At 39.2% G+C, this 140,555-nt stretch overlaps 1 protein-coding gene across 1 annotated transcript; it reads left to right on the top strand.

The window, feature by feature from the left end:
• The first annotated feature begins 70,115 nt into the window (after positions 1–70,115).
• LOC127430752 (ephrin-A5-like) lies at positions 70,116–135,880 on the top strand. The gene is made up of 5 exons (XM_051680774.1): positions 70,116–71,050; positions 124,153–124,445; positions 132,515–132,580; positions 132,739–132,813; positions 132,934–135,880. Exons 1-5 carry the CDS (start codon positions 70,926–70,928, stop codon positions 133,056–133,058), a joined length of 684 nt encoding a protein of 227 aa, XP_051536734.1. The 5' UTR covers positions 70,116–70,925; the 3' UTR covers positions 133,059–135,880.
• The last annotated feature ends 4,675 nt before the right edge of the window (positions 135,881–140,555 follow it).

Below are 140,555 nucleotides of genomic sequence, written 5' to 3'. Positions count from 1 at the left end.
ATAAGTGGTTTTGGCCATTTCTGGTCATTATTGAATTTCAGTCAGAGTAGCCTGTTTCCATGCTTGGTGTTGGTGTGTAAGCAAAAGAGAGAGCGGTTGAGAGAAAATATGAAGAGACCTTGTGTGACTTTCTCACAAAAAGCATTGTGTATATACAGATGTGGTTTGTTGGGGAAACTAGAACATTTCAGGCATATAATGTCAGATTATTAATTATGTTTGTCCTCTGACTGTCCTTGAATTTTCAGTACAGCACTTTAGTCTGTGACCTTTTGATAAATGTCAGTCCAGTTGTAAAAATGGAACAATAAAAGCATTTCTTTAAAAGTAACACTTCATCATGTAAGCTTTCTTATTTTGCTAATGAGGAGACTCATTTCTCAGACTGGTTGTGTCAAGTCCTTGTCTTATTATGCAATGACATTTAAAATGTCCATGTACAACAGATTTAAGACTTAATCACTTGTCTATAAATTTTCCCCACAGCAATTCTTCATGAGAATTAGGCATGAATAAATGATTTTTTAAGAGATTTCCATTATGATGTTCATGCTTTGCATCCTTACATCTTCACAATACACCTTTGGCACATTAATACATTCTCTCAATGCATTCATGTATCACTTTTAAGATTGTGCTATGAACCATGAGTTAACAAATGCAGGCATTAAATATATATAGGCAGGGTTGGGGAGTAATGGAATACATGTAACGGGAATACTTATTTAAAATACAAAATGTAAGTAACTGTATTCCACTACAGTTACAATTTAAATCATTGGTAATTAGAATACAGTTACATTCAAAATGTATTTTGATTACTGAAGAGATTACTTTGCATTTTATTGTCATTTGTTTCATTTAATATTTAGTCCTTTCAGATGGAAAACATTTACACATATAAATGATGTGATCCAAAGTGCATTTGAACAGCGGTGAAACACTTTCTTATGATGTGTTACATTCATACGAGCAGACAGAGAAGTAAGTTTGAAGTAAGTTTGGAGAAGAAGAAATAGAAATAAACCTTGTGTAAACTGTCAGCTTTACGCTAAGCTAAAATGCTATTTTAGCCATTACCAGGCACGTTCATATTTTTTTATCAAGAAAATTCATGTTAGATCATAATTTCTTTTTTTCTAGTAAGACCTTTGAAATTAGGGCAAAACTCCTATTCTTGATGATAATTTTTATATTGTTTTCCTCTAAAAATATCAAAAAATCCTTTAAACAAAATCAATTTGATTTATCTTGTTTTAGAAATAACACTGCATAAGATATGTAGGTTTTTCAGAGAATGCATTTTTAACATGTATATTTTGTCTTACTGTACTGGCAGATTTCTTATAGTCAAAACAAGTGAAAAAATCTACCAGTGCTGAATAAGTAATCCAAAGTATTCAGAATACGTTACTGACCTTGAGTAATCTAACGGAATATGTTACAAATGACATTTTACAGCATGTATTCTGTAATCTGTAGTGGAATACATTTCAAAAGTAACCCTCCCAACCCTGTATATAGGTAACATGCCCAAATGTAATGCTGGGTTTGAGGTTTGGTGGTGATAGCTGAAAGATATGTGCTAGTAATCTGAAGGTGGTTCAAAGCCTAGAAGGGGTCATTCATGAACATTCAGTGGCTCCAAAAAAATGTCGGACACTTAATTCAATTTAATCACGTTACATATAAAGTGGCATCTGCAAACAAATGGTGCTACAGGTAGACCTTTCCTCAGAACTAACTTAACTTTACCTAGTCATTTTTTAATTACTTTTAACCAACTACTCTCAAGGTTATTTTAAGTGTATGTATTGAGTCAGTTTCCCCAGGATCACACAGAATCCTGTTGCTAGTTGAACAAACTCAGAGTTTCAGAGCAAGTTTCAGGATGACAAAACCAGATAGAGCCAAAGCGGTTTAGATCAGGTTCAGCGATCTCAAGATGCTTATTATAAACTTTCTCTGTCAACTCAGAGCTGGATCTTGAGTTCATACTTAACCTGAAGCACATGCACATGAATAAGCGACGTTTGCCACAAACAGCCAATGTGTGAAGCATGGAGAGAGTCAGCGCGATTTACTTTTCGTGAGAAATCCAGCTTGATTTACGTCTCAGTTGAAGATGAGAGATCATTATGAAAATATTAAGAATTTTAACATTTACACAGCATGAAGAGAAACACTGCTGTTGCTGTGGAAGATAAAATAACTGAATATTGACCTGTTTCAGTGATGTCACTTTTCCCCACAGCCACCATATTTGTGACCATCTGCGGGAGGAAACAATGGTGGTGAATGGAAAAACACCTGAGAAACGATATCAAGAAAAACATAAAAAATGGCTTTTGGTCCATGCCCAGTCCCAGGAAAGTTTCATACAGTTCTGAAGAGCGCACAAAATTGGCGAATTGAACTTTCGCGGACATTTAAAGATATTTTATCGTTGATTCATCTCCGTATGCCAGCGAGTTTGATGTGTGACTGGCGAGTACACACAGCCCACCAGTATATCATCGTAACCATCTCTCATTCAGAAGTTACAAATGTTTTTGTGGTGTTTTCTGGTCTGATTTAGTCACAGTATTTAAAAACGTCTGTGATGATCCATCTCTATGAATGTAGGAGCTGCTTTTAACTCCTGAAGAAGGTTTTTGAAGCATCCTGCAGCCCAGCACATTGAAGGTACACGGAATATTGGTCACAAACATGGTGACGCGGTCATACAGTGACGTAACATGAAAACAGGCCAATAATGTGTAAGTGAATTTACACTCGGTTACCATTTTATTAGGTACACCTGTACAACTAATTATTCATGTGATTATCTAATCAGCTAATCATGTGGCAGCAATGTAATGCATAAAATCATGTAGAAACGGTTAAGGAGCTTCAGTTAATGTTCACATCAACCATCAGATTGGGGAAAAAACTTTCTCAGTGATTTTGACCATGGCATGATTGTTGGCGCTAGACGGCTGGTTTGAGTATTTCTATAACTGCTAATCTCCTGGGATTTTCATGCACAACAGTCTCTATATAGTTTACTCAGTATGGTGCCAAAAGCAAAAAACATACAGTGAGTGGCAGTTCTGCGGATGGAAAGGACTTGTTGATGAGAGAGGTCAATGGAGAATGGCCAGATTGGTTTGAGCTGACAGAAAGGCTACAGTAACTCAGATAACCACTCTGTACAATTGTGCTAAGCAGAATAACATCTTAGAATGCATAACACATTGAACCTTGAGGTGGATGGGCTACAACAGCAGAAAACCACTTCGGATTCCACTTCTGTCAGCCAAGAACAGAAAGCTGAGGCTGCACTGGACAGTTAAAGACTGGAAAAACAGCCTGGTCTGATGAATCTCGATTTCTGCTGAGGTACACAGATGGTAGGCCCACTGCAGCCTCAGTTTTCGGTTCTTGGCTGACAGAAGTGGAACCCAACATGGTCTTCTGCTGTTTTAGCCCATTCACCTCAAGGTTCGACATACGTTGTGCATTCTGAGATGCTATTCGGCTCACTACAATTGTGGTTATCTGAGTTACCATAGCCTTTCTGTCAGCTTGAACCAGTCTGGCCATTCTCTGTTGACCTCTCTCCTCAACAAGGCTTTTTCATCTGCAGAACTGCCACTCATTGGATGTTTTTTTTTTTTTTGGCACCATTCCCAGTAAACTCTAGAGACTGTTGTGCATGAAAATCCCAGGAGATCAGCAGTTACAGAGGTACTCAAAGCAGCCTATCTGGCACAAACAATCATTACCAACACATCTGCAAACAGTATTTATTTCCCTAAGTTCTCAGCATAACGTGCTGCATACAGGTACTGTACAGTATGTAAAGAACATTTTTAATGTGCTGCTCAAAAGAAACAAGGTTCCCACATCTCTCAAATAAACCATCTTATAATATCTTAATATATAGGTCTAATGTAATAAAACTTAATATATCTAAATTGTAATCTATTAATACATTTATTATATATATTTCCCTGTGAAGTGTGCTTCAATTTGGAGTGAGAGATACAGGGGGAGTGACTTTATTGCGTCAGAGATGTCACTTTACTCACAGCTGATTGGTTCACTATCTGTTTGCGATCTGTTACCCAGATTATAACCTGCCGGTGGCAGGTTAGCCGTGTAGCACAAGTTGCTATGGCGATGAACATCAGTAAAAACCGACCTGCTGTCTTGAGACTGAAAAAAATCAAAACAGAGTTCGCTTAAACTAAACAAACGTCCCTGGGTAACCACTGAAGGGTTTTATATTATACAATATAAAACAATTAAAAATGTATTATAGAGAAGTTGAACATGCTGAAGATTAAGTATACATTTGAAGTAATTTGTCTGCCTTGTAATGAACAGCTATGGATGCACTCCGAAATGCCACTCAAATTACTTTGTGTTATCAGAACCGTTAGCCATTTCGTTCCAGTTGGAGCAGTTAACGTCCTCCGGGGCGGGATGATTGCCACAGTTATGACTACCTTCTAATGTACCATGAAAGGTTTACGAGGCGTAGTAAGTGAATACATGCACAAATAACCCTTCCTGGATGGCGAGCTAAGGTGATGTGTATGGAGATGTAATCAAGCCCAGCTTTGGCTGCTCTCAGATTAAGCGAATGAGGCATTATTGTCTAATCTCTGCGTGTGAGCGCTGTTATGACAGGGACTGGGAATCCGAATACACTTCCGTCTGTTTTCTGTCTAATTTTTATGGTATAGCGAAACTGAATAATATCATGTTTGGCCTGTTCGCTGGCTGACTCCCGTATCCCACTGTGTAGTCGGTCGAGGTTTGTTGACATTAGAGTACCCGGGCTCCGATACTCTGAGTGTTAGAAGACTGTGGAGACATCCTGCCTAACCAGGTTTATGTGATATGAAAACACATCATAAAACCATGCATGCTTTGAAGCAATAATATTTTTGGACATCTTTTGAGCTGTTTTATGCCATCTGAGCAGTGGCGATTTCTCAGGGCCAGCAAAGCCTTCTCTGCTGGCGTAACATGCCTAATAAATAAATATTCTCTCATCCTTTCATTCTAATTGACCATTTTGCCTATGTATTTTCAATCCACTCCTAATTCATCTACAAACAAATAGCAAAAAACAAAAAGGTTATCCAATCAGAATTTATTCCTCGATGCTTACAAGCAAAGTGTGACAACTGTTTCACAAATCGCATGCCCGAAGCCATGCTCCTTAGCCAAAACAGCGTGTGTGTCTGAGCTCCACCCCGTCAGGCCTTAAGAATTTCTTCAGAATCCCTCAACACTGCAGTGAATAGGCATCTAAAGTCAGAGTGTCAGATTCATTAGCCAATCAGATTGATTTATTTGTTCTTGGTGGGTGTGGTCTTTAGTCTATGTCCAGGCCTTCTAGCTGGCCTTGAGTGACACAATCACGCTTTAAGTGATGTTCGTAATTTGAAAATAAAGAGCGCTTGATGCTGACGAGTCAGCTGTCACTGCCACATCACCATTAATAAAGAGATCCTTATGATTTAAAAACCTGAGATGTTCTGCATGATCGTGCAATTGATTAATTAAACAGGAAAGGAGGGCTGATTTTCACTTCAAGCAAATTGGTAAGTGCTTTTTGCATTGTTATAGCAACATCAGGTATTTTCTAAGTGTAAGTTAGGCTGCTTTAGCATTCAGTGTCAGATCAAGTTTTGAAAAGTAACCGTGTACCCCGACGAAGCAAAATTTATTGCAAGCAAAATTTAAATTGCAAATATTATTAGAGAGCTTTTTCTTAATATTAGACCTCCTTAGTTCTGGCTTTCGTATGTGGACATGTTTTTAAAATGTCAGTTGGTATTATTAGTTGACTGCCACATTATGTATGATATTCATTGTGAAACTGTTTTCTTAATGGCATGAATCGCACTGAAGGCCTAGACTTAAAATGCATGGGCCGCGGCTGCATCTGAGTAATGTTCTTCTGTTGTCTGATAATATGCAGTTCTCTGAATAGGCTGGAAACATGTTAATTCAGCTGTGGTTTATGTTTGATAAAATTAACTTGAACTCAACCACAATATCTGAAACTTTAGTAGTGTTTAGAGAATACTGAAACACTCAGATCTTTATTAAATCATACTGGTGGTTTCACGCTGCATTAATCAATAACAATTTATCTCTTTTGAGGCTTGCTAAAGCTTTAGAGATCTTTGTTCTTTCAAACCTTAATGTTTTAGACAAATCCCAATCAATATTGGTGTATTTCTAGTTTGTTTATTCTGTTAATAATAAACAATCCCCACTCACAATTTGCATGTATGTGGCATGTTAGATTATGTGTTCTTGCTTAGGGGCTGTTACACACTGGCAGTAATGAGAGGAAGGTCAGACCAAATAATGCAGCGGTAAGCAGCAGGCTGCTGCTCGCAGCAGAGCGGCTCTATTAGTTTAATTTTGCTTATCGTCTCATTTTCCCCCTGTAGTCAGGTAGAGACTCAATCAGCCTCGGCTTTCTTTCTGGAAACTCACCTCATTGTACAGCTGTTAGAGCTCAGGCATGATAACCTGAAGCGACTTCTATTAATTTTTCATTATTTCATTACACTGCCAGTCAATTGTGCCTTTGGATTTGTGCTGAAGCATCCAGTCTCTTGGCTTGCTGCTGTCCGTTCTCTTGCAGGGTCTTTCTGGCTGGGCTTTTTTTAACTCCACTTTTTTTTATCCTGTTGCTTTCAACAGCATACAACTGAAAGTTGTGTTACTTACTTCTCAGTAGCTTTGGGTATTGCCTTCGGTTCTTCTTTAGTAGATGTTTGACAGTGACAGTGACAGAAAGAAATGCACTACAATTTATTTAACTATCATACCTTGTATATATATATATAAAAGACAATTTCATCTTCCATTGTAGTCAGTCAATACATACTTAATTAAATACAAAATCGCTGTCCTTTTCTGCATATTGCGGCGCCATTTTGCGGCCCTCTTCAGCCAGTCGTGGCCCGTTCGGCATAACGCAGAAGCCCGTTTCAGCTTATCGCCACCCGTTCGGCCCCGTTTCGTGGCCGGCCCACTGGGAAAAGTCCCAGTTCTCCCTATGGCCAGTCTGCCCCTGGCTGGTCCCCATGATGGGATACTGGTGTACTGGCCCCACCAGGCTTCTTAACTAGTTGTGTTTGTATTTTTTTCTTTCTTCTGTCCCAGCTTAATATGCAGAGTCAACTATAAGTAAGCTATTTTTAAGCTAAATTCACCTAAAAGTGTAACACTGGGGTTCTGTGGTGCTATCAAATAATTTTGTTTATGCTATCAAATAAAAGTTTATTTGAGTGGCCAGTCCAGCCCAACACATTAACATTGGCTCAACTAATGGCGTGGGTTAGGGGTGGGATTATCTATTTGTTTAACCAATGGAAGACATGGGATTTTTTTTTTGTTTTTTAATCTGTCTCAAAACAGTGATTATTTGTGCAGAAATTACACACTTCAGCTTTAACCAGCAAGATATCATAGGTCTATTAGCTTAATCAAAAAGACCATGCTGGTCCACTACTATCTTCACCAGCCAAATATTGATGGTAAACAACATGGCTATGTTAGTCCACCAGCTAGACCAGCTCATAACCAGCATTAGCCAGCCTGAACCAGCCATGAAATTCATGCTGGTGTAAGCTGGACTTTTTAAAATGTAGTTTGGAATGGTCACTAATAGAATGTTACCATGTAACATGTCAGTGTCTCACAGTTGTTTATATTTGTCTCCCACAGCACCTGTCTACTGTTCTAACAAAGTGACAAAACAAAGACTGCCAATATGTTTTCGAACATCAGACAGGTGCTGTGATGGACACACACAGAACTGTGGCTAACTCAAGGACAGAAACCCTGCTGTGTTACTTCAAGTGTAATATAGAAAATATTAAAGTAAAAAATGACAAGCAGACTATGTAGAGGTGGAAATCACTGGTGCCCCCTGTTTTTCGGTATTAACACTGAGAAACAGAGCTAAGCTCTAAGCCCACCATCAGAAATGATGTTCTTTCTAATACCACAGGTAATACAGCAGTGGGTAATAGGATTAGACCACATGTGGAGAGTTTTAAGAAGAAGCAGAGAAGATAATGAGGACTTACTGTACATTCTCCTGTTCTTTTCAAGGAGGAAGATAATTTCTCTGTCCTCATAGAGAGTGTAAGTAACTATTCTTAAGATTCTTGTGATATGGGAGTGCAGATACAGTATAAACAGTCTTTACATCAAACTGAAGGGCTCTGGATTATGCTTCTCCCATGACAAAATCTCAAAATCTTGGAACAGAATTCCATTTTGTCCTGTCAGTTTGATAAGGAATGTGCATTTCGGCTTGGCTGCTTAAAGGTGGATGGTTTTTTGACATGGAGACAGCTGATCAGCAGGATAAGCAAGCTTTGTGGAAGCAGGAAGGACAGTTTGTTTTTTAGCTGAATTTCCCTGAAGACCAGCATGAATTTGCTTTTTTGGTGCTGATCTAGCTAGTGGACCAGCATAGCCATGCTGTTCACACGCAAAATTGCACGATTAAGCTAGTTAAGAAGCCAACATCCATCCCATGCTGGTGACCAGCCTCCAAAACAACCAACCCGTTCTCACTCCCTAAGCGTCCAATTTTGACGCTTGTGCAGAAGCCGTCTGCATCTGCATGATGACGCCAAAGGTGACCCCTGGCGTCCTCTCATTGTCGCGGTGAGAAATCCTTTTTTTCAACGAGAAAACTTTGTCGTCAGTTATCAATCTTTGAATATTATTTTGTGTGCTTAACCTCAATGTTTTATAATACTTATAAATATATTAGTGTGATATTACATTACATTACTTCATATTTTAGATCACCTAACCCAACCCCATTTCTAAACCTAACCGATAACCAATATAAAACATGAAAGAGACACTTAGATATTCATAATTTGATATACATTACACTATTTATAGATATTTTTAAGCACCCAACCGCACATTTATGGCTAAACTCAACCAGTTCTCAACAATAGAAAATATGTAACAAGCAGATAAAGTACAGACACAATCATTTATTCATAAAAATGCACTATAATAATATTCCAAACCATATGATGGCATTGTGTGAGTAGCAGAGTGAAACTGATGGTTTTAATCGGTAAAAATATTACCCCTTCCTTGAAGGCATCCTGATCCTGTGTCATCCTGATTCTACCGGCACATCTCATTAAAAAAATACACGCACATCCGAACTTGAGGTAGTTGTAATCAGTCACAAGACACGCGAGAGCCAATGGTAAGTACTTGAGCTTGTGACAATCGGTCACAAGACACGTGAGAGCCAATGGCATAATCACTGAGACTCTGACGTCAAACACGTGTCATTATGCTTGAGGCGACAAATTTTGAATGTGTTATAACGAAACTTGTGTTACGGTGGACGCCGGGTGACCGCGATTAGTGACTAAAAACATACATTTAGGTTTGTTCTTTACATAAAATGATTGTAAGACTCTGAATACTAGGGCTGTTTGAGTCCAGAAATTTGGGAATCGACTCCGATTCCTGGTTCCATCGATTCCAGACTAAATATTCTTGATTCCGAAAAAAAATAAAATAATGGGAGGTAAAGTTAAATCTCATAATAAACAGCTCACTACAAAGTGTTCTTTGCACTAATTATAAAAGCATGAACAACATTTACTATTAGGTCCATTCTAAAATTAAATCAGGGCCTATATACACATACCAAAGCACGATGCTTCAATCCCATGAGATACATTTGAGGGAAGTTTGAGTAGATGTGGCTGTATTTCGAAGAACTACCGCAAATAATCTTAAAAGCACCATTTTACCTACATTGAAATTGTCTGTGACAACTCATGAGTTCTTGTTTAGAAAGAGGTTTATATTATAATGTACAGTGATTGTCCACTACCTTTTGTACACTGATTAAAATGTCAGAACAATACACTTCAGTTTTATTTAACAATCCAGGTTGTTGTACTGGTTTATTTCATACAAAAAAAAAAAAAAAAAAAATATATATATATATATATATATATATATATATATATATATATATATATATATATATATTTTATAATGTGTATTTAAAATTTTTGTCTTTGAATTTGATTTCTGTGATGAGGAGGAGGGTGTGGCTGGGCCGAGAGGATTCACGCCCGGCACTAAGTTACCCAATCAGCGGGAGAGAGATAAAAGGAGGAGCTGGGGACGCGAGAGAGAGAGAGAGAGAGAGAGAGAGAGAGAGAGAGAGAGAGACGCACGCAGCATTGTTTTGTGTGTGTGCTTTTGTAATATTTCAGTTCAGTATTTTATGTTGAATAAAAGTCTTTTGATGATTAAATTATTTTTGATTGTTAATCCGGTTCCTGCTTCCTCCTTTCCCGATGAACGAGAGGCTTGTCTGTCACACTGGTGCCGAAACCTGGGACTGGAGGAAGACGCGTCATCTGAGAGACCCCTCGCCTCTGACAGAGGATTGCGACGCCGAGGAGAGGAGTGGTTCGATGGTACTGGAGTGGTCCGCCAGGAGACGAGCCGCCGTTGCTGTCTGCCAGGGGATGGAGTTGCTGCCGTCCACCGGGAGGTGGAGGAACCGCTGCCGTCTGCCGGGAGGTGAAGGAACCGCTGCCATTCACCAGGAAGCGGAGGACCCGCTGCCGTCCGCGGGGAGGCGGAGGAACCACTGCCATCCTTCAGGGGATGGAGGAGCTGCTGCCACACTGGCACTGGCGGAATCCAGTGCCATCGCCCGGCATCACAGGATCGCTGGACAGCTGGCTGAGGGCCTAATGGTGGCGTGGACGGGAACCTGAGTGTTTTTTTTCTCTCTCTCTCTCTCTCTCTGTCTCTCCTGCTATCTTTCTCTCTCCCCTCCCCTCGTCCTACCCAGGTACCCAGCCGGCAACGGCACAGCTGAAGGGGCAACTCCTCCCCTCCAGGAAGTGTGGGGGGGGGGGGGGTAAGGTTTCCCCGACCTGAATCGGGCAGTGGGGGTATGTGACGACACTGTATAATTGTTGAGAACGAGTAGAGAAATGTTAAATTCTCGCTCTTATAAGTGCAGCACATTGATCATTTAAAATTTAACATACCGATTTATTGATGTGAACTATGATGCTAACTGAACTCTGCCTTCTCCTTGTTGCAGACTTGTGTTGTAAAATCAGGAAAGTTGTTATTGTATGCCAATTTACTGTTTTGGCATGTTAATTGATTATAAGTTTAATCCAAAGTAAAATACCGGCAGACTATACTGGAAAGCAGATGTGTTGAAGGGCTTGTGTGATTGCTTCATACAGATGAACAAACGGAGCGGATTTACAGATGCTGACAGACTACAAAATACTCAAGATGCAGTCATTTTATAAGACTTTTGTAAATTGTATTAGGCTTATGAAATATGTAGTAGTTCAGTGGTCGAGGAAATAAACACAGTCTGAAAATATCAAACGGATTCCCCGAAAGGAATCGACTCCAGCTTTGGAGTCTATTCCAACGTATCGAGTCGATTCTCGATTCCCAACGCCTCGAAATCATGGAGTCGATTCTTTTTGGAATTGATTCCCAGCCCTACTAAATACACCCAGTATGAAACGGGCCACTTTAGCAGTGCAGGATGTGCACAGACAGATTAAATAGACAGATAAACAACAGATTAAATATTAACCACTGTAAATAAATGTTGCTGATTTTAAATTAAATGAAAATCATACCTCCAACATATGTCATGTTGACAAAATTGTACCCCAATGTACAATTAAACTATGCTAAAATTCTAATGCTCATCGCGTCAGTCATTTGACGTCAAAAGTTTCTTATTGAAAAGAACACACAGCCAGAGGGTGCTTTTGGCGTCTGTAGATTGACGCGCTGGGCTCTTGCATAAGCGTCAGTCTTTGATGCCTTCAGAGTGAGAACGTATTGCAACAACATTGGCTGGTGACCACTGACCACACTGAATATTGTATTAATCACATTTCTGTCTTATATTGAACTTTAAATAGATTCCCTACTGGCATTTTTATTGGTAAAAAGCTATATGATCTGATTAAAAATATTTCATTCAGAGGAAAGACTTGGGTTGCTCATAACACTGATTTGAAACCCTACTGAGTGTTTTCATATAATCACACAGAGATATGTTCTTTCTGGGTACTTCACACATCACTTGCCATTCATATGTAAAACACAATGGCTTTTCACTAAGAATATTGAACCAAAGTGGTAGTAAAGGTTCTAAAATGAACTTCCTAGGGTTTAAGTTTCTGAATCATCTAGGAATATAACTGTTTAATGGTCTTCTTAGCTTTAAATCTATTTGATAACAGTTCAGTTTTTTTTTTTCATTGGTCCTTGGGGAGATGGTGAATGTAGAGGTCATGAGTTGGAGCAACATGAATAAAGTACAAAATGTAGGAACCTTGAGAATGCTGTTTATTAAGGCTCAGGAAACCTGAGAACATAACCCTTGTAATAAGTCTAGGAAAAAGGAATTGTTATTATCCAGAAGAAGTAATTTAACACTGGCACCCAGGGCACAACAGCTAAAAATCATAACCAACCACTGGCACTCACTGCCCTGAGATGACATTGCAGCTTGGCAACAGGGTTTCATATAAATGATTGCTAAGGGAGAAGTCCTTGAATGAGCTCCAAGGCTGTTGTCACTGTCCAGAAACACCTCATGAGTGCAGCACCGCATCTGAGAACTCAGTCTGAAGTCCAGAGGGTCTCCACCCTACAGTTGGCTGACCAGTTTGTCTGAACAGCTTCCTCCTGTTGTCACCCACAGAGACACTGAGCTCATTCATACCCATTTCTTCAGTTTAGAGGCAAATAGCCTGAGGAAATTACGTAGTATAAACTGAGAAAGTATTTTGGATGTAGGAGAGCAGCATGACTGTTATTAATCAACATAGTGACTGATGAGTGGTCTGCAAGTGTAGAGACAATCATTTAAATGTCCAAAGAAAATGCAATTGAAAATGTCCTTATTGCCATGATGATTTCCTCATTGTATCCATATCCTGTTTGATGGTTAACCATGTGCTTGTTGTTATGCTGACCAATGAATCTTTGTGAGTTGAAAGGTGGAATGAATGTTCTGCCTGAAAGAAATACAAATAATGGACATTAAACGTTTGTAGGAAATTATTAGTTTTACGAATGCTTATATCCTGCAGATAGGAAACTCATCAGACTTTTGAGTCATCAGACATTTTGACAGCGTAATAAAACCAAAATGCTGGTGCCAGTCAGAATGTTCTAATATGTTCTCTCTGTTGAGCCCTAATAAATCACAATGAAAAATTCATATGCATTAGAAAGATTAGAATTGTTTCATATAATAGTGCAATATGTTCATATAATCCACTTATAAAAAGAACTGATGTTGTTTGGGTTGAGGTATGTATGTATGGCTTGAGTCAGCCTCAGTTTTCCTAACAAAAATTCAATATACTTTCTCGATCTGGCAAGCTTGCTTCTGATTGGCTAATTTTATGCTTCTGGGAATAAGGGCACACTGTGTTTAGTCAGTCCTCCTGAAAACAAATTTGTTTTTACAAGGTTGATACAATGAGTGCTTTTGAGGATTAAATATTGACTGGATTTTCAACGTTTTCCAGGTTAGTGTCATCAAATCTTGGAAAGATATTAAGAGTTTTGTTTGACGCACTTGGTAGCAAGTTAATCAGATATCCATGAGCAGAACTGTACATTACACTTTGTTTTCTGAGTGTACTTACTTTTGGATGGGCACAAATTCTGATCACAAAGTTCCGCTGTTTTTCCAATGCTCTCTGTACAACTGTTTACAGAGACTGCCATGCATATATTTTAATACATTCCTTTTCACACTGGTCAGTATATTGTGTAATTTATTTTAGATAAACCCGCCTCTAAAAAAGATGCCAAACGGTTCCAGCATGATTTTGCAACACCATGATAGAAAAAGAAACTGTAACAACACAAATGAGGCCAGATCGGGATGGAACGGCACGGTTCCGCAATGAGAAATTTTCACCCCAATGGTTAAAAAGTGGCTAAAAATAAACAAATGTGGTTGGTCGCTTTACATGTCGGTCAGACAGTTTCTTACAGTCTAAATAGGCGGTTCTTGACCAGAATAAACTGCAATGTGGACCAGACCATTTGCTTTTTATTCTGGCTACATGAGACTAATGTGTGGCAGAGATCATGTTGATACAGGCTTGTGTTTGTGTTTGCAGTGCAATTCTTTTTGCTAGGAAATCTCATTTGCTTCCTTCTGGCATGCAACATGTCAACATCTCAGCATCTCAGTACAATTTCAACACGTCCTGTGTCTACGGTCCTTTGTAGATCCCTTGTCTCGTTGACACTGAACATGTCTGTTCCATGACCTTGATTGTGACTGCCCTCTCTCACCAACACATCTGGCCTTATGCATTTATAGTTTTCATAGTGCATGTGACAGCGGCTCACAGTGGCTCCCAGGAGGAAACCATAGCCCCTGGTTAGGATATAACAAGGTGAGTGAACCATACTGACTCCTTACCCTTCCTCAATATCGTATGAAGTCTTCTCTCCCTTGGCAAGCTTCTCAGAGGTCTACTAGATAGACAGCACACCTCAGCTCCAGAATGTCATCGAGTGCCATATCTCTGCAGCACCTGGAGGAGGTGTCTGAGAGTGAATAATTAATTAATGAGCAGCTGGAAACATTTCTTCACTGAATGTCACCCACAGCGAATGCCCCCCGGGATGAAAGGTGCTCGCGATTTGAATTTGGTCTGGAGCTCTTGATTCAAAGACCATCACATTCAGCTTGGGACAGGACAACGAAGATATTTGTTGAGGAATATGGGGTCCAAATAGCTTATGTTATCAGTGCCAGCTTTTACTGGCAATTGTTCTGACTGTGTTTAGTATGCCTGAGGCATTTTCCTGGTCTACAATGCTGTCTGAAGCTTCTCTTATGTGTAATTATAATAACAAATCCAGCATATGTTTTCTTTCTTCTACTTTGTCTGTCAGAGAAAGCGCAAATCTGTATACTATTCATGAACAGGCCGTAAAATGGGAATGGCTGCAAATGAATCATACTTTATATTTCAAATTAATAATTCCTGCTGCATATTATAGTATTGTCTGTCTCATACACAGACTAATTACATTCTGTCACACAGAGAAAATTGAAAAATGATTTTTCTTTTCTTTTATCCCCCTTCCTTTTTCCTCCACCACATTCAATCAATGCTCGTTATAAAACAAAGACAAGACAGCTCTTGATTATTGGAGTTGGTTTTCAATCTTTGAAACATTTCTATACATCCTTTAAACTTTTTGCAAGTCATTTCTGATCTGTCTCGCCATTTGCAGAGTACTGTGAGCTCTCATACAGCTCACAGATAAATCGATGAAGAACCACAGGCAATCCTGACAAAGCGTTATTCAGGGGAGCAGACTCATTCAGCTGCCTGCTCGTAATGTCCAAGTGTCGAGTTTAGCCAAACTGTATTTGGAGAAGTGTTATAGAGTGCAATTCAGCACAAGAAACTCAGCAGGCTGCGACAGTGAGGGTACGTGTACATCTCAACCATGGGGTATGTGTATATCAGTGGGTATTCAAGGAGGTTCAATTGGGTAGCTGCTAAGATGTTGATTTAGCGTTTGTAAACCTGTAAAACAGACATGACGACATTTATTGTTGACTTCTAAAGCCACTTTATGTGCCATATAATCAATGTTTTATGGCTCGTCTGCCACTATGATGTAATGTCTTTGAATTATCTGAATGATTAAATTGAGTATATATATTAGATGTATAAATATTTTGTATATAAACAACAACAATAATAATAATAATGAATTGCCATAATCTTGTTTATTTATTTTTTATTTATTGACTTACCCCATTCGTTTTCTTTTAAGGAAAGAAAAAAAAAAAACGTGCGAGTATTGGGTATGGTTCGCTAATAGGTGATATTAAATTTTTTTAAGAACTATCCCCCTAGAACTGTCATAATTTATGACAAACTAGCTCACATGAACTAACAATGAGCAACACTTTTACAACATTTATTAATCTTAGTTAATGTTAATTTCAACATGTACTTATACATTGTTCAAATAATTATTTATTTATTTATTAACAGTAGTTAATGCACTATGAACTAACATGAACTAACAATGAACAATTGTGTTTTATTAACTAACATTAATAAAGATTAATAAATGCTTTAGAAAATATATTGTTCATCGTTAGTTCATGATACCTAATGCATTAACTAATGTTAATGAATGGAACCTTATTGTGAAGTATTACCGATTGTTTTTAGTTTAGAGGTGCTGTAAATCATTGTTATAATGGCCATTTTATCCATACGCTATCTGTGTATTGATAATCCTAAATGCAATGTAATGTATATTATGAGTAAAAAGGAACACATTTCTGGTTTGGTGTCAATGAAGCCTTACTGATGGGGGCTGTGGGTGTACATAAGACCAAAAAAGGAATCACTGGTGTAGAAGAATGTAAATTTAGCAATCAATAATTAAAAAAGTGAAGGTTCAGGATGTTAGCTCTTTAATCTTTAATCACGTGGCTCTCGCGTCTGGTTTTCTCTCCTTTCTACACTGCCATCTATCACCTCTGTGGCCCTCTCCCGAGACTTTCTGTGATGAACAGACAATATAACCCCACTCCTCAGAGTAACTCTTTGAAGAGAGTTGGCATTTCTGTAGATACAGAACAGAAAATCAATTCCCCATAGACCCTGGCCCTATTCCATGCTGCTCTGCTGAAACACATGCTTTGGTCTGGCTGGACGGCTGTGCCGATTGTTTCATGATGAGGTCTGAGGCATTTACTTTGCCTCTCTACTGATGTAAGAGATGCAGACATTTCTGTTTAGTGTGTTTCAATCAATTGAAGTCACACACACATACACATAAATGCAAACTCAGATTACTCAGGAACCTCCCTAAACATTTTACTGATTTTGTTTGCATTCCTTACAGTCCTGTTGCATCCTCTTGTGTAATATTCAGTGTTGATTATCAGTCAATCAATCTGTCTGTCTGTCTGTCCATCTGTTGCTACTGTATTGAAACTGCAAAGGCTAATGATAAAACAGAGTATTAGATACACAATACAGTGTATTAGTATATTTCAAGCACCACATTTATAACCTCCCTATATAATTTACTGATTATATTTGCATTCCTTACAGTCCTGTTGCATCCTCCACTTGTGTATTATTCAGTGTTGATTATCCGTCCGTCCGTCCGTCCATCCGTCCGTCATTTGTTGCTACTGTATTCAAACTATACAAAGGCTAATGATAAATAAGAGTATAAGATACACAATACAGTGTATTATGGAAACACAGTTTATTTCAAGCACCGAATTTGTAAATCATTTAGCTGTGGGTGTGTTTAACTCCAAGCTAAACAGTACTTAACTGAGTTAGTGTTTTATACTGTTTTAACACATTCCATGATCTGTGCTCAGCCACTGTGAACATATAGACACCCACATGCACACATTAACTAAGGAAGGACTGAAAGAGAGAGACCTGTAATTGTTTTGGCCTCTGAGTCCCATAATTTATGTGCAGAATATGGGTGTTATCAGGCAAAACAGCTTGATCTTTGTAAGTTACATCACTTTAGATTTAATGTGCAACATGATGAGTCAAGCTGTGTCTCTGCACGAGGTAATCTGCTGCCAGGAAAACCTGCTAATTCGCCATCCCTACTCATAATTAGATTGGCATATTTCACAAATGGCTTTTTCTACCATAATTAGTGACTGTAGTTTATTCAAATACCCTGTGTGACAAATCAAATGACCATACTGCAGCTGTTAGGGGGAGTGATGAATTTTGGGCACATTCTTCTTACTGGCAGACAAATGTGACTATTTAAAATTCCAATGTTGTCATAATGCGTGACAGAATGAATTATTTGATGTCCCACCCACTCATTGCCACTGAGCTGCCAACAGAAATTACTAGCTAATTGTCTCTGCACTGTCAATGCCACAGGTACAAATTTAAACAGCTTCCAGCTATTTTTAAACTTCAATGGGGAGTTATTTGACAATTTATGCTAATTTAAGATGTTTCAGTTTGTTTCCTTCCACACTTAAACAAAGATAAAGCTTAACACTAGGAGACACCTTACCCCTAATTGACTTCAAACTTGCAACCCACCTTGCAAGTTGCAACCCACACCTGATATGATTTCAAGATGCATAAATCTGAATAAAATATCAAGTTCTAACTCTAACCCCACAGGTCTAGCAGCTGAAGTGAGTTACAATTGCTTCTTTCCCATCACACACCCTCTCCATATAATTGCCCCAATACTTTTCTCTCTGTGATCAAATTCATCAGGCCTTCTTTGTGTGTGGCATGCTGCTTTGAGAGGCAGGGGTGTGAAGCTGCTTATTTATATTTATGAATTCGCACAGTTTGCCCTAGTGTGAAATAATGGGTCATTCCAACACAACATGGAGTGCGGAGGCTGAATTTCAAATGGATTTCCAGTTTTGCACCACTGAGCTCTATGAATGCTGAGCACATGGAGGAAAGAGAGGAGGAGGGAGGTCAGAGGAGAGATAGAGTGACAGAGAATGACAAAAGAGGAGATACACTATATTGCCAAAAGTATTCGCTCACCCATCCAAATAAATGAATTCAGGTGTTCCAATCACTTCCATGGCCACAGGTGTATAAAATGAAGCACCTAGGCATGCAGACTGCTTCTACAAACATTTGTGAAAGAATGGGCCGCTCTCAGGAGCTCAGTGAATTCCAGCGTGGTACTGTGATAGGATGCCACCTGTGCAACAAGTCCAGTCGTGAAATTTCCTCACTACTAAATATTCCACAGTCAACTGTCAGTGGTATTATAACAAAGTGGAAGCGATTGGGAATGACAGCAACTCAGCCACGAAGTGGTAGGCCACGTAAAATGACAGAGCGGGGTCAGCGGATGCTGAGGCGCATAGTGCGCAACTTTCTGCAGAGTCAATCGCTACAGACCTCCAAAGTTCATGTGGCCTTCAGATTAGCTCAAGAACAGTGCGTAGAGAGCTTCATGGAATGGGTTTCCATGGCCGAGAAGCTGCATCCAAGCCATACATCACCAAGTGCAATGCAAAGCGTCGGATGCAGTGGTGTAAAGCACGCCGCCACTGGACTCTAGAGCAGTGGAGACGCGTTCTCTGGAGTGATGAATCACGCTTCTCCATCTGGCAATCTGATGGACGAGTCTGGGTTTGGCGGTTGCCAGGAGAACGGTACTTGTCTGACTGCATTGTGCCAACTGTGAAGTTTGGTGGAGGAGGGATTATGGTGTGGGGTTGTTTTTCAGGAGCTGGGCATGGCCCCTTAGTTCCAGTGAAAGGAACTCTGAATGCTTCAGCATACCAAGAGATTTTGGACAATTCCATGCTCCCAACTTTGTGGGAACAGTTTGGGGATGGCCCCTTCCTGTTCCAACATGACTGCACACCAGTGCAAAAAGCAAGGTCTATAAAGACATGGGTGAGCGAGTTTGGTGTGGAAGAACTTGACTGGCCTGCACAGAGTCCTGACCTCAACCCGATAGAGCACCTTTGGGATGAATTAGAGCGAAGACTGTGAGCCAGGCCTTCTCGTCCAACATCAGTGTCTGACCTCACAAATGCGCTTCTGGAAGAATGGTCAAAAATTCCCATAAACACACTCCTAAACCTTGTGGAAAGCCTTCCCAGAATAGTTGAAGCTGTTATAGCTGCAAAGGGTGGGCCGACGTCATATTAAACCCTATGGATTAAGAATGGGATGTCACTTAAGTTCATATGCGTCTAAAGGCAGGTGAGCGAATACTTTTGGCAATATAGTGTATATACTGTAGGGGCATGTGAGTTTAAAAGGCTGAGTGGGAGATCACACACAACCACCACTGTTCCGGTCACTGGCTTCATTATTAAGAGCTGTGGTACAAATGTAAAGCCCCTCTGTGGCATACACTCTATGAAGTGTACAGCCAGATCAACGGTTATCATTTACATACCTCTATAGAGAATATTTGTGTTGCAAAGTTCAGATTAGACCAGCATCAACTTTCAGGCCGGTTTATGCTGAGCATTGATGGTTTGGTTCTGGTCTAGCTGGTGGAATAGCCATATTATTTTTACATCCCTCTTTCAAAAACAACCCTACTGAAAAGACCACCTTAAACCAGCATAAATTTCCATGCTGGTCCAGGCTGGTTCATACTTGTTAGTGCTAGTTTGATGCTGGTCTGTCTGTTGGAATAACCTTGCAGTTTTTACATCCCTCTCTTAAAAACAACCCTGATGAACATATCATCTTAGACTAGCATCAACTTCCATGCTGGCCCAGGCTGGTTTATGCTGGGCAGTGCCGGTTTGGTGCTGGTCTAACTGCTCTTTTTACATCTCTCTATCACAAACAAGACTGCTTAAAAGATTAGGTTAGAGCAGCATCAATGTCCATGCCGGTCCAGGCTGGTTTATGGTTGTTAGTGCTGGTTCAGTGCTGGTTTAGCTGGTGGAAAAGCCATACTATTTTAACATCCATCTATTAAAAATAACCCTGATGAAAAGATCATCTTAGACTAGCATCAGTTTCCATGCTGTCCACAATGGATTATGCTGGTTTGCGCTGGTTGGGTGCTGGTCTAGCTGGAGCAACAGCCATGCTGCCTTTACATCCCTCTATTGAAACAACCCTGATGGAATTATCTTCTTCGACCAACATTCATTTCCATGCTGGTTCAGGCTGATTTATGCTGGCTTGTTGCTTGCCTAGCTGGTGGAATATCCATACTATTTTAACATTCCTCAATCCAAAATAACCCTGCTGAAACAGCTTAGACTACCATCAATTTCACTGCTGGTCCAATCTGGCGTATGCTTGTTTGCGATGGTTGGGTGCTAGTCTAGCTCGTGGAATAGCCATGCTGTCTTTACATCCCTCTATTGAAAACAACCCTGCAGAAAAGATCAGCTTAGACTAGCATCACTTTTCATGCTGGTCTGTGCTGGCCAAGGCTGGTTTGTGCTGATTAGGTGCTGGTCTAGCTGGTGGAATGTGCATGCTGTTTTTATATCCACCTATCAAAAACAACACTGCTAAAAAATAAGCAAACAAACAAAAAAGTTTTGCTGGTTTATTGCTGATGTAGCTGGTGGACGATTACAGACATGCTGTTCAACTGTAAAACTTAGCTGGTTGACCAGCATGATCTTTAACGGAAAAGCTGGATGAACAAGGCAAGCTAGTTAAGCAGCCTGCTGGGGACACCATCACACCAGCATCCAGTGGTTGGAACCAGCATTCAAAATACAACATAGGCTGGTGACCAGCCATCTTGGACTTTTTCAACAAAGACCAGTACTGTGTCATTGCAGTACTGAATGCATTTGGTCTAAAATACAATTTCAGTCAAGACAGCAGCCACAGTTTATGCTAAAACTCAGAATATCCTGAAGAACTCCACCATTGTGACTGAAGTGGGCCGGTGCCTGTAAACTTCTGGTGAGAGTTGGAGAGTGTTCATATCCCAGCCTTTGGCAGTGATGCATGTCGAGGATAGCTCTTCCGTAGCACGCCTTATTGAGGTTCCTGTGGGCTGTGATAGACTGTGACAGAGGGTTTTCTCTGATTAAAAACACTGAAGCTTGAGCACACACAGCAGGGCTCTTCAGGCGGCACACCTGGGTACCCTGGCTACACATAAAAACAATGTGCCCAGAGAAAAATAAGCATCAAAGAGAAATATCAGTGAGATGTTTATTAAAGATTATTTCCCAAACTGCTGAGATGCTTATGTAGAGAGTGGATGGCAGTAAAAATTATAACTGTACATATAAAATTAGTTTTCTCTGCCAAAAAAATAAATAAAAGATATATAAGGTATAGACCATTTCAAGGACTGTTTGTCGGTTTAAGGAAGTGATGTCTTTGTTCCTTGAACATTTCCTACTTGTTGTCAAACTCATTCAAAACAACAGCGGGAGGCATTTCATAGAGACTTTAACACGATTAATGTTACCAACATTAACATCAACATTAACCCCAACCTTCCTGCCTTAATGACTATTGTCCTGTAGCACTGACCTCAATTGTGATGAAGTGCTTTGAAAGACTGGTCAGAGACTTCATCACCTCCTCACTACCTGACACCCTGGATCCCTTACAGTTTGCTTACCATCCAAATCGCTCAACGGACGATGCCATCACACATCTCCTCCACACAGTCCTAGATCATCTGGACAAGAGGAAGGGAAATTATGTTAAAATGCTGTTTGTTGATTACAGTTCAGCTTTTAATACTATAATTCCCTCTAAACTCACCACCAAGTTGGAGGACCTAGGATTTAGCCCATCTCTGCATCAGTGGATCTCCAACTTCCTGACTGACTGGCCACAAGCAGTAAGGGTGGGCAGACATGTCTCAACCATGTTCACAATGTCTGCCACCCTCTCAGCACTGGAGCCCCCCAGCGTTGTGTTCTAAGCCCCCTGCTGTACTCATTGTACACTTATGACTGTGTGGCCACTTCCAGCTCCACCACCATTATCAAGTTTGCTAATGACTCTGTTGTGGTGGGCCTGATCTCTGATAAAGATGAGAGGGCCTATCTGCAGGAGATCAAAGGCCTGGAGGACTGGTGCCAGGAGAACAACCTCCTTTGGAATGTCAGCAAGACAAAGGAGCTGATAGTGGACTTCAGCACAAAGCAGGCGAGGAACTACCACCCCATTATGATCAACGGTGCCACAGTGGAGAGAGTGGACAGTTTCCATTATCTTGGCATACACATCTCACACAATCTGTCATGGACCTGCCACATTAACACCATGGTGAAGAAGGCCTGTCAGCGTCTTTACCACCTCAGGCGCTTAAAGGACTTTAAACTGCCCTCTATGGTGCTAAAACACTTTTACACCTGCACCATTGAGAGCATCCTGACAGAAAACATCACAGCCTGGTTTGGAAACTGCACAAAACAAGATAGTCTGGCTCTACAAAGAGTGGTGCGATCAGCTGAGCGCATCACCCACATCAAACACCCTGACCTGCAGTCCATCTACAGCAAACAATACTGGACCAAAGCCAGGAAGATCATGAAAGACCTCAGCCATCCTAATAATGGACTCTTCTCTTTGTTGCGGTCAGGGAAATGCTTCCGCTCCCTGATGGCCAAAACAGAGAGAATGAGAAGGAGCTACTTTCCCCAGGCCATCCGTGTCCTGAACCAAGGACAACACCAGGACTAGGTTCACTATTCAACACCACACACTTGAAGCAATATTACACTCTGCATTATCATATTATTATATATAATTATTATACATCTACAACATCACCTCTATAACATCAGCCTGTTGCAGGTCAACATTACTGCACAATTGCACTTTATCTTGTACAATGTACATATTGCCAGTCAAACTATTGCTGCTACCACCTCTACATCTGTCATTATGCACTAGTTCATATTATGGTGTATATTATTGTGTTGTAAATTGTTTTTAAAATTTTTTTTTTTTTTTTTTACTTCTATTGGTACTCCTTATCTATATATATATATATATATAATTAAATCGTAAACTGTGGGGAGAAAAGTTGTACCAAGAATTTCACTACATGTTGTACTGTGTATGGTTATGTATGTGACCAATAAAACTTGAAACTTGAAAAATTAACACGGTTGTCATAAAATGTCATTATTAAAATGTGGACCATGTTGTTTAGTGACTGGATGCTCCCTGGATGCCTGGAACTAACAGAAATGAAAGTGTTTAGATCTCCGAAAAAGCAACCACAAATGGATGCATGAACCACATGAATCTCTGAGCCTGGCCAAGCTGGTCTTCAGATAGTTTAGAGGGTCGATCAGCTGGTTTGCTGGTGTTTTCTAGTTTAAGCTGGCTGCCCAAGCTGATCTTCAGCTGGTTTAGCTGACCAGTTGGTCTACCAGCCTAACCAGCTGACAAGTGCCTAAAAACCCTCTTAAACCAGCAAACCAGACCAGCCTGGCCAGCAGGGTTGTGAACGTGTTTGAGGTACACACAATCTTGAACATTGTACTAGATTTAAAAAGCTTGTCTTACCTAAAATAGATTTCAGTCAGGGTATATTGCAAATTAAATTTGACACTAATGAAAATGAGACGGTGTATGATGAAAGTACAGTGCATTAAATATGTTGTAGTGTCTTGAGGTCATAATTCATGTCTAATTTTCACCCATGTTTTCTGAAGGCTTTCTGAAGGCTTTAGTCAAGTTTTGTCAGCTGCAGACAAATCTACACCCTAGTTGTCACACCCTTGGTCTCTGTTTTGTGTTTGAACGCATGGCTCTGTTTGTGTTTTTGTTCTGCCATGCGCTCTTCTGACCCTGCCCACTTGTTTCCCCTTGTCATGCCTCCTCGTTTAGACCTTATCATGTTGATTGTCTGCACCTGTCCCTCATGTGTCTCCCTCTATATATTGTGCCTTTCCACTTATGTTTGTGAGTCATTTTGCAAAGTTGGGTTTTGTTTGTAAGGATTGTTAAGTCTGTCAGTTCCTGTTTATATCCTGTTCCTGGTTTCAGTCGGTCCTTGTTGTTATTGTTTGTTCTTGTACACATTAGTCTGTTTTCTCTCCCCTGTGGGAGTTTTATGATCATCTTGGTTTCCTTTGTTTTAATGAAGTATTTGTGTTTCACTGAAACGATTGGGTCCTCCTTCCTGCTTTACTCAGTCATTTCATGACACTAGTACACCCCTGTACACAACAGGAACTGTAATTCTGTCCCGCATAGCCTCACATTGTGGTGTGTCTCTTCCCTGATTAAGGTCCAAGCTGTTTTCATTGCAAAATAGAGTTCTGACTTGCCTGAAATTATAACAGGAACCATGTGTCAAGAAGACATATCTCTAAAATTTGTTTTCTGCTTAACTTTGTGATATATAGCTCATTTGAGCATGTTTCCATAATGGGTCATCTGTCTCTCTAACAAGCTGACAGATTTTGAAGTACACACACAAATAATTTAATCCCATTTTCCTCTATATAAGTCTCACTGGGGTCTATGGAGCTGACTCAGTGATTCATTGAGCAGCAGCAACTCATGAAAACTGCATACAGTCAACGTATCAATTCTAAACAGGGCCACAAGGGTCTCAGTTGCACAACTTACGACATGGCTGTGTGAACAGTTTTATTGCCTGCATCTGTCCACCAGCAGCACTCATTTTTCAAGAACTTTAATTTATATTCTTTGCAGAGGTTCATTGGGTTGACTCTCAGGAGAAATCCAACTATATCAATATCTTACGATATCTGAAACATATCCTAAGAACTTTATCATCTGTCTTGGGTGATATGATCACAAGTAGTCAGGCGAGACAGATCGCTGTTTTCACCTGACAGTAACATGCATTTCAAAAACTTCATATTTAGAGGTGAGTTTCTGAATTTATGACTAAATTTATGCATGTTGAAAGGGCAAAAAAGATCGCTGCACCATTTCTTCCAAATATACTTTTATTTTAATCTCACCACAAACTTTGCTTTGAGCAGATTTTTCGGTTCTTTTTATTGAGTGCTTGTTCGGATGTGCGTGCTTCACATGATTTGTGTCACTGCATGTTGCTATCATATTATTCTGATTCTGAAGATTTTCTGTGAAATTTTGTTCATGACTATGCATGGGCTTTTCCACTTTTTTCCAATCAGATGGTTGCTTTCTTTTAAATGAATATACTGGGTCCAATACTCAATCGACAGCATTTGTGACATAATGTTGATTGGCACAAAAAATTTATTTTATTTGTACTCTTCCCTTCTTAAAAATAAATAAATAAATAAATAAATAAAAACATTTTTTTTTTTTATAAAAGCACTTACATTAGTTCTTCTGTGAAACTTGTGTATTATTTGAGCTGTAATGTTTCTATGGTGGTTTTAGGGTTTACAGTGTTACGTCATCATGTCAATAAAGTTGTAAAATTGGATTTAACTTTATACAGAAAAGGTTAACAATTTTATCACACTAAAATCATTTTAACATGCATAAATCTTGTAGCAGTACTTTTGAAACTGAGTATTTTCACATAAATCGATTGGACCCATTCATTTCCATTGTAAGTGCTTTACTATAAACCAGATTAAAATTTATTTATTTATTTATTATTTTTTTTTAATAAATAAAAGCAGGGAAGTCAAAATAAATTTTTGTGGTATTCAAGATTATGGCATAAATGCTGTTAACTGAGTTTAACTTGTATTGAACCTGGAATATTTCTATAAATCTGTATATAGCCGGCAAAATTTAAAGCTGAAATGTTAACTTTTTTCCATGTTAAAATACTTTCACCAATTCCAGCTTAATATGCAGAGACAACTAAATAATTTGTTGGTTGATTTTCTCGAAAAACTGTATACACAATGTATCTATGGTGCTATAAAATAAGCTGTTTGTTTGAGCATCTCGACTGCCCTACACATTGAAACAACTGATGGCATGAGTTGGGGGCAGGACTATCTGTTCATTTGATCAACAGCAGACAGAGGGAGTATTCATGAAAGCTTTTTGAAAACAATGTATAATTTTGCAATTCCGTTTGGTGCTGCTAGTGGCACAGAACTGACAAATTTCAGCTTTACAACCCCTCATTTAGTGCAATGGGTGATTGATTGGCAAGTAGGCGGTCATTTGCTGTTGTCCGGGATGCATCAGGACGCATTAGCATTTACACTACAAATGTTATGTAGTTACATGCGTTCCACACTAAAATGCTTTTGACCCCGTTTTGGACCTGTATTTAGCACTGACCACTTGTGAGCAAATCACTGAGACAAATGTTATGCAGGTGTTAATGGGGTCTCTGTTTCTCCCATTATGACTTCACACGTTTCTTGAGTTGCACAGGGTACAAGATTCACGCCATTCCATGAATCACTCCTTTTGTTATTATTAATATTTCACCAGTGATGTGCAAAGGTTCCATTACTGGAGTGGCTCTCCATGCTGTAATGCCCGCTGTAATTGCATGAGGAGCCAGTGTGCACTGTGGCATGGTGAGCTCAGGTGTTGGTCTGGTGGATGCTCTGTTGCTCCACTATCATCTGTTGGTCCACTCCCTCGCACAGCTGTGACAGCATGGTGGAGGAGATTGGATAAGCTCCATATGAGGCCTTGGGGGGTACAAGTGAGCGAATGACTGCTTGACTGCCGAGAGCAACACAATGATAGTAAATATGGCAGACTTGCATATGAAATGGCTGGAGATTAAAAAACAGCCTGCAAAGAGGTAATATTCAGCAATGTGGAAATTTGCTTGCAGAAGTGCTGCAGTGATACAGGGTTGGGGCAGAGGTAATAGAGCCTCACTTCCCTGCTGGAAAATCATGTTTAAAGGGATAGTTCACCCCAAAATAATAATAAAAAAAACAAATCTGTCATCATTTGCTCATCCTGATGTCGCACCATATCTGTAAGACTGAATTTCTTCCATGGAACACAAAAGGAAATGTTAGGCAGCATGTTAGTCTCAATCACCATTGAATTTCATTGCAACTTTTTGTCCATACAATGAAAGTGAATGAGTCACTCTGCCTTGAGGACAACAGCCTCGAGAAGCTGGCCATGGTGCTCTGGCAAGGCCATCCTAGTGGAGGAAGAGAAACCACAGAGCTCCTCTCAGCACTCCCCTGTGCTCTCTCTGCAAGAAACAAACCAGAAGTGCTGTCTTACTTGCTTATTTATTGACATTGTCACTCTGTAGTTTATTTCTCCAACTGCCAAACAGCACCACTGAACATTGGTGCAGAAAAGAGTTCTCATTATTCTAATTACAGCCCAGGTTGCACCTGCATTTTAGTCATTCTTCCCTGCCTTTTTTTTATTTGAAATTTTGTACTAATGAGTAGCTGTCAGTTTTAAGGTGTGAACTGCTCTGAATGTTTGGTAAACACCAGAAAGATGCATTCAAAAGAAAAGGTCTAATCTCTTAAAGGAATAGTTCACCCAGAAATGAAAATTCTCTCATCATTTACACAGCCTCATGGCATCCCAGATGTGTATGACACAAAGTAAGATTTTTAGAAGAATATCTCAGCTCTATTGGTTGATTCAATGCAAGTGAATGGTGCCAAAAATTTTATTCTCCAAAATCCACATAAAGAGAGCATAAAAGTAATCCATGACTCCAGCGGTTAAATACATATGCTCAGACACATTATGATAGGTGTGGGTGAGAAACAGATCAATATTTGAGTCATTTTTTAACATAAATTCTCCTCCCTGCCCAGTAGAGTGTGATGTGAACAAAGAATGTGAATCACCAAAAACAGAAGAAGGAGAATATGAAGTGAAGTGGAGATTGACTGAGCAGGGTGGAGAATTTATAGTAAAAAAGGACTTAAATATTGATCTGTTTCAATATTTAACATGCCTATCACATCGCTTCTGAAGTCATCTGGAGTATTTTTATGTTGCCCTTTTTGGGATTTTGGAGCTTCAAAATGTTGGCACCCATTCACTTTTGTATGGACCTACAGAGCTGAGATATTCTTCAAAAAATCTTTGTTTGTGTTCAGCACATCTTGGATGGCATGAGGGTGGTTAAATGATGAGAGAATTTCATTTTTGGGTGAACTAACCCAAAGGAATAGTTCTTCCCCATGTCGTTTCAAACCCCTATGACTTTTTATGTTCTGCAAAACACAAAGGGCCCTATTTTAAGAGGCCTATGCCTTAAGTGCAGTTCTAAGTCAAGTCAAGTCATTTTTATTTTTAAAGTGCACATCGTTTCAAAGCAGCTTTACAGAAAGTCATACTTTAATAGAAAATGAAGCTGTAAAATCTGTAATGTCTTAAGAGTCATTATTGTGCAGTTTGATAAAAATGTGATAGTAAATTGTGTCTTAAAATAAATAATTCAATAAAGAAGTAAATAATAACTGTATTTAGATCCCCAGTGAGCAAGCCTAAGGTGACCGTGGCAAGGAACACAAAACTCCATAAGATGTTGGCTAATGGAGAAAAATAACCTTGGGAGAAACCAGACTCACTGTGGGGGCCAATTCCCCTCTGGATAAACAGCATGAATATAATGCCAATATTAGTTATTTATGTGTAGTGCAAGTCATGGTTTAATATGAGTAAACTAAGTAAGTGTTAAGGGCCAGTGTTTAAATAAAAAATGTTCTACGAACTGTAAGAATAACGACTAATGTCTTTGAAGTCCATCCTGGATTAACTGCAGAAGTTGCATTGTCCTTTGTTAATTGGCTGATGAAGGCTTATGTTGGCAATTCATTTATAGTCTATGTATTCCATTTAAAGAGTGTAGTCCATCATTAGACCAAGGTGATGAAGGCAGAGATCAGTGAGGTGCATCACAGTTCAACTGACAGGTCATTTCGGTGAGGTCCATCCTGAGTCCAAGGTTCAGGTAATGGCACATGAAGTATCCCATGTCTTACAGTTGGAGTTGGCATCAGTTTATCCTCTGTGAAGTCCATCGTAGTAGACTGAAGTGATGTCTGGCTGGCACAGGCTGCAGTTGGTTGTCATCACTTATTGACACATAGCAGTGGAGTCAGACATCAGGCAGGACCGGAGCTGGATCTGGCTCTGATAACCTCTGAATATTTATCCTGAGGTTGAGACAGGGAAACAAATAGAATAATATTAGCACAGATGACATTCAGCTTAAAATAGAGTTATAGAATATGAGAAGTGTTTCCGGTTCCAAACTGCATATGCAGGAACTGAGTTTAGAATTTGCCCCAAGAAATGCTTTTTCAGAAAAATAGCAAATTTTGTTTTGCGGCACTTCATTTACATACAATACACCCACAGTTTGCGCACATGCGCCCACAGATAGAGCAAACACTCCCACCCACGGCCACTTGCTCTTTGTAGTTGCTCTCTCACGAAAACTGGATAAGACGTAATGCATGGTCTTTGTGCGTAGAGCTGTGCCTAGTGTGGTCACAAGAGCCAAAAAGGAGAAACTTTGAAGAATGTACTGGCTGCTGTTCTTCATGCAATTACAGTGAATAGGGGCTATGGAGTTTTCAAGCTTCAAAAGGGTGCAAAGGCACCATAAAAGTGGTCCAAAAGACATGTGTTCTATATTTCTACTGAATAAGTCTACTGAAGTCATATGGTTGCATTGGATGCGAAACCAGCTGAAATTTAAGTCTGGCAGAATTTTCATTTTTGGGTGAACTATTTATTTAAGGGGACCCAGCGTGTTTATAGTATGATTTTTTTATTAATACAAACAAAATAGCCATTTCAAATACCATAGTTCAGCTGTCTAGAGTTAATAAATGATTTTTCTGTGATGCTTACTCTTTGACTACATCTCCAAATGGAATCTTTTGTTAAACTTCATTTGAAGTAGCTTCACTGAGACCTCAAAAGTAAAAATTTTGGTCCCCTGTGTAAGTCACAGAAAAGGCTGCCCTTGCCCCTGTTTGTGAATGAAAAGCAGTTTTATTCAAGCCCGCTCACTGTCTCAGTTTTCTTTTTATCATTTTGTATTCTAGCGATGTCTTGGCTTCCTCGACCTAGTATTATTGTGAGTCTTTTCAGACACTAATTGAAAACTGTTACATTGTCATGAACAAAATGTGACTTGTCAGGTTTTATAATTCCAAGCAATGCTAAAATAAACATGCAGAGCATTGTGCAGAAAAATAGGCACAGTGAAAAATATCACACAATGGCCCAAAATTCTAAAAGCTCAGTATTTTATTGTTTCTAATGTGATGTTTTTCCCTCTAGAGTAGGTTGATGGTTTCACTAACGGAGAGAGGGAGTTCAACATTCGCCTATCTCTGCAATGCCACTCAATCCACACACTAGTTTTTAGAGTATTTTTTGTTGGCATGGGATCCGTTTGAGAGTCCCATTATAGGGCACAAAAAGATGGAGCCATATTGCCTGAAGCCCAACCACTCAGTTTTAGTTTCAGGAACAATAGTGACAGCACCATTCACAGAGAAATTATGAGCACAATAGTTCAGATGACTAACCATTGTCATAATGTCTGTCATCCCTGCCAGTGTTGTAGTGGAAGGAAGATCACACAGATTGTGGTGACTGTCACTGAGAATAAGATGGAGCTTTAATACACCTAATATGAGTTCTCTAATCCATTTTATTCAGTCTTCCAATGTTAATAAACAAAAAACAATATACAATGCCCCAAAAAGTATTTGGATACTTAAACCATACTTAAACATTTATGAATTGCCTTGCATTATAAAACAAAATGTCAAACCAATTGGTATTCATATTATAGAAATAGCACAAACACATATTTCGCAGAAGATTGTTGTGTTTCAAATTATAAAACAATAGATATACTGTTATAGACAGTGCATGCCCATTGTGTAACCTGTGGTTACTCTGCTGGGACACCTGTGTGAACTTCAGGAGAACTGACTTCACATATCCACTAAAAATGACCTTGAGGCCAGTTGGCCAAGAGTAAATGCAATGGTTAAAAAATGAGCATCATTTGTTCGCACATATTTTGTATCTAATGCAATGACATCCAGACATTTTTTTGCATGCTATTGAAGTGTCCAAATAATTTTTGGAGCCACTGAAAAAATAGATGTATGTGTTTTGTTGGGCTGCTTACAAAAAGACTCTTTGCATTTCAGCTCCTTTCTTTCTCTCTCCCTTAATTGATGTGAATCTATACTGAGAATTTTTCTGTCTCACATTTTCTTTTGTCCATTGCAGAGTCACTGTCACAGTTAAAGCTTGGCTGTCCTTCAAACCTTCCCAAATCATCATTTTATTAGAGAGTTTCCTGTGGCCAGAAGAGATGAACAATAAAAGAGAGACCAGATCAATACAGTGTATTGGGTCTATGTGCTCATTAAACAGGAGGGCTGCTGCTATGAGATTCTTTAGACACAACATTGACCAGGCTCAGCCTTTTTGTAATTATTTCATTTGAATTACATTTATAACTCAATGTAATGACCATGGAAAACTGTGGTGTAGGAGTGGTGGTGGCATAGTGGGCTAAAGCACATAACTGGTAATCAGAAGGTTGCTGATTTGATCCCCACAGCCACCACCATTGTGTCCTTGAGCAAGGCACTTAACTCCAGGTTGCTGCAGGGGTACTGTCCCTGTAAGAAGTGCACTTTAAGTCGCTTTGGATAAAAGCATCTGCCAAATGTGTAAATGTAAAATGTAACTCAGACAATAAGTGAAGTTTCTTAGACTTTTCAGGAGCTTTTAGCTGGATGTCATTGCATTAGATTAGCTTTTAGCAGACATACATTGGCCCCAAAACATATTTAGAAACTCAGTTCACACCAAAATAACCACAATATTCATAAAAACATCTCCTTTTGTGTTCTGCATAAGGTAGTCATACAGGTTTAATATGAAATGAGGGTGAGTAAATAATGAAACAATTTACATTTTTTGGGTGAACTATCCCTTTAAGCAACACCCAAAAAATATCAAACCAAGTTGCAGCTGAAAATAAATGATGCCAGACCTGTTCTCAGAACAAACTTCACTTTCTTAATAGCCATTATAAGTGGACGTATAGTATATTGCTACAAAATGTGGAATAGTATGTCACATTTATGGGTGTAAATACACATCATATGCAAGCACATGCATCATTCAGAGTCTTCTGCACATTTGGGTTGCTGGGTGGTGTGTCTAATACCATCATGGTGCCTGTTACTTGTGTGAGTCAACCTTGACCACTCATGAGTGATCTGTTTTTCTGTTTTTTTATTTTTTATTTTTTTTTATTGATGAGGGCTGTCTCAGGTGACTCGCTCCTCTCCATTCTCCTCTCTGTTTCTCCCTCAACCCTCCTCTTCTCCTCTCTCATCAACTTTGGCTGCTTGTCAGAGCATTCTTCCATGTATATGTGGGTGCCCATGTGAAGCAGGATGTGAGTTCATATGAGATCTCATACGCACATCTGGTCTTCTCAAGTCTCTCTTTTCTAAACCTCATTATTTAGGTCTAAAATGCATTTATACAGAAAAATCTCCCATAATAATGCCAGCTCTCTTGGCCTCAAGTAGATTTAAAGCATATGTTTGGTCAGGATATGTAGTTTTAAAAGAACATTTGTGATGAGAAGGTTTGAAAATCTACATCTAACAAAACAAATACAGAATGGACTTTGTCATAAATAAGCACATATAGGCTAGGACCGAATTCCCATACTTTAATCAGTTTGATAAAGAAGTTACTTTACGGTCATAAAGTGCGCTCTGAAGGTACTGTATGTATTAAAGCTGAAGAGTGTAATTTCATTGACTAGTGTCACAGAACGAATATGCGAAAATGAAAATTAAGCATTGTTTTCCCTATCACTTTCGTGAAAAGTCCCTCATGCTTCAACAGAGTATTGTTTTGATAGTGCAAAAGTAGGATTGCCATCTGTCCAGTATTATCTGAGATGGCCCGTATTTTGGCCGAAATTTGGTCGTTCCGTATGGGATGCCTACTGTCCTGTATTTAAAGGAATATTCCAGGTTCAATACAAGTTAAGCTCCATCGACAGCATTAGTTGCATAATGTGGATTACCACAAAAATGTATTTCAACTCGTCCGTCCTTTTCTTTAAAAAAAGCAAAACTTGAGGTTACTGTGAGGCACTTACAATGGAAGTGAATGGGGCCAATTTTGGGAGGGTTTAAAAGCAGAAATATGAAGCTAATAATTTTATAAAAGCACTTACATTCATTCTTCTGTCAAAATGTATGTATTATTTGAGATGAGAAGTTGTTTAAATCATAATTTTTACAGTCGTTTTAGGGTTTGTTGACACCACATAGTCATGGCAACGAAGTTGTAAATTGGCTATAACTTTACACAGAAAAGGTTAAGAAGTGATTTTATCACACTAAAATCATGTTAACATACTTTTGAAACAAAGTATTTTAACGTTTATGGATTGGCCCTATTCACTTCCATTATAAGTGCCTCACTGTAACCCAGATTTTGCTTTTTTTAAAGGAAAGGAGGGACGAGTCAAAATAAATTTATGTGGTAATCAATATTATGCCACAAATGTTGTCGATTGAGCTTAACTTGTCACAGTCCTGTCACTCTGTCAGTCTGGGTTTTTGTGTGGCAGGACCGTGACATCATCGTTCTATGTCTGTCTTGTGTTTCGTTTTCTGTGTTTGTGTGAACGCACGGCTTCGGTTGTGATTTCCCTACTGTGCGCTCTTCGGTTGGTCTCATGTTTCATGTACGGAGCATGGTGTCTGGATCCTGACTTCCCTGTCTGGTTCGGTTTTGGTTGGTGTCGGGATCCGGACACGCATGCTCCATGTTCTGTCTGTCATAGCACTTATGTCATCTTGGTGGCATGCACTCACGTCAATTGTTTATGTCTGTCTCCCGCAAGCCCAGGTCGCGAGCTGTCTTAAGGTTGTGCTGAGGTTCGTCATTTCGGTCTAAGGTGTCGGGTTTGTGTGTGGCTGAACTTTCGCACAGGTGTCCTGTCTCGTTTTGTCGCCTGTTGCGTGCATCATGTGGTGTTTGCCTCGTGATGTACGCTCAGGCTTTTTCTAGTGTGAGAATGCATGGCATTGCTTTGTTAGCATTGCCATGCATTCTCTCGTCTTACCTGTCTATTAGCATGAGCCTGCGTTGTGCGCTCATGCCATTCTAGTCTTTGTGTCTTGTGAGAGCACATGGTTTTGTTTCTGTTCTGCCAAGTGTCTCTCAGTCTTGCGTCATACCCCACCTCCTTGTTTGCTTATTATTAATTAATTAGTTACACCTGCCCTGTCTGTTAACCTGTTTGATTTCTCTCCCTATTTTAGTCTCCTAGTGTATGCTGTCCAATGCCAGTTGGTCTTGTTTCATGTTCATGTCGGTCTCGTCTCTGGTTCCTGTCCCTAGTTGGTCTGGTCGCTCCTGCTTCCTGTACGTCTGCCCCAGTCCAGCTTCAGTCGGCTTTCAGTGCTGGACTTTATGTTTGCCCTCTATGGGGTAGTTTATGTTGGTTTTTGTTTATTTCTGTATTAATAAATCCTTTTGGTTTTTTACTCTGCTTTTGGGTCCTGCCTCTGCTTCAACCTGTGACATAAGTTGTATTGGACCCGGAATATTCCTTTAAGCATCAAAATGTGGAAAGTTAACAACCGTACACCTCAGAGCCACAGTATTAACACTTTTCAGGAAATCAGCCTTTTGTTTCATGGTTTCCTCATGGCTCCTGTATTGGATGGCAAAGTGTTCACTGGATCTCAGCAGATGCAGTATGTCATTGTATATTGGTTACCTACTGTTTCATGAATACTAAGTATGCAGACATCCTACTCTTTTGACACACTGTACTGCATTTGCATATTGTATAGCTGGGAAACGTGCATATTTGGATGCAGAGATAGTAAATACAATGCTACGAAACATCCCATTGTTTTGAATTTGTAGGTCATTCAAAAGAAACATTTTCAGGAACATACAAGGCCAACATGTAGAATAAAATAAATCCATACTCTGAACACAATAGCACAACATGTCTCTTTTTTTCACACAAAGGCCAAACGCTCTCTGGGTCTGATTGTGTGTGTAAGGACAACCCTCACATTCTGATTGTTAATATGAGAAAAAGGGGCTGGCTACATTGTTCTTTTGTGTGCCAGTACTGAACAACGGCTGAAGTATTTACCTCATTTCTCTGTGGCTGTTATCCGGAGTTTTAAGAAGATTACATCTTGGCTTCACATAATAGAGACATCTAATTTGTTATTGCGCTTTGCTTTTCAGGACAGTCTAGATGGGTTTTATGTGAATTTCTATGTTTTTGTTTTTGTCCATTTCTCTGGCTAAACACCAGGGGTGAAATACCGGCCTATGATTTGAGGTAATGCATCTCTGTTGGCTGTCCTGTTTTAGTATCTGTTCACACCCTTTCACACATTGCTCAAGCATTGATCAGCATAGACTGAGGTTATCCCCGACACTTTGACAGGGCAGACTTCAGCTGATGTAACTGTAAGGAAATACAGTTATACTCATTAGAGAGACCAGTATGAACAATGATGACCAAGAGTCAGAGTTGAAGTTTCAATCAACAGAGAGAGAGTTTACTGAAGACAAAGTTCTCCACATTTCCAAAGGCAAAAGACAGAAAGAAAAAAATGAGTTGAGGATCTATGGTGCAGCCATACTACCCTGTAGCTCAAGTCTGGTTGCCCACTGAAGCTAAGCAGGGTTGAGCCTGGCCAGTACCTGGATGGGAGTCCACCTGGGGAAAACTAAGGTTGCTGTTGGAAGAGGTATTAGGGAGGCCAGCAGGGGGTGATCACCCTGGAGTCTGTGTGGGTCCTAATGCCCCAGTATAGTGATGTGGACGATATACTGCAAAAAGGCACTGTCCTTCAGATGAGATGTTAAACCTAGGTCCCGATTCTTTGTGGTCATTAAAAATCCCAGGGCACTTCTTGTATAGAGTAGGGGTGTAACCCTGGTGTCCTGGCCAAATTCCCCCCATTGGCCCTTCTCAATCACGGCCTCCTAATAATCCCCATCCATTAATTGGCTCTATAACTCTACTCTCTCCTCTCCACCAATAGCAGGTGAGTGTACTGTTGCACTATGGCTGCCATCGCATCATCCATATGGATGCTGCACACTGGTGGTGGTTGTGATTGAGGAGAGTCCCCTGTTCACTGTGTAAAGCACTTTGAGTGTAGTGTCAGAAAAAGTGCTATATAAATGTAATATTCATTAATTCATTCATCTTGAACTACCTTAGATTACAGAAACAACAGTAATTATAGGCATATGCAAATTAATTGACATCTCTTATGAGTACAGAGATCTGATAGGTGAACAGTACAAACAATTCTAGAAATCTTACAAACATGACGTTCTGTTTAACTATGTGAACGCATTCATTCAAAAGGTTATATTTTTAAACACTAAGTCAAGTTGGTAAGCAGAAATGGGTCAGAGGTGAGTCTTCTCTTTAGATAAACTGGTGTCCAGTTCCTTTGACTTAGTCACATGATTCTCAAAACTACAAACAATCCTTCCAATGACATCATTAGACAGAACACAACATAGGCTATCTTTTCTCTCAAGCTTGAAACACATTCACTGGGACTCAGGTCTTATCCAGAGGTATATTTGTTCTCCGGGAGCCAGGCTAAATGAGAAAGCACCTTTAACTATGTTCCTGACACAGGTCAGACACTCAGTCACACCTCAGAGGTCAAATACACAAATGACCTGTAACATTCATAATTATAACATAACCGGAATAAATGCACTTGACTAAAAATGCTCTGATTACCTCTTGATTATAACAATTGCTTGTAAATGTATTCAACTCTTCAATAGGATAAGAGACAGGGGTAAATCAAACCCTTCATAACAAAACCAAACATTACAGGATATAAATGATTTACAGCAACCATCTGCCACACATATGTGGCCTCTATTAACCAACTTTGAGGATATTGCACAGGACGATACAAAACATCATTTATTATTTAAACATATGTTAATGTTGCAATGAATCTTCAAGATATACAGTACATACCAGGGCATTGCTTTGTAGCTTCTTTTATTTGCAGTTCAAAATCTGAAGCCCAGGGTTCAAAATCTTTGAATGCAAGTTACCTTGTGGGTATTTTATGTAAACTTAATGATTGATGTTCAGTCCGGACTGGTTCAAATGTATATGGGTATTTTTTTTAAATTGGTATACCAGAGCTCCATATAAATATCCGCAATAATCTTAACTAATGTGAATTCATGCCTTACGCATGTTCCCACTGTAAGTTGTAAGTTCTCACAGAGCAGTCTAAATATCACCTCCGCCACACCTCATTCCTATGAAATAGCTAACATTTAAAACGGCGCCAAGGACTTGCAATAGTAACAGTACATCTGACCTTATAATACACTTGCTAAATTGCGAATAATATCCTGCCATTAACTATTTTGCTCTGTGCCAAGAAAGATTTGGTAATATTGAGAGGACATCCCATTTTATAAATGACGCTAAAGCATACAGAAATTTATTACATGTACTCGAGTGGACAGGCAATTGAAATAGGCTGTTCAGAGCTGCCAGCTCTCTATTTCGTGTCATTTTGAAATGTTGTAAGTAAGCCAAAACATTGTCCTTTCTCCAAAGGCTGCACATTTACTCACTCCTGATTTGCTGACCAGATTTTCCTGGCAGAGCAGATAGCTTCAACTTTAGACTTCCATTTAAAGTATTTACCTTATGAAAGAGTCAAAGGTTGTTAGAGGTCTATGAAATGGAGAATAAAAGTTGGTACTGCACCTCAGTTTGTGTGATTTATATGGTATGAGGGGCTTAGTGAATAAATATTAAAACACCAGCATGGCATTAGCTGCCAGTAAAAACAGCCTGCCTGGTTTCCTGTGCTGTGTTTGATTGTCTCCTGCTCATAGTGATTAAGAGTGCAGAGCGAGAGAGAGAGAGAGAGAGAGAGAGAGAGATGAGACAAAGCAGCCAGAATAAGAGAAAGAGAGAGAGAGAGAGAGAGAGAGAGAGAGAGAGAGCGCGCAAAAATGGAGAAACTCTTCTACGTGTGTGAGAATATGAAGCCAACCAAACCCTGTCATTACGTTCACCTTAAACCATCTGTTCTAAATATGAAGCATGCCTCAGATGTTTTTCAAAAACAATCTCCTCCAAACCAGAGCCAGTTTGAACTCTTCATTCTGGTGCATCATTATAGCCTAATATTAATCATTCAGATACAATATTATTATAAAATTCACCCCAAAGGAATAGTGAAAGGAAAAATGAAAATTCTGTCATTATTTTGGCTACTCACCCTCTTGTTCCAAAAGGCTGTTATTTTTCTGTGGAACCATAAAGAATACATTTTTGAAGAATCTTTATGCAGCTGTTGTTGTACAACAACAGTTACCACGTTTGTTCAAACTCCGCATCGGACAAAAAAGCATTATGAAATGATCCTAAAAGTTGTTCATTTGAGTAGTTCAGAGCCATATTATTGCTTTCTGTTAGGTACAGACAGACATTTAAGTTGTTACTTGTTGGAGAGCTGTGTAACTATTCTAAAAAAAAAAAAAAATGTAAAAAAAAAACCATTTGTGTTCCAAGGAAAAATAACAGCATACGGTTTGGGGGAAATGGACCCTTTACACATTTCTAGGTTTGGAGCATGGATGTTAACAACAACAGGATAAACTTAGAGGAGAATGGGAGACCACAGCAAATATTATTTATGCATTCCCATTTGCTTCAACAGAAAAAGAAAAAAATCCACAATTACATTTCCACAATTTTCCAAAAGAGGGAGAAAACTGAAAGAGATGGATTAAGGCAGTAAGAAGAGAGAAAGTTGCCAAATTTACTTTGACTCCTGCTGTAGCTGTTTTTTAAACCTCATCACAGCAGTGGTGACTATTTTTTAATTACTGTGAGGCTAATATAACACAAAGAATAATGTTATGAATTTACACTAAATAAGTACAAAATTGAATTTTTTTTTAAAGTTTGCTAGATTTACCCTGTTAAGGGGGTATTTACACTTGGTCACTTCATGCTTTTTTAGTGATTGGATTGCTATCTGATTGAATATGCACATTCCATTTCCACTATCCGCCAAACAGATTTAAATCTGATCTTCAATTCTGGCCCTATAAGCATACAAAACAGAGTTAACTTCAGTTATTATACTAAAACCAGGCAGCGAATTTAAAAGATGTGAATCATTATTTGATTCCAAGTGACTTTGCCCAGTGCGTGTTTGTATTTATGTGTTTGCGTGCTGTGATTTTTTTCCACTCAGTGATTGTCGTATGCAAGGTCCATGTGTGTCAGCTGCGCTTATTGTCAGTGTTTAGTTTCAGTTTTGTCTGCAATCTGCATCAAGTATTTGAAGAAAAAAGTTCTGTCGCTCCAACACCGTGCATCCGTTTCTTAATTTTTTAATCTTTATTGCGTGACGCGAGCCCTATGCTAATTTTCGGTAGCAACTGTTATGTTTTGCATTTTCCCTATGCTGCCGTAGCACTGTTTGGGCAGAGTAAAATTTACATTTAACAGCCACATGCATTTAAACTTGACCGAGTTTCATTTGGAATGCATCTCAAACCACCTGAGGAGGTAATCGGATTAATACCCGTCTCAAATCTGTCTTGGAGGGCAGTTACTCTTGGTCTTTTCTTTTTGCGGTGGGCCTCCAAATAAGATTTCATTTAGGGCCCCCATATGCTCAGAAACGGCCCTGCAGATCAGTAAAACGTATGAAGTGACAAAGTGTAAATACCCCTGTGGCATGGGGGGGGGCGTGGTCATGTGTCTGTCTGCGGGAAAAGGAAAGCGGTAAGGCACGTCACCTGGGCTGTAATTACTCTAACACCTGTCTCTCATTATAGTGATGGCAGAGGGAGACCTGATAAGGCTCGCCAGAGCAGCAGAAGGGAGAGAGAGAGTGGCCCAGAGCAACACAGACAGTTTGAGACAGAGAGAAAGCTATTTTGAGTTGGCCACCAAGAGCTATTTTTGCTTTGTGTGTGTGAAGCTGAAGTGTGCAAATAAAACACTCAACTGTTCACTGTCTCCTGACTCCTCCATTGCCTACGAACTGATCATATCACAGTGGTGCCGAAAACCCAGCTTTAGAGGAGAACACCTTCAAGTCTTCAAGACCCTCACCAGCATCCAGCAGAACCAGCATCAAGCCCTCATGGAGGTACGCCTGGAGCAGGAACAGCGCTTCCAAGTCCTGCTCCAGGCACAAGCAGAGGACCGGCAGGTCCGGAGCCTGATCGCCAGGGAGGGGACTGGCGCTGCGACCTCCCCGGAGCCTACCTCACCTGTGGCCCTGATGAAGATGGGGCCAAATGATAATCCAGAGGCCTTCCTCGACCTCTTTGAGAGGACAGCCAAGGTATGGAGGTGGCCTTCCTATCAGTGGGCGGCCCGCAGGTTGCCCTTACTCTCTGAGGAGGCGCAGCTTGCAGCACAGCAACTTCCCACTGCCAACCTCCTTGATTACAGCCACCTGAAAAAGGCCATCCAGCGACAGGTCGACTGGACCCTGGAGCAGAGTCGGCAGCTATTCAGGTCTCTGAGCTTTGGGAAGCACGGCTGCCCATTCACTTTTGCGCAGCAGCTCCGTGACGCCTACTGGAAATGGTTGCTGGTGAGGGGAACCCGAGGCTCCATGGAAGTCGTCGATCTGGTGGTACTGGAGCAGTTCATCTCCCAATTTCCTCGAGGCATATCCAAGTGGGTCCAGTGCCACCGCCTGGCATTGTTGGAGGAGGCCATCCAGCTGGCAGAGGACTACATGGCGGCATTTCCAGGAGGCAGTGAAGCAGTGTTTTCTTCTCTCTCTCCTTTCTCTTCTCTCTCTCCACCCCCTGTGTCTCATGTCACCCCCCCCCCCCTGTCCCCCTCAGTCCCGCCCAGTTCCGGCTCCTTAGAGGTGGGGAAGAGCCCCGCCCAAACCAAACCCCTGGTCCAGAGGACCCTTCCCCTTGGCTGTCCCTCGTACTCCCCCGTCAAGCTTTGGTGGATACAGGTTGTTCTCACACCTCGATCCACAAATGCTTGGTGCAAGTCAGGGCATTGGATAAGAATAAATGGGTGTGGGTGAGGTGTGTGCATGGTGACATTCACATGTATCCAGTGGTTACCATTGAGATACGGTTCAGGGGAAAAAGGCATAGAGTCGAGGCTGCGGTTAATTCCCGCCTCACCCATTCACTAGTTCTGGGAACCAATTGGTCTGGCTTTAAAAATGTATTGAGGGTAATGTGTGTGTCAGGAGAATGCAGACAAGGGAATTCCCATTCTCAGGGGCTTCCCTGAGGGGGATTTCCCTCTGGTGCAGTCATGTGACGAGTTCCTCAAGCACGCATTTGACCAAGTGAAAGTAATTGATGGTCAACAGCTCCAGCCTAGTGTTGCACCCCATACTTTTCTATTATCAAGAAGCGGTTGTATCGAGTGACGCAGGACACTCAGACCAAAGAGAAAACAACTCAGCTGTTAGTACCAAAGAGCCGTCTGGAAACATTCTTCCAGGCAGCTCACTATAACCCAATGGCTGGTCACTTAAGTCACGAAAATACTTCAAGTCTTCAAGACCACCGGCCACCTCAAAAGTGCCATTGCGCCCTCTGCCATTGATCGAGGTCCCCTTCAAGAGAATTGGCATGGAACTCGTTGGCGCCATCACTTTGTATTAGTTCTGGTGGACTATGCAACGTGATATCTGGAAGCAGTGCCCCTGCGCAACATCTCAGCACGTAGTGTTGTGGAGGCACTCTTCAGAATTATCTCTGAGTGGGGATTCCAATGGAAATCTTCACTGATCAAGGCACAACATTCATGTCATGTACACTACGTGAACTGTATGAATTATTAGGCATTAAATCGATTCACACCAGTGTTTATCACCTGCAAACCAACGGGTTGGTCGAACAATTTAATAAGACCTTAAAAAACATGATTCGTAAGATCGTACACGAAGACGTTAAGAATTGGGATAAGTGGCTCGAATCCCTGCTGTTTGCAGTACACAAGCCTCCAGAGGGTTTTCCCTATTTGAGCTACTGTATAGGCGTCGGCCGCACGGCGTGCTTGACGTCATACAGGAAGCTTGGGAGGAAGAACCTTCGAATAGCAAAAACAAAATTCAATACGTTCTTGGCCTTATAGCAAAACTCCACACTTTGGGATAGGTAACACAGGAGAATTTACTCTTAGAACATCAACGCTGACTGTAAGACAGGGGCACTCGACTACGGGAATTCGCACAGGGAGATAAAGTGCTTGTATTGCTGTCCACCTCGAGCTCCAAATTACTCGCTAAGTGGCAAGGACCCTTTGAGGTCACACAACAAGTCGGAGATCTCGATTATGAGGTTAGGCGAACAGATAGGAGAGGGGCATGTCAAATCTACCACCTCAACCTTCTCAAACTATGGAGGGAGGCGGTGCCTGTAGCCTTGGTGACAGTAGTTCTGGAGAGGGCGGAGCTCAGGCCGGAGGTATCTCCCAAATCAAGTTCATTCACTCCGGTCCCTTACAGAGACCACCTCTCACTGTCGCAGCTTACAGACATTGCCCAGTTGCAAGCGGAATTCGTGGACGTGTTTTCAACCTTACCCGGTTGCACGAACCTCATAGAAAACCATATCGAGACCACCCCGGGGTTGGTGGTTCATAGACACCCCTATCGTCTTCCTGAACACAAGAAAAAGATTATTCAGGAAGAATTAGGTGCAAAGCTTGAAATGGGCGTAATACAATGGTCGCACAGCGATTGGGCCAGCCCGGTAGTTCTGGTACCGAAGAGCACCGGCTCGGTCCGGTTCTGTATTGACTACCGGAAAGTGAACATGGTGTCCAAATTTGACGCTTATCCAATGCCGCGAATTGACGAGTTACTCGATCGGTTGAATGCGGCTCATTTTTACGCTATGCTGGACTTAACAAAGGGTTATTGGCAGATCCCTTTAACGCCAATATTGGGCGGGTGGAAGTTAGGTATCCGGGGTTCCACTTGGGTCACAGGCAGGTGCGTCCACAGGTTAACAAAACCGCAGTGAACTCAGCCTGCCCGGCGCCCAAGACCAAAAAGGATGTAAGGCAGTTTTTGGGGCTGGCTGGCTACTATCGAAGGTTTGTGCCTAGCTATTCTGATGTCACCAGCCTGCTGACTAACCTTACTAAAAAGGGGGCTCCCGATCTGGTCGTGCCAACAGACTTTCCTTAAGGTAAAGTCCGCACTTTGTGGGGGGCCACTTTTACATGCACCTGACTCCTCTCTCCCCTTTATTTTGAAGACTGATGCATCTGACAGGGGGCTGGGCACTGTGCTCTCGCAGGAGGTGGGAAGGGAGGAACTGGCAGTGCTATTTATTGGAAGCTCTCTTTCAATGTATAGTACCATTGAAAAGGAGTGTCTTGCGATTAAGTGGGCTTTTCTTACCCTCCGCTACTACCTGCTGGGGCGGGCCTTCACCCTCTGTTCTGATCACACTCCTCCGCAGTGGCTCCACCGCATGAAGGATACTAACACGTGGATCACCCTTTGATATCTGGCTCTTCAGCCCTTTAAGTTCGAGGTGATCCACAGACCGGGGGTTCAGATGGTTGTAGCGGACTTTCTCTCCAGAAATGGAGGGTGGGGTGGTGGGCAGGCCAAATGTTGCCCCGGCCTGAGTCAGCGGTGGGGGTATGTGGCATGGGGGGCATGATCATGTGTCTGTCTTTGGGAGAGGGAAAACGGTAAGGCTCGTCACCTGGGCTGTATTTACTCTAACACCTGTCTCTCATTATAGTGATGAGGGAGAGAGACCTGATAAGGCTTGCCAGAGTGGCAGAAGGGAGAGAGAGAGTGGCCCAGAGCAATACAGACTGTCTGAGACGGAGAGAATGCTACTTTGAGTTGGCCACCAAGAGCCGTTTTTGCTTTGTGTGTGTGAAGCTGAAGTGTGCAAATAAAACACTCAACTGTTCACTGTCTCCTGACTCCTCCATTGCCTATGAACTGATCATATCACAACCCACTAAATTAAGGCAGAAATGCATCATCACAGAAAAGGGACAATAAGACATGACATCAATTTGTACGCTAATTCACCACGTGTTCCCTTTGGAATTTTCTGTGGGTTTTTATTATGGAGTTTTTCAATTTATAAGTAAAATAAGGTCTGTGGAAAATATTACTTGAAGATACTTGGACATTTTGTTCTACCACACACAGTCATACCTCAAACATAAATTTTGAAGCTGCTGTGATTTAAAAAATTTTGTATTGCTAACAAGTTGCTAAAAAAGGATCACAAGTATGTGAGTGAATGTGCCTGACGATAAGGAAAACCATTGTGGTGCTTATCTAGCAACTTGTTCGCAATATTCGTTTAAAACAAAGACAGTGGCTTCAAAATAAAAACACAGGAAAATCCTGAGGGAACCAATGGCTAAAAAAAGGCAAATTCTCCTCTGGGTTTTTGGACTACAACCCGAACAGCTCTATAGCTACTGACAGAATTTTCATTTTTGGGTAAACTAGCCCTTCAATTGCTGACTCCTTTTCTATTTTTAAATCACATACTGTACACTCAGTTGCTTGTGACCTGACCATAAATCTGACCCGGTATGCAGGTAAACATACTTCCCTGCTGCTCCCCAGTACAAAGCCAGAACAGCACCCATCACTCTATCCATGATCCTCCAGCGATGACGGATGAGGTAGAGGTGAACTCTCATTCATTAGAAACGAGGTAAACACATTAACAAGCCCGTGCACCTGCGAAGATGGGGTCATCAGAATTTATAATGATCATTTGGTGATGAGGCATCTGTATATTTCTTTTCTGTAATTGAATCACATATGCAGCAAGTGAGGTCCTGGTTTTATTATTTGTTTGATGTGTTCTGTGGTTTGCCCATTAATGTTAGGTCACAAGCAGAGAAACACACACGTACGCTTGGTTGAGAGGGTGTTTTCGCGGTTATGGCTCATATTCATTAACTAAGTGACACTGAGGTAGTGCGTGTGCTGGTGTGTGTGATAGATACAGATGGCAGGTGCTCTATCATGTGTCGTGGGTGCAGGCGCCATGACCGCATCAGTCCTGACACCGTGCAAATGGGACACATTCATTCCCTGTTAGTGTTTCAAATGAGAGTAAACACTCAATGCAAGGACTCTCCATCATCCAGCACCTGAGAGGGAGAGAGAGATGCAGGGAGTGGAGGTATAATCTGTCACACAGCACTGAAATTCCATTGAAACACTGCTACAATGTTATCAATTGTTCTCTACGAGTGGTTCTCAACTGGTTTTGCCTTAAGACCCAGATTTAACTTTGGACAACAAGTGGCTACTCAACACAGTACCATAATTCTTCAAATCATTCATTGAAATGTATATATTACCATGAACTAAAAAAAAGAAAAACAGCCTAAACTGGTTTGCTGGTCTCAGCAGCTCTCTCAGACTGGTTTTTTTTATTTATTTTATTTTTTGCTGATTCAGAAGGAGTTTTGGGTACTTTGCAGTTCACACCTCACAGGCTTTACAGGAAATGTGCTATTCCATATACATTTTCAAAGACTATAAAATGGCCTCATGTTTGCAATTCTCATTCAGCATTGCAGGAAAAAAATGCCCTTAGTGATCAGGCTGCTTACAAATATATCTCTCCATTGAGCATCTGACACTTGCTATGCCCAGTCAGCATTTGAGATACTCAAGAAAGAGCAAAGGACTCCACCACAGCTCTCCAGAAATGATTTGCTGGTACAACCGACTACAGCATTGGGTAGCAGCGTCAATCAGCTTCTCCGGGCATCATCATCCCTTTTAATTGATTATGGTGTAACTTCCTTCTAGCAAACCCAGCATTACACAGCCTGCTTATGTGAATGTTCCCAAAGCCATGACTGGAGCCTGGGATAAGAATTAGGGAACCATGTGATGGAGGACATTGCTGATATTCAGTACTACAAAGAGCGGTGTCTGAACTTTTAAGAACAACTCAAAAGAGGAGCACAAGGAGGAAAAAATGACTCTCCTCAGACTCTTGGCCGCCAGGCCATTGGGAGATGTTTGATTTAGGCCGGGGTTGATGAAGAGTGAGGGATGAGAGGGAGGACTTAAGTGTTTGGAAGCTCTGCTAAAGTCTTGCTTTAGTAGAAAAAATGACAGGCTGCTGCGATTTCATGCTGAATCTATTCGTAGTTAATGTGCTGGGTGCATTAGGGAAAAGCCCCAGTGAAGGCTTTCTCTTTTGTTTTTACATTTATCCTGTTGCCTCCCTTTGGGTAGAGTGCACCCATTTACACAGCAGTTTGGAGTGTCTTTGGCATGTCTTTGGCATATATATCCATTTCTTCTTTTATTAATAGACCTGCACTGTCTTGAGTAGTACCCTATCCAAAATTTAAAGAGATAATTCACCCCAAAATTAATTGACTCACGCTTATGACGTTTCAAACCCGTATGACTTTCTTTTTCCCTTGGAAAATAAAAGGGGATATTTTGCATAATGTTCAAGCTGCACTGTCCCTGGTCACCATTCAAATTTATAGTCATTCTATTCTATGTAAAATTAAGGTGAATGGTGACCAGATATAAAGCAGCTTGGGCATTTTTCACGATCACTCCTTATGTGTTCCATGTGAGAAATAAAGTCCTACTGGTTTTAACCAACATGAGGGTGAGCAAATCAAAGAATTTTACTTTTGGGTGAACTGTCCCTTTATCTCCAATAAATAGCTCTCTCCAATGTGACTTTTCAGGGAAATCAACCTGCAAATGGCTTACTTACTTTCTCGTCTCTGCATACTAAGCTGGGATAGGAGAAAGTATTTTAACATAGAAAAAATTACACACTTCAGCTTAAAGTAGAACAATGTGAAGCAAACCCCCTGTGAAGTTACTGACGCATTAACCCACTGACCTATTCCCTAGCCATATGAGAGCATTTTGACCTTTCATTTCTGCACTTGCCCTGACATTTACATCTTGTGAATGTTTAGCTTTGTTTCCTGCCCCTGAGAAATAACGCCCTCAACAGGCCATGTCTGTCAGCTGCTGGTTACCACCAGTGAAAAATATTCACCTATACCCTTTGTCTCATATTCAGAGATGTTAGTCAATGATTTCACAACACATGTTCTCTCTTCATGAACTTTTTAATGTCTGAGCTGCAATATTCTCTTACAACCCACTTCAGATCTGCATCTTTCTCTTTAATCTTTTGTACCACAGTTCTATTCCTGTGTAAATTCAGTGTCAAAGTACTCACCAAACTGTTCCAGTGTGCTCTTTTATCATGCTGTTGCACACTGAGGCTTGGCAGACCTTAGTGGGCTGCTGTAAATTCAATGGAGCCAAGACCTGTTTAAATAAAAGCTTGGGCAGGTTTCAGAGGCTCTGACTTATCCTTTGATCCACTGCTGGTGATCTTTAATGGTAAGCTCTGCTTTAAAGGCTGACAGAATATATATTTTATTTTTTATTTTTTTCACTGAGAATCAGTTTGCTCAGCTGCATCTTTCAGATGCTTTTGCAGCATTGATCATTGTGAACGTTTACAAGGAGCTTAAAAGTGGTAGTAATGGGTTGTGCTTTTTTTTGTTATGAGCAGGCCCACACAGAATCTGTGCCAAAAACATGAGATTTTGACAAAATTGGATTGATGGTCATTCATGTAATTTGACACATTCTCAGCACCTAACGTGTAGAAATGGGAATGGTAAGGAATTTAACGATTCTGGTTCTGATTCCTTTTAACGATTCTGGTTCCTTTAACGATTCTTTCAGTACTTTTAAGGAAGAAATGTTTGGAAATAAGAAAAGCTTCATTGAATCATTGGAGTCATTCGTTTGCAGTTGCACTGTATGTTTTGCACTGCTGATTTAATAGTGGTGTTGCAGTGCTAGTGAATGGTGGCACTGTCTGAGTATATCAGCATGGGATCCCGGCTGCATTGGTGGAAGAATGCACGTTCTAGAACCATTAATGGAACAGATAGTCATGAATATCATTCAGTTTCTGTATTTTTGGGTTCTCAGTTCACAAGCCTAGACTGTTAAAACTAACAGTTATCTAAAAGTTGACTCAAGTTTAGTTTTTTTAAGTTACTGTTACTCTCAAAACCCTAAAGTTTTCATTAATAATTTTCAAGTGGTACTAATTAAACAGCACTTGAAATGTCCCCCTTTGAAATCATAACTCAAATATAAAAGTTCTTTAAACTTTGGCTTTGAGTACAACTAACTCAAAACTATCAAGTACAAAATTGCGCTGTGTGGAATATTCAATAAGCCCTTGTGCTTGAACGAATTATGTATGTTTGGTCAAGACAAGGTAAGTTATGGAGAAGTTCAATAATTGTTATAAAAAAATAATATAGTTTTAATTCTTATGGCTATTGTTGTTATTTTGTTGTGGCTGGTTGATAGTTGTAATTTGTGTGAAGTCACCATCAGGGTGATTAGTGTTACCTCTGGTGAACTTAGAGCCTGTTAAATTCAAGTCACTGTTCTCTAATCAATTGTATTTTACAAAAGTGCACATTTATGTGCACTATGAAGTACTGAGGAGAATCCAATTTGCCATATAGCTAACCTGGAGTCCAGTCCTAATTTTTCTTATATTGTATATGACGTTTTATAAACCAATATATATAATTTAATAAATTAATGATACTTTAATCACAGATGAGTTAAGTTTACTTGTAACTAGTTAACTGTACTTAAATAATTAAGTTCACTTTACTTAAGCCAAATAAGTTTACTTAGAAAAAGCATGCAAACCGATTGCCTTAATAAGGTCAACTTATTAGGTTTTAAAGTGTGCTTAACGTATGTCTTTTTTAATATTTTGCCAAATTTGACCGTGCTTTCAGACTTTCAGACTTTATGACATACAGATTGTGACTTAACACATTTTTTTTTTTATTATTATACAGATTCTATACCTGAGCCTGGGTGTAAGTTATTCAATTTAAAATTGTGATGCAAATCAAAATTTAGAAAACAGAAGCATCTTTGGCAAGGACAATTTTTATAATGTGATAATATAATTAAATAAAAATAATATTGTCTTTAAACTGCTTGTGTTATATTTACACCTACCATTTTAATTGCATTTGCATTTCTGAGTGAACATAAGCATTTTGTATTTACCCATGCTTTGTAACGCTGCCACTCCGCATTTTCAAACAGCATTAGTGCATTGCTCAAGCTGAAAACAAAATGCTTATGGAATATTGACACCAATTAGACAAAAGCATGTTCTAATCTAAATAGTCTCTCTCTCACTCTCTTTCCTTCACTACCCCTCTATATTATTCTAACACCAGGGAAATTTTAATATATGTATGTGGGTTGAACATGATTAATACCCCTGTAGTGGTCATCATTTTAGCTTATGCTTACAGATGTTTTTTGGCTTTTCTTTTTGGCATCTCCCTTCCCCGTCTTCCATCTCATAATACAAAGTCCTCCTATGCTTAGCTCCACCTGCATGTCTGCTGTCTACTCCGAAATGAGTTTAATGGTGATCACTCAAGCCGAAACGGCGAGCGGTGGTCTCAACCCTGGACACAGACAGCAGCATCATTCCCTGTCAGGGTTAGAGGAGTGGGTGTCAGGGTTGGATAAACTGAACTAGTGCAGAGGATTAAAATAAGTCTTTTGAGGGAGGAAAAGCTTTGGCTGGGGCTAAATCACTAGGAGCTCATAAGGAGACAGTGTCTCTACTCATTGCTTAAGAGATGAAGGTCCAGACCATTGGCCCTGTGATTCAAGAAGGCATCCTGTCTCTTTGAGTATTAAGAGCTGTTAGTGAGAGGTTTGCTGCTAATAAGACCCCCATTTGGTTTCACCATAGGGCTCCAACAAAGTGGAATGTGCATATTTATTGTCGCTTTGTTCAGAAATAAATAATTATGCCTTTTTCACTTCGTTGCACACAAGCTTTGCAAATTTAGAAACCTGCTCAAGATTTACATGAAAAGAGTCTTTTTATGTGAATTGTGTCATTTCTGAGCCACTGGAGGTACCAAATGAAGTTGTAAAATTTTTTACAGTTTTGAAACAGGTTTCCCGTACACTCCCCTGTCTTCCATTGGTCGTCAAACCATAAACTCATGCCATTGGTTAAGCTGATGTTGCTGTATGAGGCTGGTCGGGATGCTCAAACAAACATAGGGATATTCTATGGCTCCACAATTTTTACACTTTTTGGGGATGATAACCTACAAGTTGTTGTCGCTACACATTAAAAGAATAGTTGACCCAGAAATTAAAATTCTGTTATTATTTACTCAATCATTTACTCATGTTGTTTGAAACCTGTATTACTTTATTTTTTCTGTGGAACACAAAAGGAGATGTTAAGCAGAATCCTTAGATGCCTTTTCACCATTCACTTTCATTGAATGGAGACAGGATGCAATGAAAGTGAATGGTGACTGAGACTAACATTCTGCCAAACATATCCTTTTGTGTTTATTTTGGAAGAAAAAAAGTAATACGTGTTTGGAACCACAGTAGGATGAGTGAATGATAACAGAATTTTCATTTTTGGGTGAACTATCCCTTTAAGCTGGAATAAGATAAATATTTAAAAAATGAAAATTTTACATCTAATATTAGTCTCATTGTTTGTGGTTACAGCCCTGGGTCTAACATTCCTGTTCACAAATAGACAGAACTCCCATGAAATCCAGTGGAAGGCTTGAAGTGCACAGTAACCATTTTCCACAAGGGGATGCTCTGCATTAATTCCTGTCAAAACTGGAATGTATTATGTCATGTGTCTGGGGTTCGTAACCTTTTCCCAGGAATTGCAGGCACATTAGCATTAACTCAGGACACAGTGACACAGGACATCCTGGACAGAGCTGTTTACAAACAGGATGGGCTGAAGTGAAGCAGGATTCCTTCACAATCCCTGGATCCTGTCTTTCCTTCCCTGCCCCACCTTTAACTTTCCCACACCAGGCCCACACGGAATCTGCCTCTGCAGAACTTTGCAGATTTCGTGCATCCATCATTCACAAAGTTGTACACATCCCCCTCCACCTTGCATATTTGTATCATATATTAGGCTATGCACTACAGAATTAAAATTCTGTCATTACTTACTCACCCTCCCGCATGACTCTCCTTCTTCTGTGGAACACAAAGAAGTTTTGACAAATGTTTATGCTGCTCTCTTCCATACAGTGAAAGTGGATGGGAACCTGGGGATACCAAGTTCCAAAAAGGACAAAAAAAGCACTAGGGATGCACCGATATTATTATTATTATTTTTTTTAATTATTTTTATTTTTTGGCAGATACTGATAAACAAAAAACTATAGACAGATACTGATATTTTGCCACTAACCTTATTTTGTCATCAGGTAACTGTTACTTAAGAATTATGCTTTAAAAATGTACAAAGAGGCACAAAAGCTTTTTTTACTGTTCTAACAATAAATCATTTCCATTGAACATGGATTGGATCTGATGAAACACATGACAGGCCAAAATTTTAAAGAGAGACACAATGAAATATACATAGAAGATAAACAGATGAAAAAATAAATAAATAAATAAATAATAATAATAATAATAATAATATTATATATATATATATATATATATATATATATATATATATATATATATATATATATATATATATGCTAAAATGATGATTGATAAGAATATTTTTTTATTATTATTTTGTACTTCTAAAACATTTATGCAATTCTGTTTTTGCAGTTCAAACATTTAAACGCATGTACTGTATATAATAGAACATTACAAATTCATACTATGCACATGTTGGGCAATTCAATGGAAATATCAATCACATCATGGAAAAATAAAAAGTTTTAACCAAATAAATGCTGTCCAGACTGCTAGAGGGCGCCGCCTGCTCACACTGTGCTGACTGAAGCACTGAACGCAGACTATGTTTTAAAACTTGGGCTGAGCTATTTTGTTTATGTTTTCAGCTATCTATAAGAGTATAGTACTCTCAGCCCCATTTAACACTTTTCACCATGTTTAAAGGAATAGTTCACCCAAAAATGAAAATTCTCTCATCATTTACTCACCCATCCCAGATGTGTATGACTTTCTTTCTTCAGCAGAACACAAATGAAGATTTTTAGAAGAATTTTTCAGCTCTTTTGGTCCATACAATGCAAGTGAAAGGGTGCCAAAATTTTGAAGCTCCAAAAATCACACAAGTCAGCATAAAAGTAATCCATATTACTCCAGTGGTTAAATCAATGTCTCCAGAAGTGATTTGATAGGTGTGGGTGAGAAACAGATCAATATTTAAGTCAATTTTTACTACAAATTCTCCTCCCTGCTCAGTCAATCTTCACTTTCATATTCTTCTTCTTGTGTTTTTGGTGATTGACATTCTTCATGCATACACCCCCTACTAGGCAGGAGGAAGAATTTCTATCAAAAATTTACTTAAATATTGTTTCTCACTCACACCTATCATCTCACTTCTGAAGATATGGATTTAACCACTGGAGTCATATGGATTACTATTATGATGCCTTATGATCACTTGTATTGTATGGACCTACGATGCTGAGATATTCTTCTAAAAATCTTAATTTGTGTTCTGCAGAAGAAAGAAAGTCATACACATCTGGGATGGCATGAGGGTGAGTAAATAATGAGAGAATTTTTATTTTTGGGTGCACTATTCCTTTAAGTCCTTTCCATAAATCCCCCCTCCCCTGGACCTGGCTGTCAGTCACTTAACTTCTTACCAGGTACAAAGTTAAATTCTTGCAAGAACAGACTCACTGTCTTGTAAACACACACACACACACACACACACACACACACACACACACACACACACACACAGCACTCCATAAATGTAAATTACCCTGAGGATGACAAAGAGAAGAGGAACTGGCCCCTTTCCCTCCAGCACTGTCATTTTCTTTCCCTCATCTCCTTCTCTTTGTACTTATCCTTCTTTTTTCCCTCCTACACTACAGGAAGCTGTTTGTCATTGAGAAGCAGACTAATGAAAAGAGATCATGGATGGTAACTCGGCTCTCTGTCAGGCATTCTGTTGGCGGTATTGATAGGCCAATTAAAGCTGGCCATTAAACGCTTAGCATGAGCAGAGCGTCTCCTCCTGCTCAGAGTCGGCCAGTCTCTTCTTTAAACAGGGGCCTCAGTACGAGCTCTCTGTTTACGTTCTTCCTCTCTCTGAGGCAGTAAAGCACCATTACCTCAAGTATGTTAGCTTAGCTTATCTAAATTAGCCACATTCTGAGAGAAATCCACAGTGACCTCTCGCCTGTATTGCTCAGGCGGTGGGGGAAGGGGGGCATTCTTTCCCATTTCTAGCCCCCCATTTATGGATCTCTTCCTTTTTTGTCCCAGCAATTTGCTGTGCAGTAATTGCTTTACTGCACAGAAAATACTCCCTGCCCAATGTGCTGCCTTGAATTTGCCCCCCAGGAGCATTCTAGATTGTTTAAGGAGTAAGATAAACAGGTTTGAGGACCTGAGGTTGTGCAATGTGTTCAGTGTGTCAGCTTTTGTGATTTAAAGGCACCTATGATAAATTACCTCCCATTTTCGAGGGGGTGGAATGATCAGATTTACAAAACTGAGAGCATTGAACTAATCTGTGGATTCAGCTGTGACCCCTGTACCCTCACACCTTTAGCTGGTGAGCAAATGAGGTGGGTTTGTTTAATCCGACCCTCCTCAGTGTGAATGTTATCAGTTAGGGCATCAACACAGGCCAGACAGCACAGGGCAAAGTGCATGCGGCTCGGACAAGTGAACTCGGCCAGACAATTCACAGATTAGGGAGAGAGAGCTGTACATTTTATTACTGAGCTCACTTCTCTCCAACATGACAATTGTATTTATATCAGTGCTTCTGTGCTGCAAGATGAACTGTCACATTGCTGTGTCTGTGATGAGTAACATTCAAAAGAACAGAGTGACCGGGGCAGATGTAGTCATTGACTGGCATACCTCAATTCTAAATGACATTCGGTAATAGCAATGCAGGTCATCAGACCTTATCATTAAATTAAAGATCATGCAAATCTAATCAGCATGCTGTTTGTACAGTCTGGATGTTCCAGAGGCATATGACAGGAGGACATTTTAGGATAAGAAGCCTGTTTTTTATTTTTATTTTTTATTTTATTTTTTTAGATATCAGTCATTTACTGTGGAGCAGTGATGGTATCAGGTGGTAATACCATGGTACTTTGATATATGCCATGGTACAAAAATTCCCACACCATGGTATTTACTTGGTACTCCAAATCACTTCCAAGAATACCATTGTACTACCAATGGTTCATGTCCACAAATATTTTTGTACTTTATTTAAGTGGTACTTTTTTCTAAGATTCACAGAGATTATGAAATAGCAAACTGGCTCCAGCGGTCACATCCAGAACATGAGATTAGCTAATACCACCACTTACATTCAGACTGTTTTGCCCATGGGAATATTGCTAAATTGCCGGATGCATTTTCATTTTGTTTAGAAACAAATTAAAGGTTAAGTGTGTTGTTTCTGAGCCACTAGCGTAAAAAAAATGTAATTGTAAAAATATTGAATGTTTTCAAAAACGTTTCCCCGAACTCTACCCCCATTTGCCATTGGTCGGGCAGACAGTTAGTCCCGCCCCAAACTCACTGCAGTGGTTGAGCCAATGTTGCTATGTCAGGCTGGTGGTTGGGATGTTCAAACAAGTGTTAACAATTTCTGGGGGAATAACCTACAAATGATTTGCTTATAGTTGACTTTGCATCAGTCATGGACAGTGCCTTTCAAATGTGGGAAGCACAGACAATTTTTTGATGTCTGCAATGTTGCTCACAAAAGCTGCTCTAACTACTACACAAACAGTGAAATTAAAAAAAATAAATAAAAAAAAAATAGGCAATTTTGACTTCTATGGATATATTCATGTACATAAAAGAAGACTGCACTAACAGTGCCATAGTGATGTGACATTTTACGCTTTTATTCAGTAAAATATTGAAATGCACAAGGAGTAATATGCAATTTATTTTGATTATTTGTACAGATACTAAACTTGTAATTACCACGTTTCTTATAAAGCCTTGTTTCCTGTGTAGTCATAAAGGAATAGTTCAACCAAAAATGAAAAAAAAATTCATCATTTACTCACCCTCATGTCATCCCAGATGTGTATGACTTTTTTCTTCTGCAGAACACAAATGAAGAAGACAAACCGAGAAGCAACTAGTGTGTTATCACTGTCATGTCACATTTTACATTTCTGAACTTTTCTTAATTGATCAGGTCACTGTGTGCAAGTAACTGTAACAGTAACAAATCAACAAGTAACAGCAGATGGGATTAAAGGGATTATCAAACTCTGGAGAGTATCAGACTGTTTGTTTAATTTAAAAGAATGTTTAATTGCCTTGTGCTGAGCACTGGCTGGAGTGCTACGATGGCCTGTTAATTAGAGGACAGCCTGCTAAATGAAGCATACCTTTGACATGTTGTTTCTGCTAACTGCTCACTCTCACACTCTAATTATGGGAGAAAGAGAGAGTCGGCTTGTTTTGCACCTTGTTTCACGTGTCAGTTTGGAGAACGGATTCTCTTCGTTGGTTGTCACAATAGCGACTGCTCAAAGACTTAAACACACACACATAGAGTGACTCTATGACTAGAACATCCTAAAATGTGTTGAAGCCCCCCTTAATATCCAATTAACCAAATTAACTTATACATCTTTAGTTTGTTAAATGTATGCATTCTGTCTCCTTAAAGGTGAAGCGTTTCTCTGAAGTGTTAACACTGTGGCTCTGTGGTGCTATCACAACATTGCTGTGTTTGTTTGAGCACACCGATCAGCCAAACATATCAACATTGGCTCAACCATTGGAGTGAGTTTTGGACTGAACTATCTGTTTGGTCGACCAATTGTATAAGGGGGGAGTGTTAGGGAAACCAGTTTGAAAAAAGGCCTTATTTTTGCAATTCTGTTTGGTCATGCTAGTGGCTCAGAAATTACACAGGTAGTATGAGTAATGGATGTTTAACAAGCATGTCACTCAATGGATAGCTTTCTTTTTACAGCCCTATATCTACTTGTGATATATCCACCAACTTGTCTCATTCAAATAAATGTCAAATAAATTCTTCTGTTATTCACAGAAGTGGAAAACCAACAGGAGCCTCCTTTTGAGTGCTATATGTTTTCAAAAAGTTTTCAATATTCAGGCTGGGCCTTCAAAACTCACAACTTGGAGATTTGTTCAGGCTCAGTCTGTAAAACAGCTTGAGGTAGCAGGGATCAATACATTTAATTTTTAACAGAGGGGTGATATTGATCGCCGAGAGTGTCTTTACTCAAGGCCCAATCTCATTGTTGCAGACTAAGACGCATATTATTGTAATCATTGAGATGTTTTATCTGCCAATCTGGTGATGTGATGGCAGAAATACTTCAGAAGAGCAGGTAAAAACAGTGAATGGAGAGCCATCCTGATACTGATGCTCAAAGGGCTGATGAGAAAATTCTATAAACTTAAATGTATTTTTCATGCAGTTTGGTGCAGAGTTCTCTCCTTTTTTCCACTCTCCCTCTTTTACTTCCTCTCTCCTGCCACTTCTCTTTATGCACATGCATACGCACAAAGGTATGCTATGGATTGTGTCGAATTAATCAGTGACAGTGCCGGATATGAGAATAAAAAATGTGTCCTCGAATCACTTTCGTCTGTAAAGGCTCATTAAACGAATTCACATCCATCAGGGACCTCCAGGGAGGCAGTGGAAACTGTCCATCACTCAAAAGCCTGGGTGCTGGGGAGCGATTTTTACCCTGACACACTGAACTCGACGCCAACGTCCCTTTAACAAATGATTGTCTCTCCTCTCAGGGGAGGTGATGACATCACAACTGGGCTGTAGCCCAGGGGTGTAAATTCAAAACAAGCAAGTACAACACCCCCCCCCCCCCCCCCCCCCCGGCCAATAAACAGTTTGCAGCCCTTATAAAACCTTACAATCCTGGTTAAATACCAAAGTCATTATGGTGGTGCTAAATGGCAGACTCTGCTCTCAGTGGGATGGGAGTAAATGCCACCGGGGTCATTGGTGTGCCAACCGGGCAAACAGTACTGGGTAATTTTTTAATGATCATCCACATGGTAAATGGCAAGGACCTCCCTTTTATACTGACTGGCTGCCCGACACCTGAACTGTGAGATTGCTTCATAAGGTTTATCAGTCAATATGCACCACAGAAATACAAGTAGCTTTTAGTTATCTGGCTGGTTGCTTGTCTATTACGATCAATTATCAGGGGGCTTCAGAGAATGTTCCCTTCTTTATAAGGTCCTCAGCTCTGTGTTGCTATTCATTGTTATTCAGAATGATAGATATTTGTCTTTGCATGTTTGCTGTCTGCCCTCTTTGCACCGCTTGTCATTGGAGCTATTAACACCATGAGATCATTGAGAAGAGAAAACACTTGCTGTTAATAATAACTGTGACACAACAAATCTATAATTGACTTCATCATGAACTCTTGTCACCCTTTCCTGGCATTTTGTATCAACAGAGAACCATGCAATACACATTTGTAATTGCAATAATGTTTGATAAATTATTTTTATTTTTATGGAAGGGGATTGAATTGGAATTGTAAACGTTGTGTCAACTTGTTGGGCCAAACAATCTACATAAAGTGATATAATTTTATTCATTTCACCACATTTGCAATGGAAAAGAATGGCATATTCACTGAGAGTAAATGGGGCATATTGAGTGCAATGATATACTGTGTTTCTGTTCATACAGTGATTTATAGGCAAGGCTGCTAACAGGGTCTACTGCCATTAGAAGGAAATTCTTGTACAAGGACGAACACACTATGTAAATATTTCCAGCATTTTTCCCCTTTTACTAATGGTTCTTCAAAGCTTTTGACCCCACCTATGTGTGTCTTTATCTTGTTCACTCTAAATTTCCTTCCTTTGCACAAGGGTATTCCAAAAGGTAAACAGAAGCACTTTGTGTTCTGTTTAATTAGATGTGCTTATTTTTCTTTAATCGCTTCCGCTTTCCTGAGATTTCTTTGAATCTGTGATTCTGAGAGTTCCGTAATCGCTTTTTTCTGCAATTCAATTTAGAATTCATACTAATCCACTCCTGTTTGTGCGTACCCAATCAAATGTGTTGCCTTCTCTTCTGGGCTGTTATTGGATTTGTGAAAGGTGGCAGCCCATGACCAGGCTGGCAGTGTGTAGCATTGTAATGAGGCATTCTACCTCTCACATATCATTACGGACAGGTCTCTGGAGACTATAAATCTCATCTCTCGCACTAATCACGGTAACCCCTTCCCTTCCTCTACCTTTCAGCCACCACATTCAACATGTTTTCCTTCTATCCCTGAACATCCATGCTGGTTAGTGCAGGTCTGTATCTGTTGGAGCTGGTGGACCAGCATGGTCTTTCTGGTGAAGCTGGTTGACCAAGATAGTCTAAAGTTCACCCCAGTGGATATCACCATTCATTTTCATTGCATCTTTTTTCCATACAATGAAAGTGAATGATGACTGAGGCTAACATTCTGCTTAGCGTTTCATTTTGTGTTTTACAGAAGATTGTCAAACAGATTTGGAACAACATGAGGGTGAGTAAATGATCAGACTTTTCATTTAAGAAACACACCAGCATTCAGTGCTGGTGATTTGCAATGCTGGCCTTTTCAACAGGCATATCAGAGCCATTTTCCTGACCACGGTTGTTCTCACAGAAGAATAGAATTGTGAAGTGACAGGGTGCCCTTGATGTGATCCAGTGTCAACCCCATGGTCTCATTAGAATGTCTTTGTAATCCCACCAAGCACATTTCTGCAGTAACAGCTTAAAAAAACACTTTCTCTCCAGCTCTATGTGGAGGTCTCGTGGGAGCACAGATGGAGACTGACCATTTCACCACTGCTAAAACTCCTCTGCCGCACAGCCAATGCTCATAAACTGGTCTACAGTTTAAAAGAGTGCTCAAAGTGTGTTTATAGAGGTGAGTGTATGCATGTGTTTTTTGTTTATTTATTTATTTTTTATTCACGTTATGTAAAGCTCAGAGTTGAGTAAAGTCAAGTCAAGTCATTTTTATTTGTATAGCGCCTTTCACAACACACTTCGTTTCAAAGCAGCTTTACAGAAGATCAGGCATTAACAGAAGATAAAACTGTAATATCTATAATGTCTCAGAGTCATCATTGTGTAGTTTGATAAAATATTATTGTGAATTGTTTAAAAATAAGTAATGAAATAATAATTGTATTTATAACCCCAGTGAGCAAGCCGAAGGCGACTGTGGCAAGGAACACAAAACTACATAAGATGTTGGTTAATGGAGAAAAATAACCTTGGGAGAAACCAGGCTCACTGTGGGAGCCAGTTCCCCTCTGGCTAACATCATGAATATAATGCCAATATTACTCATGTATAATGCAAGTCATGGTTTAAAATTATTAAACTAAGTAAGTGTTAAGGGTCAGTGTTTAAAACAAAGATTGTGTATGAACTGTAAGATTAATGACTAATGTCTTTGAAGTCCATCCTGGATTAACTGCAGAAGTTCACATAGATGCATTGTCCTTGTTAGTTGGTTTTGTTGGCAATTAATTGATAGTCCATTATTAGACTGAGGTGATGCAGGCAGAGATAAGTGAGGTGCATCGCAGTTCAACCTGGCCGGGAATTTCGGTGAGGTCTATCCTAAATCTAAGGTTCAGTCTATGGCATATGAAGTATCCCATGTCTTATGGTTGGAGTTGGCATCAGTTCATCCTCTGAAGTCCATCGTAATAGACTGAAGTGATGTTTGGCTGGCACCGGCTGCTATTAGTCATATTTCACTTAGTCAGTTGAGAGTGAAATATGCCTGTACTAACACTGTAGCTCCAAGATGTGCACCATACTGTACAGTACTAAAACCAAAATTATACAAGTGTTCTTATAAAATACTTGAGAGACTATGCCAAGACTGATTAAATAAACTCTAAATTGTTACACCAGTTGCTCAAGTGGTTATTTTGAATAAGTATGTATTATGTTACTAAAAATATATCTTGTTATATTTAAGCTATTTGCATATGGTGACAGATTTTGCCATATTATTTATTTTAACTATATATTTGTATTACCAGAAGTTTTTTTTTTTTTTTGATTGAAAGCTCTAGTGATTATGTCTCATATTGTTTATCCATCAATAATTAATAAAAAGAAATATTAGCAAATATAGAGCGTCAAATATAGACCAGAAAAAAATCACACTTACCTTAAAGGGTTAGTTCACCTAAAAATGAACATTCTGTTGTCATTTACTCACCCTCATGTTGTTCCAAACAATGGCTTTCATTCTTAAGAGGAACACAAGAAGATATATTTTGAAGAATGTTGCCAATAAGGCGGCCAGTCCCTAAACATTCCACCTAACATTCCCTTTTGAGTTCCACGGAAGAAAGACGGACTGGCTTGAAACAATATAAGGGTGAGTTAATGATGACAGCATTTTATTTTGGGTGAACTTATATTTTAAGAGGGCTTTTAACCCCATTGTACCCTATATTTGGTGTACACATGTGTGATGGTGGGGAGGCTTTGCTTGGTTTGGGAGACTTAAACTGTCACCTGTGCAACCAGCTGAGTTAAGTGTGTTTGATGCATTGAGCCAGTGCTCATCTACCACCTTTATCCATCGCTTTCCCGCCGGTAGTATCATGATTTTTTTCCTTTGAATAATGGGCTGCATTTAAAAGTAACCTGCTCTGTACTGATCGTGAGAGAGTGAAATTCCTCAAAACAAGCCATGCACGGAATGGTAGAAACCTGACAATGTCCAGGCTCCCAGGCCACCCTCAAACACAGGCCTGGACGATTAATCCACCGACCCATGTTTACCACAATGTGGATTACTGGTACATTTCTGGGATTATGGGCAAATGGCTCATAGATCGTATACCACGGATTAGTCATGATTAACTGATTTAACAGCCAATTAAACTTTGATACATAAAAATATGGAACCGGGTCAGCTGACTTTTTTTTGGCTGGGTAAAATGGGAGCTTAAATAATATCCAGATTTCCAGATATTAAATGCATGTTAATGCCAGGTGTAAATACTGTAAGTTTTACTTGCAAAGAGGTAACCAAACAGAGGAAGCACTGCAAAATAATTTTCTTAACTAGTATTTTGTCTTGTTTTTTTTTTTCAGTAACATATCTAAACATCTTTAAAACAAGATACATTTACATGAAAAACAAAAATTAATAAGATATTAAGACTTGTGTTCAAATTATATATTGAACTAAATTGTTAATTAAATAATTATTAAGTTATAATATTTTAATAAAATTATAATAAAAATTTTAATTTGATTAGTTCATTTTTATTTCTTATTTTAATCATCTCCAAATGGAATTGCATAAATAATCACAGTTTTCAAACAGATTCCAGAACCCCCATACTCCCCCACGCTTTTAATTGGTTGTATAAACAGATAGCCCAGCCCCAAATTCACACCATTGGTTGAGTCAGTGACTATGTTTACATGCACCCCAGAAATCAGCTTAATGCGAGAAAGTGGGTTATTGTTAGAAAACAGCGTTTCGGTTTGCATACACTGTATAAGTGTCGTATTCTTTCCTCCTGTATACATGCGTCTTGACCAGTAACCAGCTTTCTCCACAGCAACATAATTTCCTCGCAACGCTTGTGTAAATAACAAACATGGGATCCAAGGAAGATTTTGTCATATTATTCTCCTTTGCTTCGCTTTATTACCAGACATTCAGAGTTGTTGCTGTGTTTGTTTCCTTAACTTTCTATCGCAACATGCGGCTGAATTGAGATGCAATATTGGTATTTCCCTCATACATAAAACTCCGCGATTTCCCTAATGTACTGGTGCATATACGCAAAAGTGAGGGACAGTCAATATTGGCCACATTAAGCCGCATTCTCTGGGAGAAACCCAGGTGTCTTAAACTGCTTTCTCTTAATCCGTTAAACGGCGTAAGTATATCAGCGTTCTTGTTCACATGATGTTTCAGAACGCCGCTTTCTGCAAAAACCCTGGAATAAACTGTTTTCTTAAGTGCATGTAAACGTGGTCAGTGTTGCTGTTGCTGGATTGGCTGCTGAAACAAACATATCAATGATAGCGTCACAGTGTTACTTTTTTCGGTGAAATCAACCTCAAATGGTGTACTTATAGTTTTCTATGCAATTGCAATTGAAAGATATTCTGAAAACAAGTCTTATCTTTCACCATGTTGCTTCTCAAGTAAATACATTTTGTTTTAAGAATGTTTAGTTATCTTTACTGGAATACAAGACCAAAATACTGATTATATTTTTTCTTTTTTGCAGTGTAAGAGACTGAGTGAGACAGAGAAAGCAGTAAAGAGTGTGAGGCATTCCAGTGCTAATGCATCCTGACAGGGTGAGTGAAGAGGCAGCTCATTATTATGCCACGCATCAGGAGTCTGGCAGTGACCCCTGACTCTATAAAGACCCTCTGGAACATGAGCTTCACCATTCATTCACTCACTCGCTCACGCTCTTCCAGCAATATGGCCAAAAACTGCTCTGGAACAAAGAGAGGGAAATGCACCCTGTGATATCAGACCTTGTAACATACCTTTTTAATACCTCAGGTACCAACTCAAAGGCTCCATAGACATTCCCCACTCTGAGATTTGTAAGTTAGTCCAAGTTGTGCTTAGAAGAGCAGTTTAAACTAATGAATCATAGGCCTGACAGATGTCGTAAATCTTAATAAGGAAGCTATTAAATGCATCAAGCAACCAATAAATCATTTCTCCATGTCAGCAATGTTTAGCTCATAGATTAGTAATGAGATGAGAGAAGTCTGAAAGAAATGACAGCAGCTTTCATGGCGTGATAGAGGCTGGTTTTGTGCCACTGGTAATTTGTGGTTCTGTCGTGTTGGATGGGAGCTGGACGAGCCGTGGTCACCTTGTGGTGCTTTTCTACCAAAGTAGAGAAAAAAGGTCACAGCCACTCACCCATGACATGACTACACAGAGACACCAGCTGCTTACTGTTCTGCATGCGGTAATATCTTTGCTCAAATATTATGGGGCACAGTGGTGCAGAGTACTGATAGGAATGCTGAATTATTTTAATAGGAAGGAGAGACCGGAAAGGCAGAATTCGATACTGAGGTTTGTCAGGAAAGAGAGAGAGAGGAGTTTTGGCCGACAAAAGTATTTGGACACTTTCATAAAAAATTATGAATATCAAAAAAAATATCAACCCAAATCACATCTATTTTATGGAAAGATAGCACTTTCTTCAAACAAAGCATTTCAAAAAAAGACATTTGCTATGTTTTAAATGATAAATAGACACACTGTTCAAAATGAAGACAACAATTTTGGACACTTTCTAATGACAAATTTTAGTTCATTTATACATACATTTCTGCGTTTGGCTGACACTTTAATCCAAAGCAATTTGTTGAAAAGCAAATGCTTTCAAGCCATCAGTATTGGGGAAGCTTCTTTGAAACTGTATGAAACTCACAACTTGAAGCTAAATACAGTCTCTTTTAAAAGTTAAAAATCTCTTTTATGAGTAAGCTACACTACAAGCTAACAAAAAGTAGCAAACTACATTTAAGATATTAAAGAAAAAATGTTTTATGTATTTTTTATAATAATAAGTAATCAGATTATATTTAACACTGCAATCAGATCTAATATAATCTGGCACAAAAACAATGAAGATCTCAAAGGGGGTGGCGATGTTAAATTGAACAAATTCTACATAAATTTATACTAAATAAAAATGCATAAAATATTTTATACATTTTTTGCATTGACTGCTCAGGGGATCAGGTGAATCTGTGAATCATTTATGTGAAATTGAACTGTCCTAAAGAATGGATTCACTACAATGATTTGGATTTCCACCACTTTTATAAGTGAATTAGTGAATCGGTGAATTGTTTAATGTATTTTTACCATTTTATTTACATGAACCGTCCGAGAGAAACAATTCACTTATGTTTTGGGCTGATCACTGTGCTGACAAAATGTACCGTTTTGTCGGGTTACACAGCTACTTGTTGGAAAAAGAAGCTTGTGACTGGAAGAGCTACACTGTTGTGAAAATACCTGACTACTGTCATGCTTCTAAAAAAAAAATGCTTACTGCCCAACACTGCAAGCTGCAGTATCTTTTACCAATAAGTTCATTCAAAACCATTGGTGTTGCTAGCATCATTCTTTACTAGTTAAGCTACTGTTGAGTTCCACTAACATAGAGAGTTTCTGTAGCTCCACTGGTTAATATGAACATAACAGGTAATGTGTTGAACTACACATGTGGTTTGTCTTCTTGGACACCTGTGTGAACTTGAGGGAAACTGACTTGATAATGGCTCAGAAAAGTTCTGAAGAAGTTCTAGCATCATTTGTTTGCGGATGCACATGGTTTGATTATTTGTTTTCCATTGTACTGACAATCAGATATTTCTTTTAATGCAACTTAAGTATCCTTACTTTTGGGGCCACTATATATGAAGTCTAATACATTATCCTCATTCAGGAGCTGGGTTAATATCTCCCTGAAAGCAAAAGGTCAAAAAGCCAAATTGCTTTATCAGTTGAGCGATGTCTTCTCATAGTTTAGCCTTCCAGGCCTTCTATTCACGAAACAATGCAACCAGGACTCCAGGACTTCAAAATCCTTTTCAGAAGCGGTCCTTTCTGTATCGATGTGTCAGTCATCATCAGCGAAACATGCAAAGAATGACTTGAACTGACAGTGTCTTTTCAGTCTTAGTAAAAGGCCACCTCTGGCTCTGACTTTATTGAAATACATCTGACTATTTCATTCACGCTCTGCGGATCCCACCGGAGGGTCAGGTATCTGTCGGAAATGAAGCCAGACATTCCTTTTTTTTTTTCAGTGTATTCCCACTTCTACCTCAACAGACCCTGTTATGTGCAGATCTCTGCCTGAATGAGGGAAATCCCAAATTGTTTGATGTGATAAGGAGCAAGTTGTCTCTCTCAAACATAAGATCTTAGATCAGCACTACATCTGCTAATGGTTCCACATCTCCTTAGATTGGACTTCCTCTCTCCCTGAAGACTTGTCCTCAACAAGTGCCTTTTTCAGCAGAAACACTTTCCCATCATAGAGCGCTGAGTGAGTGTGTCAAGTGCTTTTTCATGGGCCAACATTCGTACAAAGCTGTGTTGAGATAAAAGGAATTCTAGACCACTGATTTATCAACATATACATCTCAGAGGATTGATGAAAGACTAGACATATACAGTATTTGTAAATTATTGTAAAAATGCTAGTATTTAGCATTTTTCTAATTTTATATATTTTTTCCCCATTATAAATTATGTTATCAACATAGCAATTTAAGTGACAAGTTAAATTGAAACATAACTTAATATTATTTGTTAGTTTTGATACGTCGTGCTTTTGCTTTATTGACAGCATGCACTCGAGCTGACATGAGCTCCACATGTTTCTACAAATCCTGATGATCCATGTTATCCCAGCAGGATTTGAGAATGTTTTAAAGATCATCTTGTAAGCTTGCATGCATGGAGGCAAGAAAATATGACCTTTTGCAAAAAGGAATTGTTCAGAATCGTAATTATTTCTTATTTATTTTATGTCATAAATTTCCTTTGTTATACATTTTTCAAAATCCTAAAACTTTCAAGATTTAAGTTATGAATCCCAGATTTTAAATGTGTACTCAGGCCTTTGATCCTCTTATTTTTATAAATGAGTTGCCATGCTTTTACATTTCTCATTAGTTTTTCAATAGAGTTTGTTTGTGGCATCTCTTTTACTCACTCTATTGGCTTTAAAGAGTTGCCTAGTGTTATATAAGTTTTCTTTTCTTTTTGCTGCCAAGTCCAGTCTACTCTACATCAGAAAATCCCTGAGGATGTAGTGTAACTGAAAGTAATGCCTATAATAACTCCTGACGTTCACTTCTTTATCTGCTAGACTGTCATATGTAAATTTGTTCAGTGAAGGAGATTACACGAATGAAGTCAGCTGAAACTGATAAGTGAGCTGATTGTTACTGAGTGAATGAATCCGGGTTTTGCTCGGATCAGGCTCTATACGGTGAGCGGCCCGCAGCAGCAAGAGCTTCCTCTTCTTTTCCTATACTGTCACGCCTATGATCAGAGACATGCAGTCAGTCTCCACAGTAACATAAAACTACGGTGAGAACTTCCCATTTTGGAATAGTTGGCATTCCAATGTCAGCAGCGCTTGTTTCGTACAATGAGCTTGAACAGGGAAGGTTCTATGGGTCAGGGTGATTTGGTACCCTGCTGTAGGGATATGCCTGTCAGTGAAAAACACATGTTTAGCTCCATCCATCCTGCTGGAGAGTATTAGAAGCATGATGTGTGTGAACTACAGGTCATCTAGAGATAAGAGAGGTCAGGTTGTGCACCACATTTACACGCTACTCAAATAAATCACGTGTTTAAACAAGCACAACTTTCAGACATCCTCTGCCAGAGCCAGAGACTTGGTCACATTAAAAGACAGGGTAGAATTATCTTCATGAATCTGAAAATAACCTCTCGTTATTAGATCTTTATCATCTAATTATGCTGGCTGTGTGGATGAAATAAAAGTTTTTTTTCTCTCTCATTTTGAAATAATTGGATGATTCGGTTCATGTTTTATTTTAAGCAGCCATTTGCAAGACGCCACACCAGTGGTGATAAACTACTAATGGATAATCTATTAAACATTTATCATGGTTAATTAAATGACTGTTTGCACTTATACTCTTCATCACAACTATGGCCATATTAAAGAGACCATATTATATCTGTTACAGAAACCACGAAGTTTTCCTATTATGATAGGGAAATCATGACAGACATCATTAGTGGTTATATCTATAGCAAATCAGTAATTAAATCTTTGGTCCAAGAAATTGGTGAGAACTTCTTACTTTCTTACTTTCCATATGAATATCTGTTTTCTTCATTCTTTCTCTCTTTGTTTATGACAAGCTCTTCTCTGCTTTCTCTGATGGAACGCACATGCATATACAGTTGCTGTTTCACATGAAAGACTATTGATCAGACAGTTGGAGGCAGTTATATTTGGGTTTCAGGCCTAACTGCTCAAGACCAGGCTCTAAAATACAGAGTAAAGTAAATAGCTTGACTGTGTGAGATAAACATTTGTTCTTTCAGGAGTTTGTTAAGCAGCCTGTATTGCATTGAGGCATCCGGAATATATATTAGGAATGTATAGAAAGGGATGAAAGCAGGAAGGTATACATTATAGTGATATAATATATATATATATATATACACACTACCGGTCAAAAGTTTTGAAACACTTGACTGAAATGTTTCTCATGATCTTAAAAATCTTTTGATCTGAAGGCGTATGCTTAAATGTTTGAAATTAGTTTTGTAGACAAAAATATAATTGTGCTACCATATTAATTTATATCATTATAAAACTAAAATTTAATAAAAACAAAAACAATTTTTGAAATTGATGACTTGGACCAAATAATAAAGAAAAGCAGCCAATAAGTGCCCAACATAGATGGGAACTCCTTCAATACTGTTTAAAAAGCATCCCAGGGTGATACCTCAAGAAGCTGGTTGAGAAAATGTCAAGAGTACATTTCTGCAAATTCTAGGCAAAGGGTGACTGCTTTGAAGATGCTAAAGTATAACACACAGTTTTGATTTATTTTGGATTTTGTTTAGTCACAACATAATTCCCATAGTTCCATTTGTTATTCCATAGTTTTAAAGACTTTACTATTATTCTAAAATGTAAAAAAAAAAATATAATAAAGAATGAGTAAGTGTTTCAAAACTTTTGACCGGTAGTGTATATATATTTATATATATTTTCTCAAACTAAAACACTTTGCAGATCATGACAGCATCTATTATTGTACAGAAATAAAAACAAAGAACTGTGTAAGATTGTTGTAATCTCTTAAATTCCCAGTAATAATGCGTGTATGTGTAGTTCTGACGCAGATGCCGGAAAATGAGATGAAAAAGAGGGCAGGAGGATGCGGTGATGAGATTGTAGCTGCATGTTGATGCCCTCTGACCCTAATTTAAAAAGGCTCCTTAGTCTAAGATGAGGCCATTAACAGTAGCGTATTAGTCCACTTGGACTGATGGATCTGACCTGTTGGTGTGGCATATTACACAGCACATTCTCAAAGCCTGAGACAGTGAAGTCCAAAAACACAACCTGCATTAGATCTCTAACATTACATGTCAAATCCTTTACAAATTAAGATATTCTTTGCTTTATTGCATTGTACTCTAGGTAACTTCACACATGCAAGGGAACAAGAAAGTTATGGGTTAAAGTGAAGCAACGCAATAAAACATCCTCCAGCCTTGACATACTGAACATTTCTGGGCCACGTGCTCTCTCGGGCGGTTTTCGGTCGCTCCACTACGGGGCGTATTAGGGCTGTAAGGTCTGCAAATGGAGCAATGTCAACTGCTCATCTAAACCCTGTATTTGCTTGAGATGAGAATGAGTGGGAACAGTCGTAATTTTGAGGACATGAGTATCCAGCCTATATCACAAAAAAGCAAAACAGACAACCCACCCACATAAACAATATATATATATATATATATATATATATATATATATATATATATATATATATATATATATAGATTGGGTGGTTTGTCTGTTTTGCTTTTTTATATACTATATATAAAATAGTGTAACTTTATATATATATATATATATATAAAGTTACACTATTTATATATATATATATGTACAGAAGACTTATATATATATATATATATATATATATATATATATATATATATATATATATATATATATATATATATATATAAAGTTACACTATTTATATATATATATGTACAGAAGACTTTTTATATATATATATATATATATATATATATATATATATATATATATATATATATTTAACAAATTAAAAATGTAATGTACAGAAGAGTTTAATATATAAAACATATATTTTTAACATATTAAAATGTAATGTACATTATTAGGGGCCGTTCACACCTGGGTCTGTCCACGCTGTTTTCAATTGCGTTCTTTTAACCACTGCGTTTTTTAGACGCCTTGTCATGTTGCGTCTAGCTTTTTAGCGTAAGAACGCGTTCGGTGTGAACGGCCCCTAAGAACTCAAACGCTATTGACACTCACTTGGTGCACTATCAATTGGCTCGCAATATTTGTAGAAATGTTATAAATACTCGCAGGTATTTTGAGGACACAGAAAGCGTTCGAGGGACATTAACCTGGGAATTTATTTATTCTGTTTTGAGAATTACTCCGCCGTCCAAAAGCTGATCTACCACCTTTGGAGGCGAGTTGTAGTTTTTGTTACCGAGACGCCCATCATTCAACATGCAAACCAATGAGAGAGAGAGAGAGAGAGAGAGAGAGAGAGAGAGAGAGAGAGAGAGAGAGAGAGAGAGAGAGAGGACAGCATGGCTCATGCACCCTAACCAACTCAGCTGCCTGGAACGTTACTGTTGTGGACTATCTCACCATTTCATCTTGAATACAACAGGACACACACATTCAGTCTTCAGGCGCTTGTTAGTATGTAACCTATTGATCGCATTTCGTTCCCTAAGGTAGTTTTGGTTTGCCAACCTTCGGTTTGTTCAACCCGGACAGTTTGAAGACAGCGCTACAGGACATTGTCACATAAATTCTGTTCATAAACGTCAAAGTCTGACTATACAAACAGAGCGCAGGTCTTCATTCACATGTTGGAGAATGAGGTGTTTTCATTGTCTCAAACTAACTACAGTTACCGGCTATTAGCCCGTGCTGTTCTGCGCTGAGAATCTGTCGGGTTGTGGAATGGGAAGTGAAAAACATTCAAGGATCTGACATTTGTCAGCATTCATTTTCATTTCATTTTATTATTTCATAAGATTTTTCTCGTTGAAAATAACTCTTCTGGCTGTACGATAAATCGCTTGGGATGAAAGCGTTATCGGACTGGACTATTGACAGACAGCGATCCTATTAACCTGCCTCTGTCTTTCACAGATTTTTATCTTAGTCTGTTTCTTCTCATAATTTACATGCAACTGTGACTCTTTGAAGGACTTCATCAGTCCTTGCTTTGCGGTTGAATTTACAGTCGTCACATTTTGTAGAGTAAAATAAGCTAAAATAAGCGCAATTGAAGTAGCTATTTAAAGAGAATACATTTCACACGTGGGGATATTCAGTAAAAACTGACGTGAAGAACAGTTCGGCCTGATTTCTGAAACTTTCAGAAATGCCGCAGGTGGAAATGTTTTATTTGGTGTTTATCAGCCTGTGGATGTCTGTGTTGGGCCTGGATCCGGCATCTAAGGTTGTGGCGGATCGCTATGCTGTCTACTGGAACCGAACAAACCCAAGGTGAGTTCACCAATGCTTTCACTTGTTCCGAGTCTGTCATAAAGCAGTCCTCGTTTATGACTTACAAAATCACAATATGCAAAGCGCAGTTTTACGCAGAATAGCCTACAGTGCGAACTGCGGTTCCGACGGTTCCGAACCGAATAGGCTCATCTTTTTTTTTTTTTTTTTTTTTTCAAGTTTCGTTGCTGTATCATCAGCCACAACAAACACGTAGTAAGCGCGAAACTTCTAATAAATGCACGCCGCGCATTTCACAATGAATTCGCAAAACTCAATGCTTGGATAAAGCAATGACTACCGTGGCAAGAAACAGCGTTCGCAACTGTGAAAAAAAAAAAAAAAAAAAAAAAAGAGAGACACAAATAGTTATAAAATCATCTCTTTGCGTTGGCACAAAGGTTGCACAGCTCATGTTTTAGCTTAGTGGTTATCAATAAGTGCTTTCTGGGGTATCTGTTAGCTAAATCGTGGCTTATATGATAGCATAGCCTATTTAGTTTTGTTTATATATACATATAAGATTAATTTAGGTGTGATTTGCACCTCTTAAAAGTGAAAAGTAATCTGTGCAATTCAGACCCCTTATCAGCTTGTCCAAAACATTGCCCTTCAGAAACAACATTAGAAATACAGTAAATATCATGTAGCTCTGAGACATTTTATAAATAGCCTACCTCAGAAAGAATATGGAATAAACATAGAATGGTGGCCCTTTACAATTTTAGTAACTAATATCACATTGTAAGGGTTACATTAGATTTTAAAGAACTTTGTGCTTATTCTTGCTGAGGCATTTATAAAATGTGATGCTGAAAATGTCTCCGAGCTAGAAAGGTTTTTTTAATGAAGATTTTCTACTAGGGTAATATAGCCTTCCTGGGCAATGAGAGGTGTTGATCGAAAATAGTATAAGGAGTAAGAATAAAATACTATTCTGGCTGAATTTGAGCTAAATAATGTGTTGGTTTGATGACTGTAAGTAGTTTGGTTGTGTTGTAGCCTGTGTCAACCAGAGTATTTCAGATAAACCAGTATTCATAGCTTTTTGTTTTTTAATTCATAATATACATTCATACCAGCTTCATAACTGTTAACCCATTTACAGTATAAGAATACCCATCATCATATGTAGACTGATGACTAGTATCCTAATATCAGGCTTCCGGAGTTGCCTGAAAGCTCATCCCCATTCTCAGTTGTCCCTCTTCAGTTGCCATGGGGCTTTCTCTCTGCCCTGCACCCCAGTCCCATGCTGGGTTTACACAATGGGTCAAACCCAGAGAAGCATTTCTGGAGTGGCTGATGCCCAGTTGGGTGCATGCTTATGAGAGACAAACGAATGCAGGGGTCACACGTTCAGTGATAACAGCACAAGGCTGCGGTTAACCATCATTGGACAGTATTGAGCCCTTGTTAGGGTGAATCTAAGGGCGAGCCCTGTCTCTATAGCTTGACAGAGAGTGTGTGTTTGTGCATCGTGAATATGTGTGTTGGAGGCTCCCTGCCTAGGTTTTGTCTGGGCAAAATGAGGCCCCTCAACAAATAAATGAGTTAGTCCAAATGAGTATCTCTCATTCACATTCATGCACTCACCCAATGGCCTAATTCAAATTAGGCTGTGCTGTATAATGTAGCAGCATTCTTTATCAGGACCTTGGGGCTTTGAATCTGGTGTGTCATTCATAAATCCTGTAGATCAACTGGCAGAGCATGGTATTAGTAATGCCAAAATCATGGGTTCGAATCCCAGGAACACAAAAACTTGAGAAAAAAAATTAGAATGACTAAGTCACTTTGGATAAAAGCATCTGCCAAATGTATATGTAAAACAACTTACCTCCTTGGCAGCTTTTATTACTACAGATCAGGATATTTTTGCACATCGATCTGTTGAATTTGTACGAGGGTGTTCACTCAGTTGAAGCCTTAATTTAGAGCTGTGTGTTTCTTAAGCACTAGAAAAATCAATTATTTCATTGTTTAGCAACATAGATGGACCTAAGATGCTCGATTGGTTCATTCTGTTGTTTTAAATAGCTGCATATTCCTCTCTTAATATCGCTCATTAACATGCCTAAATTACGAACATTAGAGCCAGCTGTGCAAAAGTTCAACTTCAAGATTTAGATAGCCATGCCGTGAAATATTAATGACTCAGAGGCAGAAAGATTGCCTACATTAGAGCTTTAATTGAAGTTCTAAATAGCTTAATGGGATTTAGTGACAAATGCCTTTCCATAATAACAAGAAACAATTGTTTATTAATATTTTTCTCTCATTGTGCAGCAGAATTATCTATTAATCCTTTTTTTTGCATGCGTAGGAGTTGCACTTTAGAGAGGCGACGAACATATTGAGGGACTGCGAGTATTTTCACATGAGCGAGTACGGCGGAGTCTATAGAAATTCTTTAGAGGATTTAAGGGGAATGGCTCCTTTAGTTTTGGCCTGAGATTTGCAGTGCACCCATTCAAATGTAAGCCTCCGTGTTCTCTACATATGGTGGTCTTACAAGCTTCACTGGCTTTTGGTCTTTTTTTTTTTTTCTTTGAATACGGTCCACGCCGCTTGCAATTACAAATTCAATTCAAGTTGGCAAATTTCCTCTGAAGTTTCCTAGCTCGTTCTCAGACTGGTCATTTCTTGGTTTGAGACGTGTTCTTTCTAAGGAATTATACTGGACTGGCTAGATCGATAGAGAGCTTATTGTTTCCTTTGCTGTCTATCCTTCTTTTCATGGTTTGTGCTTCTGTGTTTTTCTTTTAGCGTAAAGGTTTCATGTAATCCAGATATGCCATGTACTGTACATAAATTACAAATGTACTAATTTGTCATTCATTATTTTGTTAGTTACTGGATTTAAAAAAAAATAAAAAAAGCTAAAATAGTCTTGTGTTTAAAATCAAACCAGTTTATTTGTTGTTGATAGGTAGGATCAGCAAGGAATCAGTATTGAATTCCTCCCATAATCTTCTGGGTGTTTGTGTATGTGGTGCCATGGAAGCTGATACTGCTGTCCATCAAAGAGGTCTGTCGAATAGACCTAACAGCTGGGGAGAGGGATTTCAGCATTCTGACTAAGTCATTTCAGAGTCCTGTTTTAATCACTGATAATGCCTCTCAAATCTCACAATAACAGATGTGGCACTTTTTCCTACAGTTTTTGAAGCTTTCTCAGTCAGGTAACCATGGTCTCTTTAGATTTGAAATGTTGTTTCTTTAACCATTTTTTAAACATTTAGCAGTTAAACGATTTCTCAGTTGTCTTTCTCGGATCATCTCTACCCTACAGAAATGGGAAATGTCATGGATTCTATGTAAATCCTTCTCTTTTTCACCTCCAGCTTGGGAGCGCTGGGCAATATGACCTCAAATGGTTTCCTTTTTGTGGCAGCTCAATTTTAATCCCCACTTTAAAAACAAAGCCCATGGTTTGCGGTTTGTGGCCAGTTGATATTGTGATAGCTGTTCAGTGATATTGTGTGGGGATCAGTTTGTATTGTTCTGAGTGTTTACCCTCCTTTTCCCTCACTGGCACTCCTGGCCTCCTTCTGCTCAGTTCCGCTTGGATTTTAAATGTCTGGAAGAAAAAAAATCATGTCCAAATATTGACTGGTCTGAGGACCTCGATCTTCTTCCAGCCAGTACCCAGCCATTGTTCATGTCTTAGTGGACCCTTGCCAGTGTTTAAAGTATATAGGCTCTTACACACAGGAAGAGTATACAGCAGGGCTTGTATAAGGAAATATGGACAGGCGCAAAAGAGAGGCAAGGTGCATGGTTGGATGTGGGAGTCTCTTGACTGAAGAATGGAAAAAATTACAAATGGGAACCACAGGCATTTCAGTCTGACCCCCACAGTTCTCCATATACCCCATCCTGATTAACCCACCAGGGCTGTGTGGCGGTCTGCTGGCACACTCAAAAGACTTGGGGTATCAGAAGAATAATTCCAGCTGAGAGAAATTTCTCATGCAGGATAACTAGAAGATCCTGCTGTTTGATGACCACTAGCACACAGAGTGGTGCCTGGCCCTGTCCCTCTACCCCGTTCAGCGTACTACTGATACTAAGGATGTGCAAAACTACATATTTTGAAATCGACTAGACGGTGGGATGCCTTGACTGACTTGTTGACTGTTGGCTGGTTTTGGGGTCAGTTGGCCCCAATAGATTGCGTTTCTTAGGGGGTGTTTTTGAAAGTTATTTTTAACATTTCCGAGATTATTTTACTTGGCCATCTGTTTAACTGCCTATGCTAATAGCATGCTAATTAAAGCACAGCCACTAAAAACATAAACTAAAACTATACAAAATTATATAGATAAACTAGTTAGTTGTTAAATAGGGCTGAAATGATCAGTTGACGTTATCGACAATGTCGACAATAAAAAATAGTTGACAAAAATTTCCGTTCCGATCTCATTTAACGTAACATGAGATCACATTAAACTCTAATGATGACTTGCATGAGCAGCACTGCAGTTTGCGCCTGACTGAGGAGAGGAAGAATTACACAGCTCACAGTCCAGATGCACTCTAAACTTTCACAGCTTCAGGTGATGTAGATGTAGAGGGAATTATAATGCAAAAATACAAAATAAATAAATACAGAAGCCCTCTTATTGCGGAATAAGCGGATACGGAGCTCTTTAAAGGAAACACCCCGGCGTTACATCTTAAATGCAGTTATATTTAATGCATTATGGCTTTATTAAAGCTCAAATAATACGGAAGCAGATCATGTAAATAACTACAAACTCCAAAACTGGCATTTCTCTGTGCGGTCAGCACCTCTTCTATGAGTTGCGCGAAGTGTCCCGATCTGAGGGGGAGAGACTGAAACTGAGGCACACTCTGTCGCGGGGACGCTCGTCCCTCGAGCGGGCACGCTTAATGCAGCTAGATTATAACTTGATGGCTCGCGACTTATTGAATCATAATATATGTGTCACTGTGCATTTCTTATTGTGAAGAAAACTGGCAATACGCAGCTTTATTAAAAAGAGAGAGTTTTTTTTTTTTGTGAGTTAAAGATGGATTGAAGTGAACAGAAAGGTGAGAGAGGGTAGTCTTCACCCCATTATACACTGCAACAAAATACATTTTTGATTTGTTTTAGTTTTGGCTTGTTTTCCAAAATAAATATCTAAAACTCCTTTAAAACAACATAAATTTTCTTTAGCAGCTATTCTGCAGAAGAAAAAAATTGTTATCTGAGAATGTTGAATATAATATTAAAAATAAAAATATTTTAAAATATTTAAAAATCCTTAAAAAAAAAAAGATGCATTCACCTGAGAAGCAGCATATAAGATATTTAGACTTGCTTTTAGAGAATAGATCTTGAATATAAGTATATTTTGTCTTTACTGCACTCGCAGAAGTATGACCAAGTGAAAAACTACACTTATATACAAAATACACTTATATTTAAGAGACATTCTCTTAAAGCAAGTCTAAATATCTTATATGTTGCTTCTCAAGTAAATGTGTCTTGTTTTAAGGATTTTTAGACCATTTTAAATGGAAAACAAGACAAAAACACTTGATAACAATAAGATTTATTGCAGTCAATTTCTTTACTGAATTAAACTTAATAAAAAGTATTTTTTCCCCCTTTAATTCAGTGAATATCATTTAGAGGTATTTTTAAAAGGTGATTTTGTCCTCATTATTGTCAGCAAGCATGTTTAATACAACCTTTTAAGTTGGGGCACAAGCTGAATAATCGGTTAAGAGCTAATGATTAATCGTTGCAATAATCGCTAAATAGTCGAATAATCGTTCTAATAATCGATAGCTTAATTGATTCAAAATAATCGTTAGTTGCAGCCCTATTGTTGAACAACTAGTCGACATTCATTTTGGGATGTGATATTTTGACGGTTAGATTACCGTCTGAGAAAACATTGCAATTAACCGGTTTTACGATTATTTGCAAATTTTCTTAATTTGCAACAACACTGAGGCAAAAAAATGCATATCATATCACAATTAAATGTGTTAGTGGATGTATTTCTGAGGGATATATGGATGCTAAGGGCAGCCCTCCAAAAAAAAAACTGATAAATACACAAAAAATAAATAGGTGGTATATAGGGAAGCTCCAGTCTAGGGCAGGACACCGCTAATGTGCATCCTGAGCTCAGTGATGTGCTTCAATGTAACCAGAGTGCTTCAAAAGTGCATAAATGTAAGATTATTGTGGGTGCGCAACATAGTTCACGGCATCCAACAATTTTTTTATTCTGTTTACTATCAGTTTACTATAGCAATCCGTTGTCTGTCAGACACCCCAACATAAAAAATCAGCAACAGACTTCATAAAAATACTGTTCACAACACCTCACAAATAAACCTTTGGACCATGCATAATAATGAGAACATTGCTTACAGCAGGCGATTTAAAGTTCTATAATGACTAAAATTGACATTTATTGTTAAATGCGGTGAATTTGTACACAAGCAATGCTTAAAATAAGATCGAATATTTTAAGATGCAATTTTTCAAAGTTTACTCGCTGATACTATCTGTGCGCAAATGCACTGCATGCTGCCAGCACGAATGAACATTTAAAAAGTTGCATCTTTTAATTCATCACTTTAAAATCACCACAGCTAAAAAATTAAACATACTAATTTGCTGTTGGATGACTAGTGGAGATCCTGTACCATTTGTAGGATGTGTATCTTTCTATGACATCTGTCTGCATGTTTCACATCCATCATCTTCAGTCAGTCATTTAAATGCTCCCAAACTAATTAAGTCACTTTTTTGGTGGATATGAGTCTGGATCGAATTCCTCTGTTATATTTTGGAGTTTGTAGTAGCCCCAGTTTCACGTGAATTGAAAGTTCACGTTCAGTCCGTGACACCTGGCCAAGCACCACACGGACACCGTCCGTAACCATAGTAACAGATCCAGTACCCACACATGCACAAGAGTTTTTCACATTTAGGCTTACAAAATCTTACGAAATACTCTTTTATATTATATATTATTTATACATTATATAATATTTTGCCATGTGTAAATAAAGCATTTCATGTTTTTAACTGTGGATTCTAAATTCTTATGGTTAAATTGACTGTGATATTTTATTTGCGGTTAATAGTAAAACCGTATAATCGTGGCATCCCTACCTTCATGACACTTTCTTGACCGATATGCTAATTAATTGTCACGATTGTGTCCCACGGGGCACAGAGAGAATTCTAGGCGTGTCTTTTTTTAAATGAAAGTTTACCCATCCTTTTAACATTTTCAAATTTACACTTGAGTCATCACAGTGATCTCTCATCCTCTCTGAGCCTTTAACTGATAACTGATGCATTTCAGGTCTCTGTGTTTGCTTGAGGTAAGCTGCTCATACTTTGTGTGCTTTTAAACTGTGAGTGGTGAAATGTCTTGGCTGGGGTCTTTGAAGACCTGGCTGAAGGTATTAACAGAGAGAGGCACTAAAGGGCTTAGGAGGTCATCGGCCCATTGTGTAGAGATACAGAACACTTCCTCTGAACCCCTTCACCCCTCTGTGTCTCCCTCCGAGAGCCACGACCTCAACAACCATTCATATTAATCAGGTTCAGACCTTAATGACCTGATAAAGCTTCTGAAAGGACCCTAAAGTTTACTAAGCCCCCTTGACAAGAATTGGAGGAAAATGTAGCATGCAGTAATGACTGCTTTACGCATTCTTTTGCCAAGAAAACGCAGAGCAGTTTGCTCTTTGTGCCCTTCATTACGGCACATTTAATCGCAATGTGAAATAATGAAGGAAGCATTTGATCGACAGGCTAAGCTAATAAAAATGTACTGACTTCGCAAGAGTTAGAATAAAATGAAAAAAGAAAGAACAAGAAACGGGGAGACACAAGTGTAATGTTTTTTTTATATCATATTTTGTTTTATTTATTTATTTTTAATTTTGTTACTCTTTCAAGGTGAAAACCAAATGAAGATCAAAGTAAACTTTTATAGTTCCAGTCTGCAACTAAAATAAAAATAGGTGGGAATCTATGTGTTCTTTCCATGTACCTGCCATGATATTGAGGAACAGTTTATTGTAGATTATCAGTCTGTGGTAAGAGGTGGAGCATTTCCTTGTAACAAATGTGAGTATGCTCCGAGCATTGGGACCCATAAAATATTAAACGCTGTTTGTGATCTCAAAGTCAAGGCTGGCCAACAAACCTTCACATGCAATGTGGACAAAATGAGACCAAGATGACCATTGTTGGAATCCTGAGGGCAACAGTGTGCTATATCGCAGTAAATGACATGTTTTCATGGACTAACATTCCCTTTTTTTCTTTTTTTTTTTTGACTTGGAGCAAAATTAGTATTGTAATGTAATCGCAAGTTATCAAATTTCATTCACATAATTACATTCTATAATTAAATGACATATTTTATCATGTTTGTCTTTATCTATGAGGTAGTTGCTCTTGCTTCCTTGTCTAGAGATGTATAAGTAGTCTACTAGAATTTGTCTTGAAGACAGTTGGAGTGTACATGCGGCCATTTTCAAACCACCTTCCATTTTGTGTTTTGAACACAACAGCTGCGGATTTGGGAGTAGGTTACACTTAGTATGTTCTTTCAGCACATCAAGGGGTTGCAACTGCTTTCCTCTCAGACTGTGTTAAATTTAAAATGACAAATCTTGCAGGCAATCAATTCAAAAGAACTATTAGTTGAATTCCACCAAGAATGAGCATCAAGTGTGTTTAAAATGATCGATTTCTAGCAGTTTCACTCTGGTGTCTCGATCCATCTAACTCCAACTCCAACTAGTCATAAAACCTTTCAAATTACATGACACCAAAGGATTTTACTGATTGGATATACACCAAGAAGAGACATCATAAACCCTACTTGTGCTGCGGCAGTACTACCATGCCAGTCCTTTGTGCACTGGTGCCCTGGCACTAGTATCACTGGTAGGGGGGAACATGTTAACAGACGGTAGAATCATGGAAGCTTCCACTCCTCTTTTATGTATCTGCTGCGGCTAGGCCTCAGTTATTCTTGTGCATAATTGATGGAAAAGTTAGAATAGCAGAAGTAATGTGATGAGAGGGTGCAGTGAAGTGGCAAGGCAGACAAGCGCAGTGCTGGCAGCCAGGAGTGGGATCGCGTGCGTGGGGCAGCAAATATTGCAGGGGATGAGAGGGCATCTGGAGTAACAGGTCATCATATAGAAGCAGGACAAAGTGTCAGCCCCTAGTCAATCAAGCACTTCCTATTTCGAGAATGACCTTCTGGTTAGCAAAAGCACATAAAAAAATACACGCTGGTCAAACTGAGAGCTGCTTGTCAAAGAACAGTTTTTGCGAACAAAACATGATTTTTGTGTTGTTGATTAGTGAGATACAATCTGGCCAAAAGCCTGAGGCTACGTTGAAAATCAGGGGTTCAAAATATAATTTTATCCTGGAAATACACAGAAAGTTGGTGAAATTTAGAAACCAAAGAAAAATTTTGAAAGCAAAGAAGAAAATCTTTGAGATTCTACACTTTTTTAGGTCATTATTTAAGCAAATTTGTGAGGTTGAATATGTTCCGGGTTCCTTGATTACTTTGAAGCAAATAGATGCTCTTTTGAACATTCTCAAATCATGTTAGAATAACATGGATCTTCAGGATATGCCTAAACTTGTACAATCCATGCTATTTTGAGTCCATGCTGTCATTAAAGCAAAAGGGGGCATTCTAAATATCAAAATAGTTTGAAATTCATGTTAGCCTTTCATTTGAAAATGTAATTAGGAAATAAATAAATTAGGAAAAAAATAAAATAGAAGTGGTCTTTCAGTGCTTTACTGTTATTAGTGCTCTACTTGGTGTTCTGACTTGTAATGCAATTAAAATATCAAATTGATTATGCACATGGGTGTGTTTCATTGTCAGGAATCCTTTGAACTGTCGTGTGTTTCAGTGAAACTGCAGGCAGGGCACAGCCCCAGTGACAAGTTGTGTGTCACACCTTGAGCAGTCACTACAAAGAGGTGCTAATGGTCAAACATCCCTACTTTATGTAATAGACAATGAGCTGCTAACCAGTGTCATCCTGTTTCAGAGAAGCCCGGTGACCATTCACACAGTCTGCGGTAAATGAAGGGAAGGTATCTTTCCCTCAGGCTCTCTCTGAATCATTGGAGCACTAGATATCTGAAACTAATCATCATTGGTCCTCCCAGTTTGATGACTCTGACTATAAGAAATGATGTAAAGCAAAACATTGTGACAGAAGGAAACTGGAAGTTCATGAATTTTCACATTTAATGAAGCCTGAATCCCTGCATTCCTGGTGTGCACTTCCGGCTTGTGTATATTGCAATAAATCTAAGGAATAAGGATATGGTCAGCAATCATGAAAAAGGTGAATTTGTTGTCAGCTGTGCTTTTTGGGTTGCCATCATTTTGAAGCATGAAGCAAGGCAAATCATCTCAGATGCGATTAAACATGAGTAAATCAAATCTAAATCTTCTCTTTTTAGGATTAGTGTGGGGGATTTTGTTAGGTTTAATGCTACTGTGCTGCTGTTTATTTATTACAGAATTTCAGTAGCTGTTGTTACGCCCATACAGAAATAAAAATGTTGGCATTTTATTAAATGATTGACTTTCAAAAATTAACTGTAATTTTACATGATACATTATTTACATACATTAATATGTATTTATACATATTATTAGCGTAATAATTTTACTATTGCAAATTGATTTCTGTTAAATTAGAAATCATCTTACTTTGGTGTTTGCTTATGTTTGTGGGTAGTTGACAAAATACTTTTGGGAATATTGACATGTCCTATGCGGTGACATACTATATTTCATCTTAAACTACTTTTACAGCATTTTGCTATTTTAGTTTTATCTATCTATCTATCTATCTATCTATCTATCTATCTACCTATATATATATATATATATATATATATATATATATATATATATATATATATATATATAACCTAAATGCTGTAGCTACCCTTCATTTATTAAATGTTGGGTCATTCATTTTTATATTGAATAAACCCTACAATTTTCTATACTCCAAATAATATATATTAATGACTAGATGCATATTTCCCAACAGAAATTGTTTGAAAAAAAAAAAAAATTCTCCTGAAATACAATAAATTAATACTTGTATGGTCAACAGTCATTAATCCAATAAATTAATAACATAACTGCATGTAGGCTCCATTTCATAGCAAATCCAAAAACGATACATTTTTCAGGGAGAATTTTGTGGAACCACAGGACATGAACAGAAATATGATCCCATTGTAACTCAAAGAAACCATCTGTCTTGGACATTAATATTATTGCGATGCCATAAAGGCTTCCGATGGAAACATAAGCACTGAATGTGCTCAGGAAACAAATAAACCATTTTTATGGCTGTACCTACAGCCCTCTGGGCATTTCTGTTCCCCTGAAAAGACACAAAGAAAATCCTACAAATCATCACCTTCTAATGTTCTCAAACGAGCACTCTGTCATTTGCAGCAATTTAGTTTTAATAATTACAGGATTATGTAATTACTCATAACAAACGTGATAAGATCAATAGTAAATAATATTAGAATTTGTATAAGTATACATATTGTAGATTTGATGTAGATTTCATAACATACATCATATGTGTCTGGTATTCTTCATAAATTTACAAATTTTATGAATCTGTAATAAAATGTATGATATACCTTAAATCCAACCTCTCGGGAACCGATTAAAATTTTAAGGTTAAAAGTGCTTAAGGTGATTTAGGAGAAAAAGAGTTTAACTTTCTACTCCATGTTCTGTTGTTTTATCATTGGGAATGAGCTGAAATTAGGTTATTTAGCCAAAATGTCCAATTTAATGTCAGATAGTTGTGGAAATAGTAATTTGTTCATTTGCATTTATTTTTTTACATTAATAATTAGATCAGTAACTTAGTTGTAGATGTGTGTTATGTCAGACAGTGTGAATGATTGCAGTGTGTTTATTTGACATGTACATTTTAAAGATGAAAACTGTCACTGAAGAGTTAAGTTGAGTTTTGTTTTGCACTATCAGGCTTATTCTTTGACATGCCGTGCAAATGACGAGAGGAGAGTTTAGTTGGTCAGGTCTAGACACACAATGCACACGGGATATTCAAGTGCTATTGCCAGCCACAGATTTTCCATACTGCTTGCATTAGATCTAAAAGTAAGGGTTTTATATAACTTGGATTACAGTCATCATTATTTGCTTTTTTAGTGATTTTATTTTATTATTATTTTTTACTCGCATAAATACATAAATCAATGCATTTACACATTTTGTTCCATTTTGCATTCTTTTCCATCATAAAATACAAAATGATTTGTCTTTGATATTGTGTTTTTGGTTCAAAATGTAGAAGTCTGTGTTCAAATTTATTTTGCTTTATTTTGTCATTCTGATCCAGAATGATTTGAACTGTGCATTACAGGTTTGTTACTATGTTATAGTGCATCTTTATATACTATGGAAAACTGGGGCACGGGACAAAGCAGTCGGGGGGAGTGGTTACCAGAACCCACCAATTGAAACATCAGTGAGGGGCTCTGCAGATCTGGGGAAACCAATAACATTTTGATGGTTTGAAAATCTTGAGGCAGATTGTTATAGTATAGTAACATCGGGGTGATGGGGGTGCATTTAGAGCATGTTCAGTCTTATAAGTGTCAATAACACTTCAGTTGATTTGCATGGTGATTTTATTTATGATTACTTAAAGACTGAACAATCCAGGCTAGAAAGCATACCTCTGTATTTCATAAGTGAAGAAACCGGCTGCTACCGTTAAAATGTACTGCATTTAATTGTTGGTCTGGCGCGAGTCCCTGCCAGTGTCGAGTGATTCAAAAGTTATGTTCTCATATTTGCATTCATATAATTCATAAGCGCTTAGTGACACACACACACGAACCTGAAGTCCTATCATTTGTTCTCAGAGATCCGGAGTGAAAGTGAGAAGATTACGAGAAGCAAGGGTCTCCTTTAGCTAGCCCCCCCGAATCTTTCTCTCTCTGTCTTCGTCGCCAGTTGTCTGCCACGTCCGCTGACTCTGTCTTAAGGGCTGATATCAGATATGGTGTGGATGAAACGGCTTACACTGGGCTGTAGCCCAGGCTCAAGCAAGTTCTCACCCCTTTTTTACTGTCCGCCTTAACTCTGATGTCATTTCCATCCCCTCTAGTGACCTTGTTGAACTGATAATGTCTTTTGTCGGCAAGTCCCTTGTAGGAATAACCCCCATATGCATAGCAGGCATACCGCTGCTCTTTTAAAACAAGAGATATGTGTTATATGGGTGCAATAATACAAGCACATTGCCACCACTCTCGATTTGCCTACCCATGGGGGAACGAATCCCTGTCTGCCTCTGTCTCGCCTCTTATTTCTTATAATGACTTTGTGTTTTTTCTGTTGTGTTTGATTATTTTGCCTATCTCTCCACTCCCTGCCTGGGTGTGATATCGCGTGATGGCCATTGAATTCGCCATATGGAACCGGTGCGGCGGAGCCTATTGAGCAAATCAGTAGTCCAGATGCTCTTCAGATGATTGTAGCATCATGTGATTTTAATGTGAATCCCTGCTCTCACCCAGACAGACACACTCATTTAATTTATTGCAAAAGCAGGATGAAGACGTGCTGTTGTGGCCAATGTTACCAGACCCTGTTGTAGCCGTGCTTATCTGGACTTTTACATCCTGCCATTTGCACCCTTTTAATCTGCTTTCATTTTGCGAACACTTCCTGAAAGCAACCTTTTTTGCTTGTGGTGTGAATGTTATTTAATGCTGCTGAAATGTGATAATTTGAACAAAATGGCAGTTTATAATGTTATCGCATTGCATTGAAAGGCAAAATGTGAATATTACGTCCGTTGGCTCGATATTCACAGCTCTTTTGTTGTGTTTCTGAATTAGGTCTGAATTAAAGCCAGTGTGGGAGTACAGTGGGTCATTATTTCTGTCTTTTTTCTCCAAGACAATGAAAATGATCATTGTGAGGCAAAAGATAAAGGTTTATACTGACCTCATGGCATGTAGTGTGATTTCAGAGCAATAGGTTTATGGAGAAAGGTCACAACCACTCTCTCCTTACTTCAGTCCATTAACACCTACAGCCAGTGGGGTTCCAGGCCAAGCTAATCACAATCCTGCACTGCGAGATGTTTATGAATCATTTAGAATGTTTTATCTGTAGGAGGAAGTGTTTGAATAGACAGTCAAGGGTAATCACTCAGGCTATTTAACAGACCTGCACGCTTAAAAAGTAAGTCCTGCTGTAAAGATCAAAGTCACCAAAAACTTCAGTTTTCCGTTCTCATACATCTGCGAAATTCTGATTCACGAAATTTGGATTTGGTCCCCTATTCTGTATATCCTCCTCAAATTTGGCAATTGCATATTCGGTCAGAGTGTAAATGAGTTCGTTTTAAGAGTGTGTATCCGTGCTTGTTTGTGTGCAGCAATTCAGGTCATTATTCTGCTCTGTTGGTTTGTGGCTACACTCATATAACCCTTGATGGCACAGATATTTGCTGTGTCAAGGATAAATAAGTTTAGTGTTTAGGACTCAATAAGGGCAAAACAAAAGTAGCCTATATACTACTCAAGGCAATCAAATCTTTCACCAATATACCAGTTACAGTTATTGTTACAACTGTAAAATCATGATACTGTATATCAATATGAAATCTCCTTTACAGTATAAGAAACTTTCTGTAATTTTGTTCAAATGTTTTTATTAATTTTTTATGAGAATGGTGGCTAATACAGCTAATATATAATATTGTAGGCCAAATCTTTAATTAGGTTTATGGTATTTTTTCTTTTGTAAGGGCAAACAAATATAAATACAATCTAAATAATGATTAAAATAAAACGTAGAGTGGCCTCAAAAAGCCAGACTTAAACATGTGTGAATGTCTTTGCATTATATAACATAATATCGAAACAAGTGGCAAGTGGCCAAACATTTCACAAAAAGAAATGTGTTAGGTTTCAAATGATAAAACAATAGATATCTGTATATTGTTTAAAGGAATATTCCAGGTTCCGAGTTAATCTTAATCGACATCATTTGTGGCATGATACTGATTACTCTTTAAAAAAAAAAAAAATCTGGGTTACGGTGAGGCACTTACAACGGAAGTGAATGGGGGCCAATTTTTGATAGTTAAAATACTCAATTTTTCAAAAATACAGCCACAAGACATAAACAATGTGCATGTAAACATGATTTTAGTGTGCTGTCAATGTAGTCAACAAACCTTAAACCCTAAATCGACTGTAAAAATGACGTTTTAAACAACTTCACAGCTCAATTATGTGCTTTTATAAAATTATAAGATTCACATTTCTGCCTTTAAACCCTCCAAATATTGGCCACATTCACTTTCAATGAAAGTGCCTTAATGTAATCTCTATTTTTGCTTTTTATAAAGAAAAGTATGGATGAGTCGAAATTATTTTTTGTGGTAATCAATATTATGCCACAAATGCTGTCGATTGAGCTTAACTTATACTGAACCTGGGATGTTCCTTTAAAATTAAGTTGAAAGAATTTGGTCATGTGATGAACTACACCTGTGGTTACTCAGCAAGGGCACCTGTGTGAAGTTGAGGTGGACTGTCTTCATACTATACATCCACCAAAAATTTCTTTGGAACCCGTTGGCTGAAATAATTGCAAAAATGGATAAGAAAATTCAAGTTCTGAAGTTAGTCGAGCAGTATTTGTTTTAACAATATGTATAGCAAATATAAATGGAATCTATTGAGATCAAGGTTGCCTTGTAATTGTAATGAAAAGAGTACATGCCGGGGTGTGGAAAGCCAACTGGATAATACCTGTGAATGTTCTCCACACCAAGATTAATGGGCCTGATGTACATCAAGTTCAAACCAACACCATGAATCATCTTTAATTCCAAATCAAATGTGTAATCATAGCAAAAACCACCTAGTCTTTGCTCGAAAACAAATGAGTGGAAATGGAATACAGCTCAGAGAACAAGCCGGAGCCGAAGAAAGCTACGTTCAGCAGAAGGCTTCCTGGAATTCTCCAATTAGAGTGCACAGAAACAGATGATATAATTACACAAAGGGCCCACTTTCTTTCAGGTGCTAATTGAATTGGTGTGTTTGCCAAAAAAGACTCCCTTTCTAGCGGTGAGAGAGAGAAAACGCTCGGGCACATTCCTGCGTTAAGCTCAGGGGCGTTTTTACTGGGCGTGAGGATAGTGTTTGTAGAGAAAATATGTGAAAGCTCTGGTATCTGTGCTGGTATGTGAATCATATGTTGTGTTCTCCCAGGGCTCATCAGATGTGCAACCTGTGACCTGCCACAAACATTCCCTATAAATAGCACTTAAGAATATGGGATTTGATTAAAGAGAGTGTGGCGTTGCGCTATTCATTTCCATTGATAACTGTGCACTTACAAGAGAAAAGATACTGCATCAGTAAATTGAAGTGAACAGATAAACCTGGACATGTTTTGGTATAGTGTACAGTTTATCTGTGGATCAGATTAGATAGCTTCATATGGTTTTAACTGAACATAACAAAAATAATATTTTTTAATGAGAACTTTGATTCACCCACATAGTTAATACCAGTTACTGGTTACACTTTGGCTAAATGTAATAGAAATTTGGAACTACCACAAAACCAACAATCCCTCAAGAGACAGGTTTTAAATCAGGCGTCAGCAAAGATATTGCTGGGGGATACAACATTTATAAATATTTGAATGAACATAAACTAAATATCTGTTACGCAAACACTGTAAAATTAATAATCCAGTTATATTTATGGAAATAAAACTAGCAGCTGTGGTTGCCAGAAATTCACCATTAAATTAGAGTAGCCATATTTCTGGCATTATGGGATGTCATTTTGGTGCCTGTATATTTTTTACCAGAGGCGGACTGGCCAACGGGGCCACGATATGCCAAAGTGGGATGCGATATGCAGAAGGGGGCCACGATAAGCTGAACGGGGCTGTGAAACGGTGCCGCGATATGGCAAAGGGGGCCGCGATATGCTGGAGACAGCGACACACATTGCCAAAACCATTGTTACACAATTAACTTTTTTTCTGTAGCATTTTTGCATTCTTTTTCTGTTAAAATTACACATTTTTTACAGTGAATGGAATAATATTTGTTAAAGTCAATGTGAAATAAAAATGGACCCTGTTTACATGCATTTTCATGGTCTTATTGGGAAGAGTCATCGGTGCACATTGTTGAAAATGTACTCTTCCTCTGAAATTCCTTTCCCGCTGTTGTGACTTAGGCCACACAAGCTGTTGGATAATGTTAACCAATTTGCATTCAGGTCAGGTGAACAGGATTTCATGTTGACTTAAATAAAATGTATTCTAAAGTGTTACCAAGAAAATCTTGCTTTTTTATTGTTAGTTTGGCTGAGAGTCTGGGTGGAATGTCCCTGGGCTTGTAAGGGTTGAATACCTCTGCTCTAGAGAGATTTGCTTCATTGACCGAGACCATAATCACGCCTGCCTTGTTTAGCTCTTAACAGAGGACTATTTCTCGCTAAATTCAGTTTGGTTATGTTTGAGTGCATTCTTTTCCAATTGAATTAAATGGTCTGTGGAAGCAGATGAAAGAAACATTAAACAAAATCTTCATAAACGAGAAGAGACAAGTAGCACATTGGTCCACGCGGTGCGCAGAGAAAGGTGTCTAATTGGGTCTGACTCTTCTCTCATTGGCCCAAGTAGGAGGTTTCAACACCTCAGCAGGAACTAAGCGGGAGCAGAGCTCTCACATGACTCACAGAAGTCTATTGTTTGTTTTATATTCTCTATGATGTCATAAGAAACAAATTGGAATTTTGATTGATGTCAGCACCTGAGTAGGCTGGGTAATTTAGGACTTTCATTCCATTAGTTGCGTTAATAACTTTCGCAGCACAGAGTTTGCATTGTCTGATGGGGACAAATAAACTTGAATGTGAGTTAGTGATTGGAATCTCAGCTAGAATGGCGGCTCCGCCCTTGTGTGTGTTTGTGTGTGTCTCTCCCCGCTGAGCAAGCAGCACAGGCTGCTTCTCACAGATGCAGGAAACTGCACACCAGGAGTGTGACTATCAGCACCATCACAGGGACTTTTCCTCTCTTCCCGGTGTGCTCCTTCTCACCCAAGCCGCTAAGGGGGCCACCGTGAATCAAACGCTCTGTGAAAGTTGAGTCGGAAGTTATCTGGTGGTGTAGACACGTGATAGTTTGCAGCCTCTCTTTTAAAGCTGTCTCTCTGATATTTAACCTCAGCACCCTTAATAATTGTGTCCTACCTATTTGTACAGATTTTCTGCTAATCCATAGTTTGACCAAAACAGCAGAGATTTTCACACTCATAGTCGGTTAATGATCTGAATCTGTGGACCACACCGTGTTGGGGTGTAACCCATTGAAAATAGCAATGCTAACTTAACTACCCGCACATTTTTAGTAGCCTTACAGCTGTTGTTGTCAAAATGCTGTATCTTTTCTTGTAAAATTCTACTTTTACGAATAGCGGTGTGGTGCATCAAAATGCTACACATGCATCTTTATAGCATGTGTACTGTCTTAAAAGGTCCTCTCTCTCTCGTAAGTAGCGTTGGGAAGTCCAATTTATTTTAGTGAATCAGAAATTTGCATGGTTCATATAAATGAACTGGTTCAAACAAAAGATTCACCCATTCACTTGAGTCCTTGCATGGCATTTTACATCTTCTATTTTGTAGCAGAATATTCAGTAAAATATTGCTGTTCATCACTCTTTTCATCATATTTTTTCTACTCATTATTTATATTAGGATGTGTTCTTGTTTTATTAGTTGTGTTTTGTGTATTTAAGGTATATCTGTTGATGTTTAATGACAACATTGTTTTATGCCAGGTAGGCTAAATAATGCTCTGATTGCAAGAATAAATGGTATCATCTGATAGTTCTAGATATATATTGTCTCCTTAAGTAGCTTCAGTGTAGTTAACTACTTTTTGTTAGTAGCTACTTTAAATTATGAGTGGCCTAGCTTGTAGCATGGCAAACTACAGTTTAAAAGTAGCTTCCCCAATGCTGACACAATGAGGATGTTTGTATGCGGGTATTTATCACTTTGTGGGGACCAAATGTCCCCATAAGGATAGTAAAACCCCAAATTTTTGACATTGTGGGGACATTTTGTCAGTCCCCATAAGGAAAACAGCTTATAAATCATACTAAATGATGTTTTTTTGAAAATGTACAAATGCAAAAAGGTTTCTGTGAGGGTTAGGTTTAGGGGTAGGGTTAGGGTTAGGGGATAGAATCTATAGTTTGTACAGTATGAAAATCATTATGTCTATGGAAAGTCCCCATAAAACATGGAAACCAGTGTGTGTATTTGTGTGTGTGTGTGTGTGGGGGGGGGTTTACGAGGACATTTTTTTAGGTTACAAACTGGTAATTACAAGGGTATTATGCTATAAATGTTTTTTTGTGAGGACATTTCTAGTGTCTCCATAATTCATATCTCTTAAAAAAACATACTAAATGATGTTTTTTTGATAATGTAAAAATGCAGAAAGTTTTTTGTGAGGGTTATGTTTAGAGGTAGGGTTAGGGGATAGAATCTCTAGTTCGTACAGCATAAAAATCATTATGTCTATGGAGAGTCCTCATAAGGATAGCCACACCAACATGTGTGTGTGTGTGTGTCGTCCGAAATGCCAGACTAATTGTTTGTGCCTAGAAAGACTATTGTTGGTGACTTCCTGTACATAAAATTAGTGGGCAGAATGGGAGTGCCCCTAGTTCACCCAGTGTGACTGCTACATTTGGCACTGTAATTTACTCACGTCAGGCCTCTATCAACAAAATGATCAAAACTGACCCCATACAGGCCCTAAAATCACAAAGAGCTATCTAGAGCAGCAGAGTCCACTCACCAAGACATTTATCTCTGATCAGAACCAGACCTAGACCAATGCACCAATGGGGAGAGAAGATGTTAACTCCTTCCCTCAGCAGCATTTTTCTGGGAATAAGAGCGGTTAACAGGCTCTGGTCTGCTGGCTTCAGCCTGATTAAGCTATGCAGTTTCGGTCCAAGGCTTTTCGGGGCTGCCTTAAGTTGTGGCTGCAGACATGTCTGCTGGATGTGCATATAACGGTGGTGATTAACACAGTATGTCATGGTGCCATGATGTTGCATGGACAGAGAGTCTCTTTTATGAAGCTGTATTTTGCTGAGTGAATCAGGTTATAAAACTGTCTCTGCTAAAGAGCTCTGCTCTCAGATCTGTTCGCACACTCACTTTTTATGTTGGCCTCTTGGCTGCAGATGTTTAACCTACTGTGCCTCTTGAGGTCAGATGTTTTTTGGGAGAAAAAAAACTCTGATACTGAATCAAACATGTTTGAGGGACAGATGTAGATCAGAAGGTAGAATTTATTGCTGTCTAGTAAATGTTTAATCAACACAGATTGTCAGCAGCCAATCAGATGCCATTCTCTAGGCCTTAAAGGGATAGTTCACTCAAAAATGAAAATTCTGTCATCATTTAGGCTAATCATCTTCATGTTGTTTCCGACCCGTATGACTTTCTTTCTTCTGTGGAACACAAAAGATGTTAGGCAGAATGTTTGCCTCAGTCACCATTCACTTACATCGCATCTTTTTTTCATACATTTTAATGCTCCAAAATGTGTTTCTTTAATAGCTTGACTTTTCTATGTCTAATATTATTCAGAATTACTTTTGTTTGGATATACGCAGCAGGTATAAATTAATGTTTCACTACAGTGGTTATTCTGAAAGAGGTGTTTACATGACCCAAAATTCTAATTAATTCAGGTGTATTGCAGCTGATTTAATGGTTTCCTAGAAACTGGAATATTGACTTAATCTGTTTACGTCTTTACTCTATCAGTTCAGTGGTTTTGTATGACAAAAAATGTGAACATGTAAACAGTCATTTTGAGTTCTGCTGAACTCGAAGGGTTTTGAAAAAGAATAAAATAGTAAATTGACTTGTATACAGACATAATGTCAATGTGGATCCCCTTAAAGGGATAAGTCACTGTAAAACGATTCAGTGGAAAGGAGGCGAGAACCGGCTTGACAATATAAATAATAATTTAATAATAAACTTAAACAAAAAGACAAACACATGCCGGTTCTTCGATGTAGCCTGGTCCTCGGCCACTCCTCCACCCTCTAGTGGACAACAGCCATGCCTCCCCGGGCGGATCGGAAGCAGTCCTCTGGCCCCTGGTGGATGGAACACCCCGCCGCGTTTTCGGTGGACGGAAGGGGTCTCCCCCGCCCCTGGCAGCGGTCCTCCTCCCCTCGCGGTCGGCGGCTGTTCCTCCGCTCTCAGGTGGCCGGGCTCCTCCGTACCCCGGCAGATGGCCACGGCTGCTCCGTTAGGGTAGATGGTATTGCCGAGGACTCTACTATGGCGCATCCCTCCTCCTTCCCGGGTTGCGGCACCAGTGTAAAACAGTTCAATGGAAAGGAGGAGGTGAGAACCGGCTTACAATATAAATAATAATTTAATAATAAACTTAAACAAAAAGACAAACACAAACACATGCCGGTTCTCCGATATGCCGTAGCCTGGTCCTCGGCCACTCCTCCACTCTCTAGTGGATGACAGCCACGCCTCCCGGGGCGGATCGGTGGCAGTCTTCCGGCACCTGGTGGACGGAATGCCCCGCTGCGTTTTCGGTGGATGAAAGGGGTCTCCCCCACCCCTGGCAGGGGTCCTCCCACTCCAGGCAGTCAGCCAGGATCCCCTCCCCGCTCGCGGTCGGTGGTTCTCTGACCCCGCCGCGTTTTAGTGGCTGGTAGGGGTCTCCTCCACCCTCTCTCCGGATGGACGCTCGACCACGCCCCCGCTGCCACAGTCACCCTAAAATGATAATTCTCTCATCATTTACTCAACCTCGTGCCATTCCAGATGTGTATGATTTTCATTCTTCTGCAGAACACAAAGGACGTTTTTTAGAAAAGATATTTCAGCTCTGTAGGTCAATATAATGCAAGTCTCAGGGTCCAAAATGCACACAAAGTAATCCATACAACCCGAGTGGTTTAATTAATGAGAGGGCTGAGTTCATGCAGCCTCTAGCATCAAGTTCACTCGAGAACTAATGCGTCTGCGAAAAAGTACAGAGGGGCAGTGTTGTTTACAACAGAGAAACGCTTTACAGAAGCTTCATTGGTTGCGCTTCTGCATACGTCACTTCTCTCATGAAAATGCCAACGTGCTTATGTGACTCGAGAGGCCGCGTGAACTTGACCGTCTTGTGGATGCGCATAGGAGATCTGGCCGGAAGCGAAGATAACAGTTTAAAAAAGATTTAAACACTAGTCTGTTTCTCTAACACACCTATTGTATCGCTTTAGAAGACATTAATTAAATCACTCGAGTCGTATTGATTACTTTTATGCTGCCTTTATTTTTGTTTTGGAGCTTCAAAGATAGGGACCCTGATGACATGCACTGAATTGACCTACAGAGCTGTGATATTCCTCTAAAAATCTATGTTTGTGTTCTGCAGAAGAATTAAAAAAAGCACAAGGGTGAGTAAATGATGAGAGAATTTTCATTTTTGGCTGAACTATTCCTTTAAGTGAACTGCTTGTTTCGAAACAGACAGGGAATATACTTAGATGTACAGTGGAAAAAAGGACTACTGGGTGAGCAAGAATCTCTGTATAAGTATGATCACCAAATGCATGGCTATTCGCAGAGCTGTTGTCATGGTCACAGTAAACATGGTAACATATTTGTTGAACTGTGGTGAGGCACTGTTTGGACAGGCTTTTTGCATAATGCCGTTCCATTCGTTTTACTGATTCTGGCTGCTGACGTTAACCTTTTAAAGTTTCCCTTAAACATAACCCAAATAAGCTTTACCACAAGTTGAGTGACATGCTAAATGGATGTCTCAGTGTTCATTGTGCTCAAGTATTCGATCCCAGATTTCCTGTGGGAATTACACAAACATTCTACTACAAAAAGAATAGAATTCCTACCACTCAAAAAAAGAAATTGTGCAATTGTGATCTCGGTGAGTATTGTTAGCTGTCCGGCTTCTGTCTTTACATTTCATGCTGAACGTTGTGAATCGCCTATTAAACCTTGAGGTGCCCACAACATGAAAGGCCTCATTGTGACACCAAAGAAATCCTTGTGACAACTAATCACAAAATAAAGAAAAGGGAAACAAATCCTGGCATCTCACAGTAATCTCCCTGGGTTATCTTGAGTGAGCGTGACCTTTGTGACATTGATAGGATTTCACACACAAATATAAACGCACCAGTACTGACCTACACACACTCAAATACTCACATCCACACAGACGCCTTTCATATGTCTGCGTGGCTCTGAGGTTTGTATGTGTGGAACTGAGCTCTTTGAAGCTGTGGGGATCATCAGGGCAGACATCTCCGTGGTGATGTGCTCTCCTGGCTGTTTCTGGAGAAAAAAGCACTAAACTGACCTCAGAATTGCAGCTGGACCAGAGAAAATTGATTTTAAAACATTTTAAGCTTTCACAATATTTTATACAATATGTAACTCACTAAAAAAGCATCTATTTTGCGTTTGATGGCTACCGTGCTTAATAAAATTTGATGGGGCATTAAAAGTATTGCAGTCCCTGTTATTAATCTCTTGCTGCACTGCCATTGGCTGGATGGCGCTGGAATGAGTCTGGACTTTTCCCAGTCCTTCAATCCAACTGACATTAGCCTCTAAAGTGAGGCCAAACATGTGCTTTCTCTTAACGCTGGCCTGAAGATAACCTCCTGCGCCGCGCGCTCATACGGACCTATTTTTCCACAAGCAGTAAATAAAATAAGCATTTCTTCTTTTATATGCGTAGGTTTGGTGTGTCTGTGTTTGTGTATAGTTAGATGAATGAGGTGTGTCAGTCCTCTGCTTTATAATCTTTCAGAATCGAAAGCGTTTAGAAGAAAGTCGGCATGAGCTGGTCGCGGTAACTCTACCCGTACCTCATCATCGGTACAGGTGGAGTGCAAGCCTATCAGACCCCCATCTGACTCCCACACAGAAATAAGGGCCATCTATTTCACCTTGAGAGCTGCGCCCTCTCAGAGCCAATGAAATGTGGCTGGGGACTGTGGCTTGCTGAGTGATGTTGTGGTAATGTGTTTGCTTCAGTGTGTGACGAAATAAATGGAATTAGCTTCTGAATTAGGGATGTGCAAAATTACATACTTTACAATTTCACTGACTAGTCGACTAATCGGTCTTAAAAGGATAGTTCACCTGAAAAAAGAAAGTTCTGTCATTATTTACTTACCTTCATGTTGTTACAAACCTATATGACTTCCATGGAACTCAAAAGGAGTTATCAGACAGAATGTTTTCCTTACAGTTAAGTAAATGGTGACTGAGGCTAACATTCTGCCTAACATCTCCTTTTGTGTTCCATGAAAGAAAGACATATAAGTCATTAGAGTCCGGAACAGTAAGTTATGACAGAATTTTCAGTTTAGATGAATCCAAAACACCAGGATGGATCTGTGTTGAAATAGAACATGTGGGTTATCAGAATCATCTGCGCACAGCTTGCAGAGGGAACCCATATGGTTTACTAATTTAGTGGTTAAAAATCCATCCTGATTCAGTATCACAATGTTTCCCAACCATTTTTGTCCTATTTACCCCCACAGCCCCACCATCACCAAACCAGAAAAGTATTTATTTTAACTCATATTGAATATCATTTAGCATTATTATTAAAGTGATAGTTCACCCAAAAATGAAAATTCTCTCATCATTTACTCACCCTCATGCCAACCCAGATGTGAATGACTTTCTTTAGAAGAAAGAATATATAGAAGAATATTTCAGCTCTGTTGGTCCATACAATGCAAGTTATAGGTGACCTGAACTATGAAGTTCCAAAAAGCATATAAAGGCAGCATAAAAGTTATCCAAACAACTCCAGTGGTTAAATCCATGTCTTCAGAAGTGATGTGATAGACGTGGTTATAAACAGATTGTTATTTAAGTCCTTTTTTACTAGAAATCTCCACTTTCACTTCCACATTCCACATTTTTCATTTTTGGGTGAACTATCCCTTTAATATTATTAAAATGTCCATTATTACAATGATTCACATTTAAACTAGTAAGTAACAATGATACTGTGGGTAAAAAACATACTTATCAAGTAGCTTTATCAGATGCTTTAAATATAGAATATGTCATTTTAAAACTGCATTTTGTTTGATATTGTTTTGATTGACGAGAAGTGTAAGTGAGACAAGTAAAGAGAACTTTTGCATAAATTTACTTCTATCCAGAGTCTTTATACATTCAGTATGCACATATGTTCCACTACGTGCCATTTACAGAAATTGACATAACTTGTACACATTATTTTATTTTCTCAAAAAGTAAATACTATCCCTTAAAAAGGCATAGTTAACCCAAAAAAACAAGTTCTGTCCCCATTTCCTCACGTGCAAACCTGTATGACTTTCTTTCTTCCTGGAACACAACAGGAGAAATTTTGGAGAATGTTGATGATGCTCTTTTTTTACATGCAATATATAATCTTTGACAGCCTTAATATTTTTATTTCAAAGTCATACATTCAGTTCTGTAGGTTTAACAAAGCAAAACTTTAATAAGTACTGTGCTACCCTGTGCTCTGCGTACCGAATCACTGCAGTACCATACTGCAGAAGAGTGTGTAAATGAGCAGCCCAGCTCTCGTTATCGTTGGTGAGAAGTGATGTCACGAGAAACCATGCCGTCTGACACTTTGACCTTTCCTCCATTGAAATCTACCGGGTCTCAAATGTCACTCATCATAACATGACAATTGAGAGTACCGTCTTCCTTGCCTCACGGTGTGAATGTCATACAAACCCAATCACTCTCTGTCTTTCCTCTTGCACTTCTGTCAAGGTAAGAAAGACAGATCAGGTACATGGATGTGGTTCTGACTGATTCTTCTCCTGATCCCTTTGAAAAACTGTTGTTCTCATGCCAGCCTTGTAAGGAGATAATTAGTAGGTACAACACATTGCCAGTTCCTTTAAGAAATTCCTGCTTTTTCTTTTCTTTCTTTTTTTTTTATAAATTTTGTACCCGGTTGTTTTTGGTCCCTATTGTTGTCAGTGTGAGAACTCAAGCGGGCAAGCAGTGATATCAGAGGCATTATCAGCATTCCTGTCCTTTTATGTATCCTGATCTTATTTACGTGCTGTAGTAGAGTTCTAATTTACAGCTTGATGGCATTGGGATCAGATGGCCGAGGCCTTTACCAGCATTGCCTTAGGTGAGGGCCGGAGCTTGGCTGTGTTTACACAACCCTCATCAGCCTGTTGGATGCACAGAAACTGGATGAACCAGGATGCGCTCTCTCTCTGAGAGTCATGTGGTGTCAATTAAGATTCAGCGAAGGCCTGCAGGAGCTGTGCCACAAAAGGATCAGTATTGTAGATGTTTTTTGTTTGTACTGGAGAGTCTTTGTGCTATGCGTTGAGTATTTACACACTCATTTGCAACTCAGACCATAATAATCCCATTTAGACGATTTAAATGCTTTGTGCAGCTTAGCTATTGTTGTCTGGAGGAAAAAGGAGCTGACAAAAAGGCCCATATCTTCTATGATGCCCCATGTGCTTTTGATGAAAGTGGTGTGTGTTGTTATCTGCTGATAAAGGCAGTGAACATGACCCCTTTCTGATGCTCTGCTCTGCTTTCCCCCCATTCCCACCTCAATGGATCACATTCCTCCTTGTTATCTTATATCTGTGGAATACTCAAAAATAAATCAATATATCACAGAGATATGCTTTTTAAACATTATCACGTGCACTGCAAAATCAATATCTAAACATCTTTTATACAGGATCGATTTACCTGAGAAGCTAAATTAAGACTTGTTTTAAGAGCATATATTTCTAGAGATATACATATATATCTCTAATTAAGTTTATTACTCTGTTGGAAAATAGTTTTTCTTGTTTTAAGCAAATATCTAATAACATTTAGTGAGGTTTATTCTTAAAAAAATAAAATAAAAAATGCCAACTGGGTAAGAAAAATAAACTTTTTCAGTATATTTTCTGAAAACAATGCATATTATTTGACACAATTTTGGTTTTCAAGTACATTTAGCCCTTTTTAAAGGGATAGTTCAAACAAAAATGAAAATTCTCTCATCATTTACTCATCCTCATGCCATTCCAGATGTGAATGACTTTTTTTCTTCAGCAGAACACAAGAAACGTTTTCAGAAGAATATTTCAGCTCTGTAGGTCCATACAATGCAAGTGGATGGTGATCAGACCTTTGTAGCTCCAGAAATCACATAAAGGAAACATAGAAGTAAGACTCCAGTGGTTAAATCCATATCTTCAGAAGTGATATATGTGGGTGAAAAACATACAAATTTATGTCCTTTTTTAACTTTAAATCTCCACTTTCACTTTTACATCTGAAAGTCACGTGGTGCCTGTTTAGTTTCACTTTCACATCTGAGTAAAAAGGACTTAGATATTGCTTCTGAAGATATGGATTTAAACACTGGATTACTTTTATGTTTTCTTTATGTGATTTTTGGAGCTACAAAGGTCTGATCACCATTCACTTGCATTGTATGGACCAGCAGAGCTGCGATATTCTTCTAAAAATCCTCGTTTGTGTTCTGCAGAAGAAAGAAAGTCATACACATCTGGGATGGCATGAGGGAGGGTAAATGATAAGAGAATTTTAATTTTTGGGTGAACTATCCCATTTAGGGTGTTTGGCTATTTGAACTGAAAAACAAGACAAAACGATTTTGCTGAAAGTTGCCAGCAAATCCTGCACTTTCACCAGCATCTATTCATTTAGAAATCTGAGCAGAATGAGGGCAAATAAGAATGAAGGATGTTCTACATAGTGTGGAGTTGGCACTGCTACATCTTAGAGAAAGAGCAAGAGTGTGTTGTTCTCCAATGAGATGGCTGGGTTTTACGAACGTTTTGATTTGAGAGCAGCCCTTATTCATGCACCTCAGTGTGGGTGCAGATTCTGCAGTGTGAGATTTATTATTGCTGTAGATCTTGCTCTTGGAATATAAATTTGCCTTAGAGCTACATGTTTAACAGCACTGTAACTTGTAAAACTTCCACATCATTGATGCATGAGCATGTTCTTCTTTACATTTATGAATTCAGCTGATGCTTTATCCCAATTGCAATCTGGTTTCATAGAATCATGTTGCTATACCTACATTTTAGCAGAATTATTTTTATGTGGCTCATTGGATGTATTGCAGCAGGTTCCTGGTGAAATGAACACTAGAGATTTTATTCCCTCTTACACAAATCACTAGTAAAATGGCAGATTATCAGTACATAAACACTTACTTTTCACCCTGTTCTTAACACAATGCTATTTAAGACATCAAAACTCTTTTTTCCATTGTGTATATTTTAATACATTTGATCGCATAATCAACTGCATTTACAAGCTCGTTTGAGTGTGATCAAATTATGCGGTAGCTCAACCAATAGAGTGTTGCACTTGTGATGCAAAGGACAAGGGTTTGAGACCTGAAGAGCATGTCGACACCTGAGTTCAATGTGTCATAAAGCAACATAAAATGACGTGATTGCTTCAACCATTGCATTTTTCTTGACAAATTTGTTTTTAATGACACTATAAGTTTGGTTTAGGTTTAAGGTTTAGGGTAGGGAGATGATTTAAAATTCAATAGAGCATTAACCTCTAAAAAAAACCTCACAAATATGGAAAAAAGTTTCACTCACTTTTAGTGCCACACAGTGGACATTCCACGTCAGAACTGCCATGATACATGCAAAAATGTCACCACAGTCAGGTAATTTTCATGACATCAGGCTGCCAAAGTGACTTACAGTTCATTCAGGTTATACATTTTATCAGCTTTTGTGTTCCCTGGGAATGCAACCCATTACCGTGGCGTTGTTATTTCCATGCTCTACCCATTAAGCTCTCTGTCACCACCTCAATCTACATATTTATTGGGCTCATCATCAAAAACTGCGCTTGGCAGGACTGTATAAATCACTGACCACTCTGAAAACATCATGTTTGGTCATCAAAAACTTGTGGAAGTCCTAAATTATGACATCATAGTAGATAAACACATTTAATTGTCAAGTATGCTAGGACTAATAAGGAGAGGTGCTAAAAGTCCATCATCCATTGTCAGAGGACTTGCTTGTTATCCCTGGCACAGACAGAACATTTATGATGCAAATTTATAAACCTTTGACCTGGCAGGTTATTACATTGAACTGTGCAATGTCAGGACACTGTGATGAGTGCAGGGGCCCTGATCAATATGGCTGAAGTGCTCTCCATTTAGATAATGGACACAGAGTCGTAACTATCCACTCTGGATGAAGTGTCATAGGGTCACAGGGTGATCCTTTGTGTAACACAGGAAAGGGATTTTCAGCCACGCATCGAGGTAGAGCGAAAAGCCTGTTCCTGCTTGAATTAGCTGCTCCATACATTTTAACGCCATTCTCAACGGTGCTACAACTGTAATGGGCCATTGAAGCAATTGCAAGCAAACACAGTAGTGTCGTTAATTTGCTGGTCAGTCTTTTATTAGTAATTTGGAGAAAGGCTTTTTTAAAGCAAATGACTGACATACAAATGCCCAAGTTTTTAAATCAATAGAAATCAGATGTGAGCTGTGAGCTCACTGTATTATTTTGGTGAAGTAAATAACAGAGCTATTTAGCAGCTGTAGCCTTTCCCCATACTAGACGTTAGAATGGAAATACAATGGAAAACAATAACCAGATAAACTAACTATTTACCTTTCTTTTTATCTGTGTCTGTCTCTCTTTGTTTCCTGGCTTTGGATGGCATGTGGAATTTCCTCCTGCACAGGTAAGAGAATGCACATTCTTTCATGCCTAATGTATTACATTTGATAATTGCTTGAGAATAATACTCACCTATTATATGTTCAGGCAGAAGCAAATGGAACTACTATTTAGTCTTTTAAATATGTATATATACAGTATATACTGTGTCTGTATATAAATATATATATATATATATATATATATATATATATATATATATATATATATATATATATATATATATATATATATATATGCACACACACACACACACAGTATATACTGTGTATATGTATATATATATATATGTATACACACAGTATATACTGTATATACTGTATATATATATATATACACACACACAGTATATACTGTGTATATATATATATATATATATATATATATATATATATATATATATATATATATATATAATTATTATTAATACTTTTGGTCATGTTTTATGTAGACTACGGTAAAAGAAGATATAAAGTTTTTAGCTATTTGGGGCTTACAGCAGCAATAATCGGTGCATTTTTGCACCGTGTTTGATGATTTTCTGATTCTTTTAAAAATATTTCAAACTTTGGTATAAAGCAACAAAATAAACTGTACAGTCACATTACTGAGAATGAGAGCTTTCATTTCATATATAACTTGTCCATTTAAATGCCATGTGAAAGAATTTTATATTCAAATTAATATTTCTACCCCATTACCTCTAGGGGGCGCAAATTTGCGACGCAAATGTTTTCAGACCTTATTTTGTTATTTGTGTAACATAAATGCAAAAGTGATAGTATTCTCTGAAAAGTTCAGATTCTAAGCTTTCAGACAATACCTCATATGCCTGACCTATGTATACGGCGACTCCCGTTTTAAGTGAAAAAAAAAAAACCATATAGCGATATAGCGAGTTTAAGGGGACATTTCACCCAAAAATGACAATTATGTCATTTTTAACTCACATCATGTTGTTTCAAACCCATCCTTGGAACACAAAAGGCAGAATGTTAGGGACTGACAGTCACTTTTGATTGCATCTTTTATTCCATGCAATGAAAGTAATTTGTGACTGAGGCTAACATTTCTGCCTAACATATCCTTCTGCATTCCACAGAGGAAAGAAAGTCATACTGGTTTCGAACAAAACATGAGGGTGAGGAAATTGTGACAGAATTTTCATTTTTGGGTGAACTATCCTTTTAAGCTCTGTCACTCATAATGGATTACTTAATCTTGTCTGTGCCCCTCACAGGTTGAAGTTTCCCTGATTTAGGAAAGCAGCACTAAAACATGTTTGCTGCTAGACAACATCTGCACCATGTTAGCTCCATTCAGTAAAAACATGTGGAAGCCCTGTAATAAATAAGCAGCCCATTGCCGCACGCTAACAAGGCAAAGCCCAACAACATGCATTAGCGATGCCACGCTCACTCTAAAAGAATGCCTCGTGTTGGGACAACCACAAAGATGCGGAAAGCAGATGTGCATCTGCAGAGGCTCATCTGGCTCCTCTCTCTGAACCTGCATGATGTGGGAGTTATTGATGGGTAGCCACCGTGTGCCGGCAAGCGGCACGGTCATTAGCAAGGTACTGGTGAGTGAGGAAGAGAGACAGAGAGAGAGAGAGAAACAGTAGGAGGGTAAACGTGGGTGTGGGTGGGAGAAAGAAAGTCTTTCAGGACTCATTCATCAAATATGTCCACTGAATTACCCTCTGGACATGATTTTTGGGCAGAACGAGTGTGAATAAGAATCATGGGTTAAGAGACATTGCATACCACAGTGGTTGTCAACTGGTAGTTTTATTTCAGGGGCCAGATTTGACTTTGTATTTCAAGTGGCGACCCAAAACAATACATATATATATATATATATATTTAAAAAATCCTTAAATTCAAACTCGAAATGCATTAATGCTACAACAAACAGCAAAGGGCCAACAATTTGCAAAATGATTAACCTGTCAGCTGAATATGAAAAATGTACAGTTTTGCATAGACAACAGCAGAAGCCTAACACATGGAACAAACACTAATAATACTGAAATACTGAATTATTATTAGCCATATTACAAAATGTGACAGATTTTGACAACAAAATTTGACATCAACAACAAAAGATATGTAAAGCGTTTTTTTCCTTCCTTTTAAAAGTTGATTTTCTTTTGCTATCCTAAGGGGCTGTTCACAACGAACATGTTTTTGCACCCATCCATTTAGTAGTTGTTTTCTATCCAAACATGCACTAGACTTTGACGATTGTGCAGCTTCTGTTTTTTCAGTTTCTCGTGCAGTAACGTTATGCTTTTTGATGCTGTCAATTTAATAAGACCTTGAACTTTGAAAAACGTGCTTCGAGACATCTACATTCTGTTCTGTTTGTTGTGTAGCATCTAGCTTTTTAAACACAAGGACACATTTGGTCTGAATGGCCACTAAAGGTTTGTTGCATTTTATTATTTGCACTTAGCATTGAATTTCCCTGTATCATGTACAGTGTGCAAACTGTCTGTCAGTGCTTCCTCTCCTCTGGCCTCTGGACATTTTTTTCAGCAGATAAATCTAAAACAGAAATCCCTGAAAGAGGGTGTGTGGCCTTGTGTCTGTAGTCAATGAACAATGTTTTGTTCTGGGTTTACAGAGGTTTAACAAAGAAGCCCCTGCATATGTTGATGCTAAATTCAGTCTCGTACTTCAATATTGACGCTCCATCTGTCAGAAACCAAAGGTCTGGCGTGTCCTTTTGAAAGGCGCTCATTTTAATGGCACCCTTTAAAAGTTGTTTGTGCTTGTTTGTTTCGTGTATGTGGAATTGATTTATTCAATATATTTTTATAGCTTAGCAGAGTTCTAATGAGAATGTAGTCCTCTCCATTTGAAAATACATAATTGTTTTATTTGGGATTGTGTCTTGTAGAAATTGGACCCTATTTGTTATATTGCGGCTTTTGAATTTTTACCCTCTACTGTTTGCTCTGCTGTCTTAGGCCTGTTTCACACTGTATGGGTAAACAGTGCGTATTTATTTTTGCGCCCATATTAATAGGTTACTGCATTCACACTGCCCACATAAGCAGAAGCACATCTGCAAGCTCATCTTAGCAGAAAATTTGGTAAAATGCACTTTAAACCTATTTATTAACACAGTCTTTTGCATTATGATCTTTTATGCAGCAATATAAAATAACAGAGCAAACGACTCAACCATTGTTTGAAAAAATCTTTCGAACATACAGACACACAAACAGTGCTTGTCTTAGTAAGTCTAACTAAATCCATACGATTTAAGCAGTTTATAGCTGCCTCGGTGTGGAGCTCCTCAGTTCTTTTGTTGTTTTTGTTTGTTTGTCCTGTTTAGTAATCTTTTTCCAGTCAGTTTTAACAGAGATGAACTGCTGAACATTCGACAGCATATACCAGTCAGTCTTTTCCCAGATTTTGAATATTCAGACGTTTTGCTAGATATTTTAGTTGGAGGCGCAGCTCTGCTGTTCAAGAGACGCAGGCGAGGGAGACGAGCCGGTGCGCTGGTCAAACTCTGTCGGCACGGATTTCGAACAGCGCTGCCGAGTATTCACTTAGCGAATCTCCGCTCTCTTCCTGACAAAACGGACGAACTACATCTCTTCACTTGCACAAACAAGGACATTTCAACCTCTGCTGCCTTGTGCTTCACAGAAACCTGGCTGAGTGAAGCCATTCCAGACAGCACGTTACATCTGCCGGGCTTCCAGCTGTTCAGAGCTGATCGCATCGCGGAGTTAACGGGGAAAACGAGAGGCGGTGGAACATGCTTTTACATCAATGAAAGTTGGTGTACAGATGTAACAACGTTAAAGAGGATGTGCTGTCCTAATTTGGAAGCGCTCTTTATTAACTGTAAGCCGTTCTACTCGCTGCAGGAGTTTTCCTCGTTTATTCTGGTGAGTGTGTATTTCGCACCAAATGCATGTTTGAATGCCGCACTGCAATAGCTGGCTGATCAAATCACAGACACGGAACAACAATACCCAGACTCAGTTATTATTATTCTTGGGGATTTTAACAAAGCAAATCTCACACGTGAACTGCCCAAATACAAACAGCACATTACATGCCCCACCAGAGACAGGAACATACTGGATTATTGCTACACAACAATAAAGAATGCATATCGCTCTGTCCCTAGAGCAGCTTTGGGACTCTCTGATCAGTGTCTGGTTCATCTTCTTCCAACCTACAGGCAGAAATTAAAATCAACCAAGCCAGTAGTAAGGACTGTAAAGAGATGGACCAATGAAGCAGAGCGGGAACTACAAGCCTGCTGTGACTGCACTGATTGGAGTGTTTTTGAGGCTGCAGCCACAGACATGGATGAGCTCACAGATACTGTTACATCATATATCAGTTTCTGTGAGGATATGTGCATTCCTACTAGGACTTATTTAAAGTTCAACAATGACAAACCATGGTTTACAGCAGAGCTCAGGCAGCTTCATCAGGCCAAAGAGGATGCTTACAGGGGTGGGGACAAAGTCTTGTACAATCAGGCCAGGAACACACTGAACAGGGAAATCAGAGTGGCTAAAAGAAGATACTCTGAGAAGTTGAAAAACAAGTTTTCAGCTAACGACCCTGCATCAGTGTGGAGTGGCATGAAACAACTCACAAATTACAGGACTCCTACCCCCAACCATGTAGGGAACCAACAACTGGCTGACGACCTGAATGTGTTCTACAGCAGATTTGAAAGGCCCAATCTCACACCCCACACCCACTCTGACCTTCACTTCACACAAACACCAACACCTCCTGCAACCCCCCTCCTCCCCCCTCCTGCTACTCAACCTGTACTTAAGATCTGTGAAGATGATGTGAGCCGCGTCTTTTGGAAACAAAAGACGAGGAAGGCTTCAGGCCCAGATGGTGTCTCACCAGCGTGTCTTCGATCCTGTGCTAACCAGCTGGCCCCCATCTTCACACAGATCTTCAATAGCTCACAGGACTTAATGACTACAGACCTGTCGCCCTGACGTCTGTGGTCATGAAATCATTTGAGAGACTGGTGTTGGCCCACCTGAAGAACATCACTGGACCCTTTCTAGATCCCCTTCAATTTGCTTATCAAGCAAACAGGTCTGTGGATGATGCAGTCAACATAGGATTGCATCATATCCTGCAACATCTGGACAGACCAGGGACATATGCAAGGATCCTTTTTGTGGACTTCAGTTCAGCTTTCGACACCATCATCCCAGCTATATTCCAGAATAAATTACACCAAATTTCTGTTCCCATGTCTATCTGTCAGTGGATTACCAGCTTTCTGATAGATAGGCAGCAGCTTGTGAGACAGGGGAAACTCACTTCTAGCACCTGTACAATCAGCACTGGTGCCCCCCCCCATGGATGTGTGCTCTCCCCACTACTCTTCTCCCTCTACACCAATGACTACATCACCAAGGACCACCTCTGTCAAGCTCCTGAAGTTTGCAGATGATACCACTGTCATAGGCCTCATCCGAGATGACGATGAGTCTGCATACAGAAGGGAGGTTGAACAGCTGGCTGTCTGGTGCAGTCAAAACAACCTTGAGCTGAACACGCTCAAAACGGTGGAGATCATTGTGGACTTTAGGAGAAACACCCCAACACTGACCCCCCTCACCATTCTAAACAGCACTGTGGCAGAAGTGGAGTCATTCAGGTTCCTGGGCACTACCATCTCACAGGACCTGAAGTGGGAGACCCACATTGACTCCATTGTGAAAAAGGCCCAGCAGAGGTTGTACTTCCTTCGCCAGCTGAGGAAATTCAACTTGTCACAGGCGCTGCTGATACAGTTTTACTTAGCAGTCATTGAGTCTGTCCTCTGCACTTCAATATCTGTCTGGTTTGGTTCAGCTACGAAATCAGACATCAGAAGACTACAAAGGACAGTTCGGACTGCTGAGAGGATTATTGGTTGCCCCCCTGCCCCCCCCCCCCCTTCAAGAACTATACACTTCCAGAGTGAGGAAAAATGCTGGAAAAATCACTCTGGACCCCACTCACCCTGCCCACTTCCTTTTTGAACTGTTGCCTTCTGGCCGACGCTTCAGAGCTCTGAGCACCAGAACCGTCAGGCACAGGAACAGTTTTTTCCCTCAGGCTATCCATCTCATGAACAGATAAATTGCCCCATTGAGCAATAGCAATGTGCAATACACAGTTTAGACTTTCTTATATTCATCCAACACATCCAACATCTTCTGCCATTCATTCCTCTGAAAAAACAAAACAAAAACATTTGCACTGTACATAACAGATTTGTATTTGCACTGTACATAACAGATAACAGATTGTATTAGATTTGCACTACCCATGTGTATGTGTGTATGTATGTATGTGTATGTGTGTTTATATGTGTATAATTAGTTTTATTTTTATTTTTATTATTATCTATATCTTGCTGCTGTTTTTGTATTGTTTTTGTATTGTTGTACACTGGAAGCTCCTGTCACCAAGACAAATAACTTGTATGTGTAAGCATACTTGGCAATAAAGCTCATTTTGATTCTGATTCTTCTACAGTTTGTGGTTTGGATTCCATTCTGTGTAGATTAATTGCCATTTCAATGTAAATGTGATCCCCCTCCAAATGTTCACTATTCTCAGTTGTCCACTCCCAGTTTTATAAAATATGGGAGAAATTGAAAATACTCAATTTGGTAACCCAGAAATTGCTGCAGTGCTTAAAAGGATTGTTCTTCCCTTTCTCCACTTGCAGAGTGAAACAGGCCTTACTCTCATAGTGTCTTTTTACTCACTCCATACAGGTCTGTTTATTTATTTATTTATTTATTTTTTAGATTTCCATGTATTTATTAACTTTTGAAAGTTATTTTTAATGTAGTTTGAAGTAATCTCACTAAGGGCCAGGGTTATGGCAATATTAGAACAACTGTTGAGGCAGTTGCCCTCCCTCAGGCCCATGGAGAGGCTGAAAGGGTTCTTCTCCGCTTAAGTCAGGATTGAAGGTGTAGAGAGATGAGACTTTGATCCAAGCCTTAATCAGGGCTCATCAGTGCCTCCTGCATTCCCACCAGCTCAAGGTGTCCGTCTGAAGAGACAAACTGTCAACGCAGAAGGTCCTCTCCTAGGCCCGGAGTGTTCCACAGATTAAATTCCCACATTCCAAAGATAAACGGGGGGTCAAACGTTGTGGAGGCTGCGGCACATTTGCAGGTCTACTAACAAGGATGTGCTAGCTGAAGCCTAGCTAAAGCTCAGATAAGGATATCTCTTCTTCATGTGTCATGGACAATATCTGTTTGTATTCACCTGGACAACTTGAAGTCTTCTGAAGGTGGAGTGGGTGTTTGAACCACATTGGGGCCCACAGAGTTTAAAGGTGAAGTGTGTAATTACAAACTTCAACTTTAAAGGAATAGTTCACCCACAAATTAAAATCATGTCATCAATTACTCACCCTCATGTTGTTCCAAACCAGTTCTTCCATTTCCTTTGAATACACGTAAATGGGCCGTTGAGCTCCAAATATGACAAAAAAAAAAAACCCCATAAAAGTACTTCTAATCACTTATGCGCTATTTCCCAAGTCTTCTGAAGACATACAGTATTTGTGAGGAAAAGCCTGATATTTAAGTCGTTTAAAGCCTGATTTATACTATGGAAGAAGCCAAACTTTTTTCTCCTGTACAAACAAAAGCACCCTAGGCGAACGAAGCCAGCGTTTATACTACGCGTGACGTTGTTTTAAAATTAATTTGTTTAGGGTGATGTCACTGTGTTTAATGTACTGTTCCATCCACAAGTAAAGCCAATAATGCAGGGTTTTTTCTCCTTGGAACGCCACTTTTAGCGCTGTGTTGCTTCTTTGCTTTATTAAACTTGTCATGGCCCCTTCCACTTTGAAAAATTCTCTCCACTCATTTGTCATGGCCGTGCTGTCTTTGTAGAGTTTGTGTTGCAAATCATATAAAAAAGTATACTTCCGCACAATCTCTGAGAGACATGCTTCAAAGTTATTCATTTTAATGACAGTAACCTAGGTAACAACTCCTCAGCTGGCATGCGCGATTGAAAATAATAAATGTCACGTACAAACCACACCTATGATTAGTTTTAACCAATTATCAATGCTCTTCGACAAGCCGAGTTCTCCTAGGTCAAGAATTTCAGAGATGTGCGCGAACAAGAGACATATCACCAAACTAACACATTGGCAGAACATAAAAGTCACTGCATTTCGTCATCATTTGTAGGCGACTTAGCGAAGCCTGTTCACCCAGTAAGTATAAATTAGCCTTTAGATGGAAAATCTTGCACTCATTTCAAAACATAAAAATGAGTCTATCAAGACATGAACCCAAACTTTATACAACAGCATCATTGGCACGCTTCTCTTCCCCGCTGTCGTTTTGCCTGCAGCAGTGTGGCATCAGTTCAGATGGTTTAGGAAATATTCACACCTGGAACAGTACTCCATTGTTCTGCCACGCCCGCAAGCAATAGAGGCTTCCTGTACTTTGTCTGGTGTATGCGGTCCCAGGAGACCACAGTGGAGGCCATTGATAAAATGCCATGCCTCATCTCTTTCCTCCTCTCTATATTTATAAACTTTCAGCTCACACTAGTGGAGCTCATCCCCTGTGCCTGGTCTGACACTCAACCAGGTTAAGGCTTTTTCATGGTAGTGTCAGATTGATTCCTGTTAACTCATTGGTGTATGTGTGTGCGTGGAACACAGCTTATTATGCATGAATAGAGGCAGAGGCGGGCTGGGAAATGTGTTTGTGTTTGGAAATCTGCCTGACACTCATTTGTAAGGCAGTGAAAAACATTGGCAGCCTAGAGGTGCTTGAGCTCACTTCCTGGTCTCATATTTCAAATCCTCTTAGATGAAGAAGATGATAGTGCTGTGGAATGGAGAAGATTATGTTTACTATAAACTATGTCTAATAACAGCATGGGGATGCATGGGGAATTCCTTTAATAACATGGAATTGAGCTTAAGAGTCAATGGAATGCTCTCCTGTTTTAATGGGGTTTGGGCCGAGATTTCACAAGTGCTGTTTTTGACTGTTCTAACCAGCATTACAGTAGTTTAAAGGGATAGTTCACCCAAAAATTACAATTTTGTCATTATCATTTTTCACCCTTATGTTGTTCCAAACCATTATGAATTTCTGGAACACAGAAGGAGATATTAGGCAGAAGTTTAGTCTCAGTCACCATTCACTTCAAATGCATATTTTTGCCGTACAGTAAAAGTGAATGGTGACTGAGACTAACATTCTGCCTAATATCTCCTGTTGTGTTCCAAGGAAGAAAAGAAGTCATTAGTGTAACATGAGGCTGAGTAAATGATGATGATTTGGGTGAACAAATGTAAAGTGTAACAAATAATGACTGGTATCTCTTTAACATTTACGCTCAACTTACAGCATAAACAATCCTTCAGGCCATTAGCTCTTCATAGAAAATAAACCATTAAGCGCTACCTGTTGAGTGATATGTATAGATTCAGCAAAAAAGGAGAGAATGCATTCAAAGGTATACTGGAAAAGAGCACTGTCAATGTGTACTATAGTTTTTCTTTCAGACTGCTGTCACTTAGACTTTTGAAAGCATGTTGGCATTTTCAAGCCCTTTACAGGACTTCCTTTGCCTCTGGATTTCACGAAATCTCTTTTCATTCCGGCTCTGTTTACGTTCATATTTGCTGAGAAAATAATTAAACGTAGAGCGTTTGTTCTCAGTAAGAGGTTTGTTTGACTCCCAGTTGACATGCTTGGTTGAAGTGGTGTTAAATCCGTCAGCAGAAGGTACTGACAAAAGAAGGACCTAGCAACCCAGATAAACCACAGATATAAGATTTGTTAGGAAAATAACTACATGTACAGCATTTGTCCTCAGTAAGGGGTGTGTTTGTCACCCAGTTTAAAGGGTGTTAAATCCATCAGTAGGAGTGACTGATAAAAGAAGGACCTGGCAACCCACAGATATGCTACCTCAGAGCACACCAAAGCTCATTAGGGACTGCAGCCTCCTTCAAAGTGACAGCATCTTCAGAGAAACATGAAGAGAAAGTGAAAGGATAGAGAGAGTTTCAGAGAAAAGAAACCAGAAACGGACTTGAAATTAAACCAGAAAGACTCTGTATAAGACTGGTCTCTGGCATAAAGGGGCCCTAAAAGGTTTTTGGACACTTAAAGGGATAGTTCCCCCATAAATGACAATTCTGTCATCATTTACTCACCCATCATGTTGTTCCAAACCCGTATGAATTTCCATGGAATACAAAAAGAGATGTGAGGCAGAATGACAGCTTCTACTTGTAATGGGTGGAAAAAAGATGCCATGAAAGTGAATGGTGACTGAGGCTATCAGATAAAGTCGTGCATCATTAATTTGCAGATGCCATTTGGTTGGATATTTTGTCTAATGCAATGGCATTCAGACATTTTTAAGTATGGCTTAAAGTGTCCAAATACTTTTTGAGGCCACTGTATGTAATATGATCTCAGTTTGGGAATTTACTGTACCATGAAAGAAAAAAAATAATAAAATAAGAGTAAAATTTTAAAAGAACTCCTTCTTTTGGTGTCCCTTACTGGAAACGTGCCTCACATCTGTTTGGCATTTAAAACATTATACTTAAGGCTTGTTACTTTTCTCCAAATACACCTCAAGAACAAAATAAAAAATTCAGGTTTTACAGCTGACCGTTGTCTTCATTTTGTTGGCAAGCCCCATTTTGAAGCGGGGCCTGAAAGTCCAGGAAGTCTTGAAAACAGGGATGCAGAGGAGGAGGAGAAGGTTAGTGCAGCCAGATGGTGCTAAATACTGATTAAACCCTGGATCTTCGAACTCCATAGATCTCTCCAATTAGCCATTGTGTGGAGGACAGAATGAAGTGGAGAGGGCCAAGGGGCCCCCTGTGAGTCCTTAAGCCCAGCTTTGTCACCCGACACTTCCCCCATGCTAACAGGCCCTGCAAGAGTCTCTTCAGAAACCTCTAAAACATTCGAGTGGCTGGATTTCAGTGTGACAAGTGTAGAGGGACAAGAGCCAGCAGGCGCAGTGGAATGCTGGGACTTTGTGTTTGATGCAAGAGAAACCATGCGAGTGTGTGAATGTGTGTGTCTTTGTGCGCTCTCTCCTGAGCCCACGTGTGGCCGTAAAAGCTCAGTGAATGTTTGCATATTGTTCTTTATTTTCTAAAGCACATGTTCTTCCTACAGACTTTTGAATGTTTTCCATGGCCATTATTGTATTGTCTAAGGCAGTGGTTCTCATATAGTGGGTCGCAACCTAAAAATGTGACGCAGAACAGTTCAACATTGCCACAGTGTTAAACACAAATAGTAAATGCAACTAACCACGTAATCAAGCATAAGATAACAAAATAAGTAGGCTTATCAACTTTTAAAAGGGAGGAGTAAACACTTCCAATATTAGTTGTTTTTGATATCAAAACTGTATGTGCCATCTAACTCATCAAATTCATCTATTGATGGTAGAAGCTAGCCAAATTCGGCAGATGTTAATATGGGCTGATTTTGTGCCTTCATCCTCGAAAGACAATACATCCTGAAAAAAACAATGCAAAGTGAAAGAACATATGATTCAGACACATTCCAAAGTTCAGGGTTATATTAATCAATTACCATTAATAAAATAGTAAATATATAAGCAACATTTTGCAAAAAGGTTCTATTGTTAATTAGTTAATGCATTAGGTTAAATGAACTAACAATGAACATTATTTTTTAACCAAAACTGTATTAATATTGGTTAATGATCATTTATGAAAATACAATTGTTTATCGTTATTTCATGCTAGTCCATTATTCTGTAATTAATGTTAATATATACAATATTTCATTTAAAATATGTATTAGTATATGTTGTAATTAACATTAACGCCACCAAACAGAACTGCAAAAATAAACTTTCAAAATACACCCTCCATCTGCCATTCGTCACTCAAACAAATAATCCCACCTCAAACTCATGCCATTGGTTGAGTCGAAGATGTTGTGTCTGGCTGGAAGGGTTGCTCAAACAAACAGAGCAATTTTTACAGCGTCAAAGAGACACAGTGCTTACAGTTTGCCGTTTTCTCCGCATATTAAGCAGGGATGGGAGAAAGTATTTGAACATTGAAAAAAGTCACACTTCAGCTTTAATACGTGCTGTTAAAGTATTGTTTATTGTGAGTTCACATTTAATAATGTAGTTAAAACATTTTAACAAATAAAACCTTATTGTAAAGTGTTACAAATAATAAGTTTCGAGGACATTTTTGTTTACTTTTGTATGACAAAAAATGTTGGTTCTGTGTTCGGTCATGACATGGTGTCCAACGTAAAATCGTGGGTCCTGAAGCAAAACTAGTTGAGAACCACAGATCTATGGATTTATTTGCCCATGCTTCATTTCCTTCTGTGACCTTTCCTGCCTTTCTCTTTTTATATATATAAATCCAGCCAAAGGTGTGGTAGTGTAAAATTTCTTGTTTATGCTGACCTGCTTTCGATTAGTTTGGAGAGAAAATAGGATTAGCTCTGTTTTACCTACTGCAGGAAAAAGCAATCAGTGGCCTGCCTGTGACAGCACTGTTTAAGATCTTTCACTGAGTCCATCAATACTGCGCAAGGTGGCTTGCCAAGACTTGTTTCTCAAATAATATCCGGTGCCCCTTTTCACTCACTCAGAATGCAACCCATACCTGCCTTTGTGCCTACCATGTTCCAAGTCAAACACACACACACATACACAGGTAATCCCATTTACCACCCATCTGTAAACTTCACCCTCCCTTCAATGAGCTGACTATGAGTGATCGTTTCTCCTTGTGGGGCTGAAAGTAATTCCTCTAAAGGATAAATAAACTGGGAGGGCCTTTGTCTAGTTAACTCAGAGTCTCCAGCAAACACTGAAATTGCCCACCAGGCTGTTCTCTATACCTGTTGAAAGAAAAAGTCACCCTTGATTTAGCAGCAACCTAAAGCCTGCGGAACAAATAAAGATGTTTCCATCACAGTTCCTTGAGGACGATGGCATATTCATCAAATATCTCTCAATAGGCCTTAGCACACAAGCTTAAAACTGAACTGTGTAATTTCTATGCCTCAAACAACACCAAATGTAATTGCTAATATAATGACTGTTTTCAAACAGGTTCACCCAGAGCCTTTAGTCACTGCTTCAAGCCGAGGGTCAACACCCTCCTCGGCTTCACTTACCATCAGTGAGAGCCTGGTGCTCACCTGCTCCTGACTTGCACTTTCACTCAAACCCCCTGTTTAACTGACCATCCAGGGGGCTGAGGCCTGTCATTCAAGCCGGGGAGCCTTGCTCTCCCTGGCCTGAATCAATGTCAGTGAGAGGCTGGTGCTCACCTGCTCCCAATGTATCACTACCCGTGTCTGCAATTGGATGGCGAAACAGATTAAAGAATTCAAGCCACTGGTCGAGCAAATGTTGCTTTCTCGGAAAATCTTAAAATCAATGTTTGATCATGCTAACACATGATCCAGGAGTCTTTCTACAAATAAACAAGGATCTGTGTGTTAAGTAACTGTGTTGATAGAAGCTCTCTGAGCAATGTGTTTAGAACCGCTGTATGTGTTTTAAGTGCGCACAAAAAACACTCTGTAATGTTTGTTGACTGATGCCTGTTCACACTGTTTTCATGCTCCCTTCGGCCCTCTGGTTGCTGCGGTTTGCAAAGCAAGGCCAAGATGCTATCTCTTCGTACATCACTAAATAGCTCGTGCTGACATTAAACATAACACAAAAGCTGATGCTCTTACTTTTCTTAGCAACATGTTTTAAAAAGACTCCCCCACCACATGTGATCATGCAAGCTAAAAATCATCCAAGTTTAGATACTCTATTCAAGTACGCTAAGACATGAATGACTGGTCCTATTGTATGTATTTAACATGTATTCTTACATTAGTGTGCCGTTAACAAACCTCAGTTCTCAAGGGGGGCGATAGAGTTACCTTCAGATGTCTGTACCATTAAACAGGATGCGTTATTATGCAGGTAGCTAACTATATACATGTTTGTAAGATCAAACATGCTCAGCAAGATTCTCTTCAAACAGTTGCTTTATCATGTAGTTGACCTGGAAGAGAAAACTGGCCATGGCAGCAGTTTACGTTAATGGCCATATGGCATATTGAGATTGCATTGTGTACTTGCATTGCATTTTGAATTGCGCTCTCACACGTTTTGGAATTCAAATGCTAGTAGCATCTGCGTTCATGTACAGTCCTTGCATTGAGTGTATTTCTGGTAGTATTCATTGTGGCAGAAGATCTCTTTTAAATGGGCATAAGGTGGACTAGCTAGCAGGAATGAGACATAATACACTCACCTCTCCATTTCCATGTTGTAGAATAGGGGATGAACATACCTATCATTCACAGAGGTTGTATATTAATACACCACACTGACTGTTAGCCTTGCCACCTCCCCTCCCAGTTCCCATTTGTGTTCCCCTTATGCTGTCTCAGGGGCAAGGCCACTCTATCAATCTGCTAAAGTGACAACAGTGGAGGCCTTAGCAGTCTAACAATAGAAAGGTAATTACCACATACCGTGGACACGTACATGAGGCTATGGATTAAATCTGGTGGTAGTGCAATTCTGAGTGTGATGCTAATCACTTTTCAAGTCCAAACAGGCCACTGAAGACACAAATATGGAATAGAGAATATTGACAAAGGTCAAGGTAAACTGCATATTTAATTGGACGAGAATGAAAACGAGGCTGTGCAGTATAATCTTACAGTCCATTTTATAGGTTATATAATCTTAGTCTTAGTCCGGGTCCACACCAATATGTTTTTTTGTTGTTGTTGAAAAAGCATTAATTTCGATATGTTTAAGCTTCTTATCCACACTCAAGCAACATTTTCTTCCAAAATGCTATCCATTATAGGTAAACAATGACGTTAGGAAAGTAAAAATTTAGTTTTCAAACAAAAACAGATTAGTGTGGATGTGGCCTTAATTCATGTGCAATTTTTTATGGCTTATCGATTGACAATTAAATTTGGCATCCATCCACCCTGACTAAAATAAAATTTTACGTTTAGAAGGCCAGTCAAACTCTGCAGATGAATGTACAAAAAATACAACGTGACAATATCACCTTTGCCAAATAGTCCTTGTCTTTGTGCAACAAAAATATCTTCGCCACCGATCCATTAGCTTCACGTGGCAGCCTCTAGTTCATAACTTCAAAGAATACCGCAGCATTCCATATTCCATCATATTCCACTTCATTTTCCAGGAAGTTATGCTATGATGTCAATTACACAACCATAGCCCATAATAAATATTTTTCTCACAAGAGCTTGTTGAACTTGGAGCCTTCGGTTCTTGAATGTAGATAGCAGAGGAAGGCTCCGGAATAAGAGGAAAAACAGTTCAGTCAGACATGGAATGTCCTGCATTATTTACCATACTCAACTCACTGTTTATTAGCCCGATCAAAGATAAGGTACATCTGTAACAATGTTCCATCCCTTCATCTTTCCTGTATTGACACTGCACTGTTTGGCTTACTGTGTTACAAGCATCTGGAACGGAGGCCGGAATACCGGGATCTGATTTATGGGAAGGTGTTCTTTACTACTTTAATCACCTGTCATCAGATGGAGATTATAAATCCTGATGATTATATGGGTAGGGGCTGGCCATGCCAGACTTAAACCGCCTCAGTGGAGAGAAAATGAGCTTTCCAGACAGGCTTGGAACTCTTGTCTTTTTTCCAGAATGCTATTTGGCTATGCTGTCCATAAAGCGCAATATGTGGTGCATCAGTGAGCTAATCCATCCAAGCCAGTGTAAGGCAAATTCAAATGAAGTCTGGAGGTTTTGCTCCTCCAAAAGCCACGAGAATATATCTGGTTGCATGCAGTTCAGGTATGCTCATTAATAAAAAATATATTTGGACAATTGACATGAAACAGAATTGGTAAGACATGTCTTGATATGTTTTATGCTCTGTAAAAAAAAAAAAATTTAAACACCATTTTGCTGAAAAACAAAAAAAAAACAAAACAAAAAAAAAAAAATATATATATATATATATATATATATATATATATATATATATATATATATATATTATGCATGCAGCTTTTATGACGTCATATTAATTCAGAAACTACACATAATATTTTTACCTTTAAATATTTATTGGTCAAACTGCAGTAGATACCTCCATTTACATTACCCCAAATTTACTTGTTCTCTTGAAGTCAAATGCAAGAATTTTAAAACATTCTCTTAAATTATGACCGCTTGCTTTCTAGCTATACTCAAAAGAGTTTTCAGTATGTGTATGTGTGTGTGTAGCTGTGTGCTGGCTCTCAGCCCTGCATGGTGTGTTGGCTGGCTGGCTGGCTGGCTGATGGAGGAGACTGATAGGACTGCTGGGGGTCTTGATGAACTGGGCTGGATGGGGGAGATTGAGAGCACCAGGTGTGGGGAGACTAAGCACAGAATGCTTGGCATTCTGAGGGGGCTCTATGTTTAGATGTTACATTACATTACTTGTGCTGTTTTTTTTGGAGCTGCTGCGTTTGTTGAAGGTAAAAACATGCTGCCATGCCAGCCTCTGGACCACCCTCTCTCTCTTTTTCAGCGCTCCTCCAAGACAGACAGCCACCATGCCTTCTTAGGGATAGTTTGCGATGGTCTTCTAGTTGACTGGTCTTCCAACAACAACTAGTTGATTTCAGATGTATTTATTTATTGTGTAGTTTTGAAATAAGAAGCATGATAAAACCTTCTCCGAGAAGTTGCATCTTTAAATTCATCCCCGTTAAACCACTACCACTTTAGCCAAAAAATTCAGACAGATGTCTTCAGCCATTGCGGCTTGACTCGTGCAGTTTTTTAAGCGTCTCAGCTATGAGTGTTGGGTTTTTGAGACAGCATGTTCCTTTACAAATAATTCCACTTTTAAAAATTTCATCTTGTGACTCCTGCGTTCTGTGCCATTCTGTTGCACTCTGTCTAGCTGGATTTTAAAGCAAGAATGCACTGTATGTGCTCCTTAAAACAACGTGCCTAATTAGGGTTTGGTGAACCCAAAACCAGACTTATTATACAGGGCTTCTTTAAGACTTGTCAATTTTGAAAATATGTTGTTTTGCCCCTCATCCCTAATGCCTTCTTCCCCCACTCTTTACTCTCATCTCATATGGTCTCACAGCGCTATGCCACCCAGATGATAGAGTAAAGTGTTACTTCTCAAAAACACTATGGTAATATTCCCAAACAGCACTTTAATAGGTCATAAACAAAACTTGTTGTGTTCTAGACTGTTTTAAGTCACCTGTAAATCAGCGGGTGAGCATTGCAGACAATTAGCATGGGTTGTTGATTGAAGCCAGATTTTGTGGCTTGCTAACTGCCGCTCCTCTGCTTTAATTGATTCAACATTGTCTTGATTGAGTGCAGAGCGACTTTGCCCAAGGCGCTGTAAACCAACACGGGCTGACCGAGCTGCGGAATGGCCCCTCTGGGAGAGGTCAGCTCTCTAGCCTGCTGTGAGAGGCAGGTTCATGTTTGCTTAGATGTCGGTAGACACCGACTCTTACGCTGCTCGTTCTCGCTTGTGCTGTTGAGCTGTTGCTTGTTTGTTTTGCTCAAATAATTTGTTCTTCTTCGCTGGGCTGGTAGATTTATCTGATGGCTGTGTTTAATACACTTCCACTCCCCACAAGATGGACGACCCTGGGGTCAACGCTGTCAATATATTCAGTCTCTTCTGAATATGGAGGCCTTCATTAATAATGGGCAATCCTTGACCTCTGACCTTCAGTTCTGACCTCAAGTGGTTGCATTAGGGCCACGAGAGTGTATTTGGTGCTAAGCGCTCTTGTCAATGCAGTTATATGAGATAGCATCTACTCAAAAATTAAAATTTTCAATCTAAAGAAGCATGTTATTTTAAAAGCAGCCTACCAGAGAGGAAAATATACTGAGTGTGAATGAATTTATGTTTTGAAAGAAAGAACACATAGGACAGCACAGTGCACATACAAAGTTCAGCTGTCTGATCAGCCTGTCTGTGTGTGTGTGTGTGTGTGTGTGTGTGTGTGTGTGTCATCCCATGGAGTTAACCACAGGATAGCCCTGTTGCTTGATGAGTGACATATACCACACTGCACTCCACTAATCACAGCGACACGAGAGCAGGAAGATTAACCTGTGGCACTGTGAATACTTTCCACATATCATACATGTTAGACAAGCAGCAATCTCACCCAGACCGATAGACCCGTTCTCACTCACTCATGTTCCTTTTCTCTCTCTCTCTGTTTATATGCCTTTTGGCCCCCAAAAGTAGTTGGACACTATTTGACACTTAAGTTACACTTGTACAATGTATGGATTTTATGGCATTAGATAAAATCCAAAACCAGGGGTGTACTGGGAAGAAAATTTGGCCTGGGATTTTACATAGAAACTGGCCCAAAAAAGTTGCTGTCCCCTTCCACATATCGCGGCGCCGTTTTGTGGCGCGTTCTGCATAACGCGGCAGCCTCATTTCGTGGCCGGCCCACTGGGAAAAGTCCCGGTTCTCCCAATGGCCAGTCCATGCCTGCCCAAAACCATGTGACATCTGCAAATAAAGTATGCTCGAGCTTTTCTCAGATCTTTTTCAAATAATTTCAGCCAACTGGTCTGAAGGTGATTTTTTTATGTAGGTCAGTTCCTGTCAGGTTCACACAGGTGTCCTAGCAGAGTAACCACAGCTGTAGTTAATCAAATTAACTATATTTTTGTGAAACATTATGCTTGAAAAGTGTTTTTGCTATATTTCTTTTAAAATAAATGCCTATTAGTTCAATATTTTGATAGATAATGCAGAAACATTCAGACGTTTTTAAGTATGGATAAAGTGTCCAAATACTTCTCGGGGCCAGTGTATCTTCCTAAACTGATGAAGCCTTTCTTGTTTAATTCAATGTTGAAAGTGCTTTGCCAATGTTTCTGAAAAATTGACATGCCTCCCACAAATACCAATATGTTTTTAATGTTAGAAGCAATATATCTTGTCTCTTCAAGAAAATCTCACATGGAGAATTTTCCATGGGAAACTCACAAAGAGAGGCGGCTCTTATATGCTTTTTTTCCCCCCTTCTTCACCTTCATCTGTCTTTTGAGGCGTTTGCCAAGCCAGCACAGCTTGAAGTCCTGGCAGGCCATTGTTTGTGTGTGATGTTAATGCTTCTGGGCAGACATTCTTTTGGAAGGGGTGAATGAGTGATATCTGAGGCGCTGGGTGATGTACCGTTGCCTCCCCACTGAATGATGGGACAACTGTGTGAGGGCTGCTTTGCTGCTGCCCTGAGAGTTGTAACTTAAGGAGGAGATTCTCCATCTGTGCCACTGAAAGGCCTGGAGGGCTTGAGGCTTAGCTGACCTACACCCTTGGGAGCCATGTCAGTCATTGCCTCAAGAGCACCACCTACAGGATGATGTAAGCAGGTGTGCTGATGATTTCGCTCAGAGCGGCCACATTAACCATTACTTAAGAATATAAAGGACCATGCCCCCTCGGGTTTTGGAGCCATGTGGGTTTTGAATGCAACTTCCAGAAAGAAAAATATATTCATGATTATTGTACTGTATGTCTAAATTTGGTCTGTTAAATCGAGTCGCACCTTTCACATATCATTACCTTTCAGGGATAGTTCACCTAAAAATAACAATTCTAGAATCATTTACTCACTGTCATGTTTTCCAAAACATGTATGACTTTCTTTTTTCTGTGGAACAGAAAAGGAGATGCTAGGCAGACATTGGTCTCAGCCACCATTTCAAGGCATCTTTTTCCATACAATGAATGTGTATGGTGACTGAGGCTAGCATACAAGTCATGCAGTCTTAGAACAACACAAGGGTCAGTAAATGATGACAGTTTTAATTTTGGGGTGAACTATTCTTTTAAAATGAAAATTCTATCATCCTCATGTCACTCAAAACTCATGATTTTTTTTTTAATGTGGAACACAACAGGAGTTGCATCAAAATGCAAAGAGCAAAAATATATATGTACAGTATGTTAGGTTGGGATTTGAACCCAGGTCCCATTGCACACTTAATTAAAGCATTACCACTATACTGTCACTTTTCACTCTTATTTAGGGAACCTCAAAGTTTTAAAACTAAGCTGAGGGCACCAAGTGAGCCAGTACTTCCACTGGTGCCTCCTTGTTTAAATAAATAAATAAAATAGGTGCCTGGTACCCCTGATAATAATGCTCCTTTGTCCTGAAGCCTGTATACTTGGCCTGTTTAATATTTTTGCCCATTTTCTTCCCTTCAATTGAAAATCAATGCCAACTTCAGAGAGTTCTTTTGATTTATTTGGCTTACTCTGTAAATTCTTGAGTGAAGAGCCTCCTTCATTTTTCATTCCATTGTTGAGTCTTAGGAATCTGACCTTGGGATGAACCAACTTTAATCATGAACTCCAGGAGACCACTGCCTCCCAGTGCCCTGCCTTTCTTTAGACTCAGGTCTGCCCCGGTCATCACCTATCACCCTCTGTTTGCACATACAGAGAAAAAATGGGAAAAGGGAGAGAAAGGGAGAGAAAGAATAGATTGAATAGAAGGATTATCATTATGGAAGTTTTTTGTTGCGGGACTTGTGCCATGTTTGTGTAAGTAGCCCTGATAGATACTGCTAATGGGCTTCTTTTTTAATCCAAATGATGAATTGGCACAGCATTGTGTGGCTTATTGACCAGCTGGCCCATCGCTCTTCAGTCTCATGAAAGTACGAGTGAATGAACACCAACACTGATGAGTTGTCTTGGCTGTTATTCACTCTAATGTGGTCAGATCTCTTTATAACTCACTGGAGATCATCTGATAGACATTGGGAATGAATGGCTGAGGTGATATTTGATTTTAGAGGCAGTGTAAGAATATTATAATGTAACACAATGTTGCTCTGTGACTCAATCCTCACACTCATTGATTTTTCTGATACACACATAGAGAAGCACTCTATTTGCCTTAGGTGTTGTTGTCCATATAGTAGCGGGTAAAATGATTGTTATTTGGTCCTAAAACTTTTGACATAAATCTTTTTGTCTGTGATCCAGGAAAAATAGCCATTTAGTAGAGGATACTAGAGTTATTTAACATGATGAACAGGTGAAACGTGATTTGCTGTGACTAGGACCAAGTATGGGGCTAATTTAGAGCTTAGTTTAAGACGTTGAATGATAAAGCAATATTCCCATGATCTAAGTTCTGTACACCATCTGGAAAAATGCAAGTGAACTCAAAATCACATTGATTTTTGTCAACGCTAGACTAAATCATTCCATTTGAGATGTCAGGGAACATTCTTCCATCCCAGATTAATATGCAGAGAGAATTATAAGGAAGCCATTCGTAGGTTGATTCACTTGAAAAGTGTAAACACTGTGGCTCTGTAGCACTTTCAAAACATTGCTCTTTTTGTTCGAGTTGTTGGGGTGGGGCTATCTGTTTTTCTAACCAATGGAAGATTCTGGAAACCTGTTTGAAAACTGTCATTATCTTTGGTGGCGCTAATGGTGCAGAAATGACACACCTCACTTTTTAGAAGACGTATTTGCATGTTACACAAATAACTCTCAAATGGCAAATTTTGAGATGGAAACTTTGGACTGCATGATCATTCAGGAAGTACACTGTAAAAAAAAAAAAAAAAAAAAAAATCACAGCTGCAATTTTGCTTTCCATTCAGATGAATGTGGCTCCCAAGAGTTGTAAACAATAGTTTTCAAAATAGCTCCAAAGTGCTTGCAGACATTGAGCAGCGTAGATACACATCCACACACACAAACACTCTTACATACACACCACCAAACCACCGCCAGGCCTTCCAAACCTACAGGGATTCTCAGTATTCCAGCAGTGCATTTGAAATCCACGTAATGATAATCTGATAGGTCTTAAGCTCGATCTGCTCTCAATAGTCTTTTGTTGTCCATAATGAGTGGAAATCTTTGTGTTAGCATGCCCAGCTGTGCTTCTGTCCACAACAGGATCGCAACACTAACCTCACGTTAGCCCTGGAAGCTCATCTGGCTCTCCCCAGGGTTATTGCTGGGTGTCCACTGGCTCCAGCTCCTCTCCATCTCTTACTGATCACTCTACACCCCAAAAATTCCCACTGAATACTTAACGTTTACAAGTCGAGTCATTAGACCACAGTCATGTTTAATTACGTCAACGTACTCAGTCTTGTGGAGTGACATCAGGACATTTTTTGCAGATTTTTTTTTAGTGGTGACTCTGCTTCTGAAAAGACCAGCTTAAACCAGTGTGAATTTCCATGGTGGTCCAAGCTGATTTACTGTATATGTTTATGGGTTTGGTGCTGGTCTAGCTGGTGGACCTGCATAATCTTTCTGATGAAGCTGGTTGACCAAGAAAATCTTGCTGGTTCAGGTAGTTAAGAAGCCTGGATGGAACACCAACTGTGCTGGTCTTTTCAGCAGCCAGGGAGAGTGTGTGTGTTAGTAGCTGACCTGAGTGTATCCACCTCCGCTAAACTCCTCGGAAATTCAACCTAATATGGAGCCTAGGGGAGTATATGTTTTTAAATTGCTTCCTTGTCAGAATGAATTTGTGCACATTCCATTGTCATTTATGTTTGGTTAGATCCTCTTGAGGTCCTCTCAATTTACAATAAACAAGATGTAAGTCTGGAATAGTTGGCTGTTTGGCACAAGAGATGCACATTTTTTCCTCCAAAAAATTCCTTTGTGTGCTATAATTCAAGCTGTCGTGTCTCACCCATGGAAAACTAATTCTTTCAGGTGCATTAAAAGCATCGATGTCAATGACAGGTTTATGAATTTCCCCCATGATCTTTAGTGAGCCGAGATTGGATGATTTAAGTTATTTCACATTTGTGGTAATTGCCCTTAAATAAGTGGCTTCCTCCAGAAGTGGCCTGACTGTGAAGTAGGGGCTTTGACGGCTCGTAAAATGTGCGAATGAGAATAACGGCATTGCTAATATTTCATATCGTATATATTCTCATTCCTCCGGTGGTTCGTTGTGGTGAACTCACTATAGGCTCTTTCTTTCTCTCTCTTTTTCCATCTCATCGTAGGTTCTACCGAGGAGACTACCACATTGACGTATGCATTAATGATTATTTGGACGTATACTGTCCCCACTACATTGACACAGTCCCTGAGGAGAGGACAGAGCGCTACGTCCTCTACATGGTCAACTATGATGGCTACAGCTCGTGCGACCACACGGCCAAGGGTTTCAAACGCTGGGAGTGCAACCGGCCCCACTCGCCCAACGGGCCCCTGAAGTTCTCCGAGAAGTTTCAGCTCTTCACGCCATTCTCATTGGGTTTTGAATTTAGGCCAGGCAGGGAATACTACTATATCTGTGAGTATGGTGTTAATTATTTGTACTTGAGATCAACCAAGATTGTTGTTTATAACTTATATGGATTATTTTTTAATGTTTAAAGGGGTAGTTCACCCAAAAATGAAATTTCTCTCATCAGTTACTCACCATCATGATGTTCCAGTCTCGCATGACATTCTTGCCTTTTTGGAACACAAAAGGAGGTGTCAGGCAGAATGTTAGTCTCAGTCACAATTCACTTCCATTGTTTTTTTGTTTTTTTTATACAATGAAAGAGAATGGCTGTCATTCTGCTTAACATCTTCTTTTGTGTTATGTAAAAGAAAGAATGGTTTGGAACAACATGAGGATGAGTAAATAATGATAGGTTTTCATCTTTGGGTGAACTATCCCTTTAAGGATCAATAACCAAAACGCAGAACCGATTTTTAATTATTGTTTTATTTCTGCGTTTTGCCCCAACAACTGAATAATCATTATACTACAACAATAAAAACTGCATTATAATATGCATTATGACATTTTAAATACTCCTACTACTACTACTACTACTAATAATAATAATTATTATTATTAGGTATAGCAATATATCTATGCAAAGTTGTTTTTTACGATTTAAATGGCCCTTATTTTCATTTATTTATTTTCATTTATTAATGTATTTTCTTCTATGTTTGGGCTATATCTAACTGTTAACTCATTTTTGGATGCTTTTCTTTAGAGACCCACTAAATTATTCTTCAGAGACCAACCAAAAAACCAATAACTGATTAAGTAGAAAAAGCGATCTCTAATCATCTCTAATTTGTCCAGAAATTATTTGTTTAGCAGTAAAGTAAACCATTTGAACAGTAGTGATGTTTTGTGTTTTTGTAACCAGAACCCAATACTGTGCATGTTAAATAGATTTGTAGGTTTGGTTTTCAGTTTAAATGTGGAAAAAGTTACATTACCTTGAAAAGGATGTTGTATTAGCATCCTCGCGGAGGATAATGCAACCCGAGCACTACATTTACCGGTATACTTTAAGGATACGGATCTGATTACGAGCATGAAGGAAAGGAAGTCATTGCCAAGTATCACTTTGTTTTTTTCAGGAGTCTTGGCAAATAGGCTACAAGGAAAACATGAACCTCAGGGAAAAACATCTTGACTCTCGTGGTCTTCCTCTAAAGAGTCTTTGTTACAAACTCCTAGTCTCAGCTTTCGTTTGCTCGTGAGAGGGCTCTTAAAAACAAGCATCTAAACCTGTGTTTTTACAACTGGAGTCAGATCCCTACAGGGCAGGAGTGGAAAGACAAAATAAGGCACAGGAGTGGTCCAACTGCTCAGGGCCAAGATGGGTTCATTTATGCAGGCGCACGCAGGAGATGTGTAGCGTTTGATTTAGTGGAATCCGACCTGATGATCTGACAGATCTCATGGGCGCATAAAACAATGGACATGTTTTTATGGGATGTGAAAGGTGGGATGGGGAGAATGAGGAGGGGGATGTGGTAAAGTGAAGTACATAGAGAGAATGAAAAAGAGTTAGGAATGCACAGTAAATAGTATTTAGGGGTTAGATCTCAGCAGTGATAAGAATGTTTTGCATGATGTGGGTGTCTATCAGAGAGACATTGCAACATAGTAAAATTGACTTTTTTTTCCCCAAAGGCCTGTGAGTAAGAATAATAGGATGGGAAACATCTCTATTTAAGTGATAGTACTGTCAGGTACTATGAGAGTTATACAGTTAATGCGAGTCAGAAAACAAGGATTCATAGTACACATGTCTCATTCCTGTGTGACGCAGTTTAATGATTCAACTGTTATGGGCTCTCTCTCAAGCGAAGAGGAAGTTTCTCCATTTGTGTGGGATTACAAGTAAAGGGAACATAAAACAAACAATGTGTCGGCAATCAGTCTTTTCTGCTCAAACTGAATCGTGGGGTGTTAGATTGATTGCACAATGTAAACTCAGTTTGACCGTGGCTTTCAGTAACCGTGATCATATCAGAAACAATTTAATTTATTGCAAAAGCTATTTGTAAGGATTGTAGAAAAAGATAAAGACAACATTTATAATAATTGAAATAAAGAAATACAATAATATAATTTAATAATAATAATATTTTTATTATATTATATTTGTATTTTATTTTAGCAACCAGAAGTAAGCTGTTTACTATTTATAATTTTTAGTATATATATATATATATATATATATATATATATATATATATATATACACTGGTGGCCAAAGGTTTGGAATAATGTACAGATTTTGCTGTTTCAGAAGGAAATTGATACTTTAATTCACCAAAGTGGCATTCAACTGATCACAAAGTATAGTCAGGACATTACTGATGTAAAAAACAGCACCATCACTATTTGAAAAAGTAATTTTTGATCAAATCTAGACAGACCCCAATCAGCAATCACTACAACACCTTATCCTTGAATAATCATCCTAAATTGCTAATTTGGTACAAGACAATCACTTGCCACAGTTTGAAAACACAGTTGAAAGCTATTTGGTTCATTAAATGAAGCTTAACATTGTCTTTATGTTTGTTTTTGAGTTGCCACAGTATGCAATAGACTGGCATGTCTCAAGGTCAATATTAGGTCAAAAATAAAAAAAAAGTAACAGCTTTCTCTAGAAACTCATCAGTCAATCATTGTTTTGAGGAATGAAGGCTATACAATGCTTGAAATTGCCAAAAAACTGAAGATTTCATATAAAGGTGTACACTACAGTCTTCAAAGACAAAGGACAACTGGCTCTAACAAGGACAGAAAGAGATGTGGAAGGCCAGATGTACAACTAAACAAGAGGATAAGTACATCAGAGTCTCTAGTTTGAGAAATAGACGCCTCACATGTCCTCAGCTGACGGCTTCATTGAATTCTTACCCGCTCAACACCAGTTTCATGTACAACAGTAAAGAGAAGACTCAGGGGTGCAGGCCTTATGGGAAGAATTGCAAAGAAAAAGCCACTTTTGAATCGCCAATTGGCGATTCAAAAGTGGCTTTTTCTTTAAAAATATCATTTTATATATATATATATATATATAAAATGATATTTTTAAGTGTAATTATCAGTAAATCAATAAAGTTGTAAATAATACAAATTCATATAATAAATTTCAATTTTACAATTATGTACAATATAATTTTATTTTAATTTAATTTTTAATGTTTTAAATAAAAAATAAAAAAATGCCTTTGGCTATACAGTATGTTGCTTTAGTAAAAAAAAACTCATCTGGATAGCTCAGCGAGTATTGACGCTGACTACCACCCCTGGAGTCGCGAGTTCGAATCTAGGGTGTGCTGATTGACAGGTCTCCTAAGCAACCAAACTGGCCCGGTTGTTAAGGAGGGTAGAGTCACGTGGGGTAACCTCCTTGTGGTCGCGATTAGTGGTTCTCGCTCTCAATGGGGCACGTGGTAAGTTGTGCGTAGATCGCAGAGAGTAGCATGAGCCTCCCGTGCTGTGAGTCTCTGCGGTGTCATGCACAACGAGCCACGTGATAAGATGCACGGATTGACGTCTCAGAAGCGGAGGCAACTGACACTTCGCCACCACGAGGACCTACTAAGTAGTGGGAATTGGGCATTCCAAATTGGGAGAAAAGGGGATAAAAAAAAATAAAAAAACATTTAATATTTTTTGTCTTAACTTTTTGATAATTTTATTTTTTATTTATTTTTATTTTTTTTATCAAGCTATGCTAAATCAGTCTCTTTATTAGTTAGATGGCATGCTGTCAGGATGTGGAAGACAGAATGTCTTTGTTAGCTGGTGTGGTGGCTAATCATTCTGAGTGAGGGGTCGCACCGAGAGAGCAGAGGGGTGACACCCATGGTCTCTGTGCTGTCAGTCAGCGAGGCCGACCCGCTCAGGAAGTGATCAGGAGGGATCAGAGGGCCCGGCCTTCCAGGTCAAATGTGAACATGCTCTGATGACTGTAGTTGAACTCAGAATCCTGAATGGCTTAAGGTAGCATGTTTTTCCAATATGGTCGATGTGGAAGTCTGATCTTAATCTCAGAGGATAGAAATCCAATTTCAAGGGAGGGTTTTTAGTCCGCCATTCCCTCCTGTGTGAGCGGGGCTAATGGCAGTGCAGACTGTCTGATATGAGCCCGCTTCGAAAGACCAGGACTGCTATTTGTAGTCTAGTCCCTCCAACTTTATAATATTGTAAGATAAACCAAAAACATTCCCACTGTATGTTTAAAGCACAGATCTGATTTGTTACTTTGACAAGAATCCCATACTTTGTGGTTTTCTTACAAGTGGCGTAGTCAGTACCTAAGCCAAAATTATTTGCTGCATTACAAAGTGCTCTCAAAGCACTTAAGAATGTGCGAGAAAAGAGATATGTGTGAGTCTTATCTCAAAGAGGTAGCATCAATCCATCTTTCCCTCATTTATCAAGACTTCTCAGTTACAACACATCTGATCTCTTAACCCATAGCTGGAATAGTGGTGTCTGGGAGCTTTATTGCTCCTGGCTGTCTGCAGCTCGGGTGTATGACTACACAGGGATCCCACACAGGCTGTGTGGGAAAGGAGACATAGATGAGCAGCCCAGGCCATGACAGTGTAGAGTGTCTTTGAATAAGCAGAGTTGGTGTAGTAGTCTAGTCTTAATGTCTGCCAATGAGAGGTAAGTTACACTACATGCTGACAGCAATGGGATTCTGATGACTGACAGAACGAGAGCTGTCATTTAAGTCACCAATAAAATCACTGTAAAACGATTGAGAGTGTTAATTATTGTCACCTTTTACTCTGAAAATCATTTTCTTAATCACTGTTTTCCAGTAAAAACATCGAAACGTCCTTCAAAACTGTGTGAGATAATAACACTTGCTTTTAGAGAATATTTCTTCAATTAAGTTTATTTTCTTAACCCATTGGCAAATAGTTTTTCTTGTTTTAAGCTAAAGCCTCACAAAATTTTCATAGATTATTTATTTATTTATTTATTTATTGCTTAAAACAATATATATGTTAAATATATAAATATTTGTTATACTATAGATATATATAGTACATTAAAATAATTACGATTTCATGTCATTATACACAGCACACACTTTTGCTGAGCCTTTATTTATTGTAGTATTCAACGCAGAGTGCCAGACTGCGATGCGCAGCGGAATTCTGAAGTGATGTTTCCAATCAGCACTGGGATTCTGCTCCAAACTAGACCAGACTTGAGGAATGAGACAAAAGCAATTTCACCCAAATCAAAGTAAATATACTTGCGGGGACATGATTAAGAGTTCACAAACCCCCAGTATGTCAGTGTAGACAGCGTATAAGCTCATTGATTTAACCCAACCTCTCCCTGAAGTCATGAGGGTGTGCAGATGAGAGGGGAGATGGCAGGCAGATTAATTGCAGCTGGAGACCTCACACAGCAGGGAATCATGGGGGTCAAGGCTAGAAGGGCCATGGTGCATTATGGGAAAGTAGGCAGGCTCAAGGATGAGCTGGCCAGTTAATGAGGAAAAGAGTTATAATTCTTTTCTCCCTACATATCTCCTTATGTCTCTTTCTTTTTTCTCTCTGTCAACAGATAAAATCATGTTATGTCTTCGTCTTGACACTTGTATATCAATTTAAAGTGTTTAACAGATATATATTCCTTCAAGCCAGCAGATATAGAGTGGCCCTAAAGATTATTTGGACACCTTTGAACACTTACTGTAAGTCAAACTTAAAAATGTCTGAATTTTGTTGCACTAGATAGAGAATGTCATCCCAAGAGTCATCTGCAAACAGCTTTTCTGCTACAGCTTTTCTCAGAAATATTTTGTTATATGTGCTTAAATGTGGCATAAGTGTCCAAATACTTTTTGGGGCCACAGTATATTCCTTCAGCAAGCCAATACCACAGATTCTTGAGGAAGGAGTGGAGACCATGTAAAGTTCAGTAGTTCAGATTCAGTGGTGATATGGCCGTTAGGCTGAACAGAAGTCATTTGTATCATCACAGCTGATTACAGAGCTTTAAGTGGCAGGTGTGCCTTTCGGCCTGTTATCTGTCATTTGCAGCTGTTGATGTTACTGGCTGCCAGTACAGCTTCAAGTAGCAGGTGTAGATGTATGAAGTGACCAATCAACATCTAAGACGCTTGTGGAAAGGTCACGACCAGTAGACTAAGGAAAGCCAGTAAGATTTAGTACAAATTTGCTGTCCAGAATGTTTTTTTTTTTTAAACCTGCTGTTAATGGTTTCTGTGCCCAAAACAGGGAGTTCAATTAGCTGCCAGTAAACAAATTTAAAGGCAAAGGCCAATTCATCAACCTACTACTAATGGCTAAAGACACAAGCGTATTTTATGTAAATATTTTTACCTTTTCCCAGCGCCTTTGTTTTTGTTTTTTTCTCTTGGGAATAATTCAAATCACTGTGGAATACATGTGCACATCAATGAAAGCGGTGCCTCACCACCAATTGAATTATCAAGATCATATTTTATTGGCTATATGGAAATTGCATTTTGTGCAAGCCATGCTCATTACATCCAGGCTTAGAAGAAGGGGATTTATTGAAGTGTATTGCATTGCTCATTACTTAGTCACCTTTACATCCAGAGTGATCTGTGAGAAAATACCAAGCCTTTTCCTCCCCCACACCCCTCGGTCCTCATTTGCATCGGCTCCTGACAGCGGCATATTACATTACATTCTGCACAAAGATGGGACAGTGGAGAGAGAGGCCGTCAACCTGTTCTTCTTAAAGTGCAAATAAGCTTTTCTTTTTGGAGAGGACAAATTGAGAAACATGGCTCATTGGTAAGATGACAGGGGAAACAGCATGTCCAATGTAGTGCCGCCCGCATCTATCAGTAAGAACCGAAATGAATGCTGATTGTGCAACCTGCAGAGGTTTGTGTGCCATTGGAAAGCAATTAAATGAGGCTTTTTGTATGTAGACAGCCACAAATTGCTATAGCAGGTAATATCTGAGGATATATTGAAACTGAGTTTTTCCACAACAAATGATTTGGATTAGAGATAGGCCAATAATCAGCTTGACTGATTTTTCTTTTTTTCTTTTACAGATTTAAAAGAAAATAGGTTATTGGTTCTTTTAATATCAGGTCTGCCGGCAAATTCTAAAGAAAAGCACCCAACTATTTCATTACATCATTGTGTGTTTAAAAGGAAACAATGGTGTTTAGAATTTAGAATAATCATTTAGAATTACTTTTTACATAATTTTAATGTATTGTTTGTATAAATTACCTTCATAACAGACATGCATTCTCTAGTGAGAAATGTGTAGATTTAAGGCATAACAGTTAGAGGGCACTAAATAAAGTTGAAAATAATATATAACATAACATAATATAAAATAATATACTGTAAAATAATATAATATAATTAATAATAATTATTATAATAATAACAGTTATTATTATTTTTATTGTTAGAATTATTAAAATAATTTGATTATATTAGAAGTAATAATTATTATTTATAATATAATATAATCATATATGAACATTTTAGTAAATATCAATGAATAACAAATCAATGATAATAATTATTATTATTTGTATTATTAAAATAATAATATTATTTTATAATTAATAATTGGTATTTAGAATAAAAATTGGGTATCAAAATAATATACTAAATATACAAAAATATTATAAAAAATATTATTTGTTGTTGTAGTATAATGATTATTATTGTTATTGTATCAAAAAGCAGAAATAAAACAATAATTAAAAATCAGGTCTGCATATCGGTAATCGGACAAAAATTAAACTGTACTGTTCATAAAAACAATATCGACAATCTCTAATTCTGATGACCTTGGGCCTCATTTTCTTCATGTTGTTTTGTCACCTTTTTGGAAAGCTACAGTATGCATTGTCATTTTCAGCATTAGATTGTCCTGCTCTTTCTTTAAAACAGTTGCACAAAAGTATTCTTTTCCTGTATTATGTGGGTGTGTTGAACCATCTGGTTCCTTATAAATCTAAGGCTAAAAGATGACTCTGATTTATTTAACAATGGGCAGCACAGATCGATTGAGCCCACTACTGACCATCTAAAATGTTTCCACAGCATCAACAGTCAGTGAAAATGGAAGACGGAGCTGCCTGCGGCTGAAAGTTTTCGTCAGACCTTCTAGTGAGTTTTACAAGCCCCTCAGGAGTTCTCCTGGCATGGCTTCTGACAAAACATGGGCTGCAGTTGAATCGTTCTTCACTGCTGCAAAAGTGCAATGAGTTAAAGATTATGTCTCAACCCTCACTCTGACAACACCCTGTTTTATGTTTCTCCTACAGACAACTGCGAGAAAAGTCACGACCGTGTCATCAAGATCAATGATGGAGATGTTAACTCGATAGAAAATAATAATGGTTCGTATATCTAAGGCTTATCCCTTTTCAAAAAACTAACAGTAATGTCTAAATGTTTCATGAGATTCCTTCACACACCTCCATAACCCTCACTAATCCCTCTTTTCCTCCTCCATTTAGATGGAACGAGCCATGAATCTGCTGAGCCTTCCCGAGGTGATGTCAACTCAGTTGGGCGCATTGAGACTGTAGGGCCCTTCTTGGCTTCAGTGCTGGTTCTTTTGGCTTCGCTCTCATCTTTATAGCATCCTCTATGTGTACAGTGACACATATGAAGCATGACAGAGGACTCATAAATGAGCACTTTTAACAAAACATATGAGATTCTCTCTGGACTGAAAAGTAGTTTCTCATGCAAGAAGATGCTACAAGTCTTTATAAACGTTTCTCATCACACAGCGATATGACTGGATGGATTTCAATGAAAAATTTGAGGCCCCACCCCACCGAAACCCTCTCTTGTACACACACACACACACACACAGACAAAAACACATGCACACTAAAATAGGTTTGTGTCCTCTGAATGCCCCTATGTAATGTCAGAGAGGGCCTTGAAATTGGGGGCAGAGAAAGAAAAATGACTTTTCACAAAGACAGCTTTTAGTGTTACCATACAGAAAAGAGAAGTTTTATAACAGAGCAACCGAGGAATCTTGTCAATAAGAGGACTAATTTTATCTGAGGGATACAGCTATTTCGTCACTATGGACTTAACTGTTGACTCTTCTAGATATCAAGGCACACTATTATTGTTGCCCAATAGCATCCCTACTAAAAATGGGAGAGCAGGGAGCTTTTTAATATCTAAACCAGAGGAGTCCATGGGGACTCTTGCTCAGGTGACCAGAAACAATTTTTGAAGAGTTTTCGTAGAGAAAAAGAAAAAGATAAGCACTCGTTTTGTACATTGTGTACAGGTATGGGACTGAAAGGCGGATGTTGTGTTCTTGAAGTAAACTGCTCAATTTAAGTGGAGCTGCCAAAATGGATGTTTTACTGATAAATTGTTTGAATGAATATACTAATTTGTTTGGTAACTCATCTTTTTCTTATTTATTGTTCAGTCTTTGTGCTCTTGACACTTTGTTGTGCTACATCAGCCAGGATTCTGGAGGAAAGGATCACAAAATGCCTACCTGCAGCAGACTTTCAGTTAACTTAACTCTTTGTTTAGATGAATAATAACAACTTTGCAGAATAACTTCTGATTATGGGCTAAGTCAATCCTTGAACTGACATCGGGGAAAAACAACCTTAGACCGCTACCATTTGCCATCCATATCTTGGCCATCAGGGGACAAGTCACACTTCACAGTAATGGTAGTGCCCCCCTTAACGGGTCCACTATCATGGGGGTGAGGGGGGAAGCGGGAGAAATGTTTTGCATTCAGATTTTGTAAATGCTTCCTGTCTTTTTACCCTAATCAAAATAATTAACATTTTAATTTGGTCTACCCTGAGCAGGCTGAATTGTTAATTTACACATTATGTATCAAAAACAGTTTCATTTTTGTAAGCATGAAGTGAAGGTAATTAAATTATTTTCTCATATCCTGAAAACGCAATTCTTACGTGGACTTTCTTTTCACAAAATGCATTTCAACCATGTGATTTTTGTTTATTTATTATTTTTAATCCAGAATTGTGCGAGCTAAAAATTCATCTGGGAACTACTAAAACAGTAGCAGAACGCTGACAGAACGTTGCTTCCACCCTGGTGGCAGCTGACACCCTGACGTGATTTAATAGGCTCTTTGATGTTGTCCAAAGTGCCTGGCACGCAGACCACATACTGTGAGGCCTCATGTGGGTTATTTCTGGAATTAAAAAATCGACTGCAGCATGGGAGGATCTCGGTGTCCAGTTCAGCCGTGGGCTAGCGTTACTCTCATGAACTTGGCCTGACATGGAGAAAGATGAGGTCTCCTGCTGGGATCAAAAGTAATGGGTTTTACAGACACAAAAACAGGGTAAAAATTTGCCCCAGTCCCTGGACTGTTTGTTTGAATGGTTTTCATGCACTGCAAGGGTCATTGGTTATGTTTTCCACTCACATCTATATATTGATGGCAATTGTCTCCACTGGAAAAGTCATAAATCACACAACGATAGCATTTGTTACAATATGTGGCTGTGTTTAAGCAGGGTTCTATGAAGGATCATTTTGCTCACACAGACTAGCTATTATGGTTCTTTTTAAACAGGTGACACAGGAAGACAGGGGTCTTATGGATGCTATGTATCCGTAAGTTGTCTAGCAAACGATGTGTAGAGATTAAGAGAATTAAGACATAAATGAGACAGTAAGAAATAATCTCGTCAAAAAACCATGATATCAAATACACTTTTTTTTATGAACTACTAATTTTCTGTCTATATATTTGCAAGCAGATTACTTTAGTGTTTTTACTTTAATTCTGAGTAACAGTCAAAAGTTTGAAAGTTTGTTAGAACAACTAGGGGTGTGTGCTGTTACATTCTGAGAAGCACCACTGTACTATTACTACTTAATCACAATTGGAAACCCCTACGGAACATTTTAAAGCCCCAAATGCATTGCTGCAACCAGAAGAAATGTTGATGTCCATTTATTGTCACAGGAACAAACCTAGAAGGACATTTTTGTAGACTTAATTCAGGAAACAGTATTTTTGTAATGACTGCCATGTCTTTTCTTGTCCATGTACTGTTTGTTTCAATGTGGTTCCACAATTTCCATTGGTGACTATGAAATGGCTATATTTTCCATTCAGCTCTTGTCTTACTGGGTTTTTCGTCATAAGGCATTTGTGTTACTATATTCTCTCATTTAGGAAAATCTCTCTTTTTATTTTGTCCCAGAATACTTCCTCAGTGTTAATTTCCTAATTAATTGCACACCTGCTGTGTCATACAGCTGTGAAGACTATGACATCTAAACCACCAATTCCTTTAACTCATTGGCTGTGTTGCCTGAATATTAGACATTTGCTGTGACGTCTCTGATGGTACAGTGCTGACTTACATTATGATGTGACATGTTTTTATATCTTCAAATGCCATTGTTTGTAAATACACTTGCTGGAGCAGCTTGAATAAATTACAAAATGATTAAATAAATTTGTCATTGCTGTAAGCATAATCTTCCTTTCTCTTTTTTCTAACCTATATTCTTAAAACTTTATGATAAAAATTATGATCCAAAGGCCATACATACAGTGGGGACAATAAGTTTTAGCCCACAAACGAATGTATTTTCCAATTCAAGTTTTTTGTTTTTACATTAAAATGACTCTTAACAGTTTTAATGAAAAGTTTAAATTAATTAATTAAAGGTGTTTCAGGTGAAAATACAGTTAAGATAAATGAGAATGAATTAGATACCGATTTTATCAGTTGTCCACGAAAGTGTGCGAATAGTTTTGCAAATCCCAGCACTTTGTCTTATCCCGAAGTTGAAGAGGTCTCCTAAAGCTTATTTTTGGGTGAACTATTCAACTATCTTTAACCATTATTAATAACAATTTTTATTTTAATTGTATTTTTTTGCCTTCCGTCCGTTCAAATCTGGCAAGTTCAAGATTAACTGCAGCATTTTCAATGCACCGGTGATTAAAACTTCTCAGTATCATACATTTTTTTTGTCCAGACTGCAGCTGAAGCAGCACAGACGCTGAGCGAGGTGGTGGCCAGGGGCCACAAGCAAGAGCATATGCGCTTTTTCAACAGTTTCCACAGCGCGAGCGTTTCTAAGTTACCATCTTCACCGTGTTTTCAACGAGCAAGCGGAGGAGTGCAGCTTTGGATCCTAGCACAATGCATTAGTGAGTGAGCATGCATCCAAAATGGAGTTTTCCTAATTGCACAAAAACAGCAGATAGAAAACTAGAAACACATTCACTTTGAGTTTTTTTAAATACTTTTTTATCATGAAATATATGATACAGGGTTTTTACATGTGCAATGCCAAAGTAAAATTCATCAATATGATTTATTTACTCTTTTTGTTTAATATATATAAACCTCAACATAGCAAACGTATTCTAACCTGCAGAAGAGTAAATTAATTTATGTTAATTCGTTAAAACTTGCTGCTGCAGTTAGACTGATATGTTTTGTTTTTGCAAATGTGAATGTATGTCATGAAGAGACATCAAAATAAAGAGAAATATAGCAGATAGATATAGTATTCTTGTTCAATAAGAGTATCGAGAAGACTATGGGCACAAGAGAATGACAGGCTGGGTGATCTAGAGAAGGTAAACAACCTGTCACACAACTTTATTATACTTCTCTGTAAGTGTAGTACTTTTGCCCGCTCTGATGATGTGGAGATGTTTACATGCAGCTTTATAATAAGTAAATAGGACTGATTCACAGGGCTCCTCATTAAAACCCTTTTATCAAAGTAAAAATAATCAATACAAGTATTTTACAAGTATCTGATTAACTGGCCGGGATTAAAAAAATGTATATAGAATTGGGGGAAATGAGTTCAACCAACTGGCTTATCAATGAACACTTTCATTGCATCTTTTTTCTATACATTGAAAATGGTTGGTGACAGAGGATAACATTCTGCCTAACATCTCCTTTTGTGTTCCATGGAAGTCATATGGGTTAGGAACAACATGAGGGTGAGAATAAATTTCTACATTTTTAATAACTGTGTTGTGTAAACTTAAAATAACGCAGTATCTTTTGTTTGTACCACCCCAGAGTGATAGCAGGCCCCTGCCCTGCCACCCCTGCATAAAATTCCTGGCTCCGCCACTGCACTGACGAACTAGTCATGTGGTATCTGTTACATTTCTCAGCCCAGGTTAGGATTTAACAATCACAGTCTTTTGAGATTACTGAATGATGATTTTGATATATATATATATATATATATATATATATATATATATATATATATATATATATATATATAAATAATAATAGCGATTGCTGGGGGGATTTCCATCCTCAGGTAAAAATCCTTGAAACTATCAGATTTTTAAAATTACTTTCTGGTGCACACATTTCTCAAACAAAACACGAAAAATGATTTGAATGCAGCTCAATTGGAGATTTGGCCTTCTGAGCCATCAAGCGCCCCCTTGAGGAGGAACACTTAATGTCTTATAGGAAACACTTCTTGGCTGCCAACATTTGCCACTTAAAAAAAAAAAGTTTTCAATCAACTTGGAATATAGCAGAGGAGTCAGAGGGACTACTTTTAAGTACTTAAATTTTTCTGTTCCACGGAAGACAAAATTATAGGAGTTTGGAATTACATGAGCATGAGTAAATAATATGGTGGTTTTGTGTGAGCCATCCTTCTTCATATTTTTGTGCATTTAGTTTATTTCTCATCCTGGAATGGATGGTATACTGTTTTATCTGTAACAGGTTGGTTCAACTAGTTCTAAACTTATAATTATTTGTATGAGCACATTTTATTTTGGAAGTGTAGTTATTGTGTGTGACAAAAAAGCAAAGCATGCAAGAAAAAGTCTCAGTTACTGTCGTAACCTCCGTTCCCTGATGGAAGGAACGAGACGTTGTGTCGATGTAGTGACACTAGGGGTCGATCTTGAGAGCCCGAGACACCTTCAGATCTTTGAAAAAAGGCCAATGAGAATTGGCGAGTAGAATTTGCATGCCACTCCCCCCGACATACGGGTATAAAAGAGAGACTGGAATGCGGATTCATTCAGGTTTATGCACTGAGGAGCCAAGACAAGGTCCCGGCCATTACAGCGGTGTAGTTCAGCCTGTGGCAAGAGGGACACAACGTCTCATTCCCTCCATCAGGGAACGGAGGTTAAGACAGTAACCGAGACGTTCCCCTTCTGTCACTCAGTCAACGTTGTGTCGATGTAGTGACACTAGGGGTCCCTTGGCTGAACTGTGTTACATGAACTGCCAATGCAAGTGTAGGCAAGCTACTGTGAGCATAGGAACAGATACACTCGGACTGCATGTAGCCTCTCCAGACACCCCAAAACGTCATGTAATTCTCAACAACCGCCAGCCGCGGCCTTTTCTCTCTAAGTTTTTCTCTCCACAAAAAATTAGATTCGGCTGGGGCCTTTAAATACTCTGGGGAAGGCGTTCTTTTCCATTCCTATTCTATCAGGGGGAAAAGACCCCACGGAGGCCACACCCTACCCTGAAGGGGAGGGTAAAAAAGTGGCGAATACGTCATATGGGCCTAAGGCCGCACATGAAAGAGGTGTGGCGGTAGGTCCTGCCCTTTGTAGGGGAGGAGCTCTACAAACGCAGCGACTGGGGCAGAGAGGGCTCTGCCAAGAGAGACGCGGGTCAACTGAAAAAGGGAGACCGTACTGCGGAAGATACATCACAGGAGGTTACCGGGGTAACCGAGAACTGTGGAGCACTTACCCCAGTACAGGGCATGTTAGCACACGTACTGGGTCCGACTACGAATTCCTCCGCTGAATTCGTGAGCCAGAGGGCTAGGAGGAAGGACATCCAGGGTTCACAGTTTGTGAACACGCATGGAAGAGAAGAGCGCACGGCTTCACCTCGTGGAGGGGAAAGGCACTATACAAAAGCGGTACACCCGGCCAGCTGCCCCGCATAACGAAACTTACGTACCTGTTCGTACCTGAAAGAACACGGGATGAAACCGGCTCAACCCGGAGATTGTAAAATCTCATGAAGGTATTGGGTGTTGCCCAGCCCGCTGCTCTACAGATGTCTGCTAGAGAGGTGCCATTGGCCAGTGCCCACGAGGATGCCACACTCCTTGTGGATTGGGTCTGGAAGGCCAAAGCAATGGTGTCCACGATCCAGTGGGCAAGCCTCTGTTTGGAGACAGCGTTCCCTTTCCGCTGTCCGCCGAAGCAGACAAAGAGCTGCTCAGAGCATCTAAAGCTCTGCGTGCGATCCAAGTAGATGCGCAAAGCACGCACTGGACACAGCAACGATAAGGCTGGGTCTGCCTCCTCTGGGGGCAGTGCTTGCAGGCTCACCACCTGATCCCTAAAAGGGGTCGTGGGAACCTTGGGCACATAGCCAGGTTGGGGTCTCAGGGTCACGTGAGAGTCTTCCGGACCAAACTCTAGGCACTCTTTGCTGACAGAGAATGCTTGCAGGTCCCCGACCCTCTTGATGGAAGTGAGCGTGGTCAGGAGAGTGGTCTTCAATGAGACAGCCTTTAACTCGACTGACTCTAGGGGCTCAAATGGGGCTCTCCGTAGGCCTAAAAGGACCACGGAGAGGCCCCATGGGGGAAAGAGGTGCAGCCTAGAAGGGTTCAACCTCCTGGCACCTCTTAGGAACCTGATGATCAGGTCGTGCTTACCGAGAGACTTACCTTCAACAGCGTTGTGGTGTGCTGCTATAGCAGCTACATAGACCTTGAGAGTGGAGGTGGACAGCTGACAGTCCAACTTCTCTTGCAGGAAGGAATGCACTGACCCGAATGTGCACCTCTGGGGGTCTTCGCTACGGGAAGAACACCACTTAGTGAAGATACGCCACTTCAGGGAATACAGCTGCCTTGTAGAAGGAGCTCTGGCCTGAGTGATCATGTTAACCACTGTGGGCGGTAGACCAGTTAGGTCTTCCGCGTCCTGTCCAGGGACCATACATGGAGATTCCAGAGGTCTGGGCGTGGGTGCCAGAGGGTGCCCCGTCCCTGAGAAAGAAGGTCCTTCCTCAGGGGAATTTGCCAGGGATGTGCATGCTCGCATGTGAGGCACGCTATCATTAACACCGAGTCTAACTCCATGCCAAGAAAAGAGATG

This window comes from Myxocyprinus asiaticus, chromosome 40 (genome assembly GCF_019703515.2).
Source record: "Myxocyprinus asiaticus isolate MX2 ecotype Aquarium Trade chromosome 40, UBuf_Myxa_2, whole genome shotgun sequence".
NCBI classification, from domain to species: Eukaryota; Metazoa; Chordata; class Actinopteri; order Cypriniformes; family Catostomidae; genus Myxocyprinus; species Myxocyprinus asiaticus.
Note: the sequence above shows the minus strand (reverse complement) of the source record. Positions and strands in the feature narration are given on the sequence as shown.

What these genes read in the sequence shown, in the direction of transcription:
- LOC127430752 (XM_051680774.1), top strand. Translation starts at nt 70,926, where the DNA reads ATGCCGCAGGTGGAAATGTTTTATTTGGTGTTTATCAGCCTGTGGATG. An exon ending in CAGGGAATACTACTATATCT is followed by an intron (nt 124,446 to 132,514) that starts GTGAGTATGGTG and finishes ATGTTTCCACAG; the next exon opens with CATCAACAGTCAGTGAAAAT. An exon ending in CTCGATAGAAAATAATAATG is followed by an intron (nt 132,814 to 132,933) that starts GTTCGTATATCT and finishes TCCTCCATTTAG; the next exon opens with ATGGAACGAGCCATGAATCT.